Here is a 109,833-nt window from a genome sequence, read left to right as displayed (position 1 = left end):
GTTCCCGGGAAGCCCCTGTTGCTCTCTGGCCGCCTGCCCCGTGCAGCGGGCACAGTGCCCCCATCCCCTCCGCTTCACAGGCAGGGTCCTGGGCATGGGCCACTCTCCCTTCTCAGCGCCTGGCACACAAGGCCCCGGCCACTCGGTGGGCTTCAGCCAGCACAGGGCCTTGAGGTGGCTTTACGCTGCAGCCTGAGCTGCAAAAACCCTCCATCCCCTCCCCAGCCTAGGGGCAGCGCCGTCCCACACTCAGCCCCTCTCCCCGGGGTGCAGGGCAGCACATCCCCTGCCTGGTCCGGCCGGGCGGGGGTGCAGCCAAGGGAAGGTGGTGCCAGGCAGCCCCCCCGGGAGTTTAGCAGCAGCTGGAGGCTGCACCAGGCGAAGCCACCGCCCCCTGACGCCAAAGGGCTAAGGGGTCGTTCCCCCTCCCTGCCCAGTCCGCGCTGCTCTTTGCGCCCTCGCCGGAGCAAAACGCCACTCGCGCAGCCAACCCCCGCCTGGCGGCCCCGGGCTCCGGGCGCGTTGTCTGCCCGGCCATGGGCCCGGCCCCATCCCTGGCCAGAGCCCGGCTCGCATCCAGCCTCCTCTGGGCGCTGCTGGGCGCGGCGCTGGGCAGGCAGGAGACTCCGCTTGGCCAAGCCCTGGGCCTGAGCGCCAAGCCCGGCCCCGCGGCGCCGGCCCCGGTGCCCTCCGTGCTGTGGCGGATCTTCCAGCGGAGGCAGCTGCAGCCCCCCGGGGCCAGCGCGCCGGACCGCGCCTGCCGGGTGGAGGAATTGGACGTGCCTGGAAACATCATCCGCGTCTTGGCTGACCAAGGTACAGAGACCCGGGGGTCCCTCGGGGGCTGGGGCCAGCCCGTCTGGCGCGTCCCCCTGCTTCCTAACCCCCGGCTGGGAGCCTTTGCATCAGGCCTCGTGGCGTGTGCTGGAGGGAGGCGGGGGGGTCCTGTGGTTGTAGCAAAGGGCTGGGAGGGACTGACTCGCTGAGCAAGCTCAGGCAGGTCACTGCTCTGTGCCTCAGTTTCCCTAGCCGTGCCATGGCAGATAGTCTCTCCAGGGTGAGCTGAGTAGGGATGTTTGTGAGACACGTTGGGATCCTGCAGGACAGTGTGGGGCTGAGTTGTTATTGTACCTCCAGCCTCGCCGCCTCCTCTGACATCCTGGGAGGGACTTTTTCTGTGTCTGGTGCGTAGCTGAGGACAAGACCAGGGCAGAAGACGCTGGGGATTTGAGTTCAGTGCCCTGTAGTGCACTTCCCCGGAGCAGAGCCCTGGCCCTGTCTGACACCCAACCCTTCAGTTCTGTAATACTCCTTCCTACACGGCAGGCCCTTGCTTTCCCAGAGGCAGCAGCCCTGTGCATGTTTTAAAGGAACTGGGGATAGTTGGGCTGGAGGTAAGGTCCCTTAACTGGGTGTGATTAAGGCAGCTGCTGCGTCTCCGGTGGCTTAGCTCAGGTTTGCATTCACGTCTTCCACTTAGGGCAGAGAATGCAGAAAAGCTTGAACTCCCAGTGCCCTGGGCCCTGGCTCACCGACAAGGCCTGGCTGGTTTTCTCTTTTTCATCTGCAGGCCTGGCTCCCACCTCACCATTCAGTCCTTGTACCTTAGCTGGACGGGCAGCAGCTCCAGCTGATTCAGGCCTGGGCCTCTCCGGGCCTTTCCCAGTTGTTTGCTAGACCCCTAGGGTGCAGCCCCACTAGACTCGCTGCTTTAGTGATCTGCTGTTTCCAGTTGCAATCAGGGCCTGAGTCCAAAGGGCCCAGCAGACCGGTCCTGCTCGAGCAGGCCCTGGTAATCGTAGCACTGAAATGAGCAGTACATTCTGCAGCCCCTGCCGCGAAGGAGGCAGATATTATCCTCTCTCAGATGAGGAAGCTGAAGCACAGAGAGGTTTAGTGTCTCTCTGAGAATCAAACAGCGAGTGGCAGAGAACCCAGGCGTTCTGGCTCCCAGGTCTGTTCTTTAGCCACGAATTCAGACTACCCAGCCCTGTAGCTTATGCAGACCTTTGCCTCTGGTGCTGGCTCTGGCTTGTTTCTCTTGTACAGTCTGCCACTTTCTCTTAGCCAAGCAGCCTTCGCCCAGCAGCAGGGACATGACTCTGCTGTGGTGCAGCTTCCAGATGATGCCGGGCTAGTGGGAGCCTCGTGCCCCAGCAGTGACTGGCTGAGAGGGCAGCTGTATCTTTAAAATATTGAACCTTGTCCAGGCCCTGAACAGGGGCCCTGGGTGAGAGCAATGCCTGTATCATTGGGGAGGGGGCAGAGAAGCACACCCCTCAGCTCCCCGGGATGACCTCCTCCCTCCTCGCACTGATCAGAAAGTGGGAGAGACTCTTGTGGACTCGTTCTGTTCCTCAGGAGAGCCCTGACTGCACTGGGAGAGTTGAAGAGCAGAGGGACAGCGTGCGGCTCCAGGCACAGGCTGAGGCAAGAATGTAGTTGATGGTCAAGGCAGGTATTGGGGAATTGGAGTTTGCCCGCTTCTCGTCTGGGGAATGGGGAGTTCAGGTCAGGTCGCTACTGCTCTGAGCATTAGTGGGTGTGGGGACGCCCTTCCTGCTCACCGAATGCCACCTCCTGTTTTCCTTCCCTCTCAGGCCACTTCATTCACAGTGGGGAGCCCAAGACCTTCCTGTGTCTGGAGAAACGGCTGTACTTTAATTTCTCTGTGTTGGAGGAGGGGGAGCAACTGACAATGGCTCAGCTGGAGATCAACTTCAGCCACAACTCCTATCACACTTCCAGTGGCGGGCAGGTCTTTGAGCTGCGTCTGTACCAAGCCCTGCAGATGTCTCTGCGGGGAATGGCCTCCCACATGTACAACCACAAGCTGCTGGTGGCACAATCCTTCGCACAGCTGCACAAGTCCCTCCTCTTCAACCTGACCGAAGTGGCAAAGGGCTGGCGAACCCCCAGCAAGAACCTGGGCTTGATCCTGGAGATCTCTGTGGGCAGCAGGGACAGCACCATGGCCTTGCCGCCCCGAAGGCTGCAGAACCTCTGTGCCAGCATCGACTCCTTCCTTGACACCTCGCTGTTGGTGGTGTCCCTCAGTCAGAAGCAGTGCCAGGCCTCCAGGAAGAGGCGAAGTTCCTATTATACCCCAGTCACCCCAAGCAACCTCTGCAAGCCAAGGCGGCTTTACATCAGCTTCAGTGACGTGGGCTGGGAGAACTGGATCATCGCGCCGCAGGGATACATGGCCAACTATTGCCTTGGGGAGTGTCCCTTCCCACTGACGGCAGAACTCAATAGCACCAACCATGCCATCCTCCAAACTATGGTGCACTCCCTTGACCCAGAAGGAACCCCCCAGCCCTGCTGCGTCCCAGTCAGGCTGTCCCCCATCTCTATCCTGTATTACGACAACCATGATAACGTGGTGCTGAGACACTACGAGGACATGGTGGTGGATGAGTGTGGCTGCAGGTAATGGAGCTGCTCATTGAGATGTGAATAGGGAATGGTCAGTGCCTGGAGTAACTGGGATTTTTGATGTAATAGGTCAAAATGTATTATGTCTCCTTTGTGTGGGTGGGTAGGGACCCTCCCTTCCATCCCTTGGTGCAGTTAATGGCAGAACTACCCCTTTGACGCATTGTTGAAAAATGCAGCCTCAAGGGGGGAGCTCTTGACTTCTGGCATCAAGAGGATAATGCAGTTTGGGATTCTAATGTAATGCTGATTGGCTGGAGGCATCAGACTTCCAAACTCCCTGGAGCCTTGCTGGGAGCCTGGTGAAATCTAAGGGTGATAGTCTGAGCCTCCTCCCTCCCCCCCCCCCCCCATGTCCCCCAGTACTGAGCAGAGGATGTTGGCACCAGCTCCTTAATCCCAGCACTCCTCTCCCTCTTTCTCCTTCCTCAGTTCTGACCTGGAGGCACTGGTGTGGTGCAGTACTGTATCCATCCCATATGGCTGGAGCTGGTGCCCATGACACTGAAGAATGAATTCTGCTGGCCCTTCAGTGCCCCGCAGCTTAGCTTGCCCACACTTGCAGGAACAGTAGCATTGCCACCCTTGCTCTAAGGAGCAGCACTGGATTCTCAGCTTCTTGAGCCTAGCGGGGTGAGCCTAGCATGGATTTTTCCCCCCCAGAACAGGAAGACAGTGACTAAACTCTGCCCTCTTTCCAGTGAGTGAAGAAATGACCAGGGCTTCAGTTTGATTGAGTTCTTTCTCCTCCACTGGGCTGTACTTCAACTAAAATATCACCTGTGCCTGATACCACATTGCTTTTGAAAGGGCATTACTGCTACCAGCTGTTAGATGTCAGGACAGTGGGGCATGGGGAATTGAAGTGAAGTGTTTTCAGACTGAGAGCTCCTAGCAATGTAAACACGCCTTTTTGTGGTGAAGAGGTTGCCTAAGAGGTCAGGCTCTGGCTTTTGAGTAAGGCAAGAATCCTGGCTTGGGAAATTTGGCCTAAATTTGTTTTTTTAAGGGGCCATCAATTTTGGGCGTCCACCTTGATTGAGGGATGCTGAGCACTCACCAATCCCACTGACTCATTGCAGGGGGGGAAAATTCAAGCGGCCAAAGTATTTCAAAACAACTTAAAGACAATTCATTGATTCTTGAAAAGTGTTACGTTACCCATTGAGTGTGAATCCAGTCTACGGCGGGCAAGCAGGCAGATGGCTGCAGAAAGCAGTAGAAAGATGAATAGACAAAAGTCTCCTTTTAAAATGTGTTTTCACCTTGATTATTGTCAGAGTTCTCTAGTAATAGGGAAAGAAAAATATTCCCCTCCTCCTAATAATTGTGTCTTTCATAAGTCACCTTGCACTAGCTGAGCAGCCAATGCCTAAACAACATCCTAGTGAATAAAGGGGGGTGGGGGGAAGAGAGGGGTAAAGCAGTGGCTTGCGCAATTATTTAATGCACTAGCCTGGCACCCGTGGAGCACTGAGGACTTGGCTCCGTGAAAGTTCAATAGTCTCATTTGAGCCTGATTCCAGTTGACTCCGTACGAGTTTAACACTGTTTGTAGCAGGAACTAGGACTACTTAGTCCTGTCCTTATTGCACTGTTTAGACAGATTACGTATGTTAAGGCATCAGGGGTATGTCCAATGGATCTGATGGACCAGCCATGGCAGATCAAGTTTGCTGTATTCAAGTCAGTGGGGTGAGGACCCTCTCCCTCTTCAACACCTACAATGACAGGTACAAGACGAAAAACAGGAAAAGGGATGACTTCTAAGTACAGAATTTCACAGGGCTCCTTCATAGCAGCAATGCTCAGCCTGAAGGCCAGAGGAGCAGGGGCAGTTGAAGTTTGAGTAGGTCTCCCCCTGCACGACCATGCAGAGTGCAAGCCAGCCCTGTTCTGAAAGGAATCAGTTTATTAGCTTGTGCCGGGGCTAGGTGGCTGAGGGATGGCCTGTTTTCTTCAAAGTGGGACTCATGTTAAAATGAGATTGGGGGGCGGGGGGATGTTTGAAGTCTTAAAGTAGCTATGCTTGAAGCATGGGCAAGGTTGCCAGCTCATTCCTGTCTTTAAAGTCATGCCACTGAGGTGCTGCACTTGTTAAATCAACCACAGCTGCTTAACTGAAGCTCTGAGTCATGTGACTTGAGTAATCCCCACTTTCCTCCCCTTCCAGCTGAAAACTTCTGGGGGAAGTGCTAAACTCTCCCCCTTGCATTGAAGTGTTTCAGTGACTGAATTTTAGACAAGTTATCACAACAGAACCCTTCCCAAGGCACCAAGCACTGAACCTCCCCCTCTTCTGCTGTAGCTAAAACAATATAGCAGTTGCGAGCTACAGGCACAGGGCCCTACACTTTAGATCTGTGCATGGTGGCAACCTCTATGGGTGCATGTCAAACTGGAGCGCAAAGTGAAGTTTTGCTTTTCAGTGACAAATACAGGACAATTATTTTAATCAGTTTTGGGAGGGGGGTTGGGGGGGGAGACAAGGAGCAAGGAATCTGAATTAGACTTGAAACTGTTTTTTAAATGTCAGTCAGATTGAAATTAGTGGAGACTTGGTTTTTTGTATCTACCTTGTAATGTGTCTATTAAAGGTTTCACTAAGTATTAACAGGAAAGACTTTTGTCCCTGTGGAAAAACAAAAAGGTTTATCCTTATTTTAATTAATTTGCACAGACAATGTACTCCCCCTACCTTACATAATGAATGTGTTGTGCTACTAGATACACCCAAGTCTTTGTTGAACAGGAGCAAGTAAGGCTGAGTACTTTAAGGCTACCACAGTTCCACACAGGTGACCTGCTGTTATGCACTAACATTTTCAGGTACCCTCTGCACTGCCATTTATAAAGGAGTTAGATGCTAGTTAGATTAGTGACTGTGGTTTATAAGATCAATTACTCAAGTTTAATATTTTATGAACTCCAGTGGCTAGCCCCATCTTAAAGGAGTCAGTCAATTGCTTCTGAAAAAACTAGAACGTAACAGTGACAAGCTATAATGTTTTTCCTTTTTAAATACTTACCCTGACCTCTTCATGTGCAGGGTATTTCCTGGAACTAAACAAACTTGAATTTCTATGAAAAGAGGAATTCTAGTTTTTGTTTTACTGAGTGTCCACAGCAGATCCAGGAACTCAAAGCTCAGTTCATTTGGGTCACATTTGTGAGGGAGGCTTTTGCTTTCTTTCTATCTAAATCTCCACTTGCATTTACCAAAGCACAAAGATGACTGACTAATGGGCTCTGTCCTATCCACTGGGCAGTCCAAACAATTAAGAGGATTCTCACACTAGCAGGGAAAGACAGCTATAACCATGGGAAATACTTCGTGGACCACAATGGACACATGAAATAGCTACTTTAGTGATCACAGCCCCTGTGAAGTGATGTCAGTGCACTAACACTAACAACTGGGTTTGTTTAGTTTGGAAAAGAGAAGACTGAAAGGGGACATGATAGCAGTTTTCAGGTATCTAAAAGGGTGTCTTCAGGAGGAGGGAGAAAACTTGTTCACCTTAGCCTCCAGTGATAGAACAAGAAGCAATGGGCTTAAACTGCAGCAAGGGAGATTTAGGTTGGACATTAGGAAAAAGTTCCTAACTGTCAGGGTAGTTAAACACTGGAATAGATTGCCTAGGGAGGTTGTGGAATCTCCATCTCTGGAGATATTTAAGAGTAGGTTAGATAAATGTCTGTCAGGGATGGTCTAGACAGTATTTGGTCCTGCCATGAGGGCAGGGGACTAGACTCGATGACCTCTCGAGGTCCCTTCCAGTCCTAGAGTCTATGAATCTAAAACATGAAACGTGCTCACAGCATCAGCAGCCTGCTATACTAAGCTGAGCTTGTGCTTCAGTCCGAAAGCAGTGTGACAAAGTTTACTGTATTTGTACCTTAAATAATGCTACTTTCAAATGCTTGACTGCTGTACCAAATGCAGTTGGTGGCGTGAATAGTTTAGATTGATAGGCCCAGTCTTAAGTCAGCATGTGTGAGCTGAATTTTTTATTAAAAGGACCTGTTCAATTACTATGTTGTCTCAGATTTACCACCAGAGCCATGATCAGAGTAACTCGAAGGGGGGCAGATGAAAGCCTTAACAGGGTCTTACTGGAAGAAGTAAGCTCTTGCCATCAATATTAAAAAAAGATCAAGCTCCTCTAACATCCTTTCATAAAAAGGGGAACTGACTACTGCCATATAACCTCTATGTGCGTGGGCACAGACTGCCTCAGTGGGTTTCTAAACATTCCTACAGCATGCACATGCCTGGACAAGACCCAAAGGAGGGGATACAGGTGGAGTACTTACCTTTAACAAACTTTTCACAGTTCATTTGCTTATCCATGTATGCTATAAACACACCACACTTTTGTACTAGTATGTGTTAAACTGTAATAAACTTGAAGTTTATACAATCAAACACTGGGCCAAACTGTCACAAATATTGTTTTTAAAAGGTCCAAAATGATTACTGAAATATAGGCCCCAGCTTGAATGCAAGAGCTCTTTATTAATTTTTTTATTGATGACAAACAGGTTTAAAACATACAGACAAAATCAAAAAAAGAGTAACAGTGCTAGCACTGATGTCTGTGGATTTATAAAACTCAGAGTAACTGCTACAAAGGAAAAAAACAGCACAAAGCAGAGGCAAGCATTCCACCCAGTGAAATAAAGGGGTTGGGGGCAGGGGGAGAAGGGGTTACATTACTCAATGGATTGCATTGCACAAAGAGTTACAGCATAAACCTATCAAATCTCTATGCAACTACGCAGCCTACCCAGAAGGAAAAAAATTAAAAATGTTAATAAATAAAATAGTCCCTCTTACATGAAGGAAGGTGGCCTGTGTCTCCATTCTTTGCACACTGTAGAAGTCTAAACGCTGGAGGCTTTTTATAAACAAGAATGGTTTTTTGTTTCAGGAAGGTTTCTAATTTATTTTGCAGTTTATGGACAGTATAAACGAAAAGTGAATTCAGAACATCTGTTCTAAATTTCATGTGCACACTACTTACAAAACCTGTGGGTATACTATACTATACTGGGGATGGGGGGGAAGACAGAGAAAACTACAGCAAATACAAGTTATGAAAGCAGTTTGATAATCTATAGAAAGGACAGAATAATGCAAGTGGGTGTTTCCGAATTACAAGTGGGTTTTGTTATTTAGTCTAAGTACATTCATTGAGAGGGTTGTTTTCTGTTGTGTTTTTGTTGGTTTTTTTTAGTTCCTCAAAAAAAAAACAACTAGAAACACTTGGAGCCCTTTGATTATAAAGCTAACTTATTTCATAAACATTAAAAAACATCTAGTCTACTAATTAATTCTCACACTACTGATTTTTAGCCAATTAGGAGGTAGAGGTTATTCTAATTTAGAGATCTGATAAAAATGGGTTAGTAGGAATTTAAGTTCTCTGTGCTGTTTCTAGAAAGGTTTAGACAAATAAAATGCTCCCAGTGTTCCCACTTGACTTGTTTAGGACACAGATACAACTTAGAAACTGGATGGCTTATTTATGTGCTGTTTTCAGTTTGACTTCCAATTACTTCTCAAGCTAGCACTGATGCCACAGCCACGTTCACGACCTGAAATGCAGTCTCCAGGGTTGTTTTTAACTTCAACACCTGAATCATTCAGGTAGCTGCATTAAATCACTGAAGAAGCCACACAAAAGCCTAGTCCATTGTCTCTAATTATACCCATCTATCAGAGGCCACCTTCCAACAACTGCCTGCTTTTTCCATTTTTTTTTCCAACCTGCTTCAATATCATTATAGAGTCTTTACTTCAAAACCAATATAATCCCCAGTTTCCACTACTTCCTCCCAGCATCAATGGGAGTGAATAAAGCAGGCCTCCTAGCGTCTTTCCCTCCAGGGCCGAAGGGCACAGGAACCCATCCCCTTTTAAGCGCACAGTTCATCTTACAGAAAGGCTTGTTTTCATAGAGTAGAGTCCAGACAGTAGCCAATTAAAGCATACAGAAAACACTTTGAAACCCTGCTCCTGCTTGAGCATGCAGGCTCCTTTCACTCCTAACTGCTATCCATTGTAGGAAGAAGAGGCTGATTGCTGCAACTTTAAATCACACTGAAAGTTCTCAAGGTTGGTGCTCTAATTTAGATTTAAATTTTTTTGTAAGCTTCTCAGAACAAGGATCTCCCAGGTCCACTACTAAGAATTCAGAGACACTTCTACAAATTCAGTGCTCCTTTGAAAGAATCTCTTTAAAACCACCTTGTCACGAAATACCCGTTCAGAATGGGGGCGACATGATGACACTAGAATTTCAGAGCCAGTTTTGGACAACAAAACCTGCATCTCAGCGTTGAACAGTCACCATGTTCTGGTTGGTTTTCTGCTTGGCTTACTGTCACTTTTCGGCAGGATCTTTCCTCTTTAGATACTCTGCTTTTAAAACGTCAACACTTACTGCTAAAATCTAGTACCTTTTCAAATGAGAACAACTCTGAGATGAGGGTTTTCCTTTCCCCTCCTGCTCTGAAAAGTGATGCCCTGCTCGCAAAGAGAAGTATGGAATGAAGTGAAACCTGCTTAAGGCCCTCCTCTCAAGCTTGGTTGACTGGGGGAGCAGGGACTCGCCCTGAAAGAATGAGTGGTCAGCTGAGTTGCCTTCCCAGTGAGGCGCCAGTCAGTCCTTTGGTGCTCTCTCTCCTCTCCGGTCAGTCTCCTTGTCTCAGTGAGCTAGCAGTGGGCTCTCTCGCGCGCTCCTTTCTCTGTCCTCTCCCTTGGTTGCTTTCTCTTTCTTTCTCCTGTTGCTCTCACACAGTGGTGCTTCAGTTTTAGCAGTGGAAAACAGGTATCCATTTTATTTTATTTTTTTTATTACCCAGAATAAAATGCTGATGGAACTAAGCTCCACACAAGCTTAGCTCTTCTTCCTCAACCTAAAGAAAGGAAAGGACAACAACATTCACATTAACCATTTCCCCACTGCCATGTGGGCTAGAGGTTGCTTCGAGTAAAGAAACAGAACTGAATCGAAGTGCCTTACACTCTAATACTGTGACAGTCCTGTCACTCCACCATGTTGATATGCACGTTCACCCTGGTAAGTAGAGTCCTGTGACAGCGCCACATCAATCTGAGATTTAAACTCATCACCAAGGTAACTGTCCTGAAATGAGAGAGTTGTTCTGTTAAGCTCCCAAAGCTTTTGTAGTATTAGGGTCTCAAGAGCGTATGCTGCATTAGGTAGCAAATGGGATTGTGGCTGCCATGTAACAAATTTTTCCTTCAGACTAACTGTCCCCTTAATCAACCCCTTTGCTGCTGAATTTCTACAGTGATTTACCCAGTGTAGTTGCAAGTATTACTGAAATGCCCAGTATTTGCAATAATTTATGTTCCTCTTTAGGAATAGGTCTGATTTCAGGTTAGGGCCTACGGTGAAGTGAAATGAATTTACCATGTAAAAATGAAGGGCAACATAGATGTACCTGAATACACATACACCAGAGAGTTTAGTGGATGTACCTCACAGGGAAATATCCTTATATTCAGACTGTGAATGTGCTGAGGAAGGGCAATGAAAGCTACTCCCAAATACTACACGATATATACACACACACCCCTCTTCCACGCACAGGACGCCTAGCGGAAAAAAGCCACTCTGTAGCCTAGGCAGTTTATAGATAGGATTATTACACTCTTACCTGTGACAATTCTGGCTGGGAGAGTCCTGGTTGGCTCATCTGTGATGGCTGACTCATGGAGATATAACCCTGAGTCAGTGGACCCTGGGAGAATGGCTGAGACACCACATCTTGACTTGCTTGACTGTTTGGAAGGTTTGACTGGCTAGTTCCAGGAATCCCAAAACGATTTTTCTGGCGCCCACCTCGACTAGTCTTTCCTTTAGGTGTCCCACGTCCTGAAAAAGTTAGCCCCCACCAAGGGAGTGAAAATATTTTATATATGTAATGATTTTACATTTTGTTTCTAGTCAAATGTATACTGGTGGCTTAGCAAACTACACATTATACTTATTCAGGTAGCAACTATCTATGAATCTAAAGGTTTAGAGACAGTATAAAGTATACTGTTAGACCCTGACGGACAGGAAGTTTTCTCAGAGCCTGCTGGATAATCAGAAACTTTATATCATGTCCACCAATCCTTACAGCTGAGGAAGGCTAGACAATCTCCTCTGAAACCATCAACACTGCTTCAAGTTTACCCAAAAGTATTACCAGAAGCCATTGTAAAACACTCCCTCCACCTGGGCCTCAAAATGTCTCACTCCGTAGTGTCGCTGGGAGGGAGAGCCAAAGGTAACTAAGATGGTATTTTTGGTTTGTATTTAATGATTACATACCTGCGGCTGGTCCATTAGGCTGCCCAAAATATCCTGGTGGTGGCATTGGTGGCATCACAAGGTTGAAAGGGATAGGAATGTTCATAGCAGTGACATGGCTGGGTCCAGCACTAATCATCCCAATCTGATCATGTGTTTGGAAGTACATGTTTGATGGGCGTCCTAGAAAAATTTAACAGCTTAATTAACAGCTCAATGTTATTGTCTCTGGATGTTTTGTACTGTCAAAGCATTCCGTAGAGCAACCCACAGATCAGCAACAGTCAAATGGTTAAGTCAGGGTTTAGTTAAGTTATGAAATAGTTTACACTAAAGGTTAATTTGAGATTTCTGAAATGCCACGTTTGCCCGGTGGTCCGTGCCACAATTAAATTTAGAAATCAGTTTTCATTTAAAATTTTGCCCAAAGCAGTTTAGTTTGTACATGGTGAGAAGCTGTTCTTTACTTGGGAGCTTTCCAGAGGAATCTTAGTTCAGCATCAAAAAGTAAAGAACCCACCGATAACTACATGATTGGAAAGTCAATAAAGGAGTTCAGCTACCACAGCTTCCTTACCTTGACTGCTCCGGTCATAGACTGATCCTGGAATAATAGCTTCACGTGCATCATACATGGCAGTAGTCATGAAACGGGCACCCTAAAAACGTTACATGAAGTTAAACAATACATCCTTACATTTAGAACCAATGTTGCAAACTGAACAGCATTGCAACTTTACTCTAAAGTTCTTCAGGGTAGGGACTGTGTTAGGTTCTACCTGTCAAAGTATCAAATACATTTCAGCTTTAGATATATGCATTAAAAAGATCCAAATCTGCCATTTAAACCAGTCATTTCGTTTATTTCCAGTTGGTATTTTAAGAGTTTTTAAAATTTAAAATGTGCTGGAGTTTCATGAGACTGACTCCATTTCACAGTTCTTATCACACAGTTCTCCTCTGCTCTGTTCCTTCTGACTTAGGGTACCACCAGAACCCAATGACAAGTTATTTGAATTTACTGTCACTGATCTATATTTAGCTGAAGATACACCTCTACCCTGATATAACGCGACCTGATATAACATGAATTCGGATACAATGCGGTAAAGCAGTGCTCGCGCGGGGGGTGGGGGGGGGAGAGAACGGGACACACCTGTGGATCTAAGCAAGTTCAACATAACACGGTTTCACCTATAACGTGGTACGATTTTTTGGCTCCTGAGGACAGCGTGATATCGAGGTAGAGGTGTAGTAGGACAAAAGCACATTAAAGCTTAATAAGTTTAGTCATATCTAGGAAATCTGACATGCCTACAGAATGCTTAATCTTGAAAACTACTGCCTACATTTAAAACCCTACACAAGAAAGAGAAGGTTACTACAAAAAGGCTTCTCATCCCTGGAAGCAGATCTGAGGAGGCAACCTGCTTGGTCACATCCCACTAGCTTAAAAAAAAAAAAAAAAAGAAGAAGAAAAAACAGACCCAGTAAGTGAGAGAATGAGCAAGCTCCCTCCCCCCACTGCTCTGCCTCTGGATCCCAGGGCAGCTTTCACCTTTCCCTCATCCCACATAGGGCTCAGCTTCAGACCATAAGAAGCGGGGCTTCAAAACACTATAGAACCAGTCCTGCAGTATCCTGAAGCAGTGCTGGCCCTGTAAAAGCACTGTGCAGGCAAGAGACAGCAGGACAGTCACTACTGTCTCCTACAAAAGTCAGCCCCACCACCATCAGTTTCTCACTAGGACCAAAATCCCCACTGGCCACAAACTCGAGATAAAGTGGGTCTCAGGAAAATCTGATCATCTGATAGTCATGTTCCCCTTTCTCCCGTATACATTTTTCAAAAAGACAGACTAGTGTATTTGTAGTAACTTACTGGGTTGATGGTATTGACAAGTTTACGAGGCTTGCTGAACTGCATAAGGCTTTCTCGGAGATTGTTTAGTGGTCCCTCTACCAGTACCTTCTGCTCCTTGTAGTAGTTCAGCAGGTGATTCCAAAGTGGTTGTTTAGACAGAGCTTTTGGGTTCCCAACAATAATTACTCCATATCTATGGAATATCAGATAAGTCAGAAGTCAATTGTAAAGCTTATTTTTAAGAAATTCTACGTTAATCAAGTTAACATGACATGACAAAATGCAGAATAATGTAGTAAAAGTTGCTCAAGTTGAGATACAGTCTCCCTCTATGTGGCTGTAGCTCTCACTATCCTTATTTGTATGAACTGCAAAGAGAATACAGTCCCGGCTCAAACTAAGGCCTCAGGTTCCTAGGCACACACCTGAGTGGCAGCTGAGAAGCAGGTTGTGTTAGTTTTATACCCTGCTTCCAGCTTTTCCCAAACCAGTGGGGCTCACAGAATCTTACTAGTGGTTGTTTCGTGCATACCACTCCCAAAAGATTGCCCTACAGGCCTACCAGATTACTTCTGCCTACAGCAGGAATTGTCAAGGAGAGAAAAATGAGAAGGAGCATGTGGGACTGCGGAATGTTTAAATATGCTGCTTTTGCTGTGCTGGTGAACATCTGTGCCTGCAATTAAACACTTACAGCCTTACATAAGGCCTCTAAAGGCTATGGTTTAGAAGAGGACAATGGAAGGCGATGCAGCCTCAGATTAACTAGCTCCTTTCATTAGATGCCTTGATCTATTGCAAAACCCATTAAGGTGAAGCCAAGAGACATTGATCCTGTGGCCAATATTTATCACAAAAAGACTTTAGTATGCCATACAATCCTTTGAGAAAGATTGCTGCAGTGATCTCATTATACCAGTAATAGAATGCTATATTGACTAGTTTAGCAAACAAACCTACTGTGTGCTTCAACCAGATTAGTTTACCCCCCCAAAAACCTTTTAAAGTAAACCTGTGGTCATCAGTGAAACTGACAAAGCATTAATTTCACACTCCTCTACCCCTCAAGTGCCCCCCATGAGGCAAACTCTAGACCTATGCACAGGAGAAGAACCCAGAGAAACAGTTGCTGAGAGAGAGGCAGAGCAGTCCAGACACCCCAGCTTCTGCTGACTGTTGGAAAATGGGGAGAAAATGAAAGACATGGAACTCCCTTTCTGCTGCAGCAAATGGATGTGAGGAAGAAGGGGCATGCCTGCTTCAAGGTCGGACTCCTCCATCTACAAATAGATTATTTTCTGACAATCTGTAGTCACTTGACTATTAAAGGTATATGGACTAATGTGGTTTCAGTTGGTATCAGAGGGTTTCTAGAGATGTGGGAATCATTGTAACACTCCTGTCAGCTTACTCAGATGGTTCTGGTCACTCTCACATTTTCAGTAACAGTGTAATTTTTGTTGGGCAAGAGCTCAGGTAAGTAATAAAAGTCTGCTACATCCATGCAGAGTATTATAATCATACTGCACCTTGCTCTGGTGAGAGCCACATTAAGACGTCTGGGATCATTTAAAAATCCAATTCCTTGGTGCTCGTTGGCTCTTACACAAGAAAGGATAATAAAGTCCTTCTCTCGTCCTTGGAAAGCATCAACACTTGCTATTTCCACTTCCTGCAAAGGAGAACCACCATGTAAACTATGTCCCATTTGAAGCCCAGTGCAAGGAAGAGAACGTGCTAAGGATCAGTATTTTAAGGCATTTTGCCTGAACATCTCTACCCAACCCATCACTCTGCAAACAACATTGTTCTTGTGACATTAGTGGAATGATCGGATCAGTTAATGACTAAAAGCAGTTTAATTAAGGGACAAAAAAGCATTCTTGGTTCTAGAACAAATAGCATAACCATAATGCACTGACATATAAAAGTTATCATTCAAGAGGCATGTTAACATTTGTACCAGAAAAATAAATTAGCCCCGCCACTGCCAGACTGCCCTGTGGGCTCCCCACTATTCTGAAACACTGCTATTTTAAACAGTACTAATGGGTGTTGCAGCTCTCAAGCCATCATACTGGAAAATCCAGATAACTGACAGAGAAATTAGATTTGCTCCTGCCAGGAATATTCTACTAGCCTAATTTCCACCAAGGTCATCCTTCAGTGGACGATATCGTCACAAAATGTCTTCAGCTTTACAAAAAAGGGCTTCTAGTGAGTATACAGCCTTGGTCTCGTTTGCAGCATGAGCCTGAGTATAATAGTTGGTATATTGCAGCCATTGCGGGAGAGCTGCTCTTTTGAAGTAAGCTGAAACTGGAATCTCAAAATATCTTGAAAGTGAAAAGAAGCCCAGAAATAAAGTTACTATGAAACTGTACAAAGATTCCATACCTGATAGAGTTTTGTATGCAAGGAACCGCTGAACTGCATGTACTGCACCAGGTAAGAGCGCTGGCCCTCATAGGGAGTTATAATGCCAATCTGATCAGGTTTGGCACCAGCTTTCAATAACTTTGTAGTTATCTTCTCCACATTAGCAGCTTCCGTCCTAGAAGAGAGGTTTTTTGTTTTATTTTTGAAGTCACTAAACTAAATATATTGCAGAATTAAGTTAAATGAATAATAAGTTTAACTTGCTAAATACTTCTTGCAACTTATCGGGGTCTATAAAAAAATCAAGGCTTAATGCCTTTGTACGAAGGCTATTTTGAGTGGAAAGTATGTTCTTATGCTTGCATCACTCAAACAGTTAGACTGATTCAACTCAAGCTTTGCAGATGAGACCATACATGGAAAGAAAGCTTTTTTACTAAATTTCCTTTGAGCTAAAACTATCTGCACCTGAAAAAGGAAGAGGTTAAAATAGAAACGAACCTTCTCTTACATACAGTATTCCTTACCCAGCAAAGCTAAATACCTAGATGCCCTGGAATGACAAGTTGAAGTCTGTCTGTCTTCATCCTTCCAAAGCAGAGAATCTGTATACCTTACAGTTTATTGTGCAAATGTATTTTGGAGGAGATTTTAAAAACTGATCCTGTCTGCTGTATGGAGAGTAAAGATCCCATGGGCACTTATTTATTCTTTTTTTTTTTAAACACTACACAGTTCTTAACTAAACTTTGCTTTCTGCCTGCTGTTGTATCATTCGTCTGTAAGTTGGTTTCCTTCCTTGCTGCATTTCAGCAGCGATGTATAGTATTGTGATGAAACGCACTATGAGAGAAACTATATTAATACCATGGGCGTGAAGCAGCGACAAGCACTCCCAATAGTTGCATAAACACAGAAGTAAACTTCCTGGGGGAGGTGTTAAAGGAGCAGAGGGAGAGGGAGAAGCGGAAGGAGGAGGAGGGGAGAAGTGCCAGATTAAAGATATCCTCTTCTACTATGTGTGTTTATTACTCAGACTCTTTGACCTATGTTATCAGACTGACACCTCCAAGAGAGAAGCCTTTTTTCTTCAGAAGCTAGTGTACATTGGGGCCCAATGCTTCCACACAGCAGCTGACTGGAATTTGCTGCTGCAGTAATCAATTCACACTATCACAGATCTGTGCTTGATAGTGGCTTGCTTTTGAAAGTGAGACCATGTATCCACAGTGTTACACAGCATACAAGTAAACTTAAATGTACATACAATTATTTCAATCTCTGGTGTTAGCAGGACAACAAATCCTTCTCTCCTACCGATTTAAAACAGTACTTTGGAGTTCAAATATCTGGGACCAGGGCATTACTGTGTAACTCCATTTCATGACTTAGATTATCAGGGTTGGAAGAGACTTCAGGAGGTCATCTAGTCTAACCCCCTGCTCAAAGCAGGACCAGTCCTGACAGATTTTTGCCCCAGATCCCTAAATGGCCCCCTCAAGGATTGAACTCACAACCCTGGGTTTAGCAGGCTAATGCTCAAACCACTGAGCTATCCAAATTAATTTCTCATCTAAACGAGATGAAACTCTAACTTCGATGCTCGTTTATACATCTAAGAACTTGTTTGCCCCTCCATTGCCACAGTATCCAAGCACCTAGTTGTAGTTTAATTGTAGCTAAATTAGCCCCCATCATATTGTATGTATAACCCCAACTATACATACAGTATGATGGTGGATAATTTAGCTACAACTAATTAGGAAAGATCTTGGAGTCATCGTGGATAGTTCTCTGAAAACGTCCATGCAGTGTGCAGCGGCAATCAAAAAAGCAACAAGATGTTAAGAATCATTAAAAAGGGGATAGAGAATAAGAAGGAGAATATCTTATTGCCCTTATATAAATCCATGGTACACATCTTGAATACTGTGTACAGATGCGGTCTCCTCATCTCAAAAAAAGATATGCTGGCATTAGAAAAAGTTCAGAAAAGGGCAACTAAAATGATTAGGGGTTTGAAACGGGTCCCATACGAGGAGAGATTAAAGAGGCTAGGACTCTTCAGCTTGGAAAAGAGGAGACTAAGGGGGGATATGACAGAGGTATATAAAATCATGAGTGGTGTGGAGAAAGTGAGTAAGAAAAAGTGATTTACATGTTCCCATAATATAAGAACTAGGGGCCACCAAATGAAATTAATGGGCAGCAGGTTTAAAACAAATAAAAGGAAGTTCTCCTTCACACAGCACACAGTCAACCTGTGGAAGTCCTTGCCTGAGGAGCTTGTGAAGGCTAGGACCATAAAAGGGTTTAAAAGAGAACTAGATAAATTCATGGAGATTAAGTCCATTAATGGCGTTAGCCAGGATGGGTAAGGAATGGTGTCCCTAGCCTCCGTTTGTCAGAGGGTGGAGCTGGATGGCAGGAGAGAGATCACTTGATCATTACCTGTTAGGTTCACTCCCTCTGGGGCAGTGGTCCCCAACGTGGTGCCCACAGGCACCATGGCGCCCTCCAGGGAATTTATGTGTGCCCGCCTAGTGCCCAGCAGGGGAGAGAAGCTGCGGCCCTGTGCCTGCCGGGGACAGAGAACTCAGGCTGTGGGCACAGTGTTCTCTGTTCCCAGCAGGTGCGGGGCCTGCCTAGTGCCCCGCAGGGGAGAGAAGCTGCGTCCCCCTGTCTGCCAGGGACAGAGAGCTCCAGGGCTGCAGGCTGAGGGCGCTGGTGTTCTCAGTCCCCTGCAGGCGTAGGACCCGCCTAGTGCCCAGCAGGGGAGAGAATCCAGGCCCCTGCGCCTGCTGGGGACAGAGTACTCCGGGGCTGCGGCGCCACTGTTTTCTGTCCTCGCGGCTTCTCTCTTCTCTTTGGATTCATATATTATGTAATATTAAATTTTTTTTTGTATTATTGTACAAATACAAAATAAGCCTTGAAAAATTGTTGGCGCCTGCCACACTCTTCTAAAACATGAATGTGCTACTGGTCACAAAAACGTTGAAGACCACTGCTCTGGGGTACCTGGCATGGCCACTGTCAGCAGACAGGACACTGGGCTGGACAGACCTTTGGTCTGACCCCTTATGGCCGTTCTTATGTTCTCACCTCCCAAATATTATAAATTTAGTGACAAAAGAGCCCTGCGATAGGAGAATTTTTCATTTTACAGATAGGGAACTGAGGCACAGAGATAAAGTGATTTGCCCATGGGTCACAGTCTGCTCCCGAGCTAGGAACTGAACCCCAGCCAGTCTCAAGTCCTTCTCCGGTGCCTTAGACACAAGGTCATCCATCATCCTTCCTACGAATATTAGGGGATCATTAAGGCTCTAAATGTGAAGTCAGAGGGGAAAAATTCCTAAGCACTTAAGTCTAATTGATTTTCAATGGGACTTAGTCACTACTGAAATTTTTCCTCACTTATATAACATTAGCATTGAATTTTATTTACCTGTTTAAGTAAGAGGTGCCTGAACTGGCAATTTCTTCTTGACCCTGTGTCACATAGAAAAACATTGGCTTATCTGGCTGGGGCCACTGGAAATCAAATCCCTTTTTCACACGGTCCGCTGAGGAGGAAAAAAATATAAACCAAAACATTCACAATGCTCCTTTAGCATCATATACCTTAAATGCACTGAGCAACTATTAAAATTAGCTGCAGTCCAGGGTCAGTGCCCCCTTTTCAACACATGCAGTTAAGACATTCTATCTTAATGGATCCCTTGTTCTGATTCAAAGTGGATTGCATGTAAGTCAACTTGTACTGTGTCAATTGTACGTTACCTGCAGTAACACCATTCTGGAGTGACCCCTCATAGAAGATGTTGGATGGGAAAGCACTGAGAGCAGGGTGCATACGATACTGCACTTGCAGGCGAATTGGACGGATACCCAACACCACAAGCCTCTCAAAAAGGGACTGAGACAGGCCTGCCTTCGCGGCTTTTTTACACATCACGACAGGACCAAGCTGGCAGTGATCACCAACAAGGATCAGCTGTATACAAAAAAGAAAAGAAACATTCAACACTAACTACATAGTATAGACACCTTAAGCTCTCAAGCAGATGTCCTAGCTGATGCAATACTAGAACAGACTGATTTCAAGTCAGACTGAATTTATAGCACATTACTCAGCAAGAATGCTGATGAGTTTCATATATGCTTTATATCCAGTAACAAACAGGAGACCTTGTAGCACCTTAGGCCACGTCCAGACTAGGAATTAAAATCGATTTTAGATACGCAACTTCAGCTACGAGAATAACGTAGCTGAAGTCGAATTTCTAAAATCGAGGTACTCACCAGTCTGGACGGCGCTGCATCGATGTCCGTGGCTCTCCGTGTCGATTCCGGAACTCCGTTCGGATTGATGGAGTTCCGGAATCGATGTAAGCGCGCTCGGGGATCGATACATCGCGTCCAGACTAGACGCGATATATCGATCCCCGAGCAATCGATTTTAACCCGCCGATGCCGCGGGTTAGTCTGGACGAGGGCTTAGAGTCATTCAGAGGTGAAGTCTCCAGTCAGACCTTAACATGTCAATCACGCTGAAACAAAGTTCGCACTCTGGAAAGAAGACAATTTTATTGCTGTCACATAAAACAAGTTGTTTGGACCTGCAATAGAGAATTGTCTACCCAGAAAATGAGGAGTTTTCACTCCCATAGGAGCACAAACAGGAAAAACTGCATCAATCATTTTCTGTGAATTATAAGTAGCAATTAGATTGGTTTGTATCTGTTTACGAGTTCCATTATTTTTTAGATCAGCCCTTCATACCTGTTTGGCTCCCAGAACAACTGGCACCATACACTCTGGTTCAGTAGCCTGTGTGCTTTCATCAATTAAAATGGAACGAAACTGCATTTTTGCAAGTCTTGGGTCACCTGCTCCCACACATGTGCAGCAAATAACATCTGCATTCTGATAAACAGACAAAAACATGTATTTCAGCACCAGCACTCTCAGTTACAAATTTCAGTTATGAAAGGACATGCTAGTAAATACTGACCAAGTTGTATATCAATAGATAATATTTTTATATGGAAAACATGCAAGTTTTTTTAGTACTTCATTGGCAATTTTTAGATCAAGGCAGTGTTTAGAAGTGTCCAGAAGATCTGCTCTAGGAATTTTCTTTGGGGAAGTTCTATGGCCTGTGCTAGATAGATCAACCTAGATGATCACAATGGTCCCTTAAGGCCTTGAAATCTACAAATCTGAAAATTTCCAAGTGGTTTACAAATGATACACAGATCTCCACCTACCGGTGAAGTGTAGCCACTTCAGGGTTGAAAAGAGGCAGCTATTTAAAGAGGGACATTACTTAATCACAGGTTGTAAACAAATTGTTATGCCTATATTACGAACACATGTAGATGGTTGTGACCCTGCTCCAAAGAACATACAGTTTTTAACATTTACTTATCCAACCTTCACTAGTCTGCAAAAAAATGACAAGTCCCAACAAAGAGAAAAGGAGTCTGTACCATAAGTAATTCACGCTCCGCTGTTCGTTTCAGTGCACGATAGCGTTTCTCATCAGCAGATGACAATTCTCCAGTTTCATCTTTCAGCTGCTGCAGTTTCTGAAGCTCAGGCATACTACACAGCAAAGGAATTTGTCAAAACAATCATGTTTTCTTCTTAAAATTCCAGTGTAAAACTCCTGATATTTGGGGTCTAGGGCTCCCTTGAGCAGAATGGCAGTTGTGCAGTGCACTTTGTTTTTTTGGCAGTCCACAAGGAACAACTGAACTCACATTATTTATTAAGTCATGGCTTACCCCAATCACTGCATTAAATAGAATGCATTTTGCCATTCTCACGTGATAACCTACTGCAACACCAAGCCCCCAAGACATTTTTCTTGGACAACTTCTTACCTATCCATGTTTCTAATCTGGTTGTGCAATGCCAGGAAAGATACAGGAGAATCAATTGCCTCACGGCTTTTAGCACATAGACGAACAACTTTTAGCCCTGTCTGATGGATCTTCTCAGTGAGCTGATCCACAGCTATGTTACTTGGGGCACAAACTAACACAGGCCTTAAAAATTAAACAGAAGAAAAAACTGATGTCAACACAAGTGATGAGGAATTATAAAACTTTCCTAGAGGAAAAAAAAACTAAATCAAGACAAGATCAGAATCATTCAAAATCTGAATATATCCTAAAGATAAGCTGTTCATTTTTTTTTGTATTGTATTTTACGTATATACTTTAATAGCCATAGAATATAATTTCTATTTATCAATACAGAATAAGTGCTTAAGGTATCACACGGCTTCAACATATATAAAAATATTCAGTTATCAGTTAAAAATTTCTTACCCATTGCCCTGCCTAGCTAAATGGTAGACAATAGTGGCTGATGTCACAGTTTTTCCTGTACCAGGGGGACCTTGGATAAGGCTCAGAGGACGCTGCAAGACAGTCTTTACAGCATAAACCTGAAAAAAGTTTTGTTATTTTAGCATATCATTTGTACTTAAAGTAGGTAAGCATAGTTAGGTTATTATATATTTTTTCACTCAAGTCTATAATCCTCGTATGTAAATCCTTTATGAAATTATGGCTGACAAGAGAAAAGATAGGATTACCTGAGAATGATTGAGGTCAGGAAGTCCTTGTGCTGTAAAACGCTTTGGCAGCTGACATTTAATAATCACATCTTCTACCTCATGACCTAACAATTTGTGGTAGATGTAGCCAGACACTGAAGTTTCATCCACGGCAAATGTTTTTAAAGCACTCTGCATTCTGCAAGTGAAAACACAGATCACAAAACATGAACTGAACATATTCATCCACAAACTTCTGTAATGTGGAGGTGAATTAGGTACAAGACACAACAAACTCAAAACCCCATTAGCTTAATAAGCAGGTTGGGGAGGAGACAAAACACTTTCAGCCTGGCAAACAGAGTTAGCCTTCCGAGCTCCCTATGTTCTTAGGCCATGTCTACATCTAAAATTTTGCAGCGCTGGTTGTTACAGCTGTATTAGTACAGCTGTATAGGGCCAGCGCTGCAGAGTGGCCACACTTACAGCAACCAGCGCTGCAAGTGGTGTTAGATGTGGCCACACTGCAGCGCTGTTGGGCGGCTTCAAGGGGGGTTCCGGGACGAGAGAGCAAACCGGGAAAGGAAACCAGCTTCCCCGCGGTTTGCTCTCTCGGTCCCGGAGCCACCCAGCAAACCGCAGGGAAGGAGACCGGCTTGCTCGGGGTTCCGGGACCGAGAGAGCAAACCGCGGCGAAGCTGGTTTCCTTTCCCGGTTTGCTCTCTCGGTCCCGGAACCCCGAGCAAGCAGGTCTCCTTCCCTGCGGTTTGCTGGGTGGCTCCGGGACCGAGAGAGCAAACCGCGGCGTTCCCGGTTTGCTCTCTCGGTCCCGGAACCCCGAGCAAGCAGGTCTCCTTCCCTGCGGTTTGCTGGGTGGCTCCGGGACCGAGAGAGCAAACCGCGGCGTTCCCGGTTTGCTCTCTCGGTCCCGGAACCCCGAGCAAGCAGGTCTCCTTCCCTGCGGTTTGCTGGGTGGCTCCGGGACCGAGAGAGCAAACCGGGAAAGGAAACCAGCTTGATTACCAGAGGCTTCCTCCTTCCACGGAGGTCAAGAAAAGCGCTGGTAACTGTCTACATTGGATTACCAGCGCTGGATCACCAGCGCTGGATCCTCTACACCCGAGACAAAACGGGAGTACGGCCAGCGCTGCAAACAGGGAGTTGCAGCGCTGGTGGTGCCCTGCAGATGTGTACACCTTCAAAGTTGCAGCGCTGTAACTCCCTCACCAGCGCTGCAACTTTCTGATGTAGACAAGCCCTCAGATACTGTTCACGGGCAAACGAATCATAGTGTGTTCCCAAAGGAGGAAAGCTCCAAGGAAGGCAAACACCACTACAGATAGTCAAGATTACTTTCCACACACCCTGCAGGCTTTGCGGAAGAGTTGTGTTAAACAGGTTTCTTTTGGAGCAGCCTCACATGGCTCACAGAACTCTGTAAATAAAAGACTGGAGACTTTAGTGTCCCAATGATTACTAACTTCAAAGACTGCAGTTCGGATTTCATTGCCATTTTCAGCTGTTAAGGTTTTAGAGACAAAACTGGATACTTATATGCTACTGAACTGTTACGTGATTTCACTGCAAAGCGAAGGTGTGTTTGTAGAATAGGCTAGCCGAAAGGAACCCTGGTAGATACTCAGGTTGCTAGCCTGCACTAAAGCCGGTGACACCACATCTTCACTATTATTTTACCAGACCTACCTAGATTAAAGCTAGCATGGGTATGCCTATTCATGCCACAAGCACACCTTCCCTTGTAGTGAAGTCATATCCAAAATGGACTGAAGCTCTAGAGAATAACCAGAAAAGATAAAATTTGAGAAAAGGTGTGTGTCTTTCTTTTATGTTAATAATATTCATGATACAAATCAATGTGCATTCAGAATGAGGTACACAAATGAGGAGTTCAAAGATGCTTTTGAGATCAGATCAAGTTCTAAACAGAATATGGAGAAAGAAAATTATCTCTGAAGCAAAGGATCTATATACTCCTAATTTTGATATGTGCACATCATTTTCTCTCTGGAGGTAAATTTCATGAAACAGATACAGAAGTACTTCCTCCCCAGTAAAAATTCAAATCAAGCACTTTTTCCTGGAGTTCAATTATGTCAAACACATGCTGCACTCTAAACTGCTTTCTGAATGCCAGTAAATTTACGTACCTGTCAAATGAAGTGGACTTCCACACAAAATCCACTTGGAAGTTATGAGTAACCTCCACAGGTGCTCCAACACTGCTCCTCAACTCAATAGCTATCTCATCACCATAATCTGCAGAGCCTTGTTAAGTAGTAATTTATCTTATAAATTTGGAATTTATTTTTCCACTTTAAAAATATTGGAAAGTGGAAATGTAAGCAGATCCCTGGGCATCAGCTGGACAGTGATTAAAGCAGTTTAAAAGTTAATTTCCTTTCTCTCTCTTTTCCTGTCTACTGTCAACAGATCATCTCAGATACTTCTATGGACCCCTATTATTGTCGTGTTTGAGCACTTCACAGCCTAACGTATTTATCCACACAACTCTCCTGTGAGGAAGGACTGTGCTACTACCCCATTGTACAGATGGGGAATTGAGGCACACAGAATCTAAGCGACCTGACCAAGATAACAAGTACTTTACATGCACGAGTGAAAGAATTAAATTGGGATGGAAGCAACTCCATTTTCCTCTGAAGAACTGCCTCAATCTCCCTATCCCTGAGATTAAACTGATGAACTACTCAAGTCACAGTGCAGCTGTGTCAGTGAAATGATCTGCATCTCTGGAAAAAAGTAAAGGATACTATCAGGAACTTTAATAACATGACCAATTCCTTTCCACAAAGGGGCCAGGTCTCCTTTATATCTCAGGCAGATTTCGTCTCCCTGCATAAGACGCATATCTAAACAGAAGAACATTCAAGCAGTTATTTTTGAAGTCTGTACTGGTAAATCAACCCTCCAATAAAAACAAGAGTTATAAAAAACTGTTCTGTGCCCCAAGCCAAACCAGCAATTACTGGTTACAACACACCTAGCTCAAAACAATCTAAGAAGATATACCTTAGACATCATTACCTGAGTCAGTCTTTGGCAAAGTGAAGTAAGCAATTCTCTTCTTGTTCAAGCCCAGGTCCCATCTCACTGTGATGTTATCTTGGGTCTAAGTTGTAAAGAAAAGGCATCTTTTACTTTCTAAAAGAATTGTACCAGAGACATTTCTTGACTATCCTCCTTTTCTATAATGCTCACAACAGCCAAATATTTACAAACACTTAGAGAGTTTATACCATTTGCATAAACAACTGTATTTCTACAAAACTGAATTACTTACCAGCAACTGGCACCATTGAGGTACTGAGCCATCATCTCCAATTTCTTTACAGTTTCTTCAAGAATGCTGCTTTTGGCCCCAAAGATGTTGAATTTCAGGCACTGCACATAAGCGTGTGCACTAATCACATATGCCAGGTGTTTATGTGCCCCCATACGACACCCTAAGTTCCGCTGGGAGCCCATCTGAGAAATCCAAAACTGGCAGATAGGCAAGTGTGGTTCCACGGAGGAGATGACCCAACAGAATGTCAATGAAACTAGTAACAGTTCTCTCAAAGTTGGGATGTCCTCCACAGAATCACATTCTCTAAAGACTAAGGAGGAGATTCCCTCTCAAAGAAGGAAGGAGAGACTAAGGATTCAGACACGTTTCAAAACCCAGTAGCACCACCACTGTTGCTTTCTGTCACTCCCCCCACCTCCAATCTCTTTCAATTCTGTGTGATCATTTTCCATCTACCTCCCATGGTACAGGTAATGATAATGGTGACAGTTGCTACTGTAGTAAAGAGCCTTACATTTATTTCACTTAAGTACTCTTTTTTATTGTTAGGAGTCAGGTATTTCTTGTTATCAATTTGAACTGCTTAAGTATAACTAAATAATAAGCATATTTCAGTGTTTCAAATCACACTACCTGGGACTCCTTGAGTTTCTTGTCGTAATCTGCTTCAAGCTTGACTAGAGGGCCAAAAATATTTTGGTATTGATAAGCATCCTCATATCTAAGTAAGACATGCTGCGGTTCTTCATCCACACCAGGTTTTTCCAAGTCTTCAAGGGTTGCAGATGGATTTTCCTAGAATTGGGAAACGGTACATTAAGTTCTAAGGCATGAGATCCAGAACATCAAGCTGACGAGACTTTCGTTGTCAAAGCTGAGATAAGAGTAGTAAATACTACAGGGAGGGTAAAGTAAATTTTAAAAATTGTTTCAGACTAAAAATTCAATCCTTTAAAAAGTGACTAAACAGCATCACCGGGTTCCTTATTTACCATCATCTGACCTTTGATCAGCTTTGGGCTGTTTTGTTTTGGTTTTTTTTAAACTGTTATCCCTGCAAGCTCGGACTTGGACATGACAGTTAAGTTGTGTTCTCTGGGGCAGATGCCACTATCAATAATAAATCACCGAGGCAAAATTCTGGCCTCAATTAAAACTGTGCAAGCTCATTAAAGTTGCTTGCACTTAGCTGGGTTGTGTCTGAACTGCTATTAGATGTAAAAGTTTGTCACTGAAGTTAGATAAGACTGAATACCAAGAGCAGATTGGCATCTCCGTACTCGGATGTTTGTATTTAATCATTGCTTGGAGTAGAACGGAACTTTAATCTAATGTGTTAATACATGTAAGGAAATCTGGTTTTACAGATAGAGTTTAAAATGGCAGTGTCCTTTCAATGTTAAATGATAAGAGCATGTTGGAATTTTGTGATCTACTCAAAAATGCAGAACGCTAACAAAAATTCAGAATCCATAGCATTATCCACTATTAACCAAATGATCCTTTCTTCCATCTGATTAGTAATCTCCCGAACCTTCACTCTCATGAACTGCTATCCAATGTCCAGTTTGTCAAGACTTTGGATGGTAAAGTCGGTGTGGGAAACATGTCTGCATGAAAGTAAAATGCTGTGTAAACCTACGGCATAACACAAACGGTTAATAATGAGGTCTCTTTCATCCTCATTAAATACCCAGAATTTTTAATATTTGGCGACACTTTTCTAATTTAGAGTGGCACATACCTTCCAGAGCTCTTCCAGTTTGTTAATTTGTTGAGCTGTAATCTGACGTGCTCTCAACTGCTCCTGTTCAGAAGGAATCTTTACCAGCCAGGAAAGGAAACAGCGGTCTTGGATAAGAGGTTGCCACTGTGAGCTGTCCCAATTAATATCCTTTAAACTGCTCTGACTGGCACACGGTTGCCTGCACAATCAAGATATTGATAATGAATTTATTAAATAAGACAAGTGTAAAAACAAGTTTACCCATGTGAAGACTGCTTTTGAAGTCAAATCTTTCAATATTTTCAAAAATTAAATTGGGCCAAGAGTCCACTATGATTAGGTGCTACACTTGCCACTATGGTATCATGGAGATAAGTGCTCTCAAAATATTCATGAATGATATTGCACCACCTGGACAATGCTAGCATCTAAGGTAGCAAGTGCCTAAGAGTGTGTGCTTCTGATTCAGCTACTGTTCATCAGGATGGCATACAGAACAGAAACAGAGGACTATTTCTAATATGCCATTATATAATTAAACAACAGAATAGAAGCTTACCACAGAAATGGGTCTTCTACTGCTAGATAAATAGCAAGCTATAGCATTTATCAGACATAGCAGAGACCATGATTTCATGACTATGTTCTGTTACAGGACCATTTTAAATTTAATACAAGATTACTCTGTTCTTGAACAGCTGTAATCTTATGGGACGAGAGAAGTCTTGTCAGTCTGAACGACGGTACACCACTCTAGTTAGAGGGTCATGTGTCAGCTTTCAACTGGAAGTGTTACTTTGGTATATCTGACATAAAATTATTCAAAAGTTTAACGTGCTTAATAAAAGGAAAGACTCATTGCCTGAGATTTCCTTCATAAAACTAGGATGATTTCCCAGAATAAGAGGCATAGGCATATTCCAGTATGCCTTGGAAAAAAAATGTTATTTAATACATGAAGCCTAAGCACTCACCAACAAAGTGCCTGATGAGGTAGAGGTGTAGTGTACTGAACTGTTGATATAATCCTGTCCTTGGGAGCCAAAAAATCTTACCATGTTATAGGGAAAACAGCATTATATCGAACTTGCTTTGATCCAGAGTGCACAGCCCTGCCCCGCCTCCCCCCAAGCACAGCGTTACATCCAAATTAGTGTTATGTCAGTTTGTGTTATATTGGGGTAGAGGTGTATTATGTGAAAACAGGAAGTATTACCCTTTAGAAATACATGTGGCTATCCCATCAAATTCTACTCTGCTTCAGCCATTATTTGAACTCCCCCAAAAAAGAGATTCTCTCACCTGCATAGTAATACAACTACCGAGTCAGCCTTAGCTGGAATGAAGCCGAGGAGGAACACATTACGACATCCACAATTATAACACTCCAAGACAGTCTCTCCCAAAGGACCATCTTTGTGAAGAGTCACCTCTTTACACTTTGCTCTCACAAGATGATTTACAATGTGGCTGAAAGCAGAAAACACAAACGTTCATACACAGTTAATGCAGAAAACAATTCTGGCCACTGGACTCAGTTTTAATCCTAATTTAAGACAATAGAACAGCTCAGTTAGCACTAAACACAAAGAATGTCTGTTACAAATACTTGCTATTTTCACCAACAGAAGAAGTTAACCACTAGCACTTCACTCAGCTGACCTAGGGTTTGGCCTACACTTGGAATTTATGTCAGTATAACTATGTTGCTAAGGGGTGTGGAAAATCCACACGCCTGAGTGACAATTACACTGACCTAACCCCTGGTGTAAACAGTGCTATGTCAACAGAAGAGCTTCTCCTATTGACATAGCTACTGCCTCTCAGGGAGGTGGAGTACCTACAATGACAGGAGAACTTCTCCCCCTGTAGGCAGGGTTTTCACTAAGTGCTGCAGCTACTCCGCTGCAGAGCTGTAAGAGCAGAGAAGCCCTTGGATAGACGTGAAGGAATGACTTGACTCCCAGGGAAAATGCACATTTTTTAAAAAATGACTTGTAAAGTGTCTGGGGCTTCCTTACAGATCAACTGCAGGGCAAGAGCAGCAATTACAGATGCTGCTGAGCAACAGTAAGGAGAGGAAACAAAGTTCATTTAGTAGACAAATGACCAATGAAACCATTGCTAGCTTCACTCAGACAACTCTCCTAAGTCACTGACTTTGAAGAGGTGATGGTTTCATTGGTATGTGCTGCTGATAATGGGAAGATTGGGTGGGGAAGGAAGCTAAAAGCTCAGATGCAGATCCACAGAGCAAATTTTTAAAAAAAAACGTTAATTGTGCATGTTAAGAACTCAAGTGGATGTTTAAAAGCCATCCTTCTTTTGGAGTCAACAATCACATGAGAAAATGAAGTAGGCTGCATCAGAAACCTAATTTGTTTTCTCTACAAACAGAATATATTATTGCCATTTCCATCATTTAGTCATTTACCTGCCAGATGTATTTCCACGCCCATTACAGAACCACTTCTTGCTGGTATTACAGTAAACCACACAAGCTGGGTCATGGATGCCACAGTAACTAAAATCAAAGACAGAAAAGTAAAAATAATCAGGTAACTGTTTACGGTAATGTACAATTAAAAATCCACAAACCATTCACTGTACTATAGACACAAGCTGAAACTGGCAACTAGGCGGCACTGGGGAAATGGTGTGAGATGGGCTAAACTATTATTCCATACTCTTAATTTTCATTTTGACAGAATCTTTGCAATGCTCTGTAATTCCGCCTTTAAACCACCAAATCAGCCTCAGTCACTTCCATCCAAGTTGCACTAACTAAATTCTCATTTTGAGGTCAAACATCTCCCAGTTTTAATTGCGATAAATATTTTAGCAGCTGAATTTATATTAAAAGGTTCTCTGCCTCATGTATTATGTACATAGTGCCTCGCCAGAGGGCACTATTCCTTGCTAGGACACTGTGTTACAATATGCAGAAACTGCAGTGGACTAGTACTGTTAGTACACAGGTTAAGCTATGTACCTGCTGCTTGTATGCTAACTGAGCATTTGTGTGTTTACTACACAGGACTCAAGACTTCAGTTGGTCACTTCTATAGAGTACCTCCCACTCAAGGCCTTCAGAACATTTTACAACCATTAAATTAGTCCTCAACACCCCTGAACACTGAATAACTATCCCTACTTTACAGACAAGCAATTGACTTAATCTGTCAGTTTCCCAAAGATTACAAATCGACAGCAGAGTTGGATTAAAGCTAAAATCCTATTTCCATCCCTGTGCTTAACCAATGGACTGCAGCTTCATTTAAAGGCAGAAAGAAGGTTATTTATGTTGGGTATGAAGGAAGTACTTCACTAAAATGCATACAAAATGGCTCAAACTTATTAATTTTTAAGTTTGGCTACAGTGAAACAGGATATATTTACATCTTACATATTTACACCAATTCTGATGTCCTTTTGATATTTATTGGGTATACAGTGTCATTAAGATTTATAGTTTTCAATGTGATTACTTAATCCTAATTGAGGCTCCCTCTGAAGTTCATGCAGATCTCAGACTACCTGCAAGCATGCACAGGAAGATCCTTGGTGTAATAGGTATCTTCTTCATCTTCTTCAAAGTTTAATTCTGCAAGCAGTTGACTGGTTTTAGCTACATTATCATCCACTGCACCATTTTGGAGGATCCCATCAGGACCATTAACCTAAAAAAGAAATGTGATGATTTAAGTTACATAGTTAATGCCCCAGTTATAAATTATACCTCATGCCAGAAAGACTGGAGTTGGGGCACTAATCTACTTCACATGTGCTTATGAAAATACAACAAGTTTTTGAAAGGGTCTAATTTGGAGAGAAAAGTAGTTGTAAGAAAAGATAATACTGGAGTATACAGTGGTAACAAAACAAGAATTGACTGATTATGAGTCTATATGTGAGATGCTAGAATAATCCAATAAAATAAATATGGAAATTTTAAGAATATAGATTGGCTGCTGTTCTGCCCATAGTCAGAATTTAATCAAATCACAAATTATGCTCAAACAATTATATAGGCGTCAAATATGTTTTTTTCTCATTCCTCATAGTTTCCTAAGGATATTTACCTGAAAATAGGACCTTTATTTGTCTAGGCCCTCCCCCTGCATCTATTTCTGTTGTTCCTGGCCCACAAGGCCATAATCTTTTGTCTGGCACATCAAAATTACTGATTCCATTACATGAGGACATCAATGAGTAAATGAATTCTTAAACAAAAATAACTTATTTTTGTAAGTCTAGTTCAAAAATGAGAGAAGTACAGAAAATAAATTTAAGCAAAAATTGTTTCTAAGCAGATCATCATTCAAAGCTCTCCATGAGTGTGTCTGATGCTCTTTAACAAAAAGAGTACTTAATACACAAATGCAGTAATATTAGCGATATAACATGCTGCATCACAAAATACTGTGCACATTAGATCTGGTATGAAAATTACTATACATAAGACATTTTTCAAGCTTGTTTTAACTATTTCATGATTCTTCCAAATCAAAACCCAAATAATGGCTTTTTATCACTATAAAAAAATCCAAGACAAACTATGCAAGACTCAGTCTGAACAGACAGCCTAGCCTGTCTGCCAAGTTTCAGAGAAACATGATTTCAAAGATCCAGAACAACAAAGCCTGTACAACAAGAGTGATGAAAGGACTGCTCTACCCCTTCACTAATGGAGCACTATTCACTATCACCATACAGTTCTGCAACACTGACTCAGGATGCGTGTCAGCAAAGTTAATGCTCCAAATCTCAACCTTATGCATGCTACAAATATATTTTGTTCCTTTTATGCTTACGTAACATTAGCTCCTCAGACACTGGAGATAAACACAAAGAAAATGTATGCAATAAAATGATCACACTTTCACAGATATTTAGAATGCAGTAGCTGAATTGCCATTTCTCTCCGCATCTCTGTAGTGCTTCAGGTTTGGGCGCTTCTGTTACTAGTAATGAAGGTCATCAAGAAAAGAATCTGACTCAATGTATCAGATTAAAGCAGCCATTGTCACATAGAGTTATAGGTGCCCTAGTTTAATTCCAGTGTCTATTATAACATTTAAAAGCAGATAAATAATTAGCTTGTCATACACTCATGCAAACAGGCTCACGTAATATATTAGCGTCAAAAGAAAAAGCCAAGATGAATGTCCCGAAAAGCTTTGTCCACCTCACCCACATATCTAACCTATTATCTTGTAATTAAGACCACACTGCAGGCAGACAAGCAATAACACAAAGAGGAATACCACTTAATCCCAAATCCACTTTCAGGTATGTGGTTTGAGCATTGGCCTGCCAAACCCAAGGTTGTGAGTTCAATCCTTGAGAGGGCCATTTAGGGACCTGGGGTAAAACTCTGTCTGGGGATTGGTCCTGCTTTGAGCAGGAGGTTGGACTAGATGACTTCCAGAGGTCCCTTCCAACCTGATATTCTATGAAAACAAACATCACAACCTGAGCATATTGATTAGCATAGGCTTAGTCAACATAACATTTTGGAACAGTGTTATTGGCTAAAGTTACTCCAGAGAAGACAGGCACTCTCAAGGGACATACGATATAATTAAATTCTTCTATGGGGATTAGGTTAATTAGACTGGATCAGGCAAATGCATGAGAAGTATTTGCCTCTGAATGTCATAGTAAAGGGAAGTTTAATGCTTAAGATTTGGTGAGTGTGAGGCCCACAGTTTGGATATTAATTTAATGTGTTTACTGAGTCAGACATTTTATGCAAAGTCTATTCTTGATATCTGCTTTCACCTTCAAATGATTTCTTTAGTTCTCTCAGACAATGAAATCTGCATTTCCACAGAGAAACTTGTTACCACTATCCTCATGACAAGATGGTCAATCTTAAAAAAATGAAATCCAAAAAATGCTGGCTTCTGACCTTATTTCTAAGTTTCTTCAGACTTTTGTTGTCCCCATTAATAAACTCAAGGATTTTCTGAATAAACCTCTCTGCAGTCTGAGAAAAAGCAAGACCAAGGAGTAACGGAGGCATATTCTTTCTAGGGTTCACATTAAGAGACGAAGTGCTGTCTAAACGCTACACATCTCAGTGAAGTAGTAGTAGTTTTTTCCAGAAGTATTGCAAAAGCTACATTAAATTAGAACAAAATAAATCTGCTTCACTGCCTGCCTCTCATCTAGATATCCAAGTACCCCATAGTTAATTAATACCCAATTCCAGAGTTAATCTCAAAAGCAAGTAAATTCTAATTTACAAAATACAAATTAGAATGGACTAACACTTGCAAGCTAAAAATGTATCAGGTGTGGTACAAGGCACAGGGCCAACCACCTTCAGACAACCTAAAAGTATGAATATTCAGGGTAACTACCTCCTCAAAAGTATTGCTTTTATTTAAAAATGATTTGTAGTCAGCCCAGAGGCTTAAAGAGTGCTGCTATATGAGGAATAAAGGTTCAGAGAGGAAAGAAGAATTCCAGTGGCCACAGGGATTGCAATACCCAACAACAGCATGTTGGACTGACTCCAAAGAAAGACAAATCCAAACTTCATCAGCTAAATGACTGAACAACAGTCCCCTGGAAGACATAGAAAGATGATAACTGGTAACTTCCTTAAATACATAGTGCAATTTTGTAACTAAAATATCATTAACTGGTCATGAAACACAACAAAAGAGTATTCAGATCTTCAAATACAGTACAGTACAAATACTGAGCACATACAGGTGCACTTTGAATGTAAATGGCCTAAATTCAAAAAGCAATTATATATTAAACTTGTCAATTGCCTTGTCTGTAATCAAACTGTTTGGATGCTTATATAAATTTAGATGTCAAAGTGGATAATTAGCTTCTGTGGAACTGTACAGGTTTTCATTTTAAAGGACAGTGAAATTAAAAGTATTTCATCAGCTAAGAGCAGAGTTGTGCTGTACTCCTGCAACAACTAACCACAACAACTGACTGTCAGCTGCACCCAAGATATCATACAGAGCTTCCATCCTTTCAGAACTTTAGGTGTGCGTGACGTCACCTGTTGCTAGGTACAAACAGTAGCCTAGACTCAGGGCTTGGCAGGCAAGTAATAAGGAAGTGATTTAACTATTGTTTTAAAGCCTTCTTGTAATTTTAGCCTATATGCATATTGCTAATGATCTGGCACAAATTGTTTATTAAAGAAGTCTTGTGTTTATCTTAAAAAATGAATTTATCACCCTAGTAATAAAATTTTGAAAGATGGGGACTTAGCCAATAAAAATACTGACATCACAAAAGAGTTGGTCTGTCCTTCAGAATTTTTGTTCTCTTCCCTTGCAAAACTGATCAATAACACTTTATCAGACTTAGGAGACAAAATTACAGAGCAGCACTATTCTGGTTGGGTAAAGTAGCTGAAGGATTCTTTGAATAGAGGCTTCTCCTGAATACATGATTACTTCTCAAGTCAGTGGTAACAATATTATGGAAGTGCCATTCTACATTTCTGAAGGGGGGGGGGGGAGACACTGTCTGGCAATCCCCTGATCTATACATAGGCATAAATGTATCCACTTATTGCCTTTCCACTTATAAGGTAGGTACAGTGGGATAAACACTAATGACTTAGACAAGTATATGGAACTCTTCCAGTATTCACATAAACAGGGTTCATTTCAGGCCACGGAGCTATGTACTGGGTGCAATACCCATTCCACCACTACACGATTGTTGTCCCCAGGACAGGACAGCATACTGTCCCATCACAAGCATTTATTTTTCAAGCATCCAGAAATGTGCTAGACCTTACCAAAACAGAGAACCCCAAACAGCACACCATCTAAGTTTAACAAGATACAGAAAATGAGGATCACAAAACAGACAATGATAGCAGTCGTCAAACCATGGTCTCTCGGTAAGATGTACAAGTCTTAGGACAGGTGGGCTTTGTCTACCTAGCATATTATAAGGTCTGATGTTAATGAAAACATGTTTACATATTTTAAAAATTAGTGTAGACAAAGCACATTACTATTCTACTCTAGGTGCTTACATGGCCCCCATTAATACAGTTCCGGAAGACCTCAATCTTTAATGTTTATCCTCAAAACATCCTTGTGAGGTGAGGTAAGACAGAACTATTATCCCTATTTTACAGATTGAGAACTGACAGAGATGCTAACTGATTTGCCCCAGGTCACAAAGGAAGTCTGGTAAAGCAGAGAATTGAACCCAAATCTCCCATGTCTTAGGCTACAGCCATAACCACTGGACCATCCTTCCTTCCTTCCTTCCTTCCTTCCCAGATGTGGTCACTCAATCAGTTTAGCACATGAGAGAGACCGTATGCCTTGTCTACACAAACCTTCAAAAACTTGTTAGTAAGTATTAACTTACATATGCCAACATTACAAATTTTAAATGCTAGTTTAGAGAATGCTGTGAAGAGTAGGGAAAGAGACAACAAGGGTAAGACAGCAAATCAAAGCTACAGTGACAAGATCAGAAACATCACAGTGCATCTAAAAAGGCCAGTTATGTACAAGCTACAGGTGGATGGCTGAATCAGATGACTTTTGGCAAGAAGAAATAGTATGGCCATGACTTTCACACTGCTGATCCCTTACACCTTCTGTCAATGGTGGGACACCAACCAACTTCAACAAGCACTCAAATTCATGGTTTAACGTATATTAGAGGAAGAAAGTCATGATGGAGAGCAGAAACAATTGCCTATACTTTGTTAGAAGAGAGAGTGAAGGAAACATATTTAACTCTCTCACCTCCTAACACCTAGGAGTTAGGGAGACATTTGAACATTACTCCATAGCAAGTAAACAATGTGCGCATATTTAAAAATAAGATTAAACTGGATTTAATGAAGTGAAAAAATACTTAGAAGTGATCAACTTTCAGGCCTATAAGTTATATTTTTTGTTACTTCTCTTGCACACGCAGATTACAAATTTATATATCTACTTAAAGCAGAAAAATATTTCCCAGAAGCCTTTGGGAAAGACCCCAATCTATATGATCACAAGCTGAGTCTGCTAAAATGTACAGGACTGGACAGCTACGTAACAAAATTAGGAAAACTAAGGAGATCTATAGTTCCTGCTATATTACGGTTCAAAAGGAACACTGCCTATACAACATCTAAAAAAAAAATCAAGCTGTGAAACAAGTATTTAGAGGCAAAATGAGTATCAAGAAAAATATGACAGCTTGTAAAAACTTCTTAAAGACATTGCTTCAGCAGCTTGTTAAAGAGATATAAAAACAAGTTTTTCCACAGGATAGCTACAGATTTTATCTGTCAGTATCTAAACATACTGTACATAGGTTTTAACTTCTACATTTGTTTTCTTTTCTAATCACATGTTTAAAGGAAACTGCATTTGGTATTAATCCTCAGTCAGGGAATTTTAGCATCTGTAAGACTCCTAATCAAAAAAATCTAAGGGGAATATTACCCAGATCTGATAGAACTACAAAGTAGAATTTATTTAGAAACTTACAAAAGACTTCTAAAGACTTTTGGGAGGACAACATATGATATTAGTATGGTTCTCTTTTGTAGGATGTGTGATTATTTCTATACCAACAGCATGCAGATAAGATGGTAACTGAGTGAAACAAGAAAAACTGCAATGTTGTAAATTGTTTCCCCTCTTATTTATCTTCTATAGAAATAAGTCCTCTGGCTAGATATATGCAACTTGGGTTTTTGCTAAGATTTTATATCAGAGTGCATGAGTAAAGAGACCAATAACATGAACTGAGAATCCTTTTAACTGCCATGACTTGAGTTCAGGAGTCTGGGTTTCTCTTACAATAGAACACATCAAGAACACCTAAAACAGCTCAGGGAGTTGCATCCCCACTTCTGCCTTAGGCAGCTGTCAATTGTAGGAGAGACCAGAACTCTGAATATAAGTCTTCATAAATAAAGGGAGAAATGAAAGTGCACACAATATTCTTGAATTGGGATCTTAAACTTATTTTAATAGCACTTCAATTCATCTTTTAATTTGCATTTTAACCTTTACATTGTTTACAAACAGCTCATTGTTGGTATGGGATTATATAGGTATTTGCTTGTCTATGCAGTTGACTAATTTGCATATTCTGTGATCTTTAAACATTACAGCAAATTATGAAGCTTCAGATTGTTTAAAAACAGCAATGTAAATTTTTTGCCACATAGTCATAAAATCTAAATTTATGTTACCCTCAAATTATAGTATTTCATCCTATACATGTATCCCACTAACTTCCTCTTTTCTTTCACTCCATTTTCCAATAAAATCCTAGTTTCCCTTCTTTTTCAATATCAATAAAGACACTACACAAAGTTAATGCTCAGTGGGATATTAGCTGCTGTCATATTTCCTTACAAATATTTTCTATTTTGCCTATTACATTTTAAAAGTCTCTGAACTTCAATCCCAGGTTGTGACAGGCACATACATAGAGGCAAGCCCACAACAAACCAGCTTAGCAACAATGCAGTTGGAAAAGATGGATAATAAGAAAAAACCAGTTTAGAAACAGGAAACGTTGTCCAGAATTTGTTTCCTCAAAACTAGATTTCAAACCTGGAAAGGGATAGGTCACAGGATTTTTCGCTGTTTGCCATAAGCAGCAGAAGCTAGACAGGGTTCGGCCAAGCGCTCCCCAGAACCACGCTTAGCTACCGCAGGAAGCCACGAATTCTTCGCGATGCAACCGTGAAATCGGACACTCTGTCAGGTTTTCCCCTTACCCGCCCCGTGAAAAGGGCTCAGGCTCCAGCGCTGCCCCCCCCCCCCAGACCTTTGCAGCCCCCTAGTGCGGCGCACCCGGGCCGGGCGGACAAGGCTTTCACGCCGAGGTGGAGCAATGGCCCCACGCCGGGCCGCGGGCTCCTTTCCTGGGCGCCACCTGCCCACCCGGGATGCGCTGCGCGGCGCTGGCTTCCCACGGGGGAACCAGCAGCCCCGGGCAAGGCGGGGCCCAGCTCCGGAGCCCAGCGGCGCTGGCTTCCCACGGGGGAGCCCCCAGCCCCGGGCAAGGCGGGGCCCAGCTCCGGAGCCCAGCGGCGCTGGCTTCCCACGGGGGAACCCCCAGCCCCGGGCAAGGCGGCCGCCCCGCGAGCGCAGCCCATGGGGAGGGGGGCACTCTGCCCCGCCTGCCCCCACAGCGCGGACCCACCTGTGCCTCGATCTGTCCGGGCGGCCCCTGCCCCGGGCCCCCGTGTCCGGGCCCGGGCGGGGTCTGGGTCTGGCTGGGGAGGGTGAAGTCGGTGAACTCGAACTCGGAGCCCTGGGTGTCGGCGCCGAGCAGCTCGGCCTCCTCGGTGTCCAGGAAGGTGAGCGTCTGCGAGCTGGGGCCGTAGGCCTCCACGCTCATGGCGGCGGCGAGGAGCGGGCCCCCTCCCCCTCCGCCTCCGGCCGGCGGGGCCTCGCCTCACGGCGCTGCGCGAACCCCCGGGGCGGCCGCGCGAGGAGCCGGACGCCGACGAAGCAACCGTCGCCTTGGCCGGACGCAGCCGAATCAACGGGCTCGGGCCGCAGCGGGACCGATCCCGAGGCGCTGGGAGCGGAACAGGCCGGCGCCGCAGCCGCGCGCCAGGCCAGGGTGACGCGGGACGCACGGCGGCGGCGACGCGGTGCGCCCCGTACGCGTGGGGCCGTGACGTACGCACGCACGCACGCACACCCGGGCGGGGAGGGAAAGGCGCGGGGGTGGGGCCCGAGCTAGGCTGTAACCGTAGGCCACGCCCCTGGGGTGTGTGTGACCCTCTCAGTGCCCCCTCCCCCGGGGAGTGGGGGGGGAGGACGAGGCGGTGTCTCGCTGCCCCCCTGGGGGGAGGGGAGGGGAGGTCTCTCGCTGCCCCCATGGGGGGAGGTGGGAGGTCTCTCCCTTCCCCCACCTGGGGGGAGGGGAGGTCTCTCGCTGCCCCCATGGGGGGAGGTGGGAGGTCTCTCCCTTCCCCCACCTGGAGGGAGGGGTGGTCTCTCGCTGCCCCCATGGGCAGGGGAGGTGGGAGGTCTCTCGCTGCCCCCATGGGGGGAGGTGGGAGGTCTCTCCCTGCCCCAGTGGTGGAGATGATCTCTGATTGCCCCCCTTGGTGGGAGGGAGAGGTCTCTAACTGCCCCCTCTGGGTGGGTGGAGGTCTCAGGCTGCCCCCCACACACACACACCAACCCACCCCACGGGGGAGGAAGGTCCATAGCTGTCCCCTCCCCACAGGAGGCTGAGATGAGGGGAAGATCTTCATGATCAGAGCAGAAATCTCTGCTGCCTTTGGTTCGTGTAGGGCAGGAGTCTCAAACTGGGGATTGGGGGACCCCTCAGGGGGTCGTGAGGTTATTACATGGGGGGTCGTGAGCTCTCAGTCTCCACCTAAAACCCGCTTTGCCTCCAGCATTTATAATGGTGTTAAATGTTTTTAATTTACAACGGGGGGTCATGCTCAAGAGGCTTCCTATGCAAAAGGGGTCACCAGTATAAAAGTTTGAGAACTACTAATATAGGGGGCTTTTTCACCTTCCTGTCACCGGTTTGAATCCGACCACGGCCCAGGGTAATTTCATGTCACGTCAGCTGCTTAGTTGCCCCCATGCCCTTAGGGACGCTTGTTTACATCTGAAAAGCCATCTCTTGTAATTTGTGATGAGGTTAAAGCAAGGTACTTTGAGTCAGGACTCTTGGGTGCCGTTCCCAGATCAGAGGGTGTGTGACATAGTCGTTAAACAAGAGTATGGGAAGCAGGACCCTGGGTTCATTTTCCCTCTGTCTGCCTCAATTTCCCATCTGTATACCAGGAATACAAATATGCATATCACAGGAAGGTATGAGTATTAACTAGAGTTTTAAAGCACTGTGAGATAGTCAGAAGGTGATAGAAAAGTGTTAAGTATTATTATTAATGATTTATACTAATTGGAACTTTGGCTGACAGTTGCACGGGGGTGCTAGTAATTGAATGGGCTGTGGAGACTGAAATCCCTGCTCATCATTAGAAATGGCGCTTCCATGTCAAGACTGAGACACATTAGATTTGTGGCATAGGTGAGATGAATATATAGAGGATTTTGGTTTCTAGTGCTCCCATCATTTTTTACCAGCACAAAATTAGGAATTTTTCTAAGGTCAGTTGTGGCAAAACGGGCATGTAAAACTGCAGACATTAAACCTTTTCTCCCCTGTCCCGAAATTTGTATTCACAGCTGCTGAAAGTGGACTATGTTTCCTTCTACATCTAACTTTTATGTTGGTCCTAGTTTCAGTGTAGGAGAAAGCCTATGTCCAGGTTACCTGCTGTCCATCAGATCTTGAAGAAGTATTCACATTGATGGAGACTGGCAAATCGCTCCTTCTCTCTCTTTGAAATATCACGCACCACTCAAACATAGGAAAGCAAGTACAGTGGTTGGGAAGGCCAGGATTTCCCCACATGGCTTGTTTGATGTCACCTTTAAAGTTCTAAGCCTCTGTGAGGAAGCAGGATACACTATGGGTTTATCTTTAAACTATCCACATTCAGAATCACTTGAGTCAGCCCACCGACATTTGTACTGCACTGTGGCAATTCTTTGTCTTGCTCTCCTACTTGGTAGGATGATTTTCCAGGTCTGGAATCACAAATATTTATATATATATATGTTTTCCTGAACCAACAAATCCAGCTGTTTGAGGCTAAAAGATCTGCCCATTGGTCCAGTTTGATCAAGCCATTATGATTTCTAAGGGCTGCCCTGGCTATAGGATGGAGGATTCCATTGAGTCACAGAAGTGATTTAGAACCTAAGGTTGAAAAGGACTTGCTTGTTATGACTTTTATCTATCTAGTATCCCTTCTCACTACTGTGCCGCTCTGACTTTTTTAATAATGAGGGGTAGTAGCGATAAGTTTTTACCCTGCCAGTCATTCAGGAGAGTCCCTTCTTGTGAAAATAGATCCAGAAGACTAAGATAAGTTAGTCAAATGAGCCACTAACTGTAAGAGACAGTATGGAAAACCGATTGTGGCAATAAATGACCACAGTCCCTGCTGTTACACTGTAATATGGCACCAAGTTAAGTCATTTCATGGCGTTTCCACAGTTCAGCAGTAACCCAGCACACACACATTCAAGCACCAAGTGTTTGTGTGTAAAGTATAAAATCAGGACCAGAGTTATTTTCAGTCCTTCAAGTCTCAAAGACAGCTTCTCCTGTTTTACTAGCCTCACTATGTCTAGTCTTCCATGGAGAAGGATGTTAAAATGATATCATCAGGTTTTCATGACCTTGGACTTTCAAGGTACTTTCTGTTCTGTGTGCTATGACAGGAGAGTTATTGGGAAAGGGAACTGCCAGATTACAGTACCTCTCTGTAGTTTACAACATCCCCATTCTACAGAGGAGAGGAATAAATCAGGCTTGCTCTATGCGTCAGGAACAGCAGAGAGACAATTATCTGGGTCCGAGACTCCTCTGGGCCCCGTGTCAGTCATGAAGCTCTGGGCAGTCATAGGCTTCCATGGATTTTCATGAAAGAAGTACTTGTGAATACATCATGGGTAATAGTGGGTGTATATGGGCCTGGAGATAGTGGAGGCTGTTGACAAGTGGGTAAACAAAACTAACAAACATTTCTCAGGCAGTTCAGAGCTGAGAGTAAAAATCATACTCCCTTTGACTCAAAGTCTAGACTTATCCCAAGGAGTTTGCCCACCACATAGAACCCCCTTGTGAAAGAAAAATCATGAATTTTATTCTGGTGAATGGCAACAGTCCAAACAGCACTGAAAACTTAAACCCTGTTTATACACAACAGGCATGGCCTGGGCAGTAGTCATGCAAGCTTCTCCCATACTGTTTTCCAGTAATATATATCAGCTGCATTCTGGAGAGAGCCCATTTAAAACTGAGAGCTTGTCTTTTCTTCTGAGATTGCCAATAAAGGGAATAATTGTGGCAGTGGTTTTACAGTATAGAAACTGTGCCACTAAGAACTCGAGACTAACAACTCCATTTACAGAGCTAAGTTTGAAAGGATTAGCTGTTTATCAGTAAATGTTGGTAAACATCAGTTTCACCACACATACACACACGCCACCGAAAAATATTTCCATCAATAATAAAAATTTACAGATAGGTAAATTAAGAGAAATGCTGCTTGAGAACTTGTTAGAGTTGGATCTAGGGATATTTACATTGTATATTTTTGCGTCATGTTGGCAATTTGTGTTTTAACAATTATAAACCTTAAGCTGTTTAAATCTCCACATCTCCTATCATTAAGTAATTATTGTGTGACACCCCCTATAATTTCCTGAAACTGTGAAATTTAAATAAAAATGCTTAAAACCCATAATTTTGCACAACTATGAAAATATAAATTGATAAAAATTGAAGAAAAAAATGTTTTAAAATGAACTTTGATATTATCCATCAAAATTAAACACTATATTCGATTGGATTATAGCAATTATGATTAGTTTATTATCAACCCAGGCCAGAATCACTTGGTGGCCTAGAGGTTTTGAAAGATTTTGCATCCTATTTGCAAACCAGTAACCTTCGTTTTTCTGTAGACCTTCCTTTTAATTTTGGAGAGAAGTTGTTTGCCCTCTCTTCTGGGAAGCTGTGACTTCTGAAGCAGGAAAGTTTAAAATGACACTGACTACAGGCTTCCAGATTCATGGACTAAGGTCGGTACAAATTAGGCTCATTCTCAATTCAGTTGTCCAGTGTTACAGGATAGTCTGAATGATCAATTTCTTGTGATTCCCTGAAGGGTGATAGTAGAGTGAAGCTGAAAGAGGGAGCAATTCATCAGAACTCTGGGTTACAAAGCATGGGGGTCGGATGAAGCCAAATCGGTGCATCCACAAACACCCAGTTTGTTCCCAGAGCTCATACAACAGCACAATTGTGAAAGAACAGTAAATCCTACTTCAGCTTCAAAGCTATTTGTTGTGGCAATGCTGGAAAGGAAAATTAGGAAGTCAAGTGGGCTGCTCGTTTGGTTTCATCACCCAAAATGCCCTTCCGTCCTTTGGCTGTTTTATGGCATCATCAATATCTGAGTTCTGGGAACAGATCCAAAGGATTGGATCATTGCTGATGGATGTCTTGATTCCCCTGCCCCCCATATCCTATATGAAATGGAAGATAAACATGGACTTTAACAGGTCATTTTGAAAGTGTAAACAACACCGCTGGCACAAGAGAGCCTATGGTGAATTTTGCAGCTGGTTCAGCTTCTGAACTGAGAGCACCAATGTTGGCTATGTCCTCCTGCAAAATCAGGCTGCTGTCTAAGGTGCTGAAATGGGAGGGCTGCAAAGGAAGTTGCTCCAGTCCCCCACCCCTTCAAAGTTGGTTCAGTCTCTCCAGTGCCCAAATAACAGTGAACCGGGTATTTGGGTACCTTTTGCTCACTTTGACATGTGTAGACAAGGCTCACCCAAATCAATCAATCTGTTAATTAACCAAGAGCCTGATGGCCACACCTGAATTGTGTAAAATAGAGGAGACTGCCATTGCTCTTTTAGCGAACGTGAAGATGTGGCCAGTGAAAACTATAGGTTATTATTTCAGCAATAGAACAGTTTGGCAATATCACCCAAACCAGAGAGCATTCATGCTGGGACCTGTACTCTCTCTGGACTGCACTACTTTATGTCTGTGGGCTGCATCACAGAATTTCCATGGCTACATTTGTCTTGTGAGCCACACTTCAACCAATGGCACTGTTAACAGTAAGTTTATCTTTAAATTCTGTGCTTGTGCATGGGCACTCACTGAAACTTTAGTCTTCATGGCTAAATTAAGGAAACTAAAGCTCTGGAAAGTTAGAGCACAATCTTTGTTGAAGTCATTATTCTCTACCATTATTGCCAGCTAGGTTTTATACGCAGTGCTCAGTAATATGGAGCTGTGTAGGAAGCAGACATGGATGGATTTCTTTTTGCAAAGGATGTTTTATGTTTGCTAATTGCATGCTTCAATGTGAAAGGTAGTTTAATTTTTTTATGGATCCCCACTGTCTACCCAAACAGGTTATTATAAAGGTATCTGCTAATTGTAGCTATACAAGTGACATATACAACAGTTCATCTGTTAGTTAGTGCAAATAACTCAAGCCACTTTCAGAATAGCCAGCTTTGCCACATGATTTCCCTTGACACATTTCACTCCAAAGACACATGAATGCTGGGATTTGATAACATCTCCCATTCAGAGAAAACAAGCTGTTATGAAAAGGAAGAAGCTGATTGGTCTCTGAAAACTCCAAGCCCTGGAGACAGTGTCAGGAAGTGTCACCATAACATAAAATGTTAGAGCCAATAGACATGAATGTGAAAAATCACAACAAAACAGCTTGTTTGAAATGACAGCCAAAGAATCCAAGCAATTTTATCTGGGATCAAATAACCCAGGGTGAGGGGAACCACAGAATTATCATGCAAAGCACATGTTCATATTCACCTGAATGAACATCAGGGGAGGTCATCTATTTATAAGGGGGAGTTCTCAAAGAAAGAGCTGCTGCAGAGGGAGAAGTGAGGGTGTGGGTTGCCTTGAGACATTTGAGATGGATCATTTTGTTAATGCAAAATGACTGAATTTCAGACTGGCCTATATCATTCAACTCTCCTTTTCAGACCTACGTTTACATCTGTCCCATCAGAAGTAACTGTTGTCTCTCATTTTCTAATGATAAATTATTGGTGGACAGTGCTCAGCTGTGTAATTGAAGTTATAGAAAATGATATTGATGCCAAAGATATGAACCCCACATTCTTTTAATTTGCTTGTGTGGCTATGTTCCTTTCATCCCTCATTTTTGGACTTCGTCTCCAGTTTCTCACTCTCATCCTCAATAGGATGGACTGCTCCAATCTGCAGTTCAGGCAGTGAAGATCAGTTATATTAACAAGCTATTTATAATGTAGGGATGCACTTAAATTAGGGCTTCTATTGTCTTTTTACTACTTCTTAGATCCTCTTTTGTCTGAACTTTTAGAGCACAAAGAAAAGTAAGATACAAACATAAATAAAGATTTTGGCATGTAGCTCTCCAGTTTCCTGTTTGAAGTCAGCCCCATCCAAAAGATGGAGTAGCCATATTTATGTGTGTGATGGTGCCTAGCAACATGCGTTAGCAACAGCAAGAGACATCAGCTATCAGCAGAGACATCCAGCATCAGCTGAAGTGGCTCCAGGAAGGGGGAGGTTAGGGATGGTAAATTGCTACGGAAGATACCACTGTCTGTTCTAATTATTAACACCAGTGCTGCTTTCCCACTCCCATCACTTCATCGAAACAGTAATTGTTCAGATGCGTGCATAGTATGGAGCATAATACATTCGTGTCACAAAAATTGTGCAATACATGCTGATGAGATAATTTTTGAGGAAGAGAAATAACCCGTCTCAGACTCTCTTTAAAGAAAGGTTCTGAATTCTCCCTGGTTTAGCTTTGGAAACGTTCCCACTTTGGACAAGACTAGCACTAAGAAAAGATGAACAATTCATTTCAGCAACTAGAAGCTGGAACTGCTTCTTCCATCAGATGTCTCACTTTCTGGCTGTCCTCCTCTTTCTTTACCTGTTCTCACTCCCCACCCCCAGAGTTACGCTGATGTCTGTTATGCTTCTTAGTATTTGTGTGATTTTCCCACTAGAGATCTGGTGCTCCCAGTTTCCCCTCATTTTTATTTATAGTGTGCATGTTCTCTCTCTCTCTCTCTCTCTCTCTCTCACACACACACACACACACACACTCACACACACACACACACCATTTGTGTTGGTGACAGTCATATGATAAAGAATGATTAAATGAATTACAGAATTGCAGGGGCATGTAATAAATTAATTTCTCAAGCACATTTAACCGCTTAATCTTTCCTCTCTCTGTTCTGTCATTTTTATTTCTGTGCTTAGGCATCTCTTTCCTCCTCCCTTTCTTTCTTATTAACGGAATTGATTTTTATTTTTAATTATTCATTGTTCTCAACCTATAACAAAATACATCCTTCCACTTCTAATCTTGCAAAGTTTGCTGCACAGCTTGGCTGCAGTGAATACTTCCTGGTCTTTCATTACTCAGCTCGAAAATATACTGGGCAAATTTCAATATCAAAGAATCTTGAAGACAGAAACATAAAATAACAGCAGCAATGGAGCAAATTTGGGGTTTTGAAGTAAATAAACTACCATTGCAGATGCTGCAATGCTACTTCACCACAAGAGGGACATAAAAGGCCACCAGTGTAGCATTGCGAGAACAGCTCTGTGCACGTACACAGCAATGTATATTTTCTTTTTGTTTGGAAGGTTACGCTGAGATAATAATTTTTCTTTCTATAGCCTCTTTCTATAGCCCCTTTCATCCCAAACAATCCCAAAGCGCTTTTCGGATGTGAGAAGCTATGATAATGATTAATAAGTAAAATGGTTCTTTTCTCAAGCCTTCATACCTGTAGCTTGTCATCACCTTTTCACTTTTGGAAAGTCAGCTGTAGTATTGGGTCATGCAGGAGGTGGGTTGTCCATGCGGCCTGGTCAGCAGCAGCCACTACGTGGCAGCTCTGGCGTTCTCCAGCAGCGCCCTGCAGCTGGCTCTGGCCCTCACTGGTGCAAAGGGCCCCTTGGCTGGGCTCTGGCTGGTGAAGCTGGGGTGGGGGGAGTGTGTGCCCTGGAGGGGCCCAGGGCTGACCTGAATGCAGTGGGGGCAGATAGGGCTGAGACAGCAGCACAGTTGCTCCTCCGTCCAGTGCTGCCTGCAGTGTCCATCCGTGCTCTGTGTCTAGCTACTGGACCAAAAACTACAGGAACATCTCTAATAGGTATGTGGACTAGAAGGGTAGGTGGCTAGTATTTGTGTTTGTTTTCCGTGGGTTTAGGCTGATGGTGGCAATGTCAGATCTCATGTTATTTCAGCCTGTAAGTGGCTCCTTGAGACAAAAGAAGCCTTAGGAAAAAAACTAACAAATGTCAAGGGTTATTGGGTTCCTGTGGAACTCAAAAGCACAGCGCTAGCATGTGCTCCGCTGTACTTAATGCACAGTGAATATTCAAACTCATGTAATCTTTGCACCCCAGTGACTTCAGTGCAGTGTTACCCCCTGCCACGATTACACTGTGCGGCACATTCTGGGAGTGCATCTTTGGCTGCTCACAGCGGGCTCGAAACTCTTTGGCAGGAAGCACACTGTAGTGCCCATGGGAGACAGAGCAAGAGCGTAGCTAGGAGGCAGCACAAAAGTCAATCTTCCCCATTGTACAGATCTTTAGTAGTCCCATGAGGCCTGGATGAATAGTCAGGTGCAGTTGTGGGTGCGCCAGAACATTCATCCTCACAGCTTGTCCCAGGAGGCAGGGCAATTGCTTGGCTAAGCGGAGAGATGGTGGGGCTATTTATATGAGTTATATGATCAAGTTATTTAGGCATTTTTGATGATTTTACCCTAAGTCCCATTTTCAAAAGTGACTTGGGTGCTTAAGAGCCTGTCACTTTTGTAGATGGGACTTAAGTGTTTTGAAAATTGTACCCTTAGTCAGTAACAGCTCTGCTGTATTAGCTGCAACAGTGTGTGTGTGTGCACATGTGTATATATATGTATATATAAAATATTAAAAGCAAACACCAAAATCAGGGTGGGTCTACTGAATACAAGTGAATATCTACATGTTCCTAGCAGACAGAGAGCACAGAAATTTCTTTAGACCCCTCTGTCTGTGTCTTCCTTTTTAACTGGACAGCCCTGGAGAAGATCCACCAAAACAAGAGAAACCAACAACAGAGTGAAGAAGTTATTTCCCCTTTCTGATCTCCTTTTATGCTCTCCATGGGGTTTTTCAGTGCCTGTTGTAGTTAGCTGAATTCTGGTGAAGGGCAGATCTAGAGAGATGTGTCCCACATTTATCGGCTGAATGGTAGTGGCACACAGGCAGTGGAAGCGTCTTGTATTATCCTCACCATGTGAATGCGCTCTCATACTGCCCTGGTAGGGATATAAAAAGGCAGTTCAGTCTCCATAGCCTATACAACCCCTGGCCCTTCTGCTGAGCTTGCTAGCGGGGGTTCCAATTCTGATGTAGACACTTAGCCACTGGGAGCTGAGCACAAATACACCAACCAATTTCGTGTCAGGACCACTGGCCAGTCAAACAACTTTTAATCACTACCAACATGATCTGGATTTGAACTGATGGCCTAAGCCCCCCTATGGAACACTAACTGTGTGCAGATATACCCCAGCACTCGGTTGCAGGAGTGAAGCCTATAAAGGGTGGACCTGTTTAGCCTCTGTCTGTTTTCACAATGCCTGTGAATGCTGGTGCCACCAATCTTTGAAATTTGAGATGTAACTGCTGGGGGCCAAGCTGGTACTAAAGGACCTCCCCCAGCATAAGGGGAGGATCCACAGGTCCAGGATTCCAATTAATGAGATAACAGGAACGGGAGTGAGGTCACAGGGCTAAATGAAGGGAACCTGACGGGGACACCAAGCAGAGAACCCCAGACAGCTGGTGTTAGGTAGCAGGCAGGTAAAGCTGGTGCAACCCCCTGATTTCTGAATACCCTCACTTTTCTCAGTTTGCATCCCCACCTTCATCTTATCTGAATGTTATTTGGTTCTTCTTATCAAATGCTATCCACTCTCCTCTAAGTGTTTTATGAATGGATGGTGATCCTTGTTTCAATTAATTTCATATGCATACTGGTATAAATCCCGTGTGTGCTTCTCTCTTGATTCGTTCTAAAAATAGCCTTGGGAATATGAAGAGCCTTTCTCAAAGCAAATTTGTTCTGCTAAGAATGGTGAGCTAAAATCATCTCTGTGGTAAACCCACTGAAGCCAATATATTTTCTGTATTAAGCTGCTCAGAGAGTAACCCAGTTCACTAACAGAAATAAGAATGGTATCACCTGTTCATATACCATTTTTGGTTAATAGTCACTATAATATTACAGGGAGAAGCATTTTGTGTTTATCTGCAGTTATGAGGGAAGCTGAAATAAAGATATTTAATTTTGCATTATAGCTATAGAGAGCACGATACTGAACCATAACCCTTCAGAGCAACAAAACATAAAAGAGACTTTTTCAAGTATCTTTAGGCTGAATATTTAAATTTTGCATGAAAAGGGCTTTACAAAAGATGTTTTCTTGAACTAAAGTCATTTCCATGAAAACAGATACTTTGTGAATGCAAAAGTTTCCCTAAAGCACTGGAAACGTATAGCCCAGCTGTGTTCTCAGAGGCACCAGCAGTGGAGCAGAGCCCCCTTACTGTGGAACTTTCTTCCATCTGAGATCTTGCAGCCTGCAATGTGGTGTAAGAATTCTCTTTTCCAAGGGGATTCCCCAAGCTACAACATGGCCATGGAAGGTGCTCCGGAAGCCAGTCACAAGTAAGTAGCTTTAAAAATGTGGAGAAGGAGGAAGGGAGGAAAGAGACCTTAAAAGCTAGTTGAACTCCTGAAGGATCATTCTTTGTAATGAAACAGTGCCTAGGCACTACAGTGATGAGTGCCATAAGAAGGCATGTAGTAATAATGCCAATAGATGAAACTGGTTATAAATAAAAAGCGCTGCGTACTGGTGTACCTCAGTCCCTCCAGTTGTATGGGGCATGTAATAGTCTAGTCTCTTGTGGGCTGTGATACTTTGGTCTAATTTCAGGTGTTAGGTTTAGTGTGTGGGTATGGGTGGTCCTGGTGGCCTGTGATAGACAGGAGGTCAGACTAGATGATCCGATGGTCCCTTTTGGCCTTAAACTCTCTGACAAATCTAATTTCACTTTCCAAGGGCAGGGAATGAGAACATGTTAACAAATAGCATAAACTGTGAAGTCAAGTTAGTTTTAAAAATATCAACAATGCAGGGAAATATTTCTTTCAATATAGGATTCCCCCCCCCCCCGCAGCAATATCTCTTTTAACAAATCCTCATTATCCCCCTCTCAGGTGAAAGCTGTGGAATAACTGAGCACCTGCACAGGTGCAGATGCCACTGTTCAGAGGTTTCCCAAAGTCAGGGGATGAGTAAATATCTGTGTAGCATAAACAAACAGCTCCCATCCAGGCATTCCTGGTGACCATCACAAGTAAAACGAGTCTGCTAGCAACCAGAGGTCTCACAGGAGAGTGCTCCTTCAGCCTGTTTTAAAACTGAGTAACTCATTAGGGGACAACCTTCATCTGGAACTGTTTGAGGACATGCTACAGCTTCCCTGCTAGCTGTACTGCACTTACTCTAGGGTGACCAGATGTCCCGATTTTATCGGGAAAGTCCCGATTTTTGGGTCTTTTCTTATATAGGCTCCTATGACCCCCCACCCCCTGTCCCGATTTTTCACATTTGCCGTCTGGTCACCCTAACTTACTCCCTTCTGTAAATCTGTAGGTTCAAGTCTTATCCCAAGCAATCACAATGTTAAAACAGTTCTTAAGTTAGGGAATGAAAGTGGAAGAAACTCCTCAAGAATAAACAGATAAGTTTTGTCTTCATCTCTCTAGTTAAAATTGCGTGAACTGAATTATGGAATGGCCTTCTTTTAAGTGATTGCCAAAAATCAGTTTGCTACCAGAAAGGACTGGCCTTTTAAAGTTCAAGGAAATTTACTGGAAATATTGGGGATACTTTCAAGTAGTAACTTGAGGGAAGCTGTTGCCTAGTGAAGTTAGCTCTTTGTACAAGGTCTATCACATAGAAAAAAATATGGGAATGAAGCAGAATTGTCTGAAAATATTCAGTTTTCCAAAGGGGCATCATGGGTTCTTCAAGTAGGATTTAAAAAAAACAAACCCTACCCTTATCTGAGTTTAAAAACAATTTTTAAAAGTTCCTGATTCACTAAGAGGCTGTATATTTTCTTTGTTTTAATTTCTGGACACTTTGAGCAGATGCTGAGCAGTGAGGTTATTTCAATGTAATGTAGAACCTGACACCACATACAGGGTTTTTATTTTGTTTGAATTTCAAGAGCTGATGGATCATCTGTGATTCTCCCTTCTGTTTCTGTGGCGGAAAGAAACTAAGACTAGTGGGTTTAAATTCTCCTTGGTGTCTCATTTAAGGTTGTAAATAGTTCAAATTATAGCTACATGATTTGTGATTATGGAGACAGCTTTCTTCCTCTTCAAATCTGTGATTGCCTTAGAGGTTTGTTTTGAACTTTGATGTGGTATAGTTTGCACAGAGGTTAAATCTAAACTTGGCTTTTGCAAGTGATGTCTTGAGAGAGAGAATTACATTTGAAAAACAATATTTTTTGAGTCACACCTTGAATTTTTCATTACTAGTTGTTGCTGTGTTTCAGCCTAGAGTGTAACTGAATAACATCTTTATTTGGAATGTATGCATAGAATGGAAATATCCTTCTCCTGCTGTGGGAGAAATCTGTTGATTTGCAGTTGTGTTAAAAATGAAATAATGCAAGCAGTTCATTAATTAGCTGCATTACCCTCTGGGTTTTCCAATTCTGTATCTAAACTCTTCTGAAAGTTGTAAATGTTATAATGTATATTTAACCATATGATGTGTCAGTATTACCTGTACTGAGTTAGCACTTCCAATCCCATTGTGGTAGACATTGTACAAGCATGTAGGGCAGTCCTTTCCCCGTAGAGCCTACAGCTTAAGGCCCTGATCCCACAATCCCTTGATCAACATGAGTGAACCTGCCCATCTGCAATAGCACATGCTAATACAGACCACACATTCCCCATCTAGGTTTCAGAGTAGCAGCTGTGTTAGTCTGTATCCGCAAAAAGAACAGGAGTCCTTGTGGCACCTTAGAGACTAACAAATTTATTTGAGCATAAGCTTTCGTGGGCTACAGCCCGCGTCTTTGGATGCATGTTTCTATGTGTCCAGTCAGGAGTGGTGCGAGGGTTTTTGGTGCCCTAGGCACAGGGCCGGCTCGCCGGTCCCACGGCTCCGGTGGACCTGCCACAGGCATGCCTGTGGATGCTCCACCGGAGCTGCGGGACCAGCGGACCATCCGCAGGAACGCCTGCGGGAGGTCCACCGGAGCAGTCTGCCGCTCTCCCAAATCCTGGCGCCCGGTCACCTAAATGGAAGTGCCGACCCTGTGTCCGATGAAGTAGGCTGTAGCCCACGACAGCTCATGCTGAAATAAATTTGATAGTCTCTAAGGTGCCACAAGTTCTCCTGTTCTTTTTGCATTCCCCATCTAGTGCATCTTGAGCTGCCACCTGTCCTGACATCTTGACTGGCATCTCGGATAAGTGCAGACCCCACCAAGTAAACAAACTGTTTCCCTTCTGCAGATGTTCAATCTTCACAAAATCAGTGTAAACTTTTCTACACCATGGTAATATTGCTAATCCTGAGGTTCTTTGTTGTCCTGTTGCTGTTTCTTCTCAACCCCCAACAAACCAAAGCTAGAGATGATGAAGAGCGAGAAAGCAGGAGAGAACACAAGGAGTTACAGTCCAGGTTTGCCAGGCTGAAAGCCCTTATAATAGAGAGCTGCCAACCCCCCTAGGCTGTATTATTCCTGATGTCCAAGGGCCAGCGCAGGACAGCAGGAGAGTGGATTTGGAAGCCAGTGGTTTGGGGATAGGGAAGCTGACTCTCAGAGGAAGGAATGTGTTTCCCATACAGAATGTCGATCTCCCAGAACGTTGTGGGTTTGAGAGGGATCCAAACCCATCTGTACATAGGTCATGAATAGTTCCAGTGTGCCAGGCATTGCCTCCCAGAAATCACGTTCTCCCAAAGTGAACCTGGGTCATTTGTGGAACTTGATCAAACGGGGCTCAGTAGGATCCCTAACCCAGTCAGAACCAAGATTTTAACTGTACCCATGAGAGTGGAGGTCTCAGATGGCTAGAATGTCGACTTCCTGAACCAGGACCTGAACTGCAGTGGGTTTTCCCCTGTCTCCCAGAAGCCATGTTTCAGAATATTAACTGAGGGTTTCATCTAGTTCTCTAGTTTGGGGGGGGGGGTCACTGTTTGACACTTCTCCTTCCAGTACAATGGGGCTGTCCATACATTACATAATGCATTAGTGGGTGGGTGGGTCCTTAACTTTATATGTTTCTTTCAGTATCACCAGGGGTGGGTGGATCTTAAAATACAAAACATTTTTTGGAGATTTTCATGGACAGCCCCAATCTTACATCCCACTGGTCAGCTGCTGAGCCACAACCACGTAGGAGCAAAGATTCCCCTTTGAGATGCTGCTGCACAGGGGCTGGCAACAAGGGGCTGCTAATGGCTGATGCAGTGTGACCCACCCAACACCTTCATTCCATACCTTGAGGACCATGGCACTACAGCCTTTTATGGGTACAAAATCTGTATCCGCATCCAATCTGTAATCCACACACGTGATATCCATGGCTATAAAGCGGATATCTATAGATTTGCAGGGTTCTATGTGGCACCTTTGGGGACAATGTCTGAGCCCCAACGAAACTGGAGCACTCATAGTCCCAAAGTGCTATTCAAAGCCTGATCTTCCTTTGGGTCATTTGAGTCCCCAGTTGTTCCATAAACCAGGTGAAGAAGTAGGACACTCGAACAGTGAACGAATGACGGGAAGGGAAATAAAAATGCCACGAAGAAATGGAAACATAAGCAGGGCATCTCTATGTCATGCCAGATAGGCCAGCAAACGTTACAAGGGGTGTCTTGCGAGACTCATTCAGCAGTAGCTGGTGCGAGCTCCGTAATTAGGAGTAATCTGTTTGCATTTCTTGGTTCTGAGCTGGGCCCATGGCAACAGTAACTCATCACAAAGTCTGGGACATTGTAGACTTGGGCTGTCGCACCAGAAAACGAATTACCTGGCGTGACTTATGACCAAATAGAAGCATTACTTGGAGCTGTTGCTGAGCTCTGGTCCAGAAATCCCAGAGCCTTGCTTATGTCACATGGAAAAAACAAGAGGGGAGAGAATCTTTTCATGCAGTTGCAAGAAAACATTTATTAAAGAGACAAAATGTCATTGAACTTGAACTGGGCCTCGACCTCCTCCCATGGCTTGTGGTTTCAGATGCTGCACCAAGGCAGAATGAAGGCACCATGTGGTTAGCTTTTTGGGAAACAGATGGCATGCTGGTCACTGACAAAGGATTTATCATGTTATAGGCCAACTTACTGGCAACAGATTTGCATGTGATTCTGTTGGAAGAAAGGCTCACAAATGGAACTTGAGGGAAGGCTGGCAGAGCCATAATTCTAAGTGGCACTTGGACAATGCCTTTAATCTCACACCCACACCCACACACCTCATGTTGAGTAATATGAATGCATTGGGCAGCGGACTCCTGTGAGCCAAGATCAACACCAGGCCACTTGCCAAAACACATCAGGACATGAGGAAATACTTTCTGCGTTAGGAGTGGAACTTGCACAATATACCAGATGGCTCATAAAAAGTCCAACACCGCACAGGGCAGAAGAGAAAAGAATTGTAACAGAAGTTGGAAACAATTTTTTTTTAAAACCACCAAAACAAAACCCAGTAACTCCCCCAGATCTGGGGATGAGTGGAATTTGGAGGGGAGGGAGCTGGTGCATCCTTTTCAAGTGACAAGTGCATTCATCTGCAACCAGACCATGCATTGCTGGTTTTGAAGTTGGAAGCCAAATCCCAGGCTGATAGGAACACCACAGAAGTTGCACATTCATTCTAGGGCAGAGTAGCTGTTCACATCACTCTAACATAAGTGGTGGAAATGGGTCCTACCCAAAGCCCATCTACAGCTCTCCTTTGTCAGGATGTGTGAACACTGGTCGGTGGAATAAAACTCTGAGGATTCTTGTCCCAGAGGAGAGCAGACTTTGCCATGGGACGTTGCCTGCCTGTTGACATGCTTATTGCATAGGTTTGTGGCTGCTGGCTCAGGCTTTCAGGTCATTTGCTGGGAGAGCAAAGTGTGACAGATGGAAGAACTGGTTTAGATAAAGAACTGACCTGAACCGTTGCCAGAATCTCAAACTGATCTTGAACCTTTTCCCTGGAGCTTAGAAAAATGTGTTTGATTATTTTCCCTCCACCTTGCACATTATGTTCTTCCTGTTGGCTCTTCTGGAAGCAGAAATGCTGAGATACCACTTGGAGGGGTTGTTCTTATGGTATATCTGGCTTGATGAGTATCAGGAAGCACCAGAAGTCCTGTGAGAACCTGATTTTGTAAGATTGTGACTCAGTTATGGAAACACAATTGGTCTGAATGTATGGATTCTTTAATCCCAACATTTGGAATTTGACCAGTTACTTGTGAGTAACTGTCTTCCAAGTACTCCCCCCCATGTAGCACAGGAATCTCAGTGTGCATGGCTGAGTGGCTGGTCTGCTTTGCAGGAGACGTGAATCAATCTCCTTTTTGTGTTGTTACAGTGGGGACTGTTCTTCCTGCATACCACTAGAGGCCACCGCAAACCTCATTTAAGAAAAGGGCACCAACTGGAATACATGGCAAATAGCTCTGTGTTTTACAGGGAGAATCTGGGGGCACAACTGGAACTTGGTTCTCCCTAGGACAGTTTCTCTGCCAGCTGAGTTAAAGGAGCAGCTCCCAGCTGTAAGTACAAGCCTGCAGGTCAGATTTTACAAAGTAGGTAGGGTCAGACTTGTCCACTGCTTGGATGGGGTGGAAGATCTCCTGAGAAATCCCAGGTGTTGCTACCCACTTGCCTGGGTACGTGGGATTTCCCTGGGAGACATGCTGACCATCTGTTTGCTTTACTTTTTCATATAAGCAGGAAGTCAAGAGTCACGCAGAGACCACCCCCCTCAGCCTCTCCCCCGACTCCTGCTTTGCCATTAAAATCTGTCTCTTGCTATATCTTTGGTGACCATGCTGGCTGTTCAGCTCAGGCATGGTGTTTCCTTGAATTGTGTGTGTTTGGCTGAAAGAAGTGGTGGATGGAATGGCTGGCACTGAGAGAGGCTTGAAGATTGAAAAGCTGTCAAGTAGAGGAGAGACAAGGCACATAAAGAGGACTCTCACATTCACCCCATGATAGGCATTTCTCTGCTTGACCTCTACTGCCTTTGTTAGGAACGCAGTACCTCTTATACACATGGTGTTTTGGCTGTAGCCGAGACTGCTAAGAGGAACTGACTCTGTGTGAGCTGGAGGAGATCGGCCTTTGTGGGAGGAAAAACCGTACAAACTGAGTTCATGGGACCAACACTGGGTTTGACTGTGGAATTAAAATTAGAGCAAGCCTGTGAGCTGGAGATGAGTGGGCGCTTGTGCCCATCTAACCCTGGGATCCGCAAAGTGGCTTTGATGAGATGGGAATGGGTCCTGAATCTTCACCCAAACCACCACACTGAATCTTTCTTAATGCTGAAAATAAATAAATAAATAAAACTAAATAAACGCTTTTCCTCACCAGATCCAGGTGGGCCAGGAGAAGGAAGGGCCAGCTCATTCTTGCATGGTTTTTGGCCTGATATTTTTCCAGATTTGAGCAGTTTGGCTAATCCTCAAGGCTCCAAGCATCTGGAGGGCCGCCTGTCACTAGTTAGTCTGTGCAGATGTGCTCCATCTTGTGCAGCTCTCCAGGGAGACAACATTATGCTCTTCACCTGGAGGATGCTGCAGACTCGATTTTTCTTCTCAAGCTTGTGAACGATACACAAAAAGGCCCAAATTACAAACCCGCCAGTATCCCATCCCGGCTAAAGCATCACAAATACTGCAGAAGAAGAAACACACAGTGAGGTGAAAGGACAGTCTGGAGCACTAGGGGGAACTCACGCACTGGTGTATTGGTGTGTCACACTAGCAAAATTAGAGAGACAAGGTGGTTTTTATTGGATACCTCACCCACCTCGTCTCTCAGATATCTGGGGACCAACACGGCTACAGCGACACAGCATACATAGAGAAATGGGAGCTAGTAGCTTTAGTCAGTTTCACACAATAAAGTTGTGCACGTTTTATATTAAATCACTATTTTAGATTCTAGAGCCCAGCTGACTCCCGCTGGCTGGTAACAATTTTAAGGTAGCTCCAGCCAGATAAACAAGTGTTCCTTCGCATCAGCAGTGAAGCTGCTGTGGTTTTTGGTACCTCACTGAACAGCACCTGCCTGCTTTGAGGCTGAGCAGGAGGATGCTTATGCATGAGAGTGGATCTGATCATTCAATGCCATTTTCTAACCAGCTGTGAATGAGGGCTCAGCTGGGGAGATCTGTGCTGCTGTTTCTCTTTAAAACTCCATCCTTACAACCAGCTGCGTTTCTTTTGTGGAGAGATGAAGTGCACCGTTGTCCAAGGATGATGGCTGTGTCCTTCCTCACTCCCATAGCGTGGGCCGTGTAAACATCTCTCTGGTGTTTGTTCAGTCCTATGACAGCTGTAAGTGTCTTTGACAGGGACCTGCAGAATCCCACAGGCAAACACTGGAAAGGAGCAAATACACTGGCAAACTGCCTCTTCAGGGTGTAACAGGGTCTCTGTCAAGGACACCACCGGGTTTTACAGTTCCACACATGTTCGTGAGGAGTCTAAACCTCTTAAGAGGTTTAAGCTTTTGGGGTGGCTGGTGGAGGCATTGAAGAGTTTTTGAGAAGGAGGCGCTCCATCACCCCAAGTCCTGTTTGCTAAAAATCTTTCAAGGAGCCTCCCACCAGAACATACAGGGGGAAAATGTAATCTGCAGGACTGAGGCTCTGCTACAGTCCCAAGCTCAGACTGTTTGATCCTTGAGATTGTAATTCTACCGTGTGACTAACCAGGATCCTGCAGCATATGGTCTGGCCAAGCTGTTTGGGCAAGGTGTAGCTTTGTGTGTGTTGCACTCCCCAGGAACCTCCCTTGTGTGAAGTGCCTTCCCATTTCCATAGCAACTGCAGTGAGCACCCGCACCTGAAGAATTTCCATGGCAATTCATAAAATGCTTTCTCCTCATTTCAGAGAATTTCTCCTCTGATCTTGGTTTCCCTGTGTGTCTTGTACCTGTAATGAAGCTCTGGGGGCTGGGGCAATCACTCCAGCTTTGGCAAGGTAGTGTTTGGAGCTCCTCTGAGTATGGTTTTGTTAGTTCCCTAAAGGTATTCTTAAAAATACCACCCCCTCCAAATCTCTCAATCCAGTTCCCAGTTGTTGAGTGTTCACACTGCAAAATCCAGTGCTTTTGGGCCCCATAGTCAGCTGCCTCAGTGCGTATCCAGTTTGGTGATGAGGGGTTTAGGATTTGAGGTAAGCCTGCTACATTTCTGCCTGTGCTCTTGCTGTTCTTGGAGGACAGGAAGACTCCAATCTCCAGGTCACCCCTGTGAGCATTAAAGTTAACAGACAAAAATAAGGAAAGGCCACGCCATGAAGGTGGTTTGCAGAACAGGGGCTCCCAAAACTTTGGCACAGTTGATAGTTGCCTTGATTACTTACCAGGAGTCTATGGGCCACATCCGCCCCAAAGGGAGCCTATTAAGAACTTGCCTAATCTTTCAGAAAGAGAGGTGAAACAGACTGCCCTGCTCCAGCTTGATCAGAGAAGCTATGCTGCATTGTATAACTACCTGTGCTGTATTCGGCCTCTTCAAGACTCCTTAACCCTGCTTATTCTAAGGGCTGATATTCGGAACTAGCCGCAGCTCCCTTGGTCCTTCCATACAGGACACTGTGAACTGCAGGTACCCCAAGAATATTTTTTCCCCAATAGAAAAAAGACTCTTTTTTCTAGAGTCCATTGACTGATCCGAAGAGGAAGAATTTGTGTCTTCAGGCAGTAGTATAAGAAAGGAAAAGATGTTGAGGAAAGGCAGACATTAAACTAAAAAGTAAGGCTCGTGTGATCGGTCTTATTAACTATGTGAAGGATTTAATACCAGAAAAATCCCACTTTCCTGGAAATAGACAAAACGTGTGTGTGTTTTCTTCCAAAGGCAGGAAAATTGTGTGTGGTTAAAGCCTGGTGGGAAAAAAAACGTAATTGGTGAAAACAGGTTTGAGTTATGCATCCCCTTCCAAAAACCACAGCTGTCAGTTATGCAATCCAGACACCCGGGATCCATGCTGAAGAAAAGAAGAGCTCGACATCTGAGCCCATGATTTCCCAGCTCTCAAATTAAAAAGAGCCAGTGGTGAGAGTAGGCTGGGGAGAGATTCAGAATGTCTGGGACGTTATCTGCTCCATGAATCCCGAGCAGTAGATATAGAGGGCTGTGCAGGTAATTTTACTGCTGTGAGGGATAGGCATAGCAGGAGATGCTAGTTGTACCATCTGCCTCCAAGTCCCAATCTCTACCTTTTCTTAATTGCTTGAGATCCATGGCAGGCATAGCTCGGCACCTAGACTGTTTAGACACCCAGAGTAACATTCTGGGCCGTGTTCCCGAAACGTTAGCCACGGGGTTCTAAGTTTTTTTACTTTTCCAGGGAGTTCAAGAGTGCAATGTTGCACTTGCTTTAGTTTGCAGATTTTCACTTCAGGGCATCCCCCAACTAAGACTATCAGCAAGTGCAGCCTAGAGGTATCCTGTGGTGTAGCCTTTCTCCCCTCTTAATGCAGGATAATTCCAGTCGCAGGCACCAAGGAGGGTTACATCTCTTGGAAGATCTGATGGCAGCTTAGACGTCTAGAACAGCGGTTTCCAAGCAAGTGATCAGTGGGATCCTGCAAAGAGCTGGCTGGTTGTATGTTACTGCTCCACCTCATTTCCAGCTGCTAACCTGTACTGGATGGCTAAACATACATTACATCTTTTCCTGGGGTTTCTTTTCCTGATAAGTAATATCACTGGTTGCCACAGGGATGTTATGTAAGCATGAAAAAGTGGTAGGAGAGGTGGGCCTTATGAATGCCAATGAGAGGAAATATCTAAAAACAATTCTTAATTAAGATTTGGTCAACACTCTGAAAAGTTTGAGGACCGTTGTGGTTTAGATGGTCAGGAGGCATGGACCCCTCTGTGCTGCTATAAAGCATGATTTTCATGGTGTTCCATAGGGAAGATCATAATTAGAGGGGACAGCTTTGTGGTCTGTGTGAAACACAGTTGCTGGAACCACTGGTTCAAAATGCTGCACCCCAATCCCAATTTATTGAGCATTCATGGCCTGCCATACAATTTCTAAAGCCAGATGTGGCCCTCAGGCCAAAAAGTTTGGCCACCCCTGGCCTAGGACATCAAGACTGGGTCCATCAAATTTGGCACCTTGCCTCTAGTGGTGTTAACACTAGATACTTGTGGTGTGTTAATAAAAGATCTGATGAAAGAGTCACAAGATCTTGCCTCTCTGGGCTCCATGAGAAATGTTGTTGGCCCTCAAATACTTAAACTTGTACATCATGTCTCCAACCTTCACATGTGATCTCAGAGCCCTGAGCAGTTCCAGTCCCCGTTGTAGGAGAGAATTCCTGTTAACGCCTTTGCTAAAAACCACTTCGTGACACATTAAGAGGCTTTGTCTGCCTAGATGGATTACGTACGTCACTTTTCAAATAATAGCTTGCTTACTGCAACTGTTTTGAACTCTGCCAAATCCATGGAAATTTTGGGATGTGACCTGTTGTTCAGGGGGCACTGAGCCAACAAGTGGAAAGCAGTTGGTAGACGGTGTTGTTTGTCTTAAGGGTAGAGGCTTCTGGGAAATGAAAGGACCAAAAAGAGAGGCCGGTGCCAAAATAGTTTTACTGCATACCGAAAATGGAGCCTGCTCCTAGCCCTGGGGAAAACTTCTCCCAGCAAAGCATGCAGCCTTAACCACACCATCCGTTTGCATCTCCTTCCGGAGAGAGCAACACTTCATCAGCTTCTTTTTCCCTAGTCCAGGTCAACTAATTATCCCAGCTCCCTCCTATTCCCCCCCAGCAAGCCTGAGCTCCTGCTGGCCCTTGGAACAGGAGTAACTCATTGTTGCAAATGAGTTTAATCCAATGTTAGAAGCCTTTATGGTTCTTAACAGAAAATAGCATGAATAGCAAAGGAAAAAATGTCAGATGTTTCCTGTAAGGCCTTTAAGAGCTCTCCTGGGCATGTGATTACAACATGTGCGGGGGTAGGTTAGCAGGGTGGTGGTGGGGAAGAGGCGCTCTGGCAGCATCTTGCATCCCCATCTGCAAGCCTCATTACAACGAGCTATTTGAGAGGACAGGGGGGAGAAACAACCAAGGCCAGAGCACGTCGCTGCTTTCTAGTCCTCCAGGCTCCAGAATCTGAACCATCCCAGGGAGCAAGAGCTGAGGACAAGGCACAATTGAGGGGGAATTGTGGGAAGTCTGTAGACTGATAAAAATCCCTCGAGCACCCACTTGTTCTTGGGCTTGTGAAGAGTCCAAACAGCTGGGCCTCCACATTTAATATCAGGCTTCTGGTCTGAGATTTGTGCTTTATAGGAGATTTGTCATGATGAGCTTTGAGTCAACAGCCCTAAAGAGTTGGGCCGACAAGCACTAGGGTGAGTTGGCCTTCCAGCCAACCCCAAGTATCACCAAGCTGTTGCCTAATGGGCCAGGATGACCTGACCACAGCAAAAAGGGTGGTGGGGAAAGAGACACCTGAGAGAGTGTAGCAGTACTCACTGGGACCCAAGAACCTCTTAATGCCACCTGTCAATGGGGGTGCAGAGAGGTTACAGGCATCTCCTGGGTCTGGTGTGTACATTCTGGTTCACCAGAGTGTCATGTGAGGTCTTGAGTAAATGCCTGTGTCACTCTGGTCAACAAAATCACTGTGGAATGGATGTTTGGATACCAGGTAAGGCGAGAGAGAGAGAGAAAATGTGAGTGTGTGTGAATAAAAGATATTCTTCAAGTCTGTAGGTCCTGATCACCAGCAAAGGTGGAAAACAGGTTTGCTGTCAGACAAGGTATGTTTGTTGGTCTAACGTGTAAACTGAGTATTGTCTCATTCACAGCAGACTTCTTGTCACCAGTCTGAACTGAATGCAAATCTAGGTCTGTGAGAACTTTGGAGAAAGGAACCAAGAGAGGGAGAGAAACAGCTGGGGGGGGGGGGGAAGAGAACCTTACCAAAGGTTTGCTTGGCTATGTTTGGGGGGGGGGGCAGAGAAGACTCCCAAACACCCTGCACTGAGGAAGTAAAAGGACAGTGGTTTTGCTTCATGAAGAAGGGCCTCAGCCAGGCTTGGTCAAAACACTGATAAGAACTTTGGGCAGTGGCACACCATGTACACATGCAAAGTATGTCCTATGTGCTCAGGCAGCTGTGCCTTGGGGAACTAGTGGCCCACAGGCCAGATCTGGCCCACAGGAGTATTCCATCTGGCCCCCGTGGAAGATGCTCTTCTGTAGAGCAAAATGGCATCCTCTGCGCAGCGTGCATCAAGGTCACACTGCTTGGAAGATGCCATTTTGGGTCACCTAAGACATGCAAGTGAATTATTGCCTTACTAAGTGTCATGCTGTGCCACTGGCTTGGGGTGAGAAAACTTCTTCAGCCAGGAGGTTAATCTGTTAGCTAAGTTTAGTCTCTAGAAAGCGTGTTACGATTTCGATTCTTTTTCCAATATTCTTACTCAGTACTACCTGACTTTCTAATTGTTGATAATAAACATTTTCTCTATAGATCAATCTAAGGGCTGTGTTGTTAAGCAAGGTGCTGGTCCTGAACTGAATCACAAAAGCTGGAACGTACTGTTCTTTTGGGAACAGCGATCCTCATCATTCTGGGAGTGTTCAGGGGATAAGGGGCTGGATGCTGCAGGGAGCACCTGACATATTCAGAGGTTGGTGTGTGCCTGTCAATACCTGTACAGAGACAATGAGGCCTGGTAGAGCTTGCATTGCAGAGGCTAGTGGATTCAGGGAGCTAATCCACAGCAGGCACAGACAAGGCTGTCACATGCTGAGGACAGGCAGTGGGGAGGAGCCTCACAACCCTGGGTGTACGTTTGAGGAGCATCACACTAATAAAGGATGGATCAATATCCAGTTTGTCTTCAAACAGCCAGTCTTTAGTCCCATTTCCCCATAGGTTCTCTTACCTCGCAGGCAAGTCCAAAGATTCCTAGGGAGGCAGGGCCCAGATGCCCAACTCTCCCCAAACTCAGCACCTTTTCCACAAGATGATTCTCTCCTCCAGCCCCTTTCTGGAGCGGCTTTCCCCCTCAGCACTCTTCCAGCATTTCAGTCTTTGTGGGTATTGCCTCACCTTCTCCTTCTTTGCTTCTCTGCAAGGAACTAAACCTGGTTAAATAGCCCCCAGGCCCCTCCCACTCCCAGCAGTCTCTGAGAGGCGTGGTTAATTGGAGTCAGCTGCTTGCGGGAGGGGGACATTTCTCGCTGTCAGAGCTCCAGAAGCACAGGATAGCCAGTGGTGCTGCAAGCCTGGCAGTGACACTGACTGACCAGAATAGAGAGAGCGAGTCAAGCAAGGGAGAAGGCAGTTCTTGAGCCCACCGTTGAGCCTATTTAAATTAGGGATTATTCTCTTGCTGACTTCTTCCTTCACATTTACATTTGTCAGCTTTTTGCCATGTCAGAGAGAAACCCAGGCTGGGTGCAGTGAGTCAGATGAGAGGAAAATCTCGGTCTCCTTCATTTCCTCTGTAGGCAGGTATGCTGCAAGCAGGACGCTAACTCCGGTGCAATTGACAGACGTTCCTCCTACACCAGTGAGTTTAGAATTCACACATTTAACAAAGATGTGGACTTCCACAGCCATTGGCTGCTCTGGTTTAGCCTGATCCAGACTCCCCGCTGAGAGTTGAGTTCAGTCCTTGAGGGGGCCACATAGGGTTCTGGGGCAAAATCAGTACTTGGTCCTGCCAGTGAAGGCAGGGGGCTGGACTGGAGGCTTTTTGGGGTCCCTTCAGTTTGATGAGATAGGTACATCTCCATATAAAGCCATGGCTCAGAATCTCAGGGGTTCTGATACAGCTGGACTCAGGGGTGGTCACTGGCTACATATATTTTATGTTGCTGACGGGAAGAGTTAGTGAAGGAATCTTTGCTCCTTTTCCCTCTTTTTCTTTCTCCCAGAGCGTCAGACACCTCATTCCCTGTCTGCCCTGAAATCTGTGCTTTCTCCTGTCAGTCCCCTCTCAGTGACTCATCCTCCTGGCTACTGAGACACCCTTTGCAAGCTAATATTCTCTCCTGGGAAAGTTGCAGGTGAGGGTGCTCAGTCAATATTCCATTGCCTTTGTTAGGGTTGAGTGTATTGACTAATGTTCATCACCTCTGCCAGCTGCTGGGAATCATGAACTTAACATAAGGAGAGGCAGGAAGGCTCAGTGGTTACAGCAGTAGCTTAGGCCTTGGGAGGATCCAGGTTCTGTTCCCTGCTCTGCTACAAACGCCTTGTGTGACCTTGGTCAAGCCTCTCTGTGCCTCAGTTTCCCCATCTGTAAAACAGGTACCATAGCCTGGCCCTGCCTCATGGGGACGTCGTGAAGATAAATACATTAAAGATTGTGAGCTGCTCAGATACTACGGTAATTGGGACCCTATGAGTACTTACGACAGCAAGGGATCCTCTCAGATGCAGAGCTCCCCCGTGATTCTTGGGGAACATCAGAGGTTTCAGGAGACTGATAGTGAGACATCGAACCTCTTTCAGCTCTAGATCACTGGAGTGCGTTTGGCCCTGGAGGGCACTCATGATGGAAAGTTATTGAGTTCAGAGTCCATTGCCTAGTGGACACCACACAAACGCAACTCTCTCTCACTTAGTACTAATTGGCTTCCTTGCTGGGTTTCTCAGCAGAGACACCACAAAATAAGTGCACCAGAGGGACTGAAGTAGGTGGCCTGTCTGAGGAAGTGTGCACAGCCTGCACTGTTCTGGCTCTGAGGATAAAGAGCGGATTCAGTCTCCAAAGTTTTCAATCAGGCACCTTTTGCCAGCACAGATTGAATTCCCTTTACAAAATAAAATAAAGCCTTTGTCTGTACAACATCTTTCTGTCTTGCCTTGCAATGGATGGATTACAAATGTCACCTACTCCATAGAAAAGTTATCAGTGTGCATATGTTACACAGTATCTGGACAATGGGACAACACTGAATAATTCCCAGTCAAGTCATGCTAATTTTGATTCTTACATTTGGCTGGAGGCTAAGAGTTGAAGAGAACAAAGAGAATGTGTATTTGTTTTTATTTATGGGAATTCTTCCTCAGATGTTGGAAGGAATCTCTCCTTATTTTAGTTTCATATTCACATATATATTTCAGCACCCTTTTTCAGAAGGATACAGCTGGCACTCCATAGCTACTTATACACTGGAACGTTGTGATGGCGCATAGTCAATCCTTCTAAAACAATTTTAAGAAAGTCCTGAGGGCGAAAATCAATGTTCTCTTGAAAATGGGACTTCCATACAGGGAAAATTTTCAAATATAACTTTTTTAATCCTCATCTTCCGAGTTTCACAACTTTCCAAGGCTACTCTTACTTCTGTGCAACATTTGGCCTTTGCACTGGGACGGGCGGTTACAGGAAGGGGGAATGGGGGAGGCAAAGTTTAAGGTGGCTAGAGCCTGTACAAGCCCTCCCATCACACCACCTCTGCCTGTGTATCTGACTGTTAAATTATAAAGTACCATTTTTCCCCCAATCTCAGTGATCTGATTGGTCTGCGATTTAATGCAGCTGTTCAGCTGCTGAACAATCAAGCCCACTAATGTTGTTTCTTTCTCTAAGGCCAGCCCTGGGATGATGGCACTCGACTGGAATTTGGGAGCCCTCTGCTCTCTGCCACTGAGGCTGCTGTGTGGCTTTAGATAAGTCACCTCACCTCTCTGTGCTGGAGTTTCACCATCTGTAAAATGGGGAAAATATCCATCTTCATATGGCACTTAAAGCTACAGATGAAAGTGGCCTATTTAAATGCCAGGTATTGCAGCCTCTATTGGGCTACACTGTCTTGGAGACGTGTAGGTCTCTTTGTTCCATCTCTTCTGTCTATCCTTAACTGCTAGGATGACTGGTCAGCTCCATTTTTATATACTGTATGTATAAAATCTCCATGAACATAAATCTCCATGTATTCTACAAGAGCCTAGGATTGTCCTTAATATGAGCACCAGTTTATAAAGGACATTGTCAAGTACTTTGTAAAGTACTTACTATTCTAAAGGTTAGAAGTGTTTATTTTTCTCTTCTTTGTTTAAGATGTCCACCCTTATAGGCTTGAAAATCACTTATTTTTCCTTCTGATTTTGTCCTTCACTGAATATTTTCCATCCTCTGTATTTCTAATTGAACTTGAAATCAACATGAACTTTTTGTTGTTTGTGCACTAGCCTCGCTACTGGTGTCAGCACAGCTCTGGGGACAAGGTGTACATTAAGTTCTGCCACTGCACAGGGAACAAAATATTGTTACACTAGGGCCTACATAAACATTGGCTCTTCTTCATTCTTGTCTCAGCAATATTAAAAACAAGACCCTGGAAACTGGGAAAACCTTTTCCCATTAGATCAAAAATGTTTAAGGTATGTCAGCAACTTTTAATATGGCCCTTGTAAGAAAAAAGGCAGGCGTAAGCTCTGTCTGCACACTCTCTAGTCTGCTGTGTATTTAAGCTGTTAGAATGTTGGCTGTAGGGAGATTTCTAGCTCTCTGACCCAAATAAAGAAAGGTGCAGGATGAGTCCAAGGAAAATACAAGTAAGAATGATCTCACCCTGTGGGGACACTGTGTGTCTGCTAAACTCCAGACAGACATGTAGAAACCCTCACTATTTTCCTGTGCATGTGTACACTCCTACTATGAATGAGAGTGGAAATGATTTCCAGAAGCTGTTCTGGAAGAAAAGTGACCTATAACTTCCGAAGGAAAGGCTACAAACATCAAATGTCTGTGTCCCCATGTTACATAGAGATCTGTCTAGAAAAGGGATGAGGTTTTATCTGTATTTAACAGGCTTTGCACTGCATTTTCAAAATCCTTCCATCTGTCATCATTCTGCATTGTACTGGTTTACCCACTTGTAGAGAAATGGACAGAGATGAATGTGCCGTCACTGAGTTTCCTGCATTCAGAGCGGTGCATACAGCTTAGCACGTCCGTAGCTACTTGCATATGCCAAGAGCCTAGTGTTCCTCTTGTGCTGCAGTATCTCCATGGGCTTCATTGGGGTGACTTGTGATTTACGGTAGTGTCAGTGAGAGGCAAATCAGGCCCAGATTTCAAACATGGTACCTAAGAAAACTCACTCAAGGGGAATAGTCCAGGCCTGTTGCTTTGGAGACCTATCTTCTGTATCTTGCTGAAAAATTCTGTATAGTGTGTGTGTGTATAAAGGAGGGGGGCAGAGGGGAAGGATTTTCACTTTGTTTTGTAGAATAAAACATAGTTTGGCAAACACCTCTATGCACTAGGAATGAGGCCTACAAGGGATTGGTGACAGGGAAACCCCCTCTGGGTTTTCAGTTCCAACCTGACCAAGTAGCTGGGGACTGACAGCTGCCACATCTGATGTGCACAAAATTAATTGTGAGTGAAGGAAGTGCCTGTTTCTAAAATGCCATCAGACATAGTTGCACAGGCGCAGGGTCTTGGTCTGGCTCCTTGCGGAAAGCCATCCAAGCCCCAGAAAGAGACATTACAGTTAGCAGTCTTGGCACAGAGGCTGAGGATTGAATGGGCAATGGAGACTGCCCTTTCCTTCCAGCCCTGAGAGCTGGATCCTCCACCGCAGTCCATTGGCAGTGGATTGGTGTGCAGTGAAAACGCTTTCCTGACTGTCACGGCTCCCCAGCACCATACAATCTGAGCCCAAGTAACAATCACTTTTCTCTCTCCTTCACAGGTGGGATTTAAAACGAACAGATTGGGGGGTGTGTTCTGCTAACTTCCCTATTATTTAGCTTAGAAAGGCACGGTTCTACACTGGGCAAATTAATGAGGTCTCCAGGGTCCCCTGATGGCTTTGTTAGTATTAGACTATTGTGTCCTAAGGGATGGAAGGTAAAGGAAGAAATGTGGCTGGGCTCTGTTAGTGGGGGGCCCAGATGTTCTCTACGGCTTTACCAGCCAGCAGCGGCAACGTCACAGGTGGGAACCCCGACTGTTGTTAGTGCTTCCATGATTTCATCTTGTGGGAAGGGACTAACTGCCTGGAAGGAGGCGCTTGGCTTGCTCCTGCTGTCCCATGAGCCTGTCCCAGATGCCCTTCACCCCAGGTTTGCATTTGTTTTTCTCCCTCCCAGTCTTCTCTTTAGGTTTTGTTTTCAGTCCCCAGACTAACACGGAAGGAAGTGAATTAACATCTAATGTTTGTTGTTTCAGAGGGTTGTTAAATCACTACATGGTATGTGAAAGTCGTGGGGGTTTCACACCCCAGTGTGGGCAACAGGCTCCCGAAGCCCCAGGTGAGGCACGGGGTAGCCACGGCAGGAGAGGTGTTCGAGCTATAACTGCTGAGTCCCAAGCTGAGGGGGCAGGATTGCTGCTGATGTCCCTGTCCCCCCCAGGACTTTGCATGGCTCCAGGTGCTGCTCCCTTTCTGGTTAGGGGCTGTATCATTTCACATGTCCATTCCCCAGGGGTTGGCAAACATCTGGTTTGGAGAGGAGACATGAGGCAGGTCAGAGACTTATCCTTTTGCAATAAAATTTCAGAAACCAAAACTAACAGTGCAAGACAATAAAACCCTTATGAATTCCAAGGGAACAATACCTGCATTGGTCTAACCACTTGCTTTAACTGCCTGTACTTTTTTTTATTTAGTTTTTGAAGGGCAGTGCGTGTCCTCATTTGCCCTTCTCTGGGCTTGGCTAGGAGATGCAGAGGGGCCAGAGCAGTACTCACTGTGACATGGCATCCAAACTCCTGTTTATGGGGCGTTCGACCTTAAGGATTTTTATTGCTCTGGTATCATTAAGCAATGCCTCACTTGGATGGCAGAAAAGGTTATTACTGCACAGGCACATTTTATTTGCTTTGGATTGAATGGTTCCAGTTTTTATTTTTGTAATGCTGCGGTTTTGATGAGCTGGTCTGTGTCTATACAGATACAGATATTTCTCCATGTTAAGTAGATTCTCCCATGTGAATTCCTGCTGGGACTAGCTCACAAGGGACCCTTGTGTGCGCTCCTCATTCCATCTGGGTTACATCTCTCTCATTCTGTGCTTTTCTTCCTTGAACCAAACAGGTATTTTGGAGAGTCAGTGCTGGGTCTGGCATTATAGCCATCAGGCTTCTGTTAAAGTAACATGCTTCCCATCAAACTCTGCCACCACCAGAAGTGGCACAAATGGGTCCCTTGTTGGCCATCCAGCAGGAAGGCCATAGGCTGAGTGGGCCACAGACACTGAACAACTCTCTTTCCCCTTAGCAAGGGGTCTTTCCAAAGTAGGCTGGAGGGATGGTAGTTGGGGGATAATGTGTGGAAAGCCTGCATGGTGGCTGCCCAAGTGATACGTGTTCTTGGAACAGAAGACTTGGGCTTTAGGGCTCTCAGTCCAGCATCTCTGACAGAATTTAGTTGACTGAAATTTTTTGGCTTAAAAAAAAAAAAAAAGGTAGGGCTGGCTTGCCCAGTGAGTGGCCCTGAGAGAGGCACTGGGTTGTTAGTGAAGATCTGACAGTCACAGTGGTTTTGCTTTGGTTTGCCACGAAGGTGCTGGAAAAAATGATGAAAATTGCAGTACGGGTGGGAAGTGACAGTTATTTTCAATTCAAGCTGAACTCCTTTTGTTTAGAGCAAACATTTTATGTACAGCATCGTTAGCATTCCTAGGGGCTCCTGACCCAGCTGTAGCCAGCCCTAGTTGGCTAAAGATGACTCTTGTGTGTTTCAGACAAGTTAAGAGTAATATAAAGGCTGCTTAACAGCTGCAAATTTACTATATATAAAGGCTGGCTCTACAAAGTAAAAACTTCCTGTTCCACCATTACTGGAATTTAAAATTAACCACTGCTGGACTGCCACCTTCACCAGTGGGGTCCCTCCGCAGCACCTCACCTCCCACTCTAGCACACAGGCTATGTGGTCATTTTGTCTTCAGACCTTACCAAAAGTTTCAGATGAGCATGCAAAGGTCCTGCTGCTCCACCAGCCTAGGAGCCCAGGGTGCCACGCTCTGGGGCTCTGCTGTTTGTGGCAACTCCAAGAGAACAGCATGAATGAGAGGCTGCCAGAGCACAGCTGCAGCAAGTCAGAGTTCACAATCCTCCTGTGAGTGTGCACAGAGCAAGGAGCAGCACTAGCTGGCTTTTGTCACTCCTGAAAATCTTCCAGTGTGGGCCGCAGTGGTACCCATAACTTCCTCTTATTCTGATGACACTGAGAGGCTCCTGCCCTAATCCCCATATGAGCAGGGTCATCCTAAAGCTGCCTTGTAAGTGGATTTTTGAGTCCTCCTGTGTTTGCTGTGTGGTGAATTTGGTGCTGGTGGAAGGTGCTGGATTGGGAGTCAATTATCCACACAGTCGGACCAGCAAAGGGAGCAGCAGAAAGAGCTTTTCCTCCCACCACCCTGCCAATATGCTTCGTTCTCCGTAGGAGCGAGGGTAGGAGTCCGTGGCCTGTTAAGTGCTGGCCTCTTCTGCAAGATAACTAACATGAAGGCCAGGTACCACCGCTTGTGTTGGTGGTTTGTGCGACAGGGACACTTCACCTTCTGACCAGTTCAGAGTAGGTAACCACCTTTGGTCACTGTAGCCCCCCAAACAGTCTGTTGCAGCTCGGCCCCTGGCTACTGTAATAGTCTGCGCTGAGCCTGTGCCCCATGGGAAGCCACTGAATGGGAGACGTATGTGATGGGTTTGTCCTCTAATGGCTGGAAGAGGATGGAACAATACAGCAAGTGGTAGAACTGTCTTTTGGGAGTCCAAAGGACCCTGGACGAATCTCTAGTTAAGCCCATGTTCACTATAAGCTGGTGTGTTCTTGTGAGCAATGCTAGAAGGAAAATGCCATTAGAGCCAGGACTATAAATTCCACCCTCCCTGGCCTGCTCCATCCAAAAAAACAAGTCACTGATCTAAAAGGGAATCCATTTAATTCTGGAATTTTCTGACCTTTTTGTGGTGTAAGATGGTTTTAAAAAAACCACTAAGCTGCTCTCCTGATGACTTTTTCATATTGTTTACTTTTGTAACCCTTCTCTGTGGACTGGGAGCCAGAAATGACGTCCACTCCTAGTCCAGCATCAGAGAAGAAGAACTTCAGAGGAAGGAATGCAACTTCATAAACAGCGAACCACAGACACTAATGGGGAGCAGAGCAAGCCTGCAGGTTAAATTCCTTGCAAGAGAAGCCCACACGTTCTCACCTCTCTGGGATTCAAGAATGATTTCGACTCTAGCCTTCATTTTTCTCCTAAGCCTCTGTTGTCCTTTTGCATCAAGTCAGATGACAGATGTAGGAGGTAAGTGGGTTTTAATTACCTCTATGTGCGCGGACCTTCTCTGCAAACACTGTGAGCAGCAGAGCTGCGAAAAAGCAGATGACTCATCAACCATAGCTGGTGATACCTGAATTCGATTTTTATCAGTTGTACCTTCATATAAAACCTTGGGCCAGTCGGTTTAAACGTTCCAGTCCTAGGCTGTAGTTTTTCCTCTATTTAACAATGTTTTGACAAATTAAACCTCTTCCCCTTTGGCAGCTGGAACTGACCAAATTTTTGTTATTTTGCAAATAGGATAACGTGCCCCTGGCAAGTCATCTTTGTTTTGCAAATGATGAGATTAAAGACCTGTTTGCTGCAGGATGTTCTGTGGCAGATACCTGGGATTTCTGTATGCTCTGCATACGCACACAGCTCAGGGAAACCCTATCGCCTAGGCTAGGAATTCAGCCCTGGGTGGGATTCATGGCAGTGCTTTGTTTCTTGAGCAGTATGGTCAGGACTGTTGCTCAAGTCATGAGGAATCTGTGATTCCCATGTCAAGCAAAGCAAGAACAAAAAGAGCCGGTTCCAAAGGGCAAAATGCGATTGCAAAGAACGCGAGGGAGCTCAGGAATATGGGCTGCAAACTAACCGGCATGTCTGCAAATGCTCAGATTGCCTGGGGGAATCCCACTGGGGCACCTGGCTCCTCGGGCGCGTTATGCAACCTTTTCTGCTGTTCATTTTAAAATAGTACTGGGCTACTAGGGACAGACAAACCCGTTCACATAAAATAGAACCTTAAGCCAGAACCCTCACAGAATAGGTTTGTGAAGTCAGAAAATGTTTGACCACCCTCCACTCCCTACTGGGAAAAGCAGGTTTCATTTGATGTTTGACTTAGACACTCTTGTGGTGTTTGTCGGTTCGTTTCCTAGACCGAATTGTGCTGGAGAGGTGACAAATATTCACCCAAACTTTGAAATACTTGTCAGAGCCAACCTTCCAGACATTCAGGGTTATTCATTACAGAACATACAACGTGCTGTATGGAGTCAACTACATGGACCTTCATGTCTGATATCCCGCCACTGGAGTTGGCATATACCTCAGGCTTCAGAGGAGGAGGACAGTCTCTTTTCCCATAATGCACTTGCCCAATTACACAGTGCTGTGTGTGGATAGGAAATTTCCTTACTGCTCCCTGTGCGAGGTACTGGGGGATCAGGTTGGTCAGAAATGCCTTGAGGAGAGAAGAGAAGAGAAAGAGTGGTGGTCTCCCTTTTGGGGTCAGGAAAAGAGCAGCACAGCTGACTCATCTGTCATGGCCTTTACTGAGCAATTTGTTAAATGTGCTGTTCCCCACTGGAGCATAGATGAGCTTTGCAGCATGCCTGAAAGGCTACCCTAGTTTAGGTTCTAGCGCCCAGAACCAGAATGGTTTTTAAGCACCATTGATTGCAATGGACGGTAGAGGCTTAAATACCTTGGCAGAGCTGGACCTAAAGACCAAGTTGTGAGGAACTAAAATCTCGAGCCCAGTTCCCCTCCCTGAAAACCCAGGGGCTAATGGCAAGAAATTTTATTTGCTTCGGTGACCCTGTAGCTTATGGCTGCTATGGGACTGCATGAGGACAGAGGCAGTCTCTAGGCAGACAAGGCCAAAACCACTCAAGACTTCACGGGTTAAAAGAAATGCCTTGAATTTCATTGCAGAACTGACTGAGAGCCAAGGCAGGTCGCAGGCTGTCATGTTCTGAATTAGCTGCGATTTCCAAATGATCTTCAGGCCCAATCCCGTGTGGCATGTGCAGTGGTGTCACCTCACAGACACAAATGCATGGACAATTGCGCTGTGTTATAAATCACGTGACCCCGCCCCCCAGCCAATCAGTATCCAGGAGTATATACTAGACAGAGACGCTCTCACTCAGCATGGCAGGGGATTCGAGTGAACTAGCCGCAGGGGTTAGTTAATTCAGCTGGAACGTTCCCTTGTCATGAGCAAGACCATCAAATATTTCAAAGAGGAGCCAAATCAGAATTCAGAGGGGTTGGTTTTGCCCAGTGGGGACCTGGGAATTGTTTTGCACACCTCTGTTCAACCCCCTGGAGCAGCAGTGCCTGCAGGTGCATGTGCCTCATCCCTTGCACGTCCCAGAATCCACAAGGCAATTCTATGCCGGGGGATCTGCTGCTGTCCACAAGTGGGCAGGTGAAACTGCCCCGCAAAGCGCCCTTACGCAGTGGATGAAGAGCCTCCTGGATCTTAGGAACAGGGTGGGCTGTGCCCCCCGGGCAGCAGCTCTTCTTTCTATGCATGGGCACAGCCTTAGGGCCAGCTGATGTTTGGTGCTGCCCCTCATAGAATCCTCCACCGCCTTGGGCTGTAAACTGCCTTCTGCCTAGTCAGCAGCACACCCCTTCTATATGCAGCCAGCACAAAACCTGCCCCACGAACCGTTGGTCCCACAGCCGGCGCATGAGCTGGCCTGGCAGTTTAGCGGTGGGGCTAAATGTCATCTTGGCAGGTTACCCAAACGTCACCCACGCCCTCTCCCTCCCTGGAGTAGGGGGAGAGAGACAGGGAGGTGTGTCACCCATCTTGCCTTTCTTGCACCTGTCACAATGTGCCCAGTAAATGCATTATGGAAGTCGATGGTTACCCTTTGAGGAAGAGGGGTCTGGTTAGTGGCTTTGGGGTGAAAGGAAGACAGGTTCCTCCTACGGTTTTAATGTTGATCACGTTACCAGGTACTCCTTGAAAAAGTCCCTGCATTCTCGTCTCTGACTCAGCGCCATTGAAGTCCAATGTAATTTTCCTTCTAGCATGTGCAACTCCTGATTACTCTCAGCAACCGCCTCCTAGCCCCAGACTGGGGAGGGGATCCTCGCTAGTGGGTTGTAATTATTTGGAGAGGCATAACAATTAAGAATCAGCAAACACAATGCAGAGGTGAGCAGACCATTTGGCATGTTCCACTACTGATGCTCCTGTTTTCAGTAGGAGGGGATGTCGGGCACCAGATGCTCGCAGAGATGAGAGAAACTAACCTGGCGCTGAAGGAAGTCAGAGATTTGCTGAAGCAGCAGGTACGTGAGAAAGCGGTCCAGGTCTCCCTCACACCGTGCCAGAGGGACCAGGGAGGCAGCTGCCTCGCACACTGACCTGTTGAACAGGGAGATCAAAATGGTATTCTCATCCCATGCAAGGGTAGGATCCCCAGGTGATCCCCACACCGAGCTCTGAGCATCGCTGAATTCTGAGATCATTTGGATTCAAATTTCCATGCAAACTGCTTGGGCCCTCATCTTACCAAAAACTAACACAAATGAAGAATTATTTTTGTCCATGAATAGACAGACAGACTGGACATATATCACTGGAGTAATGCATGGCAGGGCCAGTAGGAGAATCATTTTTTCCTTGGTTTTGTGGGCTTATGAAATCAACAGGCAGAGGCCAGGCTGGAAGAGAGAGGAACCCATTCAGCCACTGAGTAAGGTCTAGGAAACAGAAGTCACATGGGATCTGAACAAGCCTTGTATTCACGCTCTGTTTCCTCCTGGTGCTTTAATTCTACACCTCGCAGGCTCCAGCAGCAGCTGAGGGACTTTGGAACGTTGGGTGAGTTTAGATCTTGCCTGTTTTACCAAGGAGGTGGCAATTTGTCTGGTCAGCTCCTTTCTAACTCCATAGAAAGGTTCTATTCTCCCTCTCTCGCCTCTGTTCACAGAAGGCAGCAGCCTCTGCCTCCCAGAGAATTGGAATGGCAGCCAGGCCCCTGTGCCAGTGCAAACTGGGCAGCCTCTAATCTGCCAAACCATCTGTTACACTGAGTTACTCTCCCATTTCAGGCTGTTGCATAAATATTCAGTGTTTGCTAGGAATCAGGTCAGACATGGCTCCTGGTAGCCTGGGGCAGTGCTTTCCAACACGCCCTTCAAGCTTCTCCACACAGGCTTTATTTATTTATTCTGCCATGGATTCAGTCTCTAACAGACTCTCTCGAACGAAGGACTCACGCACATCACTAGAGAGCTAAGGTGGAAGCTTACACAGAGGTGCTGTTCGTTTTGTTAAGTTTTTCTATTACTTTATTTTCCACAATTCAGCATTTCACACACCAGTAATGAGCAACAGGTGGCTATGCAGCCCGAATTCACAGCATCAAGTTGAATTAGAGGTGGTGCTGGATAGCAGTGCTCCAATCCTGCTCCAAACTGTCTCACTGGCTGGAATGCTTTGAATTGAGGATTTGAGTTTGGTGCGACATCTGGCTTAGATTAAATTATTCTAAACACGACATGACGATTACTGTAGCCCCAGGGTAACGCTGGATGGAGGAAGAGTCTGGTGTAAAGTGAGACCCTGCCCTTGTACGTAGGAGCTGTGGGCGAGGTATGAACAGGTGCTTTTGTGTGGGCACAATCCTGATCTATGGTGATGAGAACACAAGGTCTGTGGGTGCTGGACAGAAACCAGGGGATGGCGCTTTGCAGTCTGACTTCTTCCCTTTCCTCATTTGGGCAGCGCTGCTCCCTCCGATGTTATGGAACCACGGAAATGGGAGCTGGAAAAGACCTATGAAGTCATCTAGACAATTCCAGTGCACTTTGTCCACTGGGCTCCCAGGCAGTCAGGGTCTGCCATTGCTATTTTTAAAGGTGCCTACGCTGAGTGCAAAGTCTTGCCTTAAAACACCTTAGCTCATGCATTTTCCTAGTTGCAATGGGGCCACAGATGAAAGGGGTGTTTTGCCTGGGACCTAACTGGTGTCCCCAGAACCAGACTAAAACCTTGGGCTGCTCCCTCCCTTGCTAGCTGCTTTATCTGGGTTATAACCAGGCTCTCTGGCTTGGGTGTAGCTTTAGGAGAGCTGGGGTCATGGAGAGCCCTGCAGTGCGGGGTTCTACATGTGCCTTGAAACACATACATCGTTGTCTGTGCCAGGCCAACATCCTTTACTCCACTGAAGGGACAGCCTGTCTCTACCCCCACCACTGCAGATTATCCAGATATTTTTTAATGACCCTGTTGATCTTCCCCCACCCCCTCTTTGGATTAAAGGAACTGGCTAGGCCGGTGGCCAGTCCCTTGCAGCCATTTCAGTGACTTCTGCCAGCTGCTTTGCTTTCATCCTCCCACACTAGAAAACGCAGCAGGTTGCTAAGTGAATGGGGATGGGGGAGGGCGGTCCCTGGAGTAAGTGCCTTTGGGAGGGGAAGAGCAGGACTGAACCTTGGTCTCAGAGCAGCTGTGCACCAGCTGTGGCACCTGCAGTGCTGGGCAGGCTGTCTGACACCCCAGATGTTTGGAGAGTCTCTGCTCTCCCTCGATTTCCCACCTGTCAAACCAGGCCCTTCATCTAGTGGCCCCTGTGTGACACTAATTAACCCCTTACCAGGGGCAGCTCTAGGCATTTTGCTGCCCCAAGCACAGCAGGCAGGCTGCCTTCGGTGGCTTGCCTGTGGGAGGTCCCCGATGCCACGGATGCGGTGGCACGCCTGTGGGAGTTCCAGCGAAGCCACAGGACCAGCGGACCCTCCGCAGGCATGTTGCCAAAGGCAACCTGCCTGCTGCCCTCGCGGCGACCGGCAGAGCGCCCGCCATGGCTTGCCGCCCCAGGTACGTGCTTGGCATGCTGGGGCCTGGAGCCGCCTCTGCCCCTTACTGGCCCTGACTTTCCCTTTCATGCCCTCCAGCTTAGAGGGGAGGTACAGCTGCAGGGAATAGCACTCAGTGCTATGAGGGAGAAGCCCAGCAACTTGCACGAGTATGAAAGCCCCTGGAAAAAGGAAACCTGTCTCTCCCCTGGCCCATGGTAAGCTCATCTCGGCAGCAAGGGGGGCCTGCCTCCTCTAGGCTGAAGGGTGAGAGAGGTGCGGAGGGCAGTCTCAGTCCACACAAGGCCCACAACTCAGGTTTTGGTGCAAGACTACACCTCTTGTAAACAGACGTGTAGAAGTGTGCGAGTCCCTTCTGGCGCTGAAAAGCCTCAGTTCAAGCGACGTGAATGGGAGTGGAAGCTTCTGGCTAACTGGTGACTCGTTTCCTTCCTAGATTAAGGAGATCACGTTCCTGAAAAACACGGTCATGGAGTGCGATGCCTGTGGTGAGTTGCTCCGTGAAATGCCCCAGACCCAGCTGCTCACTGCTGCCTCCTACGTTTGTTTAAACAAGCAACAGACCATCACCTACCACAGCCCCCATCAAGGGGTTGGCTTGTTCACATTCACGAGAAGTGCCCTAGGATAATCCTCAGACTTGGCAACGCCCCTCTTCGAAGCACTTCATAACCATTAACTAAGCTTTGTCACCCACTCCTGGGAGGCAGCTGAGGATAATTATACTCAGCTGTGATCTAGGGAAAGTGAAGCAACTTGCCCCCAGGAAGTCAGTGTCGGAGCTTGGGTTAGAACGTGGGTATTTCTGGACCCCAGCCCTGTGCTCAGGTCTTTTTCCTAGGATGTCACCCCCTTAGCAATCGCAGGCGCAACAATTAGCTGGTGCAGGGGCTGGGAGCCGCACGCGCCTACATAAGCCTCTTCCCTTCTGCCACCCAGGCCTTGCCCAGACACACATGCACTAGGTTAATTACACTGCTGTAAAACGCTGTGTGGACAGTTGTCTTTTAGATCAGCTCAGACGTGTTCCTAGTCAACGTAAACTAAACCGCTGCTCTTCACCTGAACGCGGCGTGCTCACACAGCCTTTCGCATCTGTTTGAAAATCAGGCCTCAAGTTAAACCTGTGCAGTGCTGCAAGGAGGCGAGCCCGGAGTCCTCTCGATTGCCGGCTGCCTCGGGACCAGCCTTAGTCCACACAACCCCCACCTCTTTGTACCCTCAGCCCTTGATAGACTCCGTTCCATAACAGCCCTCTGCTGGGCCACACTGCACCAGGCAGGGCAGTCATTTCGGTTTTCAGGTGCCTACAGCCTCCTGTCGCCTAATTACCCCTCAGAACCTCTGCCCCGTGGGGTTGTTAGGGGCGGAAGTGGGAGGGGGTGGTTGGGGGCAAGTTTGCTAGTTAAGAGTTGGCCACTCCTGAGCTGTGAATGACATGGAACATTACTCTGTGCCAGTCCTTCCAAGCCACTTCTGCCTCGGCTGAGCAAGGAAACAATCAATCAACATTTTGTACATCAATTGCTGCCTGCTCCCCACTAAGTGACTTTCTGGACTGAGATTTACTTCCAGTGTACTTGGTTTTAGGAGAGTGCAGTTGAGTGAGATGTTCCGTTATTTGCCAGCACATCTAAAGAATAGAGCAGTAACTGGTTCCACATTTCTGCAGCAAAAGAGATTAGTCAGAGCCTCTGGGACCCACCGTACAGAATCCCATTCATCCACAGCAGTTGTTTTAATAAGTTGCTCATAAAACTGTCTTGAACTTTCTTCTCCTCACTTGATCTTTGTCTTCCCTGCTCATTACTCTGGTTACCAAAGAGTCTGGGGAAAGATGGATTACTTGGCATTCCTGGGGCTATCCTTCGAGCTGTCAGGGCCTTGAACGAGAACACTTCATAGCATCCCTGCAGCTCTAATCCATACCGTCAAGGCAGACTGGGTAACAGTCCTCTCATGGGACAACCTTGGAGCTTCAGAAATAGATGCTAATCTTAGATCCCCAGCCGGGAGTTGTACCAGCCCTCCCTTCTGGGGCCAGTTCTGGACCCTCTGCTACCCTTGGGAGTCTGGGTAATGGGTGTGATGGTTAGGCGAGCAGGATTGAGAAGGATGTGGATGTCATTAATGTACCAGATGGGGAGTCAAGATTCCAGGCTGTATTTCCCACTGAGTCTGAGAGGCCTCAGACAAGTAACTTCTTTGTGCCTCAGTTTCCCCAACTGCAAAATAGGAACATCACTGTTTTCTCTCCCAGGGCTGAGAGAGATCATTCACTATTTGTGAAGCACTATGAGAAGGCCCCTGGTAAGTGTAACATAGGATAGGTGCTGTCTGTGGCAGCTCTGTTCCTAACATGTTTTCTATTCTTCAGGTATGCACCCAGGGGCAATAGGCCCAGGGATCAGCATAACACGATTTCCCAGATGTTTGCCAAACTCATGTTTCCCTGGAGTTACCTGCACAGAGACTGACTCTGGCTTCCACTGTGGACCCTGCCCCCTGGGCTTCACTGGCAATGGGACCAACTGCACAGATATCAATGAGGTCAGAACCCACCTGCAGTGAGTCAGTGGACGTTACAGAAACCTGTGGCTAACTCCTATCTGGAGCAGAATAGGAGTCTCTCATTTTAGCCCTGTCGTCAGCAGTGGAGGTCACACAGTTCCACTTCCCTGCCTAATGCAACAGACCAATGCCCTCTGTAATTTAACTGGAGTGGATGCATCTCTCATGTATTAAAACTCCCTTCTTCGTGCTCCATCTGAGAAGTCTTTAAAGGCCTGGTGTCTCTTTCTAAAAGTGATGCAAACAGGGGCCTGATGCAAAACGTTATCAGGTGAGGGTCGCTGGCCTGTGATATGCACCTCAGACTAGCTGATCATAATGGACCCCTGAAACCTGCACAGCAGGCTCCCTCCGAACACACTAAACCAGCCTCAGTGTTTCCAATCTGTCTCTGCAGTTTAAGATCAGATTCTGCTAGGCAAATGATTTTTTCCCCCGATTCTTTGGCTAGTTGCTTACTAAAGACCGGTTTTATGTCCTTTGTACGGCTAGAATTTCGTTCAGCTGAGGTTTGTTGGATGGTAACAGGTTTCCTTGTTTAATAACACTGGGGATATAATGCACAAAGATTAAATTAAAACGGTGGGAAAAGATGAAGCAATTTAAAATGAAGGGAAGTATAATCTTTGGGGCTGGAGGCGCTGCTGAACGCTAATGCTCTCCTTCTGAGATGGGCAACTTCACCACGGTGCTGTGAATAAACCCTGACCCTTCAAAACCAGCATGGTCAATTATACAGAACTTCGGACTCAGATACTGCCAAGAAGGGTCAGTTACTACGCTGCCTGGAAACCAGACGCACCTTGGAAATTAACGGGAAAGAATCTTCTCAGTTGATTTGCTTTCCTTGTCTGCATCCTATTCAGCTTGGGAGAGCAGAGGACATGGGGAGCTAGGGTGACCAGACAGCAAAAGTGAAAAATTTGGACGGGGATGGGGGGTAATAGGAGCCTATGTAAGAAAAATACCCCAAAATCAGGACTGTCCCAATAAAATCGGGACATCTGGTCACCCTATGGGGAACTGCACTTTCCACTGGCACAGAAATTCAAATATCTCCATTCACTCCTGCCTGCCCCGTGAGGCCGTCCCTCCTTGCCCTGTCCCGCCAGGGTCAGACTATAGGAATGGCTGGTTTACAATCACAACTAGCAATTCAGCAGGAACTCTCCTTCCTGCCTACAGTGCAGCACGAATCCCTGCTTCCCGAGAGTCAACTGCGTTAACACGGCCCCTGGCTTCCATTGTGACCCTTGTCCCACCGGCTACACTGGGCCAGCACCCCAAGGGGTTGGGCTGGCATTCGCCAGAGCCAACAAACAGGTACATCCACCCCCCTCATCCCATCCCCAAAAGCCACTTCAAGTGAGGTGGCTGCTTTCTACTGAGGTGCGATTCACCCTCCCACTTTCTCCTTCCCGGACAGGTCTGTACAGACATCAATGAATGTGAGACGGACAGCGCCAGGGCTTGTGTCCCAAACTCCATCTGCATCAACACTCGGGTAAGTAGCACCAGCTGGCCTGGGCCACTGCCCCTAGACACCCTGTAGCGTCCCCTTTCCGTTGGGATGGAGCAGTTGCACCCACTGGATGGGGGTTCAAGCAACGTTTTCCCAGCACCCATCTTACTTCTTGTCGCTCCTCTGGCAGGGATCCTACCGGTGCGGGTCCTGTAAGCCTGGCTTTGTTGGGGACCAGATTGCTGGGTGCAGGAGCCAGGCGGAGAGACGCTGTCCCAATGGGGAATTCAGTCCGTGCCATGAGAGAGCTCGCTGCATCGTTGAACGTGACGGGACCATCTCGTGTGTGGTGAGAACCAAACTGCCCTTCGCTTAGACAGCAAGGCCTTCGGGAGGGCTGGGGGGGGCTGTTTTCCCTTCACGTCCGTACTCCAGATCCTGTGTCTATCACTGACCCCTACTGGCCAGCGGAGCTGAAAGAGGAACTTCTCCGTTAGCACACCGCAGAGCGGCCTGTTGCTCGCAAAGATGCTACCTACGTGCAGTGAGCCAATGCTTCCAGGTCTCTGTGTGTCCACAGCCTCTGAGCACTGCACTGATGCTGAAGGGGGGTGAGCCCTGTTCAGACTGGGCGCTAAGGTCCAGTGGAACTCGCTGGGGACAGGGGGAGCCCAGGGCTGCTGAATCTCTCTATGCCTCAGTATACAGCTGAGAGCTCCGATCTGAACTAACACGTCACAGCACAGCTGCCTCTTCCAGGGGACAGCTCACCTGCGGAATGAGGCATCCAATCCCCCAGGATTTGTGAGGCGAAGTGCAGCCCGTGGTATGCAGCCTGGCTGCATGTGCTCAGGGGATGGGTCTGCAGTAGATCTCTCACTGCACCCTCACTCCCCACATTTGCTGTCTTGTAGTGCATTGTTGGCTGGGCTGGGAATGGCTACGTCTGCGGGAGGGACACAGACATTGATGGATTCCCAGATGAGAAGCTGCGCTGCACAGACCGAAAATGCCGCAAGGTAAGAGACTGAGCAGGACACCAGGGCAGAGCAGAGCAAGAGGCCAGCGCTAAAGAGTTCAAAACGCAGGTCAGCTCCGCTTCCCCACCCCATGGGACCACTGTCCCAAGCCATGCAGGCGCGTCGCTTGTAGCCGCCCCGGGACTGGCTCAGGAGTGACCTGACTCCCAGCACAGGCACGTCGCTCTCAGCCACCCCGGGACTGGCTCAGGAGTGACCTGACTCCAGGGCAGGCGCGTCGCTCAGAGCAGCCGCTCTGGGACTGGCTCAGGAGTGACCTGACTCCAGGGTAGGCGCGTCACTTGGAGCAGCCACCCTGGGACTGGCTCAGGAGTGACCTGACTCCCAGCACAGGCACGTCGCTCTCAGCCGCCCCGGGACTGGCTCAGGAGTGACCTGACTCCAGGGCAGGCGCGTCGCTCAGAGCAGCTGCTCTGGGACTGGCTCAGGAGTGACCTGACTCCCAGCACAGGCACGTCGCTCTCAGCCACCCCGGGACTGGCTCAGGAGTGACCTGACTCCCAGCACAGGCACGTCGCTCAGAGCAGCCGCTCTGGGACTGGCTCAGGAGTGACCTGACTCCAGGGCAGGCGCGTCGCTCAGAGCAGCTGCTCTGGGACTGGCTCAGGAGTGACCTGACTCCCAGCACAGGCACGTCGCTCTCAGCCACCCCGGGACTGGCTCAGGAGTGACCTGACTCCCAGCACAGGCACGTCGCTCTCAGCCACCCCGGGACTGGCTCAGGAGTGACCTGACTCCCAGCACAGGCACGTCGCTCTCAGCCGCCCCGGGACTGGCTCAGGAGTGACCTGACTCCAGGGCAGGCGCGTCGCTCAGAGCAGCCGCTCTGGGACTGGCTCAGGAGTGACCTGACTCCAGGGTAGGCGCGTCACTTGGAGCAGCCACCCTGGGACTGGCTCAGGAGTGACCTGACTCCCAGCACAGGCACGTCGCTCTCAGCCGCCCCGGGACTGGCTCAGGAGTGACCTGACTCCAGGGCAGGCGCGTCGCTCAGAGCAGCCGCTCTGGGACTGGCTCAGGAGTGACCTGGCTCCGGGGCAGGCACGTCACTTGGAGCAGCCGCCCCGGGACAGGCTCAGGAGTGACCTGATTCCCAGGGCAGGCGCGTCGCTCGGAGCAGCCGCCCTGAGACTGGCTCAGGAGTGACCTGACTCCCAGCACAGGCACATCGCTCTCAGCCACCCCGGGACTGGCTCAGCAGTGACCTGACTCCAGGGCAGGCATGTCGCTTTCAGCCGCCCCGGGACTGGCTCAGGAGTGACCTGACTCCAGGGCAGGCATGTCGCTCGGAGCAGCCGCCCCGGGACAGGCTCAGCAGTGACCTGACTCCAGGGCAGGCTTGTCCAGGATTTTGTAGTTTGAAAAAGGGCGGCGGGGAGAGTGTTTGCACAATACACCAGCAGCTCAAGGTACTTCACGGCTGCTCTTCTGTCAGGATAACTGCGTGACCATCCCCAACTCCGGCCAGGAGGATGCAGACAAGGATGGCATCGGTGACGCGTGCGATGATGATGCTGATGGAGATGGGATATTAAATGCAGAGGTTTGGACTCTCTAATGCTTAGCCCCAAGCCGTGCCAGCACACACCCACCGAACCCAGAGAAACAAGGAGGTCCCAGCATGCAGTGCTCCAGCTCTGCCTACATGGCGGGAGACCTGTAGCCTTCACCCTGGGATGCTGAAGTTGAGGCTGGCGCTAATCAGGATGTGCCTCTGCTGGGCACAGCTTGGGTGGCCTCTACGGTACCTGAAGCAAAGGGGGCTTTCTGGGGTGAGGGCTTCAGATGTGCCCTGAGGAGCCATTGTTCTGTCCAGTGCTGACCGGAGGCTTTAATCCTCTCGTGAAACGATCAAGGCAGGAAGGGGTGGATGTGGAGGAAGAGGGGGAGGCTGCAATTGGATGAAATCGTGCTTCTCTGAGGGAGTGGCAGGGATGGGTGTGTCCTAGCTTTTCAGTGTTGGTCCTGGGCAAATGCTGGTCCCAGCTGAACATACACCGCTCCTGGGCTTTGCGACAATGCCTGGAATGAGGGCATCAGGATGGGCTCAGATCGTTCAGAGTAGGTCTGTCCCGGGACCCCTTTCTGTACCTTCCCCACAGCCGGGCGCAGCTTCATCACGGCTCCCTTCCCCCCACCTCACAGGACAACTGCGTCTTTGTGCGCAATACGGACCAGCGCAACACGGACAAGGATCGCTTCGGTGACGCCTGTGACAACTGCCGGCATGTGAAGAACAACGACCAGCGGGACAGCGACAGGGACGGGAAGGGAGACGCATGTGATGATGACATCGATGGAGACAGTAAGGGTGGGGGGGCTGGGACACAGACCACACCCAAACGAGAGTGGCGGTGCCTCGAGCTGGCCCCGGCCCCTGGGCCACAGACTGAGTCACATCGGGCAGAAACCAGATACTGGAGACAGGTGGCCTAGAGTGCTGCAGGAAAAGAACTAATTTCTGACTAGCTAAAGCCCTTCTAATCACTGTGTCCTTGGGCAGAGATTCGCCCCCCACCAAGGACACAGGCCAAGAGCCTTCACGGTTCACAAGAGGCCACAACGCACGCGATCTCCACACCGGCCCTAGATTCCAACTTCCCAAACCAGAGCTGCAGCAGCTTCCACGTAGAAACGAAGCCGCTGGGCACACTTAGCGGCTCCCAGCCTAGCCGCTGAGTGGCTGAAGGCCTGCTGAGTGCGCCACCTGCCTCAGGCTGATGAGGGGAAGTGTCAGGGCGAGGTCCTGGAAGAGGTTTGCTGCTCTATACGTCATCACCAGATAGCTGGGCTGGGGGTAAACGCACGTTTTCTAGAGCCAGAAACCACAACTGCCCCAGGCCTGGGAGAGAGGAAATTCCTTTACAGACTATTCTCCAGAGTCGCTACAACTAAGGAATCTCCTTGGCGCGATTCATTGGGGGAGAAGCTCATGGCATTGTGATAAGAAGTGAAGTCAGAGAGGTTGCTGAGTATATTGTGTCTGGCCTATCTCAGACCTCCAGAAGATGCTGTTGGAGTTTTCCAAGTCTAACAGCCAATATGTAGTAAATAAGCCAAGGCTAATACATAAAATCTGCTTTAGAGAAGTTTGGGAAAACACTGACAACTTCGGTCTAAACCCTCTGCAGCCGGTTACTCCTGGACAGAGAAGATGCTGACTGTTTGCAGCTCTGTCACTCTCTGTGAGGAATGCAGGTTTGAGAACAGTTCCTCTCTCAGGCCAGCATGGTACAGATGTGTCTAGGAATGATAACGTGGGTGAGATTTCTTTGTAATGGGAAACCTGGACACTTGTAGAAGCAGCTGTTAACAAGGAGAGCTAACACCCTGTGTCCAGTACCCTGAGCCACAGGCTGGGAACTACGAGTCCAGGGGGATTTTCTCATCGGTCTCCCTCCCACTAAACACCCTTCCTTCCTCACCCCTCACATACCGGCTGGATATTTGGAGGACCCAGGAAAGGTTTAGCTCTCACCCAGGTCACAGAGGGGATATGGGCACTAGGGAGAATCCTGTGTCCTGGGGGAGATGTCACGGGTGGGCTGCTGTAACTTCTGGATGAGCATTAATTGCTTGGAAAACTAAAGTCTCCCACCCTTGGAGCGGCAAAGGGGGAAAAAATCTAGTGTGGACAAAGCCCAGTTTGGTGAATGCAGCGAACAGCTGTGGGCACCGTTTTGGCCTTTGACAGACATAGCTGCCCTCTGTAGGCAACTTGTGGTATTGCCGGCCAAAACTCAAGTCAAGTACGTTCACACCTCTAGTGCCAAAAGCTCAACAATTCAATGCTCTCCTTTGGCTTCAGGTTCCCATCAGGCTGTTTACCTGACCCAAATCTTCTGTTTTCTTTTTGCCTCTTTAGTTAGTAAGGTTATACCGTGCTGAACAAACTCATTTACGTTTACAGCATGTGCTTCTGCCTTGAACCATTAAAGGGTTCAAAATAATGTGGCCTCTGGTTTTCTGATTTCAGTCCCCAGGAATGATTCAGCCCCAGAGAAGAGCCTTTGGAGGCACTGAAATGCCAGGGAACATAAATACATGAAATGCACACAGAGGGGCATGAAGAACTGGGCCAGGCCCAGCTTCCTGCCCTCTCTAACCTAGCCAAGGTTGCTGCACCTGCCTCTCATGGCAGTGCTGGGTTAAAGGGCCTTGTGTTTGTGGCTTACAGAGATCAAAAATGTGGAGGACAACTGCAAAAACATCCACAACCCTGATCAGAAAGACAGCGATGGGGACGGAGTGGGGGACGTGTGTGACAGCTGCCCTACCATCAGTAACCCAAACCAGGCAAGTAAACGTCACTCCTGCTTGAGCTCTCATCAGCGGGTGTAGTAGCAGGGATGCCACCCACACTGCCCAGCCACGGGCTGCCTTGCTGGTAGCTCAATCTCTACTACAGAAGGGCAGCCTGTAGAGACCACAGCTCCCAGCATGCATGGGCCTGATGGAGCAGCAGCTTTGCATCCTAAAATACTGCTCTCCATGACTGTTGCAGGGAGAAATCCACCAGTTCACCATGAGCACTGCAGAAATTGCTTCCTCTGTGGGGCCCTCTTCACCTTGCCAGCGCTAAATATCAATTGAGGGGGCAGGTGCTTAGGCCCAAGCAGTCTGTTCTTCCTTGGGAACTAAATCTTCAGTCCACCTGGGGCACATTTCAGCTGATGGTTAATGTTTTGTTTTACCAGGAAGATGCTGACCATGACCTCGTGGGGGACCTGTGTGACACTAACCAGGACCGGTGAGAACCAGCTGCCCCCAGGCTCATTTGGGGAACAAGTAACAGCTGCTCTTGAGACAACTATCAGCCTATTACAGAGGTGGGCAAACTACAGCCTGTGGGCCACGTCCGGCCCACGGGACGCTCCTGCCTGGCCCTTGAGCTTCCGGCCGGGGAGACTGGCCCCCGGCCCCTCCCCTGCTGTCCCTCCTTCCTGAAGCCATGCCACCCTGAGGGCAGCGGTCTGGGTGCTGGGGCTCGCACTCCTGCAGGGCAGCACAGCAGCATGTCTGGCTCCAGCTGGGCAGCACGGCTGCCAGACATGCTGCTCTGAGCAGTATGGTAAGGGGGTCGGGGGGTTGGATAAGGGGCGGGGGACCCGAGGGGCAGTCAGGGAACAGGGAGCGGGGGGGGGGCATGGATGGGGTGGAGGTTCAGATAAATGTGGGAGTCCTGGGGGGCCTATCAGGGGGCAGGGGTGTGGATAGGGGTCAGAGCAGTCAGAGAGCAGGCAGGGTTGGATAGGCTTGGGAGTCCCAGGGGCCTGTCGGGGGGTGGATGGGGTCAGGGCAGTCAGGGGACAAGGAGCGGGGGGGGGGGGGGGGGGTTAGATGGGTCAGGAGTTCTATGGGGGTTTTTCAGGGGGTAGAAAGTGGGAGGGGGTGCATAGGGGTCAGACTGTTTGGGGAGGCACAGCCTTCCCTACCCAGCCCTCTATACAGTTTTGCAACCTCGAGGTGGCCCTTGGGCCAAAAAGTTTTCCCACCCCTGATCTATTAAGGCATGTCCAACTTGAGTGAATTTAACTCATCCTGGCTTAAGTCACAGGTTAGATTTTTATGGCTGGCGAAACCACCAGCTGCCACTTTCCTGCTGTCAGGCAGGATCCCAGCTCACCTGACAGGTGGGTGCCTTTGTAAAACACACACACACACACACACACACTTGTTGCAGGCTTCTTGCTGTTGCATGTGGGGCAGAGTTCATGTGCCCCTGTTGCGCCCTTTAGCATCTACTGGTCTTCTTGCCAGATGTTCTGATCTCCGCTTGTCTGATGTTCTCTCTGCCAGGGACGGGGACGGCCACCAGGACTCACATGACAACTGCCCCTCAGTGCCCAACAGCTCCCAGCTGGACACGGACCACGACGGGATTGGAGATGAATGTGATGACGACGACGACAACGACGGGATTCCGGATCTAAGACCTCCCGGCCCTGACAACTGCCGGCTAGTCCCCAACCCCAGCCAAGACGATTCAGACCGTAAGGGGAACAAGTGTTGCACGAGCCCTGCAGGACCTGCCCCTTCTTGCTTTCAGTCACGTGCTAGCTAGTTTAAAGAACATTTAGGAAGACGTGACTTCCTTTTCTTGGGTGTAGTGACTGACCTAGGTGACCCAGTGACTTCCTTTTCTTGGTGTAGTGACTGACCTAGGTGACCCAGTGACTTCCTTTTCTTGGGTGTAGTGACTGGATTAAAAGGTGTGAAATTCCTCCTCCCCCACTCCCAGCATTATTAGCATCTGTGACTGGGAGGGGGAACCAGCCCCAGGTGGGGGTTCCTACAGAACGGTCCCAAGAGAAGTCCAGCTGTGCATGGACACTTGGCCCCAGCAGGGCACCTATCTGGGAGGTGGTTGTATTAATGTAGATGGAATACATGGGCTAAAGGCGTTACCAGAACCTAGTCACTAAACTAGGCTAAACAGATCTGAGGTTTGCTGGAGAGACCTCCAGCTGCTTGGCACCATGGCACCAACACCATTACAAGTCCTGTTACCCTTTAATAAAAAGGCACAGAAAGGGAAGTGGGGCTGGTTAAAGCATTTGAAATGCTAAGTATTAATTAAGGCTTTTATGCTAAAGTCCCTTGTTCCCTAGCGAGAGTTTTTCGAAGCACCACCCTCCTCGTCTGACAGTTTCTTAGATCGTACTAAAAGATGGTAATAATTGTCCTTTTAGGGAAAAGAGAGGAAATTAGTTGAGTTGGGCAGGAGCTGCTGTCAAAGTCTGATCCTGTTTCCTAAGACAAAACAAGATGAACACACCCAAAGGAGAGAAAAGAGCAACAAAGAGGAAAAAAAACAGCTTCTGGCTCTGGGGTTGACTTTCACTTGCAGCCTCACTGCTGGAAAAACACAGGCCCAGCCCATGGTCTGATCAGCTGCTCCGAGACCTGGCAAACCTGTACCAGCATCAGACTGTTTAGGGCCCGGCTTTTAGCTGCCCTCCGGGCAGTGTTGGCCAGCTAAGCTAGACACTTATCAGACAGACGGAGAAGAAATAAGATATGGAAGGACACAGTGTCACATCCCAGCTGGTGTTCAGGAGTCAACCAGGCAAGGGGTGGTGGTGTCATCTGGGTCCCTCTCTGGTCTAGTCAAGTCAGGACATGGCTCAGGATTAGGATGAAGGGGGTCCAAGGTCCCCAGAGACAGTGAGGGTGGCAGCCATAAGTGAAGTTTGTTCCTTCCCCTTCCTTCAGTCAGTGTGGCAGTAGCCTCCCCCTGTTGGCCTGTATTTCCTCCCCCGGGAGTGATGGCTGGAACAGCCTGCCCTTGCATTATTTTGTCCAGTAAGGCCCAATTTCTGACACATCCGTCCTCTGCCCCCTCGTATCTCACACTTGTTTACCAGGAACGATTTTAAGACTGTGCTTGAGTTGTATCAGGTGGTCTTTTTGTAGGGACTAATTCAGTCTGTCTCGCTTTTGCACCTTCTCCCCTCAACATTGGTGGTTCTGGGTTATTGTGACATTTTATGCCCTTTCACTGGGTAAATCTGTAGGCCTAGTTATCACAGCATAGATACAACCACCCTGAAACCTATGGCTGAGAGCCGAGTGGGTGCGAGGAGATGGTGCTATCGTAGAACGGGTAACTTGGTGCGCTTCATTACAGGTGATGGTGTGGGGGATCGCTGTGAAGACGACTTTGACAGTGACCAGGTGATTGACAGAATCGACGTGTGCCCAGAGAATGCAGAGGTGACCCTGACAGATTTCAGGGCCTTCCAGACAGTCGTGTTGGACCCTGAAGGCGATGCACAGATTGACCCTAACTGGATTGTCCTTAACCAGGTAGGAGACGGCTTCAGATCTAGTGTGAGGGGGTGCTAGGAATTAGTGAGTGATGCAGCTAGACGGCTTAGCAGAATCCACTGACTTAGAGCCACAAACCCCAAAGTCCTTCTGTTGGCTGGTTGAACGGAAGTGGGAGGGGAATGACCCGCAAAGCCTGAGCCTGGGCCCCGCCCTTTGCCCAGTTGTGTTGTCATTAGGGAGAGCCAGAAGAGGAGGAGAGATGGCTCAGGTTACAGAGACATGGCTGGAAGCCCCTGCGGGGTGGCACCAGCCTGCTGGAGTAGCCGAATCTCTCCCTTACTTCCCAACCCTTTGGGGTGGGGATTACAGCAAGTCTTAAATCAGCACCAGATTTTCACAGATGACTGGAATGAACTCTTGTTGAGAGGGATTTTGCTATCTCCTCCTTGGAGAGGGAAGCACGTTTTCACCTCTTTGCTCCAAGTCCACATGACAATGATAAAAGTTTTCAGCTCCAGATGGTAATGAGTTAACATTTGCATTTCACAGGGCATGGAAATTGTCCAGACCATGAACAGCGATCCTGGCCTGGCTGTGGGTAAGAATCGGCTCTCTAGCCTAGCAGGGCCTTATTCATAGGTGTAATTCCTCTTCCCAGCACAATTTTCAAAGAACATTTTGGAGATTGTTTTAGTGGCTCAGCCAAATTCCCTCCTTTGGAGAAAAGAAATTCTTGTCTTGAACGTTCTGGCTCTGTAATAAGCAATCTGGGTGCAATGAAGTTAAGGGATTTTTCTTAGCAACACCTAGAAGAGGGGAAGTTTCTGGAAAACATGGAAGCTGGACAAACTAGACACTTGAGCAGGCGGCTTGGTTCAACCAGACAAGGGTCTGGGTTTGATCTGCTATTAGGACTTAATGCTGGGGGAGAAGAGGGAGAGACCGTGTTTGTATGGGTCTCTGGATTAGCCCATGAAGGGAAGGCCTGGATCCCAACAGGATGGTTGAGGCTATAGTGGGGACTGGGCTGTTTTTGTTTCTTGGCTCAGGAGCAGTGATTATTTCTCCCCCTTCCTACCGGTTGAGGTTACACTGCATTCAATGGGGTGGATTTCGAGGGCACCTTCCACGTGAACACCGCCACAGACGACGACTATGCGGGCTTTATCTTCGGTTACCAGGACAGCTCTAGTTTTTATGTGGTGATGTGGAAGCAGATGGAGCAGACATACTGGCAGGCAAACCCCTTCCGAGCAGTAGCAGAGCCCGGAATTCAGCTGAAGGTAGGACCACAAGACCCATGGGGACTTCAGATCACCCTGCTCCTGTCCTCCCATGCGGGTGGGAGGGGGGCATCAGTTGGTTTAAGATCAAGCACCTTACGTGGGGGAAGGGCAGGACTCTCTAGCTTTGCTGTCAATCTGGCCAGAACTCCTCTTTATGAACAGAAGGTATGTACATGTAGTGAATGTAGCACTAGCTTCCTCTAGTGTTCCTACTACATGAGCATGGCCCTTTCTCCTCCCTCAGGCAGTGAAATCTAATACAGGGCCAGGAGAATATCTCCGTAATTCCCTTTGGCACACTGGAGACACGACAGACCAGGTCAAACTGCTATGGAAAGACCCCAGGAATTCTGGCTGGAAGGACAAGACGTCATATCGTTGGTTCCTACAGCACCGGCCTCAAGTTGGATACATCAGGTAAGGAGCAGGGCTTGCTCTGTGCCCTGTGCAAGGAAGGGGAGTCAACCTAAAAACTGCACTAAGACGATTAAAGAAAGGGGGAAGCAACTGCTAAACTCAGCTCCTGTTTATAAAGTCAAACACCGTGCCCCTCTCCTTACTCAGCATGTCCAGGAGATGATGGGGGAATACTCCCTCCTTTGGGAAAGGAAAATCACTTTTAATAGGGGGAGGCCTCTTAAGATACATCATCCCCTTCCAGAGCTCGCTTCTATGAAGGCCCTGAAATGGTAGCAGACAGCGGAGTCGTCCTTGATACAACCATGCGAGGGGGTCGGCTGGGGGTCTTCTGCTTCTCCCAGGAGAACATTATCTGGTCCAACCTGCGTTACCGCTGCAATGGTGAGTGGTTCCCTGTGCTGACACTTTGGGGACTAGCCTCTTGCTCCCATCAGCAGGAACGTTGCTGCCAGCTGTCCCAGCCAGCAGTGCTACCTGCTCTGAGAGACGAAGCAACACAACTTGCATTTTATCCTAGAAGTACAGCAGCCTGCAGGGCGGGAAGGTGGAATCTGACTGCCTGACATTTCCCCATGCAATGTATGGCCCCGCTCCTTGTTCCCCTTAAGGGACTGCTGCACGTCAGTGATGGAGAGATTCATGTCTCTCAATTTGTGCAACCGAGCTGGTGCAGCATTTATGGGATCCCACGTGAATGAAAATGGGTTGTTGATTACTAAAATGCACCCAGCTCTGGAGCGAAATCTGGCAGCAATTCTTCTCCAGCAGCACTGGTGAAGACAGGAAGCCAGGAGTTGACTTCCCATTAAACTGCAGGGGCCTTAGGGAGATGGAATGCCGTCACTGCACCTGAGACTGGCAATCTCCTACACTTAGTCAAGATCTGAATTTGGGGTTTCAGACAAAAGACTATTACTACTGAACGGTGATCCCTTGGAATCATGCTTGGCTTTTCTTGAGGTTCCCAGCTCCTCTCACCTGTCTCCCCACTCAGGTCTTGTTGGATTCCTCTTTGCACACGACAGGGTTGTGGGTGTTTATTTCGTGTTACTGGTTTACTAAGCTTCTCATTTGCAATCTTGATGCTAATCTACACCAACTTCAATTTCATCCCCTTCAGATACCATTCCTGAAGATTATGAGACATTCCGAACTCAGCAGGACCAGCCCACGGCCTAAATGTTTGTCTATCAAAATTTGCTTTAAAAAAGTACTCAGCTATCCACTACTGCAGCTCTGCTATACTGAATAAAGAACTATGTAATGTACCACTGCACTCCGTACAGCAGCAGGTGTCCCTGCCTATCTGGCATCCTTTCCACAACAGCAAATCTCTTTAATTGCTATGAAAGTCTATTGGAACTGCAGAGATTTTAGGTGCTGGAAGGAGATTCATAAATGACGTGTGAATAGAAGCCAAAAACAATGACTGTGCTGTTAACACTAGTCTTCCACATGGCCTGGAAACAGATGTGCTGAGACGCTACCTGCTGTGGCTGGAACTATTTGAATAACTGTCCCCTACGTAGTGGCTCTGAAGCCTTAAAAAGATTTTTACTTTGCCTCCTGTTAGACCAAGTCCCATTACTGGTGCAAGCCAGGAAATGTCAGTTTGAAAAGCACCTGTACATTAAAGATGCGCAGGATGTTTGAATTACTCATGGAACACAAAAGGCACTTTAAAAGGGCACCTTAGTTCTGGAATAATTTGGATAATAAACAACACCCTAATAGACTTAAGTACTTTTTTGTGATCACTGACCTATTTAAATCTCCTTTACGGACTGGCTGGAGCAGGTGGGAGAAGCAGTCAGATTTGCTTTGTTACGTAGCATCTAAGAACTCCCCAAGAATGTGCTGGGCACTCCAGAGTAAGACATACCCTACCCCAAATCTCAATTCACAGGACAGATTTTTCTTCTGGGTTTAGGTAGGAGGGAAGAAGCTAAATTGAAAGAAGTGAAGAGCAGGGATCCTACAGGTGAGAAGAGGGTGAGGAGGGCCCAGGGGGAGTGAAACTGAGGTGAAGAGACTGCAGGAAGTTCTCACTGTCTCCAGAGGTCCCTGCTTTGGCTGCTCCTACAGGCTGGAGTCTCTGGCTGGTTCCCCACTGCAGGCTGACCACATGGTGGTGGTACCCCTGCCCTGTCCTGGGTTTGTTAAAAATAACTCAAGCTGTTCCTCTCTCTTCTCCATCCCGTTTGGTATGATACGTTTACAGCAGCTCCCAGATGATAAAGGGGTTTAGGGGTGGCTTCTGCTCTCCACAGGTGAAAGTCATGCTGAATTGTACTGGAGAGTTCAGCTGAGGTGAGCCTAAAGAGGAACTACTCCAGGCTCCAAGCACTATAAGACGGTCAAAATATTAGCACAGGTCCCTCCCACCTAGAGCTTTATCACTGAAGAGACTTCTTCCCCTATGCCCTTCTTAATATATTAGATTTTACTTACCACGTTCTTCCACTCCACCACCTGGGGGACTTGTAGCTATTTCCAGAGGTAGGTAAGCCAGAGCCATAAGAGCACTTGGTTTTCTTGTCACTAGTCTAACTACTGACACTGCAGGATACCTTTCCCTCTCAGGATAACTCATCAGGCTGAATTTGCCAAGAGCATTCATCCTGAAATGCCTCTTTGAACGGCTTTTCCCTTTCTGAAGGAGGGGATTAGAGTGGAGACCGAATTCTGCAGGAATAACTATGGATGTAGCGTTCAGTCCCCTATTTATCACACTATCTATGGCAGTGGCCCCAGCATTGCAGAAAGGGTGGTTCTTGAATCAATCAATGCTTCAATACTCCAGTTTGCAAAACCGCATTCTGTGAATGCTGCAGATCGCACGCCCAGCATTTCTGGATAGGACACGTCATACTCTGTTTCTGACCATGCTATTCTGGGCATTCTTAATATAGCCATGCCTTGAAAAGGTACCTGGGGATCATGTCTGGTTTCTGCTGCTGTTGAGTGTTACCATGTAGCCAAGCACAAGAATTTCAGATCTGCAAGAACCACAGAGGCGACCTCTTCCTCAAGTTTATCAGAGTGTTCCTCAGCCATGACTCCAAAAGCTTCAAAACTCACCTAGTAGAGCCCAGGTCTGACATGTTTTTGCATTTGAACGATAGACCCAAAAATGGGACATCCATTCTGCAGAGCCCTGCTTACTTTCACAGAACCCAGCAAGTGTTGGATAGCGAGTTAGTTCACAGGCTAGTGCTTGCCGCAATGATACTGCAGTCGCCAATCACACAGCACTATCCTCTTCCTCCTCTCCATGTACAAAGAGCCTAAAGTGACGCTGCCAAGTCGAGTTTTGCTGTTCTAGCCAAACGAACAACAAGACAGGGATTTCTCTGGTAACTTTTCTTGACAGTGCCTCCCTCCCTTTAAGGTTACCATGAAAACACAGAGCCAACCAAGATGTTGTTCTACCAGAGGACAAAACGCAAATGAGTGATGTTCCAAAACAAAGAATGAAAAGTTTTAAATTATTTTTAAAAATCCCTATGCAAAATATACTGGGGCAGGAACAGAGGCATCAGAAGGACAGGAATTAAAAACTCAACAAGAAATTATCCCTTGAGAGCTCCGTGAAGGGAAAGCCCCTCAGTTCATCTGCAGGGCCCAGTGCAGGTTTGTTCAAAAACCATTCTGTGTGTCAAGATTTGTCCCATCTGATTTCAAACAGTTAAGCGATGTGGATTCCACATCTTCCTTTGGAAAGCGAAATACATCTTCAGTATAAATCACACTTCATTTACATGCACAAAGGGCACGTATTTTATTGTAGGTGGTCCTTCAGTCACACTGGGTGTAGATTCTCCCACAAAGTAATATACATCTCATGCAAAACAGTCCCACCAGAACTGCACCTCATCACTATAAGAACAGGAGTGCTGCTGCCCCTTCATTCAGAATTCTGGTTAGAGCTAAACCTCCATCAATTTACCTCCCACAAACAGGAATAAATCAAAATGTAACAGAAGGTGAATTCCTTCCAGGGAGGGTTCAGTAATAGCTGTATCTCAAGAGCTAAATAGTTAGTCACCATATCCCAACTATGGATTACCTCTGTAAACTTGTCCCGTTCACCACTGGTCATACCTGTCTCACATCTCTAACAACTAATTTATATAGCAGGTTTCACCGCATTTATCATCTGCACCCAGGTTTCAGTATATGGGTGTATGCTTGAAGGGTCAACCAAGCAAATTGCTTGAACTTTTGCATGATTTTTTTAAAAAGTCCATTATAGCTTAAAAATTACTCTAAAACAGCCCCATCTTACTTTATAATGCTCTAAAATTATATCATTTGTTAACGTTTATAAGTGCTAAGTTCCATGACTCCCCTACACATAAGGGATTAGACACATATTAGATGAAGTAGGACCTAGAAGTGAAGTGACCTGGCCAAGGTCACACAGAAACTCTTCAATACCAGGAAAGAAAACCAAGTTATCCAACTCCCACTCATGTTCTATCCACAACCCCTCCCCACTCCAACTCATTTCCTTTGACACTCCTGCATTTAGCACTGCAGAGTTAACACAGCTGTAGGAGAACGAGCTTGGGTGTAATTTTGTGCTATACTTCAGCAATAAGATGGTCTGCTAATTTGTGTCAGTAACTATTTCAGATCCCAGGTGGAGTTTGTGGCACTGCCAGTTGGGAAAACCACCTTACTGTCTCAAGTTTATCTACAGATCACTGAAATACAATGCATGGAGCTCACAAAGTAACTGTTTTTTAGCACCTTTTCAGACATCTTACAGTCTTTGCCCGGTTATCTATTTCACAGGGCGCTGAGCTGTGAAGGATATGTACGGATCCATTCTCCCACTACTGAAATGCATCCACCCCAATATAACACAGCAGCAGCAAGTTAGATCAGGAAGTGCAGAAGAATACCACTACTTTCCACAAATCCGCCAGGGAGAATTCAGCAAAGTCAGCTAGAACTTACCTAATTCAGAACTTGGTCAGGATACTAGCATTAGGCACCCAACGTTTACAAACAGCACCACAGGATAGTCAATGATCACAAGTGATCAGAACTTTGGGTTATGTCCCATTGAAATGATGGCAGCATTGACCCCTCTACTGTTACCACTGGTGCTGAGAAGACTGGGGACTTTTCTAAGTAACTTAAACATTGAGGGTTAACACAATGCTTTATCTTTCTAGACCTGCTATCTAAAAGCACAAGGCACATCCTGAAGCTGGGATTTCATTACCTAGGTCATTATCAGTTTGCATACCCGCAAAAGCATTATCAAGCATAATGTTAGCCAGCCACAATGATTTGCCTCCATGGTTTCTGTTACTAAAATGGTTTTTTCTTTTCTCTTTTTTTTTAACCACTTGAACATTAAAAAGCTTCAGTAAGAAAACTATTAAGGAAGAAAAGCTGAGCAGCCAGAGACGAAAAAACATTTGAACTTTATTACATTTCATTTACAAATAATGCAAAGATACAAAGACAAAAGCCTTCACACAAAAAAGGACTGAAAATGATATACATTTAGTTGAGCTGCTTTTTCACATCATTTCTCAGATTGCAAACACTTAAAGCCAACTTCAGTTTTCCACTTTACCTACAGAAAAGCACAATAAATTAAACTTCTATGTCACAGGGACAATTTCTCCAGAGTTCCTGGGTCACCAAAGCTGTAGCTGAATATAGGATTTGCATATATCAGTGAAATAATCCACAAGTTATTTTGATAGAAAAGTTTAGCTTGTAAAGAACAGTATATTATACTGTCTCTGAAATACATAAATCCAACACGTTTTCCCCCAAACTCGGTAAACTACATGAAGTTGTTTTTAGCTGCCAGTCTATGAGAGAAGCTGCCAGAAGCAGCTGGATTTAACTTTACTGAAATCAAACCTTCCCCTTCACAAGTACTTACCTATTGCATTTGATTTGCAGTTCTTTTAAAGGAATCCAATCAAAGATGGGGACCCCACTCAGATAAAAACAAAAATGACAACTTCCAATTCCCTCCCAAAGAAAACAAAACCCTAATATCTACCGACCTTTGACTTAGAACTGATTGAAATACAGTATTTTTAATTGCTATGCTTTATAATGCTGACCAAACAGTATCTGGATGTGTATAATATATATATATACACACACACATACATACACACCATGTATCATCTAGGCTTGTAAAGGCTCGTGCCATAAATATTTAGGATCCAGTAAGTAAAGAAAGATTTGTTTAAATGAGTCCTATTTCCCTCAATACTTTGTCCCATAAATACTATATATATACACAATACTTACATTTATCTTCTATTCTGCAAGTAAAGAAAGATTTTTTCTACCTGCTTATCCTCCTTATGTCTGTTTAATTTTCTTCCAGATTCCAACAATTAGGCCAATGATTAGGCTTGATGACTGACTACCTTCTCCTCTCCAACTGAGACCTCTTGTGGCATTATGTAAAGCATAAAGACAACAACTAGTTTTCTTTTCTTCACTACCAAATACCTAGAACAGATTTTAATAAATAATTTCTGCATGTCTGGTAAACTTCAAACCAGAGTTAATTTCTGTGTCCAAGTTATAAGCCCCTAAAATGTCTCATGTAGATACTGACACACCATTATTACAGTGGCAGGAATGAGTCCCTAGACTAGGTTTATAAAAAGAAACACCTTCCATCGTTTTTTTTCTAAGCCACAGTATAAAAAGATTGGATTGACTAGTCCATAGGACATGTACAAATGAACCTTACATTTCATTTACTGTATAAATACAACAGTTTAGAAGACAGTAAGAGGGAGCATCTGAAAGCAGACACGTTTCTAATGAAAACCAGCAGAAGGTACACAGCCTTTCAATAAATTGTTTGATACTTTGCTTTTCAAAGTGATCCAAGATAGATCAGACTGCCTTCAAACTAGCCAATGAGCCTGACCTTACTTCCACAGATTTAGCTAAGATTCATTACATATGTAAAACTCCTGCTATCTAAGGAAACCCACTTCTCTTGTCACTTACTCTCAATTGCGACAATTTAAGCTTTTCAGGAAACAACTTGCGTCACAAGTTTAGGAAAAAGAAATAAAGGTCACATGAATTGGCACACATCTCAGGCTGATCTTTTTAAAACATACATTAGCAAACTACACATGGCAAAAAACGACACTCTACCAACAGGTAGGATGGAGACTTCCCTTTCATACTACCATCTTCCCCATAAACATCTTTTTCTGTAGCTTTATATGTTGATATTGAAATATCCTAACTGCAATTATGAAAAAGACAAAGGCTTTGTTTCAAGTTTTCTCTATAATTAGGGCTTGCAGAAATGAGTTCCCTTTGACAGAATTCAGTGGGTGTGCCTTTTCTAATATATAATGTTGGAGAATGTTTTTTAACATTAAACATCCACATGAGTGAGTTTTTTAAAAGGCTCATAGTCAAGCAATTTGTATTTGATTCAACTGACATGGCATGGTGCTTTATAGCAGCAGTCTCAAAGCAAGATGACCCAAATCAGTGCTCTCCTTTCTCTTGGCTTCAAGATAATCTCCAACTGGAAGAAGTTAGGGTTAGGGTTATTGCACTATGCTATGTAGGGTCCCTACATTACGCTATTGACAACCATAATGTAGGGAAGAATCCTGCATTAGCAAAGGGGACTCACTATTAAGAGCAGATAACAGACATAGCACCTTACAAGGCACAAAATGAGACATCGGCTGCCCCAAGGAGCTTAGGGTGGAAAAACCCAAGAGGTCTTTACCCATTGCTCTTTTCTGTGATTCTAAGATCTACATTTTCTTCAGTATAATCACCAGCTGGTTTTGTTCTCATTTGCATATCTGATTTTAGGAGCCCTAAGAGACAGAACATCACTCGACTTATTACATGAGGCTCTGATACTTTTCTTCAGTTAAAGAATGTAAACTTCCAAGGGGATGGGAGCAGCAGGGGAGAGCTCAGGTTAATATTGGTTACAACTTAATTTTTGCAAGCCCTAAACCCAATTTAACTTGTGTGCTGAGATTTTTTTTCATACTGTGATTTAATTTGTCTGCCTTAAAATATTCAATTAAGGATTTTCGAATGCTCTGCCCTCCAAAAACAAGAAAGGGGGTGGGTGGGGGGAGGGAGGGAGACATCACTAGGATTTTTGAGTCACTTGACCGTTTTTAACCAGATATCAGGAATTGTGAAAACATTTAACAGCCAAATAGAAAAATATAATGAGTCAACCTTTGTCACTCACGCTCTAGCACATTAAACATCCAACTTGCTCATACTGATTCTAACACTGAAGGTTCCAACCTCATTCTGACTCATCTGCCACACAAACCTAAGGAAAATACTACAATAGGCTTGATCCCAATATTAAACAAAAATGCAAACAAAGAGCTGCAAGGACTATAGTAACATGGAGCAAGCACCTCATTCAGCCTAGCTAACTGAACTCTACACATCAACATCGCAAAACCACTGCCACGCAGTATCCAGGGGGTTATGATACATCCACACTTCACTTCTAACCTTATTTTAAACACACACATGCACACACACAGTTGTACAAAAGCCTTAGACTATGCTGGCTTGCAACACACACGAGAGGAAGAAACTCTGGACACAGCAGCAAGGTTCACAGCTCAGACCCAAGCATCCTATCCCCCACATGGTGCTGGGATCCTTTCTAACTTCTGGGTACTGCAGATGTGTTGCATATGTTCTATCCCACAGCAGATTCCATGCTGAGAACTGTTCAATTTAAGAGTGCTGACACAACAGAATGGAGAGGATTCTGTATTCCAAATAGAATTTTTAAACAAATTCATTTCATTTACTAATACTCTGCTGAACAGGAGTTGGAACTGCTGGGACTATGACAACTTCCAACACCCACTTGCCACGAAGTTTGCATGCCAGATTTTATAGGTATGAAGCAACTTCCCAGCCTGACAGGCCTGCAAGGTGGATGTGTGAGTGGGAGGCCTTCTTTAACTCATAATGAGCACTCTCAGTTCTTCCAGAGGATTTATGCTAATGTGCCAGGCTCTGCAGCCCACTCCTGATTTACAATCAGGCAGTGTAGGAGACATCTACTTCATGGAGAGGGAGGAATCCCAGCACCCCTGCTCAGAAAAACGCTCCTCTCTGCACAGACAAATCTAAAATTGCTAGTTGAGAGCTAAACCATTTGAAACAGATAATTAGCTTTCTGAGTCAGCTGGATTTAGTTTAGATTTCCAAGCACTGCACACATTCAAAATCCAGCGCTCATTTAAAACAAAACCTGCAGAATTAGTGACTTATAAAATGCGAACTCATTCTCTCTCCAAGGGAAAGAGTGTAGAACGGGGTTTCCTGCAATTACTGGACTCCAGTTTTCTAATGTTTGAAGGGAGTGTTTTGAGAAGCTCGGACTACCCCAACCCTTGGCATATTCCCATGCACAGCTCCTGCATGCACCAGGTTTTGGTCATATAATCTGGTTTGTGATTAGTTTTTGTCCTAAAGCCAGTTCAGAGAGCTGTCTTCCACTGATTCACACCCCTCACTGTATAATTTTAACTACAAAGAAATATGCAACACCCTCAGCACATTTAAAAAGTAAAAATTTGTAAATTACAATGAGCGCAGGAAAGCAAAATTAAGCAGTAATATAGTTAGCACTGTCCTCTGATAGTTGCTAGCTCCAGAAGAGGGGTTCGTTCTTGTTCTAATTAATAAAAGTTTTGTCACTATCACATTAGCTACTGCAAGTTCCCATGAGTCAGGGGAAGCCAGATCTGTTCAGAGTGAAACAGCTTCAGTGTTTTGCTGTGTTCTCCAGCATTCAACTTTCCTTCCAAAAGAGGATGTAAACCTTTCAATTGCCAAGAGCTTTCATAAAATGACCAATATGCAGCTGTGTAACTGGATAAACCAGACACTGAAATAGCAGCAGAGATGTTCATTTCCCTCAATCACGTTGTTGGGTGAGGGGACTGTTACACTTTGAAGCCTCTCCCTCAGATACCTACCATCTAAGGGCTTCACTCCTGCCGGCACACATTCGTGGAATCGCAGATGTAAGGGCCAACGGCACAAAAGCCCTCACACATGACTGGGAATTGGATTGGGACTCTGACAACAAATGCAAAACACCCCCAAACAAGGCAATTATTGCCAGCTCAGCACAGCTGACACTGCTAACCTGCACACTACTTAAAAGGACTGTTGGTTGCTTCCCAGCAGATTGCTGGAGACTGGCTAGAGACGTCAAGGTTTTATGTTTTTGTTTTACAGAGAAGATCTCACCACAGTTTTCTCTGCTGAATCATGATGCTGTATTAATGCTAAGCCATGTACCAGATTAAAATGCATTTAACAGAAAACAGGATCTTCAGCAATACCAGTAAACATTAAGATTACATCATCTGTCTGATTTTCTGGCAGGTGGAAACTACAAGTCAGAAACTCCAAAGACATAATTTGTCCCATTCTCCTGTAGCTATTTAATATACAATCCAGCGTTCCAGCAAAAAAAGAGTCAAGCTAAAATTAAATCAAGTCTATTTATGCACATCTCTGTCCTTCATTTACCTGACATACAATCTGAAAAAAGCAACAGCGTAATTAAGCTAGTATTGAGGAGACGGCCAGCATTCCCTTCAGCAGACATTGGAACATAAGAAGTAAATGGCACGTATAGGACTGCTCTCTAGTTAAGGAATTTACATTATGAAACTTTGCTATTACACTTTACATTAAAAACTGCTCTGGTTTTAATTACGAGCACCCAATTACTGGGTCACTATGCATCTAAGGGGAGTTTTACAAATGCAAACGGGACACTCAACTCCCACTGACTTTCAATGGCAGCTGGGTGACTAATACCCTTTCGTGCCTTTAAAAATATCCTCTATAAGAAGTTAGCAATAATATTTGGCTGTAATAGCTTGAACAAACCAGGAGAGTTGTTACTTGTAATTCATCTCTGCCAAGCTAACTACACCTACCACCTTTCCTGTAGCGTTTGCTAGGTGCCTTTCTTGGAGCCAAGACAAGTGACACTGCTGCAGATATTGTTGTAGCTGTGGTCTGAGTACTAATTCAATGTTCCTTTCCCGATCCAACACAAGAATAAAGCCATATATGAACCACAATTATTCCACAATAACTGGAGTAAAGGCACCTACAGCACACAGCTGTTAGTAATTCGTGACACATGGCCAGTGCTCACAACTAAAATACGCTCCACCAGAGCAGCAAAACTAGTCCAGCTCTATGAAGTCCCCTTACTGATTACATTTAGCGCAAATTCAGCTTACACAACAAATAGACCAATTGTTCAATACTTGATTTTATTGCACTGACCATATTAGGCTGCAGGACCTGCGACTCTTATCTCCAAACTAGTATTACCCAGCCCATCTAGGAGAACACAGGCATCGAGTAGGCAGGCTCTTCATCCTACCTGCATCGAGAAAGCATCAATAAATGCACATGAACTAATTTTTTGGTAATGAAAATTAGAGGGACACAAAATTAGAAGAAAAACCCACTACTCCATTGCAAAGAAATCTGAAAACATGACAGCCATTATCATAGATTACACCACAACGGCGTGGGCCCCTCAAGCCAAGGTTCTGCTCTACCTCTTTGCTCACGAATACTCTCCTCAGAGCTTTGTACCTTCTTGCAGTGCTACTTCAAGGGGAAAAGAAACACAATGGAGTCCAATAGATTCTAGATGCATTTGAAAGCAGAGGACAGAACACAGAAATTCTGTGGCTTTAAACATGCCTCCTTATATTTTAGCATAAGAGGAAGACGTGAATGCAGACTGAAAGGTGTGGGAGAGGTCAAACTACCACACAGGAAGAATGCTATTATCAGAAGTCTTGTATTAGGGACAATTTTCTGGTCCAGTATTTAAATACACAAGCCCCTGGTTAATATGTTGCTCTGTAATTTGTGAATATAGACCACACGAAAACTGAATTACAGCCTCAAACAGGAGTTCTTCCTGTTCTCTTACTCTCTTCTTTTAAAATACACCTTTTAATGTTCTGTGATAATCCTTATTGCCTGACTTGTCTGCAGCCTTCAGAAACCCACAGCACAATGCACAGCTCCAACGAATCCTTGAGACTCCAAACTCAGAAAACGCAACCACCTCTGGCAAAGGCAGCTAACCATACCGTTTGCCAAGTTCCTGCAACCGACAGGGTGCAGGAGAATAGATTTCTCAGGGCGTGTCCAAATCAAAACTTTTACTGGACTGAGTTTCTTCAAACAACTGTAGAATGTACATTAAGTGTGCTGGAACAGGTTAGAATAGGCTTTGATAATACTCACTACAAAATGATTGGCATAATAATCTCCATACAAAAACTTTTAATTGCTCACGGGACTTTAAGCCTCCTCGCTATTTGTAGTCTATAATACATAGCTGGATTTCCTGTCCTATAAAGACTTATATACTATATATTTGCTTTCATTCTATGCTTGTACAATATACTTTTCTGCAGATACCTCTGTGGCAGCCCCACACTGTATTACTGAATAAAACAGTAAGCATATTTTCCCCTTTATGCCTTTATTTTGATAAAGTTGGTCAAGCCCACATATAAGGCAATATACACCACAGTTAAAACCACCCCTCCCACCCACAAAAAAATAAATAACACAAATGAATATAGTACTTAATGTAGTGTTTTGTTTTGCAGTATAGAAATTCCACACAATGATTCTGTTTAAAAAGGTAAAAATGATTTATAATACACAGTTATCGTAACGTCATCATGGTGCCCGCATAGAAAACTGACATGCAATCCATGCCTACACTGCGCAGTATAAATAGTAAGCAACTAAAAATACAAACAGGAACACTACAAAGTTTTTCCGTTTTTAAAAAGAGAACATATACATATAATAAATGCTAATTGCTCTTTCACATTGCCATCACAGTGACAGGGGGTCCGTTTGTCAAAGTAATAAATGCTTTCATCCTTAAAGCACAGAGTACATTTTAACCAACTGTACGATGAGGGGGGTTTCCTCTTCCATATTATACACTGAGGTGGTTTCCAAATTGAGTAATATCCTAATAAGGGAAGGGCAAGTCTTAAATATCATTCCTACAGAAACTGAGCTTTTGAAAAACAAAAATTCATACCTTACGCTGAAGTGGAATTTAATAAAAAAGAATCCTGTACCAGTTATTACAAACTTCGGGTGGTTCTATTTACCTAGCAGGAAGTTTTAAGCAACCATCTTTGTTACGAGGTTTTGCACCAGTATTCTCAGGCACAATTTTTTTGTTTTAAAGGAAAACAAAAAACGGTACATAAATTATCAATAGTTTCTTCCATAATTAAAAGTCAATATCTTTCTTTCCACCTTTTTTTCTAAGCAAAGGTTCTCTCTGTACAGGAAAGGTTTTTGCACCAGTTAAAGAATGCTGGCAAAGTGTTCACTAACACGCAGAAGCAGTAGTGAGACAGACATGTTTGATGCTGCCTGCGCTCAACCATACATGCAGCATACAGACCTACCATAACTTTGCCTGTGCAGATCCATTTTTAAAGAGAATGCAGAAATCAGTACTATATACAATGCAAAAGAGCTTCTCCCGTCCCCCCCACCACTTAAGCTGCAATAAATAGCAGAAATCTACTTTTCTTTTTAAATCACAGTACTTTATACATTGAGAGTTAATTCCTATTGCTTCCCCAAAGTATTGGCAAATGCAACAGTCTGTGGTGGAACATTCTGATAAAAACGTAGTTCTACAGAAATCAATCAGCAGGTATGTTTGGACATTAACCCTTTGAGACATGAGACTGTTTAAAAACAATTAAATCTAATTTAATACTTCCAATTTTTTCATCTTATTTTCCCCCAAGCAATGTCCTTTCTTCCCCTCCTCCCACAAGTATCTCTGTAAGCATCATCAGTTCCTTTATTCTAATGGCCAATGCTGTTCCACATCTACCACCCTCATCAGCAGAGTAGAAAATGCAAAAGGTATTACTTAACTTTAAAATGAAATAGAAATCTACTTACGTTCTGAAAGCATTGGGGGGATCCACCCTGTGTTTGAACTCAAAAACTTTAAAAATTTATTGTTTAAAATAATGTAAACTCATATACAACTGTTAAAAAAAAATCAGATTTAAAGGGTATGGGAAAATATTCTTCTACTAGAATAGGGCACACATGCTGCTGTCAATGGGCCACTCTCCCAAGGAGCAAAGTGCAGAAACTATTGAAATGTTACTGACACTGTATTAAAATAACTGCTCTGATTCTCAAAGGGTTACAAATGAAAGCAACTAGCCTGCTCCCTACTGGGGCTAGAGAGATGAATCACATTCTTTCATACACATCCATCATCCCCTTCTCCCATGACCTCCTCTTCTCTTGTTCCTTCCAGAAAAGAAACACAAAGTAAAGATATTTCTCCTCACTAGATGGTCCCTAATCTACCCCCCCCCCCACACACACATTTTGTTTTTGACAATTGCATCTAAATGGGTTTATTTATTTATTTTTAAATTAAGGCCATTTTAAATGTCTACTTACAAGTCTAATAAACAAGCTCTCCTATATACACATGTAGTTTAAAAAAAATAGAAGGTAGCATTTAGCGATATCTCCCTGTAAAACTACCTAGTCAGGAGTCTGTGAATTCCTAACTGGGTGATTCACTCTTAAGTGACTCTTGTTTTAAAAAAATAGATCATCACAGACAAGGATTTACATGCATAAGAGACATCTGAACAAGAGGCTGATATAGATAGAGATCCAATCAATGAACTAACAGTACTGTCAAGGAGATTAAGTAAACTGCACAAAGTGTACTCAATTCACACTGTACCTTTGGCTGTTTTGAAGCAAAGAACTTCATATCATCTGTGCCCAAATTACTCACATTCTTTTAGGGTATCCTCCTGTTTAAAGCTACCTTTTTTTTTTTTTTTAAATTGAAAAAGCATTAGCAATCTGACATAAGCAGACTTTGGGAGTAACACGTAACATCTGGCTTAAATGTTCATGAACATTATAAATGGAGATGCAGGACAGCCTTGCAATTATGTGGGGAGGAACCAAAGAAAACCATCCTTTAACAAGAAGCTTACACAAAAGCTGAGACGAAAAATAAAAATCCACATCACTTTTAGTGCAAATGGTCAACTAATGGCACAAATATGTGAGCAAACACGCACCCCCATTATATAAGATCCCAGCAATAATTCTGCTTAGCAGGTCTCTGTGCATCTCAGGACAGCACCTCATGGATTTCTGGAAGCACACAGAAACCTAGCTATAACTCATTAGAAGTAGCCTACTTTTGCCATGGACATTTACATTCCTTGCTCAAAAAAAGGAAGGGAAAGGTTTCTGGGGAGTGGGGTGATTGGGTTGAAGGATGTTTTTTGATAAAAAAATTTCATAACAGGAAAAAAATAAAAATAAAACCTAATTGAGGCATTTTTTGACCAAATGCAAAACAGGGCAATGCAGACTCAGTCAATAGGAGAACAGGATTTGGAGAGGGTGGAGAATAAATACCATTCCTGAAACGGGAAAAGCAAACAAACAAATGATGTCTTTAAATATGTTAAGAAGGCTTTTTTATTTGAAATTGTATTTATCAAAAATATATTTAGATGTTCGTTCGGCCCCTGCTGCAGGGAAATCTTCTCTTTTTGCAGTAATTCCTTCATTAACGCATTCAATATACTATTTGGAATCAATTTTTTTGTTAGTACAAGTCAAATAATGGAGATTTTAACTTCTGTTGAGGAGAAGGGTCATGTATGTGGGTTCTCTTACTGGGAGGACTAGTGTAATGAGCACAACATTTTAACAGTTATACTTCAGACAATTACCATAAGCGCACTGGGCTCTTGGTAAACAGCAACTCATATTTCTCAGATTTGTAAAACAGTGACCTAGTGTAAGGAATCTAGGACTCATCATTGTATGTCAATTTCAGCCATTACATTTAAGTGAAACCACCATTTTAGACTCAATGGATGGGTTGCTCTTTTAAATTATTCACCATTCTGTTATGCTGTACCAAAGAATATCAGCTGTGACTAACAAAAGTAGTCTATTATGAATGTAAGAGCCTCAGCATGCTAGGATACAGTACATTTCACTATTAGCAAGTGATTTTTCCCAGGGTTATAAGAAGGAATATCACAAACTCATAGAAATGTAGAGCTGGAAGAGACTTTGAGAAGTCTTTAAGTCCAGCCCCCTGCGCTGAGACAGGACCAAGTAAACCTAGAACATCCCTGACAGGTGTTTGTCCAACCTGTTCCTAAAAATCTCCAATGATGGGGATTCCACAACCTCCCTTGGAAGCCTGTTCCAGAGCTCATAGCTAGAAAGTTTTTTCTACTATCTAACCTAAATCTCCCTTGCTGAAGATTAAGCCCATTATTTCTTGTCCTACCTGCAGAGGACATGGAGAACAACTGATCATCCCTTAACATATTTGAAGACTATCAGGTCTCCCGAGGCATCTTTTCCAAGACTGAACATGCCCAGTTTTTTACCCTTTCCTCACAGGTCAGATTTTCTAAACCTTATACTTTTTGTCCTCCTTGGACTCTCCAATTTAGCTACATCCTTCTAAAGTGTGGCACCCAGAATAGAACACAGTACTCAGCTGAGACCTCACCAGTGCAAGTAAAGTGTGACAATTACCTCTCATGTCTTATATATGACACTCCAGTTAATAAACCCCAGGATATTAGCGTTTTTTTCCCACACCTGCATCACACTGTAACTCATACTCAATTTGTGATCCACTATAACCCCCCAGATCCTTTTCAGCAGTGCTACCGCCTAGCCAGTGATTCCCCATTTTGTGCAATCAGTTGTGCAATTGATTTTTTCCTTTCTAAGTGTAATACTTTGCATTTCTCTTTACTGAATTTAATCTTGTTGATTTCAGATCAATTCTCTAATTTGTCAAGATCATTTTGAATTCTAATCCTGTCCCTCAAAGTGCTTGTAATCCCTCCCATCTTGGTGTCACCCACAAATTATATAAGCATACTTTCCACTCCATTATCAAACCATTAATGAAATATTGAATAGTAGCAGACCCAGGAATGACTCTCTCAGACCCCACTAGATATGGCCCTTCCAGTTTGACAGTGGACTGGTGATAACTATGCTTTGATTATGGTTTTTCAACCAGTTGTGCACCCACCTTTCAGTAACTTCATCTAGGCCACGTTTCACTAATTTGCTTAGAGAACATCATGTTGGAATCTGTCAAGAAACTTTAGTAAAATCAAGATCCATCACATCTACATCATCTTCCCCCGCACAGTAGGCCAGTAACCCTGTTACTGTAATGTGAATATATAAATGGCAAACACTTGACAGACTTGCCCTGGGTTTTGCTTACTTCTGGTCAGCATCTGGCTTCAAATTCCAGTTAGTTAAAATATTATATATATTATATATTTCTGGAATAAAAATCACAAAATGTACTGTATAAGTATTATGCAGCATGCTTCAATTGGCCTTATGTAGTTTATCTACTTTTCTAATATCCAAATACTTAAATAAAAAATGCATAATAACAGTAACAGAATATTCAATAGGCAACGAACAAGAATAAAAAAAATCATAAAAATAGCCACCCTGACTTGGGCTAGGTATTGCTACACAACAGCCCCTTCCTGTTGCCTATATGAATTTCACACAAGAGTAGAATTTAAAAATAAAATTTTCTGCAACTTAGGCACCAATATACTTTTAGTGGCTTCAGATGCTCCACTCA

The 109,833-nt window shown here is 45.2% G+C and overlaps 3 protein-coding genes across 9 annotated transcripts; 2 read left to right on the top strand and 1 right to left on the bottom strand.

Annotated features, from left to right (window-relative positions):
* Window positions 1–408: 408 nt before the first annotated feature.
* On the top strand, window positions 409–6,928 carry GDF1 (growth differentiation factor 1). Its single transcript, XM_030540491.1, has 2 exons — window positions 409–816; window positions 2,601–6,928. Exons 1-2 carry the CDS (start codon window positions 537–539, stop codon window positions 3,434–3,436), a joined length of 1,116 nt encoding a protein of 371 aa, XP_030396351.1. The 5' UTR covers window positions 409–536; the 3' UTR covers window positions 3,437–6,928.
* A 1,009-nt stretch (window positions 6,929–7,937) lies between these two features.
* Window positions 7,938–39,073, bottom strand: UPF1 (UPF1 RNA helicase and ATPase). Of its 2 annotated transcripts, none has more exons than XM_030540228.1 (24): window positions 38,812–39,073; window positions 31,180–31,322; window positions 30,077–30,166; window positions 28,945–29,112; window positions 27,661–27,841; window positions 26,550–26,711; window positions 25,655–25,739; window positions 25,381–25,479; window positions 24,757–24,874; window positions 22,628–22,787; window positions 22,359–22,477; window positions 21,909–22,073; window positions 21,513–21,627; window positions 20,803–20,946; window positions 19,801–20,014; window positions 19,466–19,583; window positions 16,033–16,189; window positions 15,165–15,307; window positions 13,654–13,828; window positions 12,349–12,430; window positions 11,793–11,954; window positions 11,131–11,348; window positions 10,470–10,592; window positions 7,938–10,362 (listed from the first exon to the last, which is right to left on the bottom strand). In XM_030540228.1, exons 1-23 carry the CDS (start codon window positions 39,007–39,009, stop codon window positions 10,473–10,475), a joined length of 3,336 nt encoding a protein of 1,111 aa, XP_030396088.1. In that variant the 5' UTR covers window positions 39,010–39,073; the 3' UTR covers window positions 7,938–10,362; window positions 10,470–10,472. The 2 variants fall into 2 exon arrangements, with proteins under 2 accessions (XP_030396088.1, XP_030396089.1); XM_030540229.1 differs by having other exon boundaries at window positions 24,757–24,865; window positions 38,812–39,072.
* A 4,188-nt stretch (window positions 39,074–43,261) lies between these two features.
* Window positions 43,262–93,785, top strand: COMP (cartilage oligomeric matrix protein). 6 transcript variants are annotated; one of them, XM_030540564.1, is made up of 20 exons: window positions 43,262–43,301; window positions 71,657–71,901; window positions 74,870–74,958; window positions 77,930–77,981; window positions 79,871–80,043; window positions 81,250–81,387; window positions 81,491–81,568; window positions 81,717–81,875; window positions 82,441–82,545; window positions 84,002–84,109; window positions 84,712–84,871; window positions 86,744–86,862; window positions 87,264–87,316; window positions 88,366–88,559; window positions 90,197–90,375; window positions 90,889–90,937; window positions 91,426–91,622; window positions 91,870–92,042; window positions 92,287–92,426; window positions 93,166–93,785. In XM_030540564.1, the coding sequence occupies exons 2-20, from the start codon at window positions 71,745–71,747 to the stop codon at window positions 93,222–93,224; spliced, it is 2,382 nt and encodes a 793-aa protein (XP_030396424.1). In that variant the 5' UTR covers window positions 43,262–43,301; window positions 71,657–71,744; the 3' UTR covers window positions 93,225–93,785. The 6 variants fall into 6 exon arrangements, with proteins under 6 accessions (XP_030396424.1, XP_030396425.1, XP_030396428.1 ...); XM_030540565.1 differs by lacking the exon at window positions 43,262–43,301 and having other exon boundaries at window positions 71,377–71,901; window positions 74,873–74,958; XM_030540568.1 differs by lacking the exons at window positions 43,262–43,301; window positions 71,657–71,901; window positions 74,870–74,958 and adding an exon at window positions 75,391–75,493.
* The last annotated feature ends 16,048 nt before the right edge of the window (window positions 93,786–109,833 follow it).

This window comes from Gopherus evgoodei, chromosome 22 (genome assembly GCF_007399415.2).
Source record: "Gopherus evgoodei ecotype Sinaloan lineage chromosome 22, rGopEvg1_v1.p, whole genome shotgun sequence".
In the NCBI taxonomy this organism is placed as follows: Eukaryota; Metazoa; Chordata; order Testudines; family Testudinidae; genus Gopherus; species Gopherus evgoodei.
The sequence above is the reverse complement of the archived record's forward strand: the minus strand, read 5'-3'. Positions and strand labels throughout refer to the sequence as shown.

Excerpts from the sequence above, each read along its gene's own strand:
- UPF1 (XM_030540228.1), bottom strand. The coding sequence starts at position 39,009 with ATGAGCGTGGAGGCCTACGGCCCCAGCTCGCAGACGCTCACCTTCCTG. Across the intron at positions 22,074-22,358 it reads TTAGCTAGGCAGGGCAATGG|GCCTGTGTTAGTTTGTGCCC; the intron begins GTAAGAAATTTT and ends TTAATTTTTAAG. Across the intron at positions 20,947-21,512 it reads CGGAGCGTGAATTACTTATG|AATGCAGATGTTATTTGCTG; the intron begins GTACAGACTCCT and ends TCTGTTTATCAG.
- GDF1 (XM_030540491.1), top strand. The coding sequence starts at position 537 with ATGGGCCCGGCCCCATCCCTGGCCAGAGCCCGGCTCGCATCCAGCCTC. Across the intron at positions 817-2,600 it reads CCGCGTCTTGGCTGACCAAG|GCCACTTCATTCACAGTGGG; the intron begins GTACAGAGACCC and ends CTTCCCTCTCAG.
- COMP (XM_030540564.1), top strand. The coding sequence starts at position 71,745 with ATGGGGAGCAGAGCAAGCCTGCAGGTTAAATTCCTTGCAAGAGAAGCC. Across the intron at positions 81,569-81,716 it reads CCATCTGCATCAACACTCGG|GGATCCTACCGGTGCGGGTC; the intron begins GTAAGTAGCACC and ends CTCCTCTGGCAG. Across the intron at positions 87,317-88,365 it reads TGTGACACTAACCAGGACCG|GGACGGGGACGGCCACCAGG; the intron begins GTGAGAACCAGC and ends TCTCTCTGCCAG.